Source organism: Pipistrellus hanaki (genome assembly GCF_964339955.1).
Source record: "Pipistrellus hanaki genome assembly, chromosome: 4".
Classification (NCBI taxonomy): domain Eukaryota; kingdom Metazoa; phylum Chordata; class Mammalia; order Chiroptera; family Vespertilionidae; genus Pipistrellus; species Pipistrellus hanaki.
This window is the reverse complement of record NC_140506.1, coordinates 73,708,076-73,849,225: the sequence shown is the minus strand read 5'-3', so window position 1 is coordinate 73,849,225 and position 141,150 is coordinate 73,708,076. Positions and strand designations below refer to the sequence as shown.

At 54.9% G+C, this 141,150-nt stretch overlaps 1 protein-coding gene across 3 annotated transcripts; it reads right to left on the bottom strand.

Moving 5' to 3' along the window:
• Positions 1–27,469: 27,469 nt before the first annotated feature.
• Positions 27,470–126,607, bottom strand: GTF2IRD1 (GTF2I repeat domain containing 1). 3 transcript variants are annotated; one of them, XM_084881979.1, is made up of 27 exons: positions 126,466–126,607; positions 95,914–96,042; positions 92,765–92,906; positions 89,957–90,112; positions 87,889–88,072; positions 86,882–87,192; positions 85,300–85,389; positions 83,593–83,676; positions 79,574–79,757; positions 75,848–75,873; positions 74,788–74,896; positions 73,977–74,014; positions 73,284–73,364; positions 72,612–72,701; positions 66,358–66,405; positions 64,796–64,861; positions 63,640–63,823; positions 59,139–59,188; positions 58,867–58,923; positions 57,361–57,444; positions 55,976–56,159; positions 55,417–55,445; positions 36,923–37,000; positions 34,650–34,842; positions 32,800–32,837; positions 28,930–29,066; positions 27,474–27,719 (listed from the first exon to the last, which is right to left on the bottom strand). In XM_084881979.1, exons 2-27 carry the CDS (start codon positions 96,034–96,036, stop codon positions 27,651–27,653), a joined length of 2,835 nt encoding a protein of 944 aa, XP_084738105.1. In that variant the 5' UTR covers positions 96,037–96,042; positions 126,466–126,607; the 3' UTR covers positions 27,474–27,650. The 3 variants fall into 3 exon arrangements, with proteins under 3 accessions (XP_084738103.1, XP_084738105.1, XP_084738104.1); XM_084881978.1 differs by lacking the exon at positions 58,867–58,923 and having other exon boundaries at positions 27,475–27,719; XM_084881977.1 differs by lacking the exon at positions 58,867–58,923 and having other exon boundaries at positions 27,470–29,066.
• Between the last annotated feature and the right edge of the window lie 14,543 nt (positions 126,608–141,150).

Sequence of the window (141,150 nt, the reverse complement as noted above, 5' to 3'; positions counted from 1 at the left end):
ATAATGAAATTAGCCCACCATCAGTTATTCAAGTACTTGAATTGTTTTTCCAGCAGTGGGAAAGTATTTAATTATCCTCTCCCCCCGGAATCTAGGGAGGGACTGGACATGCTCTGAGTTGTACCGGGGGCCTTTGACTGACTTTATTCATTCCAGCAAATTGTGCTCTCCCATCCCAAATGAACTCAGAGTGGCCCCTGGGTAATAGGTAAGTGAGGAGCAGCAGGAAAGAACCTGAGCTATTAGCCCCGCAGCATAGCTCAGTGGTTGAACATCAACCTGTGAACCAGGAGGTCACGGCTCAATTCCTGGTTGGGGCACATGCCTGGGCTGCGGGCTGGATCCCCAGGATGAGGCGTGCAGGAGCCTTCATGTCTGAAATCAATTTTATATATATATATATATATTTTTTTTTTAAAGAGAACCTGAGCTATTAAATTCTGAAAAGTCTAAGAAACTCTCTGTCCTTCAGAAATCCTATATAATAAAGATGTAATATGCAGATGGTCATTATACTGTGAAGCATAACAACCGACTGTGTAACGACTGGATCACGGATCAGTGAGCTACAGTGGGCAGTGGAGAGCTACAGGAGGGGGCAGGGCAGCAAGCTACTGGGTGTGTGTGTGTGGGGGTGGGGGGACAGGAGGAGAAGGGAGTACAGGAGGCAGCAGCGAGCTACTGGCAAGCTACTGGCGCACAGATTTATGTGCCGGGCTACTAGTGTATAATAATGGCTAACTTATTTTTTATTGATTTCAGAAGGAAAGAGAGATAGAAACATCAAAGATGAGAGAGAATCATGTATCAGCTGCCTCCTGCACACCCCACACTTTGGATTGAGTCTGCAACCCCCAGGCATCTGTCCCACCTGGAAATCAAACTGTTACCTCTGATTCATAGGTCAACACTCAACCACTGAGCTACACAGTCAGGCTAATAATGGCTAATTTTTTGAGCATTTCTTTAGTGCCAAATGCCGTGCTCAATATTTAATAGGTTATCCCATTGCACACTGACAATGGCCTGTGGTTGGTGCTTAAAGCATTCCCATACCATAAGAAGGTTCAGAAAGATTAAACTTTTGTTTGCTTATCTGGGCCTGGAGCTGAAATACAATTTGAGGCCTAGATGTCATCTCTAGGAAGGAAAGGTCAGGGGGTCCAAACCTCATGACCAGCGACATGCTAGAAGAGGAAAAGTCACCCTGGGGGCGAGGTCCCACCCTACAAATTGATTGTCCATTGCTAGGCACCTGGGACTTTCCGTCCTGGTGACCTTCTGTGCCCGGCCACCATCCTTGCTCTGCTCATATCTGTCTAACTGCCTACAACAGTTGCTTCTATTTTTTGCTTTGTTGTTTGGCATATTTTTATGAATATATTTTTAAAGCAAATCCTTAGTAAAATTATCACAAAGCATCTGTGCACCTAAAATTTTGATGCACACTGCCAATTTACCCTCCAAAAAAATTGCACCACTGTTAATTCTGGTGGAAAGTAGCATTTTTCTTTTAGCAGTTTTGATACAGTATACGTATTAGTGATGAAAAATTAGGTATTTTTTCCACATTTTTATTATTCATTTGCATTTATGTTTCTGCAAACAATATGTCATTTTCATTTTCACAATTAGATCCTACGCGGTTTTCCCTTATTCTCTTATATACGTTCTTTTTATAAATGAAAGAAAATTGCCTTTTGTTTGTTATGTGTGTTACAAATATTTTCCTGGTTTGCCTTTTGACTGTGACATCTTTTTTATGTTGTTGTACTGGTTTCATTTTTACATAGTCCAAGTTATCAATTTTTTTCTTTATGTCTTCGGTACTGTAAAATCAATGGTGAGGCTGAAACCGGTTTGGCTCAGTGGATAGAGGGTCTGCAGACTGAAAGGTCCCAGGTTCGATTCCTGTCAATGGCATGTACATTGGTTGCAGGCACATCCTCGGTGGGGGGGGGTGTAGGAGCCAGCTGGTGGATGTTTCTCTCTCATCGATGTTTCTAGCTCTCTATTCCTTTCCCTTACTCTCTGTAGAAAATCAATAAAATATATTTTTTTAAAAATCAATGGTGAGGAAAGCCTGCCTTACACCAAGATAGATAAAGTAATAGAGACAGACATGTATATTATATTATATGTATACACAACACGCACACACACACACACACACACACACATTCTTTTCACAGCAAGATTTCTACATTTTTCTATCTCTAGCATCTTCCTCGTTTGGGTGAGCTGTCTGGGACTTTCCATTTCAGGGCCCTTTAAGGCCCTACCTCAAGGTAAGCCACACGCTCCTGCCCCAGGGCATCCTTCTCAGCTGCCCCTCGTGGAGTAGGGCAGCCGCCTATGACTTGCTTGCCTTCCAGCACAGAACCCACAGGCCCATCACTTCCCCGCTGCCTCGGGCCATTGTTTTCCAACCCAGAGCGAAAGTTCTCTACCCGGAACCCGGAACTCTGCGCTTCCCCGCAGGCTCCCTCATCACTTCTTTGATGCCTGGGGTTGCAGCGGCTCTGGGCAGCCCAAGAAATCCCAGAGGCAGACATATGCCAGTGGAGTGTGTCAGTGGGTACTCATGTCCTGGTTGAGGGAAGTGGGGAAAAGACCCATGATCTTCCTGAAGCCTGCTGCAGGTTCAGGCACCGAGCCAGCTCGTGGGGAAATCCCTACTTGGCATTTTCATACAGCTTTGAGCAAAAGCCAGGTTGGACCTTCTGGCAACTCTGTTCCCCAATACAGGCTGTGAATATGCTCTGATTTTATAGTTCAGTCTTCGTGACTTGCTCAGGAGTTACCCTCCCCAATCCTCCTCCCAGTTCTGCTCAGCCAGACAGCATCATTGATCTAAATAGTGAAAACAAAAACAATAAAAACAAATAAATAATAAATAGTGAAAACATGCTCCTTCAGTCTCTCTAACTAGTTAAAGAGAAAGTTTCAGTTTTGTATGGATGTTGTCTTTGTTTTATTATAGTAAAAAATAGTATATAGCAAAGTTTATCACTTAACCTGGTCCATGTTGCTCAGTGGTTGAGTATCCACCTATGAACCAGGAGGTCATGGTTTAATTCCCAGTCAGGGCACCAGGTAAGGGACGTTTTTTGTCATTACCTATGCCGCCATGTTCACCAGAAGACACATGTATGTACTCTTTTGTATCCTTTTTTCTCAGTCAATACTATGTTATGGGGTTCATCCATGTGGTTATAAGTAGCAATAATTTGGTTTTATCGTTTTGATGATATGTTTAATTCTTATAAAAATGAAAGGTAAAATATAGGTTCTAATTTCTAAATTGTGTTATTCTGGGTGGTACCAGGAAGTAAAATATAGAGCAAAATTTTATCTGCTCTGCTAATGACTTGGAAAGGAGGAGAAAACAAATAACACTCGGCTGCAAATAAAAAATTTACTTTGTTTTCAAGTGAGGCAAAATGATCTATAATCTACTTCCTGACAAATTGAGGACAGACATAGTAAATTAAAAAAAAAATTTTTTTAATATGACTAGGAAAGCTCACTCTCAAAACTAGATTTCAGAAAACAAAATGGACAAACCTTATTCACCACCCATATCTGGACATTTACTACATTCTAGCTGTGTTCTAGGGACCAGCAAAGACATTAAATTTATAAGCTGACAGAAAACTTTGTGTTTAGCTTCTTACGTATTTGATGGCCACATAGTCTAAACTCACATTCTGGTGGAAATGCAAACAGTGCTGGCATGAACCAACCAGAGTTTTGTTGTTGTTGTTAATCCTCACCCAAGGATATGTTTCCATTTGTTTTTAGGGAGTGGAAGAGCGAGGGAAAGACAGAGAGAAACATCGATGTGAGAGAAGCACATTGATTGGCTGCCTCCTCATGAGCCCTGACCAGGACCCAGGCTTGGGGAGGAGCCTGTAACCAAGGTAGAAGCCCTTGACTGGAATCAAACCTGGGGCCCTTTGGTCTCCAGGCCTACGCTCTAACCACTGAACAAAACCGGCTAGGGCTTACGATAAAATACAAAACACAGCTGTGACAGAAAGCCCACCAAGAAACTATAAATCCATTGGCCAAACTATTCCCTTTGATCCATAGCTGGCTGCCTCCTCTGAGGTGGGGTGTACTAAGGTTCATGGATTAGGTCCTCTCGGGTGAAGGGGAGGGACTTTTTCAATGAGAGCCAAGGGAGAAACACCTGTCAGGCTTTGAGAGATGAGTGGAACTTTCCTTGCAAAGGAGGTGTGGGTGGAGGTGTTGAGGGCAACGAGAAGGTGGGTATTGGGCATGCTGGTGCATACAGCAGAGGGGAGGAAAGGCAGTTTGTATTCCTTCCTTCCTTCATGCTCCCATCCAGTATATGCTTCACACTGTTGTGAGCGTTTCTCTTCTATGAGCTCCCTGAAGGGTGGGACCAAGCTTCATCCATTGTCCGACCCTGTCAGCCTAGGACAGTATCTGGTGCCCAGTATCATTCAGCGTTTGTTGGCTGAGTGAATGAAGGTAAAGAGCATAGGCTTTGAAACCTTACATTTAACTCAGCCACATCCTGCCTTTAAGATCTTCAGCCTAGCCGAAGCCGGTTTGGCTCAGTGGATAGAGCGTCGGTCTGCGGACTGGGGGGTCCCAGGTTCGATTCCGGTCAGGGGCATGTACATTGGTTGCAGGCACATCCCCATTGGGGAGTGTGCAGGAGGCAGCTGGTCGATGTTTCTCTCTCATCGATGCTTCTAGCTCTCTATCCCTCTTTCTCTCCTTTCCTCTCTGTAAAAAAAATCAATAAAATATATATTAAAAAAAAAAAAAAAAGATCTTCAGCCTAAACTCTGCGAGTCACATCCTTCTCACCTACAAGTTGGAGAGAACATTTATTTCTTTCGGAGGCTGTGAGAATTTCTTTAGCAAATTTATTTTGGCCAGATCGCTTAATAGGCATTCAAGGAACATTTTGTTGCTAATTTTGGGAGATTTGCTATGTGCTGTGGGGGATGCAGAGAGAAAGATGGCGCTGTCTTTGGCCTCAGGGAGATTACAGACCTGTGGGAGGACAGGGCAGTAAATAGGTTAAAATACAGTAGGAGCCCAGGGAGAAACATTTGAGTCAGGTTTTGAAAAATGCATGAAACTTGCCCAGCAAAGGAGGTGGGAGTGGGGGTCTTGAAGGCAGAGAGAGAGAAGAGCATGTCAAAGCAATGGGAATGTCAAAATGCTCAGCTCACAGAGGGAATGGCCAAGGTTTGGGCTGGCTGGGCTCAGGGCCAGGAGCAGACCAGGCTCAGGGCTGGAGACAGGCTTTGGTCGGATCACAATGGGCCCTCTGTGCCAGCAAAGTAGTTTGTGCTGAACATGTTAGTCAGGATGCCTGTCATTCCAGCCTCCATTTCCAGGAGAAATTGTTTCACCCACTCAGGGGGGCTGGAATAAGCTTATTTAAACACACACACACACACACACACACACACACACACACACAAAATAATAATAATAATAAAGTATTTTATTTACATAGAATAAAATTATCCAATTTTATGTGTTTCGTTTAAGTGAGTTTTGACAAATGTATTTACCTCTGCCACAATCAAGACACAGGACATTTCCATCACTCTAGAAAGTTCCCTTGTCCAGCTTTCTATTCAGTGAGCCCCTCGCCTGCACTCTGGGCCCTGCAATTCCTGATCTGCTTCCACTTGGTTGCCTGCTCCACGATTTCATATAAATGGGCTCATATAAATTTCATATAAATGTAGCTTTCATGTCAGCCTTATTCACTCCCTCAGCCGACTGTTTTGGAGATTCATTCTTGTTATTGTATGCACCAGTAACCTGTTCCTTTTTTTACCACTGGAATAGTGTTCCTTTGCATGGATGTGTCACAATTTGTTCAACCATGATAAGCACCAGATTGTGCCCAATAGGGTTGTTATGGGTAAAGCTGCTATGAATGTTCTTATATAAGTCTTTGTGTGGGTATGTTTTCACTTCTCTTTGGTAAACAGCCAGACGTGGAATCATCGGGTCTTAGTGTAAATGTACACTTCACTTTTTAAAAACTGCCAAACTGAGAGAAAGTGGAGGAAGGAGCAAGGGAGGTGACAGTGAAAACACAAGGAGGAGGAGGAGGAGGAAAAGAGCATATTCAGCTGCCTGAATTCAGCTTTTGTAGGGCCAATGGGGGCATTAGGTGAGAGGAAAGCAGCCAGGTTATCTAGGTGAGGGGAGGAGATGAGGGCATTCCCTCATCACTCATCCAGGCACCCACATCTCCATTCTGGCACAGGTCACCATGGCCTCCACTAGCACCCTGAGCAAGCCCCCTCTCCTAATGCATAAGCCACGCAGAACTGTACACAGCACCCAAGGACCCAAGGACCCCATGAAAACGCCAGTGCAGGCAGGGCTAGGAATCCTCGGAGGCCCAGGCACAGACAGTCTGGGGCCTCCAGGGAATGAGGCCTGGGGGAGGCCGGAGGTGGGACAGGGAGGGAGCTCGCAGGACCCTGGGCTCTGAACAGAGGAGGCACCTCCCTGGTGAGCCCCCTGCCAGGCTCCGAAGGAGGCCTGTTGGTGCACCCCCAGGCCACTCCCAGCCTTGCACAGGCAGCCAGCTCCTCGCAGACTTTTGAGTTGTAAAAGGGAGGATCGACTATCAAAATACATTGCACAGTAACAAAAGCAAAGGGACGGGAAAGAGCAGTGCTGAGGCTTCAGTGAGGGCCCCTCCCACCCTCACTCCCTGTGGGTGCCCGGCTTCAGAAACGGGGGAGAAGCCGAAGGTTGTGCTGCTGTCCCGGGTCCCCTGGCATTCAGGGCACTCAGGCTGGGGGCCTGTGCTGAGCCTCACTCTGCCGGTAACACCTTCCACCCAGGAGCAGAGTTTCCAAAACATTTTGTAAAATAGGAACGTTTTCCGTGTGGAGACGTTAAGAAGCTGCTGCTAAAGGGCTTCCTCAGGGCACCTGCTCGCTGCAAGTTCCTCCTGGATCCAGCCTGCCTTGACCCTGAGCCAAGTTGGCACCGGAGGTGCCGATAACATTGGGAGGCACAGGAACAAATCCTCAAAGGTGAACCTGCAGAACCAGACGGAGCCTTTTGTGAAATTCCCAGGCCGGAGCCCCGAGCCCCCAGGCCTCTCCGCGCACCTGGCCCCGGTTTGATCTCTGAGGTGGCTGCTGTTCCCTTTTGCAACTGGTTTCATGTCAGGTTTCAGCTCCAGGTTGCATCCTGAGAACCGTCTCTGCAGGCCCATTCTTGTATAACTGGAAAGACCTTGACCTTTCCCAGTTGCCACATGCATGCTTTTCTGCTCATCCAGATAAACACCTGGAGCAGCAGTTTCAGCGAGCCGGCTGCCAGTGGCTCCCACAGATGGACTTTGTCCCACGCTCAGTTTTGTAAAAAGTGTGTTGAAGGAAGTAAATGTGCATGTATGAGAGGGTGTCTGAGTGTGTTTTACATCCTTGTTCACAAAGTTCAAGTCTTCAGATCTGCTTTCTGGCTGTGAACTTGATGTGACACGACTTTAGTTAAAAAACGTTTGCTTGGCCTTGGCTGGTTTGGCTCAGTGGATAGAGCATCTACCTGTGGACTGAAGGGTCCCAGGTTCGATTCCAGTCAAGGGCACATGCCCGGTTTGTGGGCTCGATCCCCAGTGGGGTGCGTGCAGAAGGCAGCAGATCGATGATTCTCTCTCATCATTGGTGTTTCTAGCGCTCTCTCCCTCTCCCTTCCTCTCTGAAATTAATACAAAAGCTTTTTTAAAAAAGTTTGCTTGCACAAAAAGAAACACTATGATTTCCTTTATTTGTAGTACTTAGAGTAGTTAAATTCAAAGAGACAGAAAATTGAAGGGCAATATCTAGGCTGGGGGGTGGGAGGGATGGGGTGTTATTGTTCAATGAATATAGATTGTCAGGTTTGCAAGAAGAAAGGAGTTCTGGAGTCTGTTGTACAACAATATGGATGCATGTAACACTGCTGAACTATACCTTAAAAATGGGTAAAATGGTGCCTTGGCCGTGTACTCGTGGTTAGAGCATTGGCCCGTGCACCAAAGGGTCTTGGGTTTGATTCCTGGTCAAGGGCACATATCTGGGTTGCACATTTGATTCCCTGGCCCAGTCGGGGCATGTGCCAGAGGCAACAAATCAATGTGTCTCTCTCATATTGATGTTTCTCTCTCTCTCTCTCTCTCTCTCTCTCTCTCTCTCTCTCTCTCTCTCTCTCTTTCTCTCTTTCCCTCTCCATCCTCCCCTTCCATTCTCTCAAAAAAAAAAAAAAAATCAATGGAAAAAATATCTTTGAGTGAGGATTGACAAAAACAACAAAAGGATAACATGGTACATTTTATGTTATATGCCTTTTACCACAATTAAAAAACAATTTGTCATATGAGCATAACCAATGGACATAGATGGGGGGGATAGGGAGGGCATGTGTTGGGGGTTGAGGGCAGCCAGGGAGAGGTCAATGGGGGGAAAAGGAGACTTATGTAATACATTAAACAAAAATAAAAATAAATCTAGTGCCATAAAACAAACAAACAAACACCAATTTGTGCCCTGAGGTGGTGTGGCTCAATTGGTTGGGCATTGTCCTGTGCACTAAAAGGTGCCGGTTTGATTCCCAGGCAGGGCACATGCCCAGGTTGTGGGCTTGATCCCCAATGTGGGGCATGCAGGAGGCAGCCAATCAATGGGTCTCTCTCATCGTTGATATTTCTATCTCTCCCTCCCTCTTCCTTCCTCCTAAAAATCAATAAAAGTATATGTTAAAAAAGAAAAATGCAAGCACACATATGAAAGAATATTCTTATAAAAACTTCAACAACAGCCGAAACCGGTTTGGCTCAGCGGTAGAGCGTTGGTCTGCGGACTGAAAGGTCCCAGGTTCAATTCCGGTCAAGGGCATGTACAGTGGTTGCAGGCACATCCCCGGTTGGGGGTGTGCAGGAGGCAGCTGGTCGATGTTTCTCTCTCATTGATGTTTCTAGCTCTCTATCTCTCTCTCTTCCTCTTTGTGAAAAATCAATAAAATATATATATTTTTTAAAAGTATAAGAAAAAAGAAAAGAAAACGAAGCAACGCTTAAAAAAAAAATTCAACAACAATTTGCTTGGTCTATAGAAGACGGTAAATATTTTGTGGCTTTGTAAGACCTAAGAGTGGACAACTTTGTGTCTAAGGATAGTCATCAAATACAAGCTCTTTGCAGGCACAGAATATAATCAGAAGTTAGGATGGGCCATCGATGTGGTGAGGTTGCTATAACAAAGGTGTAGTTACAGACATGCCGTGTGGCACATCCCAGTGTAATAGAAACATACCTAGATTCCACAGCCTGCGTTTTGCTTTGGGCCAGAAGTTGCTCCTATGGACTGCCCTTCCTCTTGGTTTCTAAGGCTGCAGGACAGAGAGTGTCTCTGTTTTGAAGAGAGAAAGCTCAGAGCACATTTATTTTCTACCAAGACATGTTAGAACCACATTTTACAATAAAACCTTGTTTCATTTGCTATTACTCCTGGAAAGGAAAGATGTATGAAGATCGTTTGGGTTTTAATAGGGAATAGTTTGTTTTATGTAGGGCTTATTTTCAAATGGTTGCAGATACCTTCCAGAGAAAGGTAATCTCATAGCAAATTATTTCTGATCAGATGGAATGGAGGAAATTTGTGAAATATTCACATTTGAAGATTCCTTCTAATGAATACCCTCGACTTAAAACTAACTAAAATCTGCTAATGTTTTCATTAGAGAGGCTTAATAAACTCAGTTGGAACAAATAAATTACTCACATTACTAAAAAACTCTGAATTTAAGCATCATTTTTGGGAAGAGCTGGGGTAGATTTGGAAGAGGGAAAGAAGGAAGGTGCGTAAAATCATGAACTGGCATAGTGATCCAGTGCCTTTGGCTATTTGGACATTAATTCCAGAATTGTCCTTATAATTATATTAGTGATCTCTCAAATTATAGGCCACAGATAACCACTTTCAATGTTGGACAATTCTACAAAGATGCTAGTTAAAAAGCTGCTTGAATCCCAGAATGAGAGTATGCCCATTTAACTCAGTGAGGTCAGGCCAGCCTTGTACCCTAGGCCAGTGGTCGGCAAACTCATTAGTCCATGGAACCAAATATCAATAGTAAAACAATTGAAATTTCTTTTGAGAGCCAAATGTTTTAAACTTAAACTTCTTCTAACACCACTTCTTCAAAATAGACTCGCCCAGGCTGTGGTATTTTGTGGAAGAGCCACGCTCAAGGGGCCAAAGATGTGCATGTGGCTAGAGAGCCGCAGTTTGCTGAGCACAGCCCTAGGGGAACTGTTAGGTGGAATTTGAAGCAGCTGTTTAACAGATTCGTTTAAGCAAAAGCTTTGGTTTCGTGGCTGGCAGTGTCCTCAGCAAGGAAACCATGTGATCACTCAGAGTGAGGCAGAGTCCCTTCAAGGGCGTTCAGGGGATTTACAAAGTGGTTGCTTCAAGATCACCCCAGCCCAGCCCTGGCCGGTTTGGCTCAGTGGATAGAACATCGGGTTTGATTCCAGTCAAGGGCATGTACCTTGGTTACAGGCACATCCCCAGTGGGGGGGATGCAGGAGGCAGCTGATTGATGCTTCTCTCTCATTGATGTTTCTAACTCTCTCTCCTTTCCTCTCTGTAAAAAAATCAATAAAATATATTTTAAAAAAATAAAGATCAGCTCAGACGGACTGTGTCCCTTGCCCCTGGTGATTCAGATGTGCAGCCAGGCAGGTTTGAGAACCAGCCAAGACTTGATTGACAAAAGGGTGATAACTTTGATTTTATTTCCATGTAAGTCTTCCTCTTATGGGACACAGGGCACAGGGGAAGAAAAGCAGGTGGGTGGAAATGTTTTGGTGACCTGATAAATATTTGCTATAACTCCAACCAAACTTAAGAGTTTTAAAAGTGTTTCCAAGGACATTCTCCCCTTGGCACTCTTCGGTCCTGTGAATAGGTATTGTCATTATGTTTATGGTTGGAAAAAAACTGGTTTAGGGAGATCAGGTGAGGGACCCAGCTGGTAAGAGGCGGAGCCGAAGCTCAGACTGGCCTAATCCATCTGCCCCTTTGTTCAGTCCGAAACAACTCTCTTCTGTAAGGGCCTATCCATTCTGCTTTTTGTTCTCTGCTGCCATTCAGCTAGCTTGATTCTTTTCACTCCTTTTTTACTCACAGTGTAAATTGAGATCAGTGTAATTTCTGAGAGAATAGAAATTAACAGGGCAGCCAGCCTGAGAGTGGGAAGTCAGGGACACACTCAATGGGCCTTGAAGCATGAAACGCCTCCAGATGCCAAAGTCGCTCACTGCTAGCTTCACTTTGCCCGGCAGGGCTCAGATGAAGCCCTGCTCTCAGGTGGCTGCGGGGGAATTGGATTTTGTATCTTCGTTAGACTGGTTGGAAATGACCTTGAAAAATAGAGAAACCTCAGTTTGTATTAGTTGGTAGAAAATATCAAGAAAATAGTGACACTTGATGCCGAAACCGGTTTGGCTCAGTGGTAGAGCGTCGGTCTGCGGACTGAAAGGTCCCAGGTTCGATTCCGGTCAAGGGCATGTACATTGGTTGCGGGCACATCCCCGGTAGGGGGTGTGCAAGAGGCAGCTGGTCGATGTTTCTCTCTCATGGACGTTTCTAGCTCTCTATCCCTCTCTCCTCCTCTCTGTAAAAAAATCAATAATATATATATATATATATATATATATATATATATATATATTTTTTTTTTTTTTTTTTTTTTTTTTTTTTTAAGAAAATAGTGACACTTGAAAAACAGTTCCAGCTTTTAAACCAGGGGATTTTAAAGCACAGATTGTCTTTAAAAAACAAGCAAAGGTCAGATGTATGAAAGCGATCTCTTCAGTGGCAGAAAAAGAAAAAGGAAATTTCGAGTAAGGTCACGTTTTTCCACAACTACTTGAAGAACTGCTGCCACCTCATGGAAAACTTTTAGAAACTTCCAGTTTAGCCAAGTATCCATGTTTGCCGTCGTCTCGTCTTCCGCTGGTCCTGCTACTGATGATGTTCTCAGACCAAAACCCCTGACTGTCCTTAGTCTGCAAAGGGCACTGTTTATGTTCTGTGGGTCAATTCAAAAGTGGTTAGAATATTAGAGAAACAATGTGACTAGGAATCAAGAAATAATACTTCTTTTAAAAATATGTTAAATGTAGATATTTTTAAGTGAGATTTTAAATATTTATTTTACAAAGAACTGTCATTTCGGTAGTCATTGAAATATGCAGAAAGGACATAATGATTAAGAAACCTGTTCTCTATCTCTTTTCATCCCTGTTATTTTTTTTAAATTTATTTTATTGACCCTTTACAGAGAGGGAGAGAAAGGGATAGAGAAAAACATCGATGAGAGAGAGTCATCATCAGCCACCCCCTGCACACATCCCACCGGGGATGTGCCCGCAACCATGGTACATGCCCTTGACCAGAATCGAACCCGGGACCCTTCATCCGCAGGCTGACGCCAAACCGGTTTCAGCTATCCCTGTTATTTTAAGGGGAACCCTTCTATAGCAAACACACTGATGCCAGCTGAACGCAGTGAGTCCTTCACGCCTGCTGCGTTCACACAGGCCTGAGACGACCTTTGCACTGTTGGCTTCGAGGGAGTTCTTTTTTCACGGTCCGCTAAGGAAGGGCTCCCCGTGGAGACATCCTCAACTCATCCCGGTAGAGTGGGTTTCTGCACCTGCCCGTCGCCAGGGTCGTTTTTCCTGTTACCACATTTACTGCCAGAGCACTGAAAGCATTTTATGGTGGTAGTTTTGTAGAGGGAATGAAGAGCAAGAAAGCTAAGAGCTCCAGGTTCAAATCTCGACTCTCCGAATACTAGCTGTCTAACCTTGGGCAAGTTTTCTCTGCTGCAAAAGGGAGAGAGGAGTGGCACCTCAAAGGGCTGTTTGTAGTGAGCCTTACATGAGCTAGCATCCACCAGGGGCTGGGAGCAGGGCCCGGCGCAGAGGGAGCAGAGGAGGTGTGAGCTCTCGCTGCTGCTGTCCACCTGTAATTGCCCACGAGCCGGGCTGCCTCTCCCACCAGACGGGCTCCTGCGGAGAAGGATGGGCTTTGCTCATCATGAATGCCCCCGTGCTGAACAGTGTGTCAAGCAGTGCTCCATTGTGTGTGATGGATGCAGGAGTGCACAAATGAGATGTTTATAATCTCATTTCCCACACAAATATTACCACAATGATGATCTCGGTGTGTGTGTGTGTGTGTGTGTGTGTGGCAGGCTGGGATCCCCATCATATTTAATGGTGAGAGACTAAAAGCTTTCCCCCTAGCCGAAACCGGTTTGGCTCAGTGGTAGAGCGTCAGTCTGCGGACTGAAAAGTCCTGGGTTCGATTCCAGTCAAGGGCATGTACATTGGTTGCGGGCACATTCCCGGTAGGGGGTGTGCAAGAGGCAGCTGGTGGATGTTTCTCTCTCATTGATGTTTCAGCTCTGTATCCCTCTCCCTTCCTCTCTTTAAAAATAAATAAATAAATAAATAAATAAAAGCTTTCCCCCTAAAATCAGGAACAAGACAAGGATATTCATTCTTGCCATTGTTATTTAACCTTTTAATATATATATATATATATATATATATATATATATATATATATATATATAGTTTTATTGATTTTTTACAGAGAGGAAGAGAGATAGTTAGAAACACCGATGAGAGAGAATCATTGATAAGCTGCCTCTTGCACACCCCCCATTGGGGATATGCCCACAACCAAGGTACATGCCCTTGACCGGAATCGAACCCGGGACCTTTCAGTCCACAGGCCGACGCTCTATCCACTGAGCCAAACCGGTTTCGGCTATTTAACCTCTTACTGGATGCTCTAGTCAGGGCAATTAGGGAAGAAGAAGAAATGAAAGGCATCTAAGTTGGAAAGAAAGAACTAAGTTACTTCTACTTACAAATGCCATGATCATATATATATCTAAATTCTAAGGCGCCCATAAACACACACACACACCTCTATTACAACTAATAAGTGAGCTTAGCAAGGTTGTAGGATACAAGACTAATATACCAAAAAAAAAAAAAAACATCAGTTGTATTTCAATCTAAAAATAAAATTTAAAAAATAATTCTACTTATAGCATCAAAAAGAATAAAATATTTAGGAATAAATTTTTACAAAGAAATGTAAGAGTTTTATACTGAGGACTACAATACATCCATTAAAGAAATTAAGGAGTTCTTCCTGTTAAGATGTCAAAGTTGGCATGCACACATAGACACAAGCAGTTCTATTCAGTTACTGAGATGCAGGCCCAGATAGGCTTACAATAGCAATAGTATTCAAAATATTATCTATCTGCTGCAAAGCAGGTGCTCTAGAATGACATAACTAAAGTTATCTATAAAATATCTATAAAAATATTCAAATATAAAAACCATTTTATATCCTATGTAATAAAAGATTAATATGCAAAATGACAGAATGGTTGAATGACCGGTCACTATGACTGTACACTGACCACCAGGGAGTAAACGCTCAACCCAGGAGCTGCCCCCTGGTGGTCAGTGTGCTCCCTCAGGGGGAGCGCCACTTAGCCAGAAGCTCTGAGCTGGGCTCACTGCTGGCAAATGCAGCGGTGGTGGTGGGAGCCTCTCCTGTCTCTGTGGCAGCACTAAGGATGTCTGACTGCTGGCTTAGGCCCACTCCCTGCGGGGAGCAAACCTAAGCCATCAGTCGGACCCCTCCCCCACAGGGCTCCCAGACTGTGAGAGGGCGCAGGTCGGGCTGAGGGACCTCCTGCCAGTGCACATTTTTTGTGCACCAGGCCTCTAGCACAGTGTTTTTCAACCTTTTTTGGGCAAAGGCACACTTGTTTCATGAAAAAAATCACGAGGCACACCACCATTAGAAAATGTTAAAAAATTTAACTCTGTGCCTATATTGACTATATATAAAGTAATTCTCTTGAATAGGAATCAAATAAACACAAATAAAGTATTTTATAATTACTTTATTATGAAATATTAAGTAAACAAAATAGTGAAAAATTATAAAATTCTTGTCTTGTCTGCACCTACGGCACAGCCGCGGAACAGCGGTTGAAAAACGCTGCTCTAGCATATTTTAAAAGAAGTGGGGGGGGGGGGGGCGGGGGAGGATTCAGGTTTAGGAAACGTGGCATTAAAAAAAAAAGCCTGTCCAATAATTTACTCTCAATAACAATAAAGAAAAACAAATTAAGAAAAACCTCAATTAAAGTAAAGCTATCACGTGCTCATCCAAAAATAATAAACTCTTACTTCTCTGGTCAATTGATCTTCAACAAAAGTCCCAAGATCATTCAATGGGGAAAAAGTCTTTTCAACAAATGGGGGCTGATACAATTGTATGTATCTATACATGCAAAAGAATAAAATTAGTTCTCTGTTTCATACCATACTAAAAATTAACTTAAAATGGGACGTTGACTTAAATGTAAGAAATAAAATCATAATAATCTTAGAAGAAAACAGAGTAAATCTTTCTGAACTTTGATTAGCCAGTGATTTCTTAGATATTGTGGTGGGGTCAAACCCTGGGTTCAAAATAAGACCACCGGAGGCAGATGATTGATTAAAAAAAGCAGGCAAGGATTTATGGAAAAACCGGCCAGGACGGTCACAAGAGCACCACACACAGGTGGACTCCACACGACCACACAGTTCCAGGTGTAGGCAGTCCTTTTAAAGATCCAAACCACAGGAATGTTCCTTTGTTCTAAATTCTAAATTCTAAATTCTAGTGGCATCCTGCTGGACATTGGAATGTGGCCCCATCTTCTGATAGCCGATAGCAGAAGCAGAGCTCAGCAGTTAATCTCTAAAGGTTATCTACAGTTTCTACCCCTGAAGCTACTGAGTCAGTGGGAATCAATCTCCTGTGGTCCTGGTCCCAGGCACAGGGAAATTGCCTTAGCCTCCAGGTCTCCACCTGGAAGCTGAGGTAACTACCCTCTGTTTAAGCAGGTGCAGAAGCCAGAATGGCAGGGTTAAAATTCAAACAGCAGTTTTTACCCAAGTATGGTTGCTACCATATTTCATTATGACAACTAAAGCATAAGCAAAGCATAAGCATAAACTGGACATCATTAATTTTAAAAATTATACTTCAATAGATACCATAAAGAAAGTGAAAAGACAACCCAGCTGGTGTGGCTCAGTGGTTGAGTGTTGACCTATGAACCAGGAGGTCATTGTTTGATTTTGGTCAGGGCACAGGGTTGCAGCTTGATCCTCAGTGAGGGGTGTGCATGAGGCAGCCTGATCAATGATTCTCTCTTATCATTGATGTTCCTATTTATCTCTCTCCCTCTTCCTTGCTCTCTGAAATCAATTAAAAAATATATATTTCTTAAACAAGAGAGGGAAGAAGGAAAAAAGGATCTAACAGCATTCTGGAATTACCTGCTATCACTCAGCCAGCTCAGGCTCAAGGCAGGCTGTGCCCCAGGGACTGGGTGGGTACTGGGCTGAGTGTGGGGAGAGCCAGGTAGGGATGGAGGATTTGGCAGAGCTCTGTGGTTTGAACCACCAGCACCAACTTCAGAGTTGTTCTGCCGACCTTGGTGTGAGGTTCAGGCCCCAGCCCCTCAGCCGAACACTGCAGGCATCCAACATACTATCAGAGTCACACATAGGGCAGGAGGCCTGAGGGTCAGGTGCAGCCTGGCAGAGGAGAGCAGTGGCCAGGGGAAGCTGGGATCTGGGCGGGTGAGGGATGCAATGCAGGGGCCTGGTCTGTGGTCCCCAGAGCTGGGCTCTTGCTTTCAGGAGCAGGGCTGTCACCCTCCCTGCTGCACAGGCCTGGGCTTACAGTTAGGTCACAAAACATTCATGCAGCTGATGCGCTCACTATTGGTCAGCAGCTCTTTGCTTCCCAGGGCCTTCCTGGTACCACTCTGTGCAGCCAAGCGGTTGCGGGTGGGGGCGACAGTGCTGTGGACCTGGTCGGACCTGGACCGCTTCCCCCACCACAGCCCGGCAGCTCCAGTTTCCTCTCTGGTGGCCGCTGGGGGCTTCCTGTCCGCCCTGGCTGGCTGGCTGGCTGAGCAGCTTCCTCATTTCTCTCTCAGCCTCTTGCCCCAAGTGTCTGGATTGCTTCTGCTCCTGGGAACTCAGGCTGGGACCAAGCGGAGAGCCACTGGGGTTGTTCAAAGGAACACCACGGAAGGAACTCCTCCTGGCAGGGCCCAGCTGGGCTCCGCAGAGCCAGTGCGGGAGCCATCTTCCCGGGGCCGGACTGCTCTGCGGCTCGCTCCGCCTCCCCCACTCAAAGGCCTTCTGTGTGCAGATAACAGAGTCTGGCTCCTGAGGGACGGTTGCCAGAAAAATACAGGAAGCCTGGTTCGATTTGAATTTCAGATGAACAACAACAAATAACTTTTTTTTAGTACATTAAGCCCCACATAATGCATGGAACATGCTCATACTAAAGAATTATTTGCTATTTATCTGACATTCACATTTAACTGAGCCATCCGATATTTTTATTGGCTAAATCTGGCAACCTGATCCTAAGATGGCTCAGCTTTCAAAGTCCTAATCAGGTTTCCCAGGAAGGAAAGGAGAGGGGGTAGAGGGAGAAAAAAACCAAAACAAAACCCAAAGGGAGCAGGCCTGTGATCACAGCTGTCCCTGTGGTCAGAGAGGACCCTGTGTGCCCAGAGTCGGGTGCCCCTGGAGAGAGGGGCACCAACTGAGCCACACTGGCCAGGGCAAGTCCAACCATTTCTTAGTTGGGTTCTGTGTTATTTTTGCTGAGTGGAATGATTAAACACACACACACACACACACACACACACACACACACACGTCACATAACTTGGAGCCCTGGCTGTTGTGGCTCAGTTGGTTGGGGTCATTCCATGCACTGAAAGGTCACTGGTTCAGTTCCCAGTCAGGGCATATCCCTACATGTGTGTTCAATCTCAGGGTGCATGCAGGAGGCAAACGATTTTTTCTCTTTTTCACCCTTTCCATTTCTCTCTTTCTAAAATCAATAAACAAACAAAAAAGAAACAAATTGGAGCCCTGGCTAGTGTGGCTCAGTGGGTTGGGCATTGTCCTGTGCACCAAGGGGCTACCAGCTTGATTCCTGGTCAGGGCATATGCCTGGGCTTCAAGGCTCAATCCCCAGTGTGGAGAGTGATGTTTCTCTCTCCCTCTTCCCCTCTCTCTCAAAATCAATAAAAATATATATTTTTAAAAAGATATCTGGCCGAAGCCGGTTTGGCTCAGCGGTAGAGCGTCGGTCTGAGGACTGAAAGGTCCCAGGTTCGATTCCGGTCAAGGGCATGTACCTTGGTTGGGGGCACATTTCCAGTGGGGGGTGTGCAGGAGGCAGCTGGTTGATGTTTCTCTCTCATCGACGTTTCTAGCTCTCTATCTCTCTCCCTTCCTCTCTGTAAAAAATCAATAAAATATATTTTTAAAAAAAGATATCTGCACCCCCTTGTTCATTGCAGCATTATTATTATTCTTTAATTGATTTTGTCAACATAGGAAACATTCAAACCTGTAAAGAATTTTTGTGAGTTTATTTGAGCCAAACAATTGTGGAGAAGCAAAACCTCAATGAGGTGAGATAACACTCCAGAGAACAGCAGTTTTGCACCTTATTTTATACTTTATAATGAAAAGAAAAATACATAAGTGGGTTAGATAAAATGAAGTGGGAGAAAGCAAAACCCTTTGGTATTAGTAGTACATGTTTGACACAGGTGTATATAGGATTGCTAACAGTCAACAGTTAACAGGATTAAAAACGACAGTGAGGGGGTATGTAGTCTTTGCTCCGGTGCATGGGTGTGCCCCGCAGATCTGTAAGAGAATCTCTTCCCAAAGGTGTGTGATCTTAGATGCAAAAGACAACACACGGGCCCAGTTAAAGGGAAGACTGATTTTTGTCAGGGAAGGTTCTAGCCTAAAACATGACTATCTGCCACAAACTGCTCTTAGTTAAAACGTTTCAATTCCATGCCCCGGCTGGTTTTGGTCTGTGACAAAAGCGTCGGCCCGTTGGTTTGACTCCCGCTCAAGGGCACGTACCTCAGCTGCCGGTTCCCCATCCCAGGGAGGAGGGTGTGCAGGAGGCAACCAAATTGATGTGTCTTGTGTCCATACTTCTCCCCTCCCACCTTCCCCCCTCTCTCTAGAAGTCAATAGGGAAAAAAAAAATCTTCCATTGAGGATTAAAACAAATATATTCTTTAAAGTTTTAATGTCAGACCATCCTTTCTGGTTACTTTAGGCCTCTGAGTTTGAAAGGCCACCACACAGGCCTCCCCTGAGCGTGGCAGGTTAGCACCTGGCCCCTTTTCATCCACATTTTTAGAGAGAGGAAGGGAGGGAGGGAAAGAGAGAGAGAGAGAGAGAGAGAGAGAGAGAGAGAGAGAGAGAGAGAGAGAGAGAGAGAGAAAGAGAAACAACGATGTGAGAGCCTTACATCGGTTGGCTGGCTCCCTCCTGCACCCTCCCTCCTGGAAGGTGGAGACTGGAATCAAACCAGCAACCGTTCGGTGCCCTGGATGCCAGCCAGCCAGCTGAGCCACACTAGCCAGGACCGTCCCAACACTGTTTACAACGGCCAAGATAATGAAGCAATGAAGTGTCTATCAATAGACGAATGGTCAAGAAAAAGTGGTATGTGTACACGATGGAATATTACTAAGGCATGAAGTAAAGAAAGGAGAGCCTGCCATTTGTGAGAATATGGATGGACCTTGGGGGCATTATGCTAAGAACAAGTTAGAGAAAGACATATGCTTTCACTTATAGGTGGAATCTAAAAAAAACCCACACAAACAAAACCCAGAAAAACCAAACTCACAGATACAGAGAACAGATGGGTGGTTGCCAGAGGCGGTGGGGGTGTGAGAGAAACGGCTGAAGGCGGTCAGAAGGTAGAAACCTACACTTACAAAGTAAGCAAGTCCTGGGGGCGCGATATGCAGCCTGGTGAGCAAGAGGGGCTTCCGGGGAGGGGCAGGTCTCCTGCCGAGAAGGCCTGTGTGTGTCTCAGAGCTCGTGAAGCACGAGGTCTGGAAGGCTACAGGAAAGGAAGAAAAGAACCTTCTTCTTTTCTGGGGATATTTAGGAGCTATTAGCAGCTTGTGTGTCGGCCATATGTGCAATAAGCTGTTTCTCGGGGGACAGTGGCACATTGTGTTAAGTGCTCTGAGAGCACCTGCTGGGCCGACCGCCTGGGGAGGCTGCAGAGACGACCCACGCACTGGGTTGCAAAGCAGAGCAGACCCTTGCCAAGCAAACAGATGAACAAACAAGACAACAACAACAACAACAACAACAACGGTGTGTGTGTGTGTGGGGGGGGTAGGGACAGGCAGGCCAAGGTCTGGGCAGTGGCATGGAAGCAGGAGAAGCTCCAGAATGCTCTGAGAACAGTGAGGACATGGTTTGGCCGGAGTCCAATGCACACTGGGAGCTGCAGGAGTGAGGGGGTGGGGGCTGGGCCTGGGATGCCAGAGGGAGGCTGTGGATTTCCTCCTGGGACAGCGGAGGCCCGAGCGCCAGGCCTACGCCGGGCAGGGGCATGCTCAGAGCTGTGGGTGAGCAGGGCTCCTTTTCAGGTGCCAGTTTCTTAATATGTGTGTCCAAGCACTGCCCTGTAATTGGGGATTGTGGCAGCACCTCTAATGAGCAGTTTTTAAATGGGGTGTGTCTGTGTATGAGTAGGTGTATCTGAATGTGTCTGTGTGTGTGTGAGTGTGTATGAGTGAGTGTGAGTATGAGTGTGTGTGTGTGTGTGTGTGTGTGTGTGTGAGAGAGTGAGGGTGTGTGTGTATGAGTGAGTATTGTGTGTGTGAGTGTGTGTGTGTGTGTTTCTCTGGACCTTCCAGCTGTGGCCTCTGCTGAGATCCCTTCTCTGGGGGTTGAAAGCAATGTCTGGTCTGAACAAAACCTGAACTGACTGGCAACCATTTGTTTGTTCGTTTTCTTTTCTTTTTTATGTATTGGAGAAAGAGAGAGAGAGAGAGATTTGTAGTTCCCTCTATCCATCTACTTATGAATTCATTGGCTGATTCTATTTTTTTATCTTTATTGTTGAGAGTACTACAGATGTCTCCCCTTTCCCTTCCATAACCCCCCTCCACCTGGTTCCCACCCTGCCTCAGACTTTCACCGCCATACTATCTGTGCCCTGAGGTAAGATATTTGGTTAATCCTTTCCTGCACACCCCCGCCCCTCGCCTGTCCCCCATTGACTGATTCTTTTTTTTTTTTTTTTTTTTTTTTTTTAATATATTTTACTGATCTTTTACAGAGAGGAAGGGAGAGGGACAGGGAGCTAGAAATATCGATGAGAGAGAAACATCGACCAACTGCCTCCTGCACACCCCCCACCGGGGATGTGCCTGCAACTAATGCACATGCCCTTGACAGGAATCAAACCTGGGACCTTTCAGTCTGCAGGCCGACACTCTATCCACTGAGCCAAACCGGTCTCGGCCCATTGACTGATTCTTTATGTGGCTTGACTGGGGATAGAACCCACAACCTTGGTGTATTGGGATGATGTTCTAACCAACTGAGCTACCCAGCCAGGATTTTCCATTTTTATTTCTTTTTAAATGTACCTCTCTTCTTCAAACAAGGGGGAAACCAGAAGAGAAACTCTCCCCCAGCCTGAAGTTGCCACTGCTTTTCCATCCCTGCTGGGAAGGGAAGTTGCAGGCAGAATCCATTCTGGGAGGGACCTGGTGGCTTGAATCTCTGAGTCAGAGGCCCTCGCCTTGAATCCTGGCTTGCTGCTTAATTTTTCCTGGCTGTGTAACCTTGGATATAGCCCTTGATCTTTCTAAACCTCAGATTCTTCATCTGTTAATGGAAGAAATAATATTTACTTTGCAGGGCTTGAGGATTAATATTGCACACAAAAGTCTTGCCTAATGGCTGTGATATTGTAAACATTAAGCATACAGCAGTCGTTTTTACTAATAACTGCAAATTGTGTAAGCAAGGCAGAATGTTTTTGGTACCTCCAGTGGTGGCCTACTCTGCCTTTTCCGGCACTGTGAATTTATCCTGGATCCCACTTCCTGCATCCTACGTGGGCTGTCCCTGGGACATTGATGTTGAAATCTAGAGCTTCTGGAGTCCAAACACTTAACCAGAAATAAAGAAAGCAAGTTTAGTGGTGGAAATATAGGCAGAGGCACGGTCATGGTTTCCTTATTCAAGCATTGGAGGGGGGAGAAGGGGAGGCAAGGTGTCTGGAATCATTGTGAAACCGGACAATGAATGGGTCTGGGCTGCCTGTCACTACTTGAGCCAATTAAGCAGAGACAAGGTTGAATCATGTATGAGTGTTTATTCTAATGCCAGCAGTGTGGGAGAGCAGCAGGTCATCCACAGAAACCTGCTCTTACTCCGCCCCCCCTCCCCTCCCCTCCCCCCCGCACCCAATAAACTAGCTGATTATATTGGGTAGAAGAACAAGGATTACATGGGAAGGTAGGAATTACGGCATGGGAAGTAGGCACGGCGCAATGGTTACAGGTCCCAGGCAAGGCCGTCTGGGGGGCACAAAGGGCAGAACCTCAGGGACAAGATGGTTTCAGCAACAAGGTTGTTCATCGTTCCATGATGATAGGCAGCTCTCAGAAAAGGAGAGTGGGCTGCATTCTGAGGTTAACCCCCAATTCGATAATCTCAGCCAGGTCAGACTGTGCTTTCTCTGACCAGAACAGAACGATCACAATTAGCAGAGCGTGATTAATATTTCTTATAATAAAGTTCGTCCCCACTGTTCTATTTATGTCCCTAACATTCCCCACTGCTATTTCTATCATCTCATATCTATGACATTAGTTTTAGGTAAAAAGTCTCGCCCTAACTGGTTTGACACTCTAGTGGATAGAGTGTCAGCCTGTGGACTGAAGGGTCTCAGGTTTGGTTCCTGGTCAGGGCACATGCCTGGGTTGCGGGCTTGACCCCCAGTAGGGGGCATGCAGGAGGCAGCCGATGCATGATTCCCTCTCATCATGGATGTTTCGATCTCTCTCTCCCTTCCTCTCTGGAATCAATAAAAATATACTTAAAAAGTCTCATCCTGTTGGACTGCACTTGCGTTTGCCTTGAAAGCAGTTCATGGGGATGGAATACAGCGAATGCAAGATCAGAAAAGAGGAAGACACTGGAAGGAGGCTGTGCAGCTAAGGGAGTACTTATTTCCTGTTTGCCGTGGACACAGGTGTAACTGGTTCAGGCACCTGTGTGGCCGGCTCACATTTAGTGTCTCCCACACCCCCTGCCTGTGGTAGGTGTTAGGCTGTGACCGTGAGCAGAGGGACACTGTGCCTGCCGTCATAAAGCTAAATAAAGCAAGGCAGGCAGCCAGAGAACGACTGCACAGAAGACAGCATTGCACGTGGCAGTAATGACATGGTATTTTAAAGAGATGAAATTGGAACACCGTGAGGTGGGGCGTCCGCTGTAGACGAGGTGCGCGGGAAAGGTCTCTTGGAGGAGGGCCATTCAATGACGTTTCAGCGAAAGGTGAACGAGGAAGGAGCAGCCGCATGAGCTGGGAAGGGGAGGCCGTCTTGAGGAAACGAAAGAAGGACCCCCAATCCGGTGTGACAGAAAGGCAGTGCAGTGGAGACCAGAGGAGCCAAATCGTGCAGCGTCTGGGGTCATTGGAGTCCTGCTGCCATCCAACCCCGGCTTCTTCCCACTCCCCTTCGGTCTCCTCAGACCCAGTCACCCAGAACGCTGCCACCAAGGCAGGGCTTGCACCCTAAGCACTGTCTGCCCAGAGACCACAGCCTCCAGTCCTGCTCCTTCGCTGTCTTCGTGTCTCAGTTTCTCCACCGAAACATCCTTCGTGTCTTTTCCCCCAAAGCACTCACCTTTCATGGAACCACAACACCAGGCTTACAAGAGGGAATATCATTCCACTCCATCTTGTCTCTTCTTTCTCCTTCTTTCCTGGGCCAGCTGAGAGGGAGGGAGCCCTCCACATTTGGGGGCAGTAGACCATTATGAATAAAATGCTGACCTCTTGCCGAAACCGGTTTGGCTCAGTGGATAGAGCGTTGGCCTGCGGACTGAGGGGTCCGAGGTTCGATTCCGGTCAAGGGCATGTACCTTGGTTGCAGGCACATCCCCAGTGTGTGTGTGTGTGTGTGTGGGGGGGGGGGCGGTGCTGGAGGGCTGATCGATGTTTCTGGCTCTATCCCTCTCTCTTCCTCTCTGTAAAAAAAATCAATAAAAAATACATATTAAAAAATAAAATAAAATGTACAGCATTCCATTAAAAAAAAATGCTGACCTCTTTAAAAAAATAAAAAGGTATCTCACAGGCTTGTTATGTAGCTCCAGCCACTGGTGCTTCGTTACCCGCCTCACTTTTGCAGAAGGAAGGTGTCAGGCAGTGAGGGAGGCTTTGGGATGGGAGCAGGTGCCTGTGAGAGCTGCCACCCCTCCATCGTCTCCCCTCCCTCCTCTCTCCCCTCCCCCGCCCTCCCCAGGAGCCTCATCCTGGCTTTGTCCCTGTGCTGATTATTGCTTTATTACTGTTTTCAGTCAGCTATAATTCTGGCATTTTCTATAATCTCGATCTTTTCACTGATACCGGATTTTTATACAAAGATTTGTATGTAAAATGATTGTGTACCCACCAGCATACATTCCCCAGCAATTAGAATGTTTAAGATGCGGCTCCTGACGCTCCTTCCGCACGTCCCTCATTTAGCACTTTCTGAAGTGTTTTTGAGATTTTTGTGTGCGGGTGTGTTTACCAGTCCAATAACAATTCTCATTTAGAGTTGCAAAACACGAAGCCATTTTGAACCCAGACAGATGGCGGCTAAATGAAGTTTAATTAAAGAATGAGCGCTTTGAATCAAATCCCTTTTAAAAAAGTACAGTACACTGAGATGCTGGAGAGGCTGCATAAACAGCATCTGGCTGTTCTAGAGAAAGCAGGGGGGCGCGGTGCTTGCGAGGAACACACTCGGGAAGCCCACCACATCGGATGAGGACTGAGCAAAACAGGCAGGCGGACCCAGACCGGGTTGGCTCAGTGGATAGAGCGTAGGCCTGCGGACTGAAGGGTCCCGGGTTCGATTCCGGTCAGGGGCATGTGCCTTGGTTGCGGGCAAATCCCCAGTAGGGGGTGTGCAGGAGCCAGCTCATCAATGTCTCTCTCTCATTGATGTTTTTAGCTCTCTATTCCTCTCCCTTCCTCTCTGTAAAAAAAAATCAATAAAATATATTTAAACAACAGGCAGGCGGGCAGGCGGCCCAGCTGTCCTCTGTCCTCTGTCCTAAGCCGGCACACACCTCCCAAAGCCCAAGGCTCCCGGGACAGGAGGGGAAGCTGCCACAGGCCACCTCTTGGCTCAAGAGCTTTGACTAGGGTCCGGGTGGGGGCTAGGGGGTGGGTGGGAATCCCCTTCTAAGTTTATGGAATGAGGCGGGCACCAAGGCGAGGTTTGCTGCACCAGCCCACTTAATTGCACGCATGCATGGTGCAAACAGACGGACTGCGGCGGGGGGCGCTCTGCACCCCACGTCCTGGATCAGTGTCCCAGGCTCTTACCCCGGCCCCGCCCCCCTCCTTGCAGCTGCTGGGGGCACACGCCCCCGCCCTCCCTCCCCGCCCCGCGGGGACCCACTTCCGCTCTGGCCGCCGATCTGAGCGCCGGGCGGAGGCGCCCCAGGCTGCAGCCGCCCCCCGCCGCGTGGGGACCGCCGTGGGGCGGGGGGGTGAGGGGCAGCGGCGGGGACAGACCGGGAGGAGCCCGGAGCGCCGGGTGGAGATGTTTGCACCCAGAGCTGTGGGGCTGGAAAAGCAAAGAGGTTTTTAATTCCGGGAGCGCCAGGGTCAGGGGTTCCTGGTCAGGGGGCTGAAGGCCAAGTGTGGGCTGGGGCTGGCCTTTTCTTCGTGGGCAGTTTCCGCCTGGAGGGTGGTGGTCGGTGGAGGGGGTCAGCCTTCCCCTGATCCTGCAGAGAAGAGACCTGGGGCTTGAGGATGGAGTGGGGTGAGCCCCGGGGCCCCTGGGATGCGGGAGGGAGGTGGTGACACCAGCGCACAGAGGAATAGTTTGGGTGGGGTGTGCCAAGCTTGAGGTCGCTGGCTTCTTCCGTCACCTTTCCTGGAGGAAGCAGAGTCCTGAGGCTGGGAAGCCCTCCCTCCCAGCTGGGGGCAGGGCTGACCCTGGGGGCAGGGCTGACCCCGAGGGCTGGCAGAAGTACTGGACTGTCATGTACTCAGCTGACTCAAACCCAGTTCCTCCAAGTCCTGGGCCTCTTGCTGGATCTTGGCTGGGTCTATGGTCACTCTGATCCTCCCACACTCCAGACCAACTGACCTTCACGTTCTGGTGGCTGACCTTGTTCTTCTCCCACCTGGCCGAACCACTGCCAGCTCTTGCTGGACAGACTGAAGAGCCTCCCATGAGGTCTTCCAGCTTTTCTCGCCTCTGACCTTTCCCCTCTGCAGGAAGGCAGAGCATTACAAAATGTGGCTCTGGTCATGGCTCTCCCCCACTCCCCTGGTACTCCCAGCTCGGCCTCCCTGCCCTCCCCCTTCCACCTCCTAAACCTGGGAGAAAAAGGATGTATCCGGCCCCTCAGTGCAGCACCATGCCCCAGCCTGCTGCCTGCCCCCACCTACCCTCTCTCACCCCCTGCCACGCTCCTCCGGCCCCCTGCTCCCCTGGCTTCCTGTTCCTGGAGAGCCGGGGTCTCAGTCTGGCTTTGCACCCGGTGTGCTCTCCTCCTAGAACACCATCTGCCCACCTCTCTCTCCCCATGTTGTCCCACCAACTCCTCACGTGCTCCTGGTCTCAGCTTCGGGGACCGTTTCCTGACGCTGTGCTAGGGGAGGTGGCCCTGCCCTTCCTCATCAGGACCCTCAGCGCCCATGCCCACCTTCCCCACCAGGAGTGAGTGAGCAGCCCCAGCGTGCCTGTCAGGCCCTCTGCCGTGTTTCTGCCTCTGGTCTGACCCCTTCTCCCTCCTTTCTGTCTGCCCCCACAGCAGTCTTCCTGAGACACAAATATGAGCCACCATTCTGCTGTTCCAACACCCTGAGCTCTATAAGAAACCCACCCTAAAAAACAAACAAACAACCCCACCCTATCCTCCAGGCCCAGCTCAAAGCTCCTTCCCTCCAGATGGAGCGCCCACACTTCACAATCACACTTGGCAAGTTTCACTTCACCCGAGTCACTGGGGCCAGGACAGCCCCTAGCACACTGCGTGCTTGGGGGCTGGTGGACCCCTCGTCCTGAGGTCACATGGGCGCAGCGGCAGAGAAATGGAGTCTGTACCCAGACACCAGAGCCCAGGGGTCAGGGATACCACTACTATTCTGGCAAGAAAGGAGGGCGTTGGCAGGCCATCTGAGCTGGGTTTCCTGACCTCGTTCCAGGGACGGCCGCAGCCGCGATTCCAAAAGAGAAGACACAAAGGCATTTTTTTTTTTCTTTTTTACTTAAAAAGGCCTTGGTGGCAGGAATATAGTGTAAAAATCATTGGAAAAACTAAAAGGCATCGATACATATCCGAATATACACTTTGTACATAAATTACATTTCCTTTAGTCTTTCTGAGTGAGGTCCTGATTCAGCACTGAGGTCTAGTAATTCAGAGGTCCCGGCAGCTGCACGTTCAGGCCGGCATAGTCCACCATGTACATGGGCCATTGCTAGAGAGAGGGGGACAAACGGTCCCGGTTAGGATTCCAGGTGATGCAGGAAGGACACCAGAACCCTTAGCTTCGCTTTCTGAAGGGCTTCCTCGGATGCTGAAGGCCCAGAGAAGAGACATGACCTGCCCGAGGCCACACAGTCCGTCAGTAGCCACAGACCCTGGGCTGGAGCCTTCTGGCCTGTTCCCACTTGTGTCTCAGGGACTAATTGTGTGGACCAGACAGGAGGGCCAGAGGGAACTAGCGATCGGCTCAGAACTCCCATCAACAGCCTCCTCCAGGCTTCACACTCCCAAGGAGCTGCCCTGTCTCTCTGGGACGTGGGGGGAGCACCCAAATTACCCAGGTAGGGAGGAAGGCAAAGCCTGAACTTTGGGGTTTTCCAGGAACGGAATGAAGGGAAACATGGTCAAAGGGTAGAGAAATCCTGAACTATAGGAGGGAGAAAAAAAAAAAAAAAAAATCTATAACTATGTATGTTAACTACTTATTGTGGTGATCATTTCACAATATATACAAATATTGGATCATTATGTTGTACACCTGAAACTAATATAATGTAGGGCAATTGTACCTAAAAAAAAAAAAAAAAAAAAAAAATCTTTTCTAAATGTGTTCCAATATTCTTCCCATTTGGATTCAGGATTTCCAAGGTAACATTTTGAAATCAGAAAGAACTCCCCAGCGTCTGCCCCTAAGGAGGCTTTCCTGTTGAGGGGGAGAAAACCAAAGCCAGCCACGTGGCAGAGCAGGCAGGACTCTGCAAGAGGTTCTGCAGCCGCCACTTGCTGTAGTGAGGTCACACTGTGGAGGGCACCCTCATCCCCCAGGGCTGTGCTGGGGCTGGTGCTTGAGACGTGAGCAGAGATTAGCTTGGTATCTGACTCTCCCCCCAAAATGGGGACTCTGCTCGGGGTCCTGGGCAGGTACGACTGGGGGACTGGACAGGTTCTCTTCCTCTCTCAGCCTTGGCTCGCCAGTGGGAAAGGGATTGTCTGCCGGGGCAACTGTGAGGTCCCGATGAGCGGGGTGGACCACCTTGTGGGTAGATCAGGCAGCTGTGTCTGCAACCCTGGGCTGTGGAGCCCACTCAGAGTCCAGTGCCTCCCCGCACCCGGAACCCACACCCCACAGTGGACGGCCCTGCCCGAGTGCAGGGCGAAGGCCAGAGAGAAGAGCGCTCAGGTCCAGATCTGTGCAACTTTACCACGAGTGAGATCTGGTTGGTGGATGCCACGGACTCCGGGTTGGAGGATGAGGAAGAGGAAGACGAGGAGGAAGAGGAGACCGAGTTTCCTTCGGAGACCCGCTTTCTCTTGCGCTTGGGGATGCTGCTGTCTTTGGCTGGTGGGAGGAAAGGTTGCTGACACCAGATGCCAAGACTGTGTCTTGTCTTTACCAAGCCCTCTGGAGGGGGCCTTTGTGTCAGGTTTAGAGTCCCCTTTTCACCACTCAAGACTCCCAACCCACCAGAGGCTCCTCTCTCCAGCCTCCTTCCCTAACTAGGCCCCGCAGCCCATTCGTCCACCTCTTGCTCCTGCTTACCTGTCTGCCTTTGCTAACACTATATCCTCAATCCCAGGGAGGCCTCCCCAGAACTCCCAGAATTCCTCTGGGGCCCAGAATCCCATGGTGAAGAGCATGACTTCCCGGGGGCATTGGGGAGAGTCGTTACTAGGTGTACCGGTTACTAGTGCGGATTTTTGTCAATAGATGGAGTTATACATATGTTGACATATATGCCATTTGATATGTATGCTATCTGAAGGTGTTAACATCATAGATATTTTTATACTTAAAAATGTCGAATTTTGTGCCAAAAAAGGCATTTGTGGGAAGTTTTGATTGATTACTTTATTTTGAAGAAAAGTGCTATTGAAAGTTATCGTATACTTCAGGAAGCTTATGGTGAACATGCTCCATCTCACCATTGTGAACACTGGTTTAAATGCTTTAGAAGTGGTGATTTCGATGTGAAAGACAAAGAACGTGTAGGTCAATCAAAAAAGTTTGAAAACCAACAATTATAAGCATTATTGGATGAAAATGTGTCAAACTCAAAAACAACTTGCAGAAAGATTACATGTTGCTCAGCAAACAATTTCTGATCATTTAGAAGCAACGGGAAAGATTTTAAAGGAAGGGAAATGGGTGCCACGTCAACTGAACGAAAAGACAAATGGAAAACCGAAAAGTCATCAGTAAAATGATGCTTTGCATCGAATTGTAACTGGAGATGAAAAGTGGATTTATTTTGAGAATCCCAAACGCACAAAATCAGGGGATGATCCAGGTCAACCACTAACATCGACTGCAAGGCCAAATCGCTTCAGAAAGAAGACAATGCTCTGTGTTTGGTGGGATCAGGAAGGATGGAGTATTATGAGCTTCTAAAACCAGGTGAAACCGTTAATACTGATTGACACCGATAACAATCAATTTGAACCACGCTTTGATCGTAAAGTGAGAAGACACAGCAAAGTCATTTTGCTTCATGATGATGCACCATCACACACTTCAAAACCAGTTAAAGACACATTAAAAGATCTTGCTTGGGAAGTATCAACCCATCCGCCATATTCACCAGACCTTGCTCCTTCAGGTTACCACTTGTTCCCATCTATTGAAAAAAATCCGCATTGGTAACCGGTACACCTAGTAAATGTCCCTGCGCCTTCCTTTCCTTGCCAGTAAAATGTAAGTAAGATTCTTCAGGGCTGCTGGGCGGGTCCCGTGAGATGATGTGCATGGTCTCCTGTAAATACTCAGAAACTGAGAATTGGTATCGATATTATTGCTACTGTCCCTGCATGACAGCCCGAACCTCTCAGATTGACAGTTCACAGGAGCCAGCAGACAAGGCAGTGAGTGCCCCAGTGTAGAGAGCTCTGGTTTAGAGCCAGAAGTCCTATGTTCAAAGTTCACGGCTGCCACCTACCCTGTGTGTGACCCTGGGAAACTGAGGAAGCTCTTTGAGCTGAAAGTGGACAACCAGGTGCTGCGAGACTCCAGGAGGTTGTGTGTGAAAGAGCCCGGGACCGAGCCTGCACAGGGCAGGTCTCGGCAGGTTCTGCTGCTGCTGAATTAAATTGATGTGAGGATCTAAGTTTTATTTAAAAAAAAAATATCTGCAACTGTGCGCTACACAAGCGGGGCTTGAGGCTTGACCGAGTAACAGGCTACTGAGCAGAATCTGACGACAGCCCACGAGAAGGGTTTTAACAACACAGTGTGAGGCCCAGGGCAATTCCTTCTCCGGCCGGTGAAGAAAAACGGGGATCTGTGATGTGATAGAAACAGAGACCCCGGGAAACTGAAGACTCCGGAGGCAGGACTGGCCTAGGCTGTGAGCGGGAGGAGGGGATTTTGTGGGAGGCAGGCAGGCGCTGCTGGAGGCTGGCTGGGCCCCCCGGATGCTACCCCAGGCCCTGGGCTTTAGAAACGTTCCTTTGGCCGGGACCGGTTTGGCTCAGTGGTAGAGCGTCGGCCTGCGGACTGAAAGGTCCCGGGTTCGATTCCGGGCAAGGGCATGTACCTTGGTTGCGGGCACATCCCCAGTGGGGGGTGTGCAAGAGGCAGCTGATCGATGATTCTCTCTCTCATCGATGTTTCTAACTCTCTATCTCTCTCTTCCTCTCTGTGAAAAATCAATAAAATATATTAAAAAACAAACAAACAAACAGAAACGTTCCTTTGGCAGTCTCCCTGGCCAGGGGGTGGGGGTGGGGATGTAAGTGATGGCATCTACCTCTGATAATGTCCCAAACTCTCCTCTTGGAGGCCTTCTCAGGGCCTTGTGTTGCTCTGCCTTTGACCCGGGAGCAGCTCTCAAACCCATTCACCTCCCTCCCCTGAGTGCCTGGTGCCCTGCTGGGCCTTGGTAATGGGCACATGGTAGGAGGAGGTGGTCTCTGGTTGGGCTGTGCCGCCTCAGGCAGTGGAGTCCCAGGTGAACCCTATCTATGGGCAGGCGGGCCTCAGGTTTCAGGCCGGGGTGGGGTGGCCTTGCTGAACCCCACTACTCTCCCCACGGAACAGCCATAGACCACAGAGGGCTGCGGTTCAGATGGATAACCTGCACACCGGGCTCTAGGCAGCCACCAACTCACTGCATGGCCTTGGCCAGTCCTTCCTCCGCTCTGGGCTCCGTTTCCCAGCCGAACAATGAGGCCAGCCCTCCCCACAATCGTCCTGAGTGCTATCGCACACCTTCTCAGTCAGAACTGTCGGTCTCCCAGGTCCCTGCGAACTGAAAGGCTCTGGAAGCCCAGGGGCTGGTGCAGGCACACGCCCTGCCAATGCAAGTGGAATCGAGGGGGGGGGGTCTAGCCAGTCTCGGAAGTGCCTGGTTACCTTGCTCCTGCCAATCATGTCACTCCTTCCGGAGGGCCCCTTGGGAATGCACATGGATGACCTTTACATTTATGTCAGCTGAGTCTGAGGTGACTGGCGGGGCCTTCCCGGAAACAGCCTCCCAAAATGTTAAATACTGATTTCTTATCTTTATCCCTGTGCTTGGAATGAGGAACAAATAGGACCTTGACTTACGCAGGTCTTGATATGCTAAATCCCAGGAATGAGGGAATGAGTAGGACCTTGACCTTAAACCCCCCTGTGGAAATCAATAAAGGCGCTGTGTTGTCTGTGGTGGGTGTTGACTGTCCCTCCATCAGAGTGACAGCCTCCACCCAGCACCCAGCTTGATGAATCTATTTCTGCCTCTTGTCTCTTTCTTTCTTTTATTTCTTAACCCCCAGCTCCTCCACTCAGGAACCTGTCCTTCTCCCTTTCCGTGCGGGATATGGAAAAAGGAGAAGCACCCACAGCACCCAGTCACTTTCGATCCAACACTCTCAGCTGCGGCAGGGACCCCCTCCAAGGGCACCTACAGGCTTCCTGGGGCCTTTTGGGAGGGCGAGCCCTGCAGATGGAGATCTCAGGTTACCTGGAGGAGTTACTGAGCGGGAGGGACAGACTGTTCTCTACAAGGCCAGACACCTGCTGCATGCCACCTGTTCTATGCCCGCAGGTCGGTCCCTGCAAGGCAGAAGGGTGCCTTCTTCGGCCTCTGACTTACCTGGCACCTTGGCGTCATTGCAGATTTCTGCAAAAGGTCTGAAAAAGAAATGAGGGGGCAGTCAGAAAATGAGGTTTCTCTTCCTTCTCACTTGATACGCCCCGCATACGAACATCTCTTGCGAGATGAGATGCCACCACTGCCGCTGGAGGGCAGCCAGGGAAGACCCGGATGGAGATGGTCAGCACCCCCTCCCCACAGAGCAGGCAGGATGGCCAGCCTGGTCTCTATTAAGTGCCGTGTGACAGGCCAATGGCCCCTAGGGGCCTGGTTCCCTCATCTCCAAAGCGAGGGATCAGAAATGTATGGCTCAGTTTATGTCAATAGATATTCATCACAGCATTATTATTATTATTACAAATCTTTTATTTTTTTATTTTATTTATTATTTTACTTGCAGCATGATTAATATGAACCAAAAAAATTGAGATGCAACTCGAATGTCCATCTGTAGAGACCATATGGCCCATCGTACGGTCATTAAGGGAACTATCATGGACACAAATAGTGCTCAAGTGCAACCAAGACAGCCAGACAGGAGACATCAAGTTTTATTTAGTCTACAGACGAACATGGTGACCTCTGTTTCATTGTCTCCAGAAGCCTGTCTCAGAGGTATGAGGACAAAGTGGAGGCAGGGCTGGAAAGCCCCTGCCTGTGGTGGTTTCTCTGGGAACTCAGCCTGTGGGGGGGAGAGGGGGTTGAGGGAGGTGACGGGCATTTTCTCCTACGAGCTCCTGTATTTCCCAGTTGTTACTTCAGGGAGTGGAGTGTGTGTGTGTGTGTGTGTGTGTGTGTGTGTGTGTGTGATGAAACCTCTATTCTTCATTGGAGACCTTTCTGAATGATTTGATTTTTTGGTACACATCCAAATCTCATTTTATTTTTAAAACTCAAAAGGAAATATGCGTAGGGGAAAGATCAATGTGAACTCTGAAGAGGAGAGTTGTGGATTATCTTTTTTTCTTCTACCTTTTTAGGTTTCCCTGCTTTGTTTTTAAATCTGAAAATAATCAAATAAACTACTCTACTTAAAATATTATAAGGCTATATGGCAAAATATGGACAAAAACAAATAAGAATAAAATATCTCTGGGTGATTTAATGCCATTAAAATTGTATTGCCATTAAAATGGGTAAAAATTAATGATAGAGCCAGAAAGTCAAATTTAATTCAAAACTTAAAAATAAACAAACACCCATGACTGTTGCGGCTGTGTGTTTTAGCAGAAAGGGGTTGTAATCAGGACACCTGGTGATACAGACTAAATGTCTGTGTGCCCCAAATTCAATGTGGAAACCTAGTCGCCACGGTGACGGTATTAGAAGGTGATTAGGTCACGAGGGTGGAGCTGTGGTGAATGGGATTGATCCTCATAGAAGAGGTCCCAGAGAGCTCCCTTGTCCCTCCACCATGTGAGGACACGAGGAGAAGGTGGCCATCTGTAAACCAGAGAGTGGGCCCTCACCAGACACCGGATCTGCGGGTACCTTCCCAGCCCTCAGAACTATGAGAAATACATTTCTGTTAGGCCACCTGGCCTATGGTATTGTTACAGCGGCCTGGACAGGCTCAGATCCCTGTGTCTGGAACCACATTGACCCACACTGACTTTCACTGCCCCTTCCCTCGATCTGGGTACCAGTTTTCTGAGCTTTAAGATTCCAGTGCTAAGCTAGCAGGCCTCCCGGATCCTGTGCAAGTGCATGATGGGTCTCTCAATCTCCCCCTCCCCTTCCCCAGTCTAGGCTGGGCCTGCTGATCTGGGATTCCCTTCCCAGATCCAGGCAGCACCCTCCCCCTGGCCCTCAGCCATTCTCCCACCCTGCCTCAGGGGCGGGGCACTCACTGGAGCTGGTTGATGATGACCATGCGGACATGCTCCCGGGCCTTCAGGATCTTCTCCAGCCGGTGGATGTCGTATGTGTTGGGGTTCCGGAAAGGGATGTCGTCAGGCAGGCCTGTGACCTCGACGGCGTCTGGGCTGTCCCGGATCAGTTTATAAGGGACCAGCACAGGCCGGTTCAGGCCCAGGGCCTCACCTAGAGGTCACAGGGGGTCAGGGTAAGGAGACGTCCCCTGTGAAGGCCAAGCCCTCCGGGAGAGGGCTGGGACCCAGCAGGGTCCAGCACAGTAGCCATCACAACTCCAGATAGTTAAAAAGTCAACACAGCTCTGACTGGTTTGGCTCGGTGAATAGAGCGCCAGCTTGTGGACTGTAAGGTCCCAGGTTCAATTCCGGTCAAGGGCATGTGCCTTGGTTGCGGGCACATCCCCAGTGGGGGGGGTGCAGGAGGCAGCTGATTGATGTTTCTCTCTCATCGATGTTTCTAACTCTCTATCCCTCTCCCTTCCTCTCTGTAAAAAGAAAAATCAATAAAAAATATTATATATATTAAAAAGAAGTCATCACAAACACACCATTTATCCAATTAGCGAAACTACAAATCTAATACCCAATGCTGATAATGAAATAGGTGCTGTCACAGGTGCCGGGTGCAATGATTTGTCAAATGTGCACACCTGGACCCGACAAATGACCTGATAGCTGCTTAAAACCCACTATTTTCATGTAGAAAAAATTAAGTCCGTAAGTATTATGCATGAAATGATGTGATGTCTTGGATTAATTTTAAAGTATTACACATATCAGGGGGATGTAGGAAGAGACTGAACATAAACTGTGCACCTATGGATGAGGACAATGGGGGGTGGGGAAAGGGCAGAGGGTGGGGTGGGAACCTGGTGGAGCAATGGAAGGGGGGGAAGGAACATTTGTAATAATATGAACAATAAAAACTTATTAAAAAAAATAAAGTATTACACATATCAAAGTGAGTATGCAGAAACAGATAAAATAAGTCTGGCAAAATGTGGGTAATCACAGAAGCCGGGTGTGAGTTTCGGGGTGGGCCGCTAGGTCATTCTTCCTGCTTTTGTGTATGTTTGAAAACAGGTTCCAAAATAAAAAGTGAAAAAGACAGCAGCACAAACCCCCACCTGTGGCTTCCCACTTACTCTCAAAATGAAACCCTGACTCGGCTCAGGCCTGCCCGCCTCCCCACCGCACTGGGACTCTCGCCCACCTGCGCCTCTGCTCCTGGCCTTCGCCCTCCCACCGGGCCCTCTGCCTGGCAAGCTTTCACCCCAGTGTCTGTCCCCTCTGGACATTACAGTCTCAGCCGCAACACCCCCTCCTCGAGAGGCTTTCCTGATCACTAACCGGGAGCCTCAGCCTCCCAACTCCTAACCCGCCCGCTCATTCCTGCCTTTTCTTCTCTCCCTGAAATTGTTCTTCGTAAAAAATTTACTGTATGTCTCCTCTGCTACAACGCAAAATGGAGACAACACAAAGTTCATCACAGGTCAGTGTAAATGCATGTAGAGCCCTTGGTACAGCCTGCCACTCAATAATCTACAAAGTGCTGTATCACCCTAACTGGTTTGGCTCAGTGGACGGAGCGTCGGCCTGCAGACTGAAAGGTCGCAGGTTTGATTCTGGTCAAGGGCATGTACCTGGCACATCCCCAGTAGAGCGTGTGCAGGAAGCAGCTGATGGATGATTCTGTCCCATCAATGTTTCTAACTCTCTATCCCTCCCCCTTCCTCTCTGTAAAAAATCAATAATAAATATATAAAAAGAAAGTGCTATATCAGCTGTAACTGTATTAACGGTTCCACCCTGGGCTCGGCCTTCCGCGCAGGGCCTCGCCTCTCCTGGCTCTCATCTTCCCATGCCCATCTCCCACCGGGGCCTGGGCCCCCTGATGGCCGGAGCAGACTGCTTCTTCTGGAGTCCTCGGGGCTGAGCTGAGCACTGGCCGGGCAGACGGGCATGTGCATAAGTAAGTGCTTGGCCGTGGGCCATGGCCTCTGCCACAAGCCCAGGCCTGGAGGCGCAGAAATGCTGACCGCATACACAGACTGGTTCTCTCCCTCCTCAGAAAGGGGCACGGAGGGGCCAGTTCCCATCCGTCACGGGCAGAGCAACGATGCCCGAGCGAGCTGGCAGGCCGGCTGGGGGCAACTGGAGGCCATGCTGGCTGCAGAGGGAGGAGGGGCCACCCAGGAAGTCTGGCCCCACAGACCCTGCCCCAGGGGCCCTGCCCCCGGGAAACTGACCGTATTTCTCATTGAAGAGCTCCTTCACCTGCTCCCGAAGGATCACCTTCTCCCCAAGTCTGTTGGCATCATCTTCATCTATGAGAGGAAGACAAGGGGGCATGAGGGTTGGCATGGGGTTGGCCACTGCACCTGCTCCTTCTCCCATGTGGCACCCCTCACCCTCATCAGCTGGAGCAGTCTCTCCAGGCCCCACCCACTCCCCTGCAGCCAGCTTCGGTCCCCATCCATCCATCCATCCATCCACCCATCCATCCATCCATCCATCCATCCATCCATCCACCCCTCATTCTCTGAACAGCTCCTCCAGCACAGGCCCCGTGTGCAGCAGGAACAGCCTGGAGAGAGGGGGGCAGGGCCCCTCCACTGAGGCACTCACTGCGCAGAGGGGTAGCACACAGTCCCAGCACCCACCCAGAAGAGACACCTTCAAGGAGACATGGGGCATGAATCGTGCAAGTCCAGAGAGGCCCCTGGGAGAGCCAGCTGTTTCAGGGGTGTCTCTCCTTCTCTGAGAAGGCTGGGAAGGGTGGAGTGGGGCTGGGAAAAGGCACCCAGGCAGAAGGACTGGCTCATGCATGGCACCAAAGGGTGCAAGGTCACAGCATCCTGGATGTGGTGGGCGCCCAGGCTGGTGCTAGGGGAAGTGGCTGTGATGGGTCCAGCAGTGGGTACCGGTGTGACTGAACTGGACTAACAGGCACTCACCCTGCCTGCCTCACAGTCCACCAACCCCAGGGAGACAGAACGCACCAGGCAGTGAGGCCGTGCGCCCTTTCTGCCAGGGCAGCTCTTCATGGGGCTTGGACCTTGTGTTCCCCTCACCCCTCTCCTAGGCTGAGAAGAGCAGTGGGGTCAGGGGAGCCCCAGCGACAGGGCCTGGGCTGGGGGATTGGAGTGTAGGAGAGGCCAGGGGGGTGGACGGCATGAGGAGGGTCCCGGGACAGCAGGCTGCTGGCTCGTGGCCTGAGCTGGGGAGAGAGCTGGGGTTCCGGGAAGGGCACTGTGCCCCGTCACACAGGAACTCAGTAACCACACTGGCGGGGCCTCGGCCGGGGTGGGGGCGGAGCTGGACACTGGCGGGGAGCCAGGGCCTGGGAGCTAAGAGGCAGAACAGACAGATGGGCCTAGGAGAACAACGACGCCTGCTTTAATCTGGAAAATCTCACAGAACTCAGCTCCACGAAGAGGCCGACTAGGGAGCGGCGTTTCCCAGGCCCAGCATCTCTCAGCATCGGCTGCCCCATCCGCACACCCCTCTCCCCGCCGGGGAGCTGCCCACAGGGCAGAGAGCTCTCCGCACTGCCGATGCCCCTCCTCCCCGCGCCTTCACTGCTGCCCCTTGTCCTGCCCTGATCGGGGCCCCCTCCTGACTCTGGAGTCCAGATCTGTGGAATCTAGAAGGTCCTGCCTGTCTCTTTTCAGCTATAGGTATGCCTGAGACACAAAACACCAGGCGTCCCAGCTAACCTCCTCCTGCGTCCCCCTCTCGGGGAGCAGTGGCTGTCCTCTGTCGCACCAAGACCCACAACTCAGCCCCTCTGGAGACCCCCCTCCCACCAGCCCCAGCACGGCCCCTCCAGAGACCCCCTCCCACCAGCCCCAGCACAGCCCCTTCAGAGACCCCCTCCCACCAGCCCCAGCACGGGTTAGGGTTAGGGCTAGGGTCCAGATGGTCTCCAGGACCCTAGACCTGGCTAGAACCGAGTTGATCCTTCTCCAGGTCCTGGGAAGACAATGTGACAGGGTCCTGGGCCCAAGGACCACCGAGAGCAGTGGTACTCAACCTTCTTAATGCTGAGACCTTTAATACAGTTCCTCATGTTGTTACTCCCAACCATAAAATCATTTTCGTTGCTGCTTCATAACTGTAACTTTGCTGCTGTCACGAATTGTAATGTAAATATCTGTGTTTTCCGATGGTCTTAGGCGGCCCTGCTAGCAGTTCTCAACCTGTAGAGCCTCAGCGTCTCCCCACTTCTTTGCTTTTGTTTAATTTGGAGGAAAGACGGTCCTTTTTCCTTAGAGGATCGGTGGAATCAATGGGCCGGTAGGTTCCGGGGGTGGGAGGGTTGGCGGGGAGAGTGCCCCTGCCCTCTGGGTGCTCAGAGGAGGCAGGAGGCAGCTCCTCGGGCTGTGGGGGCAAAGGAGGGGCCCCCTTTCTGGGAGGAAACCTGAACCAGAGGGAAGGGGCTCCTCCTCCATGTTCCTGCCCCAGCCCCAACTGCCCAGCTCTGTGCAGGGGAGAGGGCCACGTGACCATCAGAACATACTGGGGTTGGGCTCGCAGGCGCCAAGGACAGAGCTGGTCTCCCTGATGTGAGTCGTGGCCAAGGTCCCTGGCCCGTGCAGCTTGGCCCGGCCTCTGCTGACCCCTGGGGTAAAGAAGGGGGCAGGGGGACGGGAGCTCCACTCATGGTCTAAAGGCTAGTTATTACTACTCTGAACCCTGAGTCAGCAAATCTATCCTGGGGCTCAGGAATAAACCACGCCTCCTGTGCTCCTCTGAACCTAGGCTGGCTGTAAAAGACACCAATAGCTGCAACAGTGCAGAATGTTCTCCATTTGGCACAATGTGGAGTGTGAGTGTGTGTGTGTGTGTGTGTGTGTATGTGGCCTTAAGGTAGCTGCTTGGATGCCTATCTAGTGGGGATAGTGACAGGAAAGGTCCCTGGCTCAGTAGATTACAAAGCAATCTTGACTGTAACCCCCAATGCTGTGTGACATTTGGAAAACCACTCAACCTCTCTGGGCCTTCATTTCCACATCCTCCAAATAGAAATCCTAGCCTGTTGGATCTAACCATGCCACATAAAAAACTTTTAAGGTCTCAAGCCATCAAAATCAAATTGTTGGTGATGGCATTGCATTACTAGAGCAATGCCTCAATTATCCTGTGGTCCCAGGAAATGAAATTTTACAGGAGACTCTTCCAGATAATGGAAGCTTATTCTCTTAATCCTCTGGGTTTGGTTTTCCCATGTTAGGTAGGACAGTTTCTAAAATGTATCCAGTACCCTTTTCTTACTAAGCACACAGTGGGGGGCGTGACAGAAGTCACACCATGATCTATCCCCTAGTGGCTTCCAGAAAGTGCCTCCCCTCCCTGCGAAGCAGTGACCTGTACCCCACTGCCTTTGCCCCATCCTGGGGGCCTTTCTCCCGCCTCTTCCTGCTCAGTCCAGTTCCCTGGTCTCCTCTCTTTCACCATTGTCTGCCCCAGAGGCTCTCATGTAGTCCTTTCTCATCTGCTGTCTGTTAGCCGAGGATTAACGGAATTTTGCCTGGGGAAAGAAAGCAACCAAGCTTATTAAATCACAGCCATAGTAGACACACAATTTTAAGCCAATCAGCTTCGGGGTGATGCCTGGGGTGGCCCCCCCAGCCTTCTCCCGGGGCAAAGTACAAGAGCCGTGAGCAGCCTGGGCTTCCCCTGCCTGGTGTGAGGCCTGCGGCTGGGACTGACGCCCATGCCGATAAGCATGATCATACACAGAAGCACAGAGGCAGCCAACAGCAAGGGAAGGGCTGCGTAGAGGGAGAGCTCTGTCCACAAGGTGGAATAAATATTCCTCCCCTCCCCTCGCTCTGCCGGGCCTGGGCTCGGCAATCCAGGCATCAAGCAGACCCGGGCGGGCCTGGGCCTGCAGAGAGCATGGTGGACGTGAGGGCGCTGCCCGGTGGGGGGGTGGGGGGGCAGCTGCCGGGGCCACAGGCGGGAGAGCAGCACATTCCTCCTCCGCCTGCAGCTGGGCAACGCCTCCCTCCCCTGGCACCGGCCTGTGCCAGGAGAAGGAGGTGCAGTGGGTTTGTCTTTTAACCCCTGGTTGGGCCTGCACGAAGGGGCAGCAGGAACTCCGTCATCTCCGTTTTACAGGTGGAGAAGCGGAGGCTCAGAGAGGGGGGCTGGCTGGGCTGCAGGGGGGTGGAGGCCCGTGCCCAGGCCTGTGACCTCATGCGCCAAGAGAAACCTCTGCACATGCGCAAAAGGAAACATGGGCAAGGGTGCTAACGGCGAGGCCTCGGGAGCAGCCCCCACAGCGCAGGGCAGGAAGGCAGATGAGTTCAGGGCGGGTTCAGGGCGGTCTAACTGCTCCAGGGGATGTTACGGAGCAGAGAAAACAAACAAGCTACAGCTACACATTTTCGCAATATGTTACACCAAGTTAAGTGACACACACAAGACCCAGACTTGATACTTGGTTATAAAAGTAGAAAAGGAAAAAAAAAAAAAGCAAATGAAACAAATATGGTAGCAACCATACTTGGGTAAAAACTGCTGTTTGAATTTTAACCGTGCTATTCTGGCTTCTGCACCTGCTTAAACAGAAGGTAGTTACCTCAGCGTCCAGGTGGAGACCTGGAGGCTAAGGCAATTTTCCTGCGCCTGGGACCAGGACCACAGGAGATTGATTCCCACTGACTCAGTAGCTTCAGGGGTAGAAACTGTAGATAACCTTTAGAGATTAACCTCTGAGCTCTGCTTCTGTGTTATCGCAAGATAGGGCCACATTCCAATGTCCCCAGAGGGCTGTTCCCAGCCTTTAGAATTTAGAATTCAGAACAAAGGAAAATTCCTGTGGTTCGGACCTTTAAAAGGACTGCCTACACCTGGAACTGCGCAGTCCTGTGGACTCCACCTGCGTGTGGTGCTCTTGTGGCCGTCCTGGCCAGTTTTCCAATAAATCCTTGCCTGCTTTTTTTAATCAATCATCTGCCTCCAGTGGTCTTATTTTGAACCCAGGGTTCGACCCCACAAAACTTATAAAGAAAAAAGAAGGTCCAAGGCTGGCGATGGGATAACGGAAGCAGAGGGCGGAGTCACGTGTTGAAGATGGAGGAGGGGCCATGAATCTGAGTGGCCCCCAGAAGCTGGAAGAGGAGAAAACAGTTCCTGCTTAGAGCCTCCGGAAGGAACCTGCCTGCCGATGCCCCGGCCGTGGCCCTGCTCTAAGGCTAATTTCAGGCTCCTCACCTCTACGCCAGAGAGACAATAAGCCTGGGTTGCTTTGAGCCACTAAGTCTGAGTCATTCATTACAGCAGCCACAGGAAATCCCCTTGTCCCCATCCACAAATCCAGGTGGTCTCCATGACAAGCCACTTTCTTTCTTTTTCCCTTTTTGTGTTAATCCTCACCGGAGGATATTTTTCTGTTGTAGGAAGGAGGAGAGACAGAGAGAAACATCAATGGAGAGAGACACATCAATTGGTTGTCTCCTGCACGTGCTCTAACCAGGGCCGGGGATGGAGCCTGAGGTACGTGCCTTTGACCACAACGGAACCTGGGACCCGTCCGTCTGCAGGCCGACGCTCTATCCACTGAGCCAAGCCGGCTAGGGTGGCAAGCCACTTTCCCAGGGAAACTCCCCACACGTCCAGCCCATGGCTCAGTGGACTCTCACCTCACTGTGGCAAGAACGTCTCACCTGGCCGCCCCAAATCCATGCTCTGCTCTGCAAGCCACGCTGATCTTTCTAAACAGCCTGCCTGACCATGTCCTTCCCTTGCTTAAAGCCTGCCGGGGGCTGCTGTCCACCTGACAAATCCATCCTCCTCCCCCTGGCACACAAGACATGTGTGGTACCACCCTCTGCTGGTACCACTCTTCCTGTTTGCCACCCAGGGAGTATGTTCTGCCGGCCATTCCCCAGGTCCCCACCTGAGGTTATGGGAAATCTGCGCAGTTTCATGGGACAGATAATGGACCATGAGGGGGGACCTTCTTTTCCTGCCCCGCCCTGTGTGGCATCTATGATCATGTACGGGGGAAGGGGGGTTCCTATAAAGGACAAATTTTCCTCTCGTGTCCAAGGCTGGGTCCTGCTAAGAAGCCACCACTGCTCAGAGCCTGATCCCAATATCCCAGCAGGATGCTCAGCCGAGTCTCCGGCTGTGGGGTCTTCCTGGCCACAAGGGGAGAAGGCTCTCCTCTGGGTGGGAAATGGGGGTTTCCCTATTGGGCTTCAGGACACTGCCCACTCCTCCCTGACCAGCTGACCAGCCCCTCCTCATCTTCCCAACCCACGAACACCGAAGGCACCAGGACTCCGGCTCTGACTTGACTCACTTCCAATGATCGCATTCTGTCTTAGGCCTTTAAAAACCAGAAATGTGCTCGTGACTCCCCAAATTATACAGCAAGCCCAGTCTGCTCCCTGGGCCCCCACTTGTGCATGGACCTACTACTAGATGACCCCCCAGAGTTAACAGCCACGGAATGAGCGCTGACATTGCCGTCTCCCCACTGGGTCTGCGAATCCCAGAGGTCAAACTCCTCTCTCTCACAGCTCCATCCGCTAGTTCTATTGACTCTCGCTTCAAATATACCTGGAGCCAGCAACTCCCCAACGGGCCTCCCGTCTTCCTTTCCGCCCTGATTCCACCTGTCCTCCCCCGGCAGTCAGAGCGATCCTGTTAAAAGTCTAAACTGGATCCTTTCTCCTGCTCAGAAGCCTGCACTGGCTCCCAGCTCACTCAGAACAAAAGGCAGCATTCTTATCCAGCCCCACACAGCCTGCCTCCCCTCCCGTTTCTACCTCCAACACCCTGGCGGGTGGTGAGCTCAGGGCCTTTGCGGGTGCTCTTTGCCTGCAGCCATCATCTTGTCCCCGCTCCCCCAGCTCACTACCGCCCCCCTCAGGCCTTTCCTGGACACCTACCCATCTGTTGTAACTCCCTAAAAATAAACAAAACCTCTCTCATGACTTCTCTGCTTCTCCTTAGCTTTATACTCCACACACACTGGCTATTCTCTGCATCCACACCAGAATGCAGGCTCCGAAAGGCAGGTTGTTGATGTTGAAAGTCAGCGCTGGTTCAATGTCCAGCACCCAGCCCAGAGCCTGACCTCAGACACCTGGGAACTGTTCACGGACGGAATCACTGCACTGGAGCCCCCAAAGCCTTGGAGGGCCCCTCTGCAGGCCGGGCCATCCCGGTCCCCATGCCTGGGAGCCCCTGCCCTCCCCACTTTCCCTCACCACGAGGCCTCTTTTGTCACAAGACCCCTCCCTCCCGAGGCTGGAAAGATCCACCCAGGGAACGCCCGTGCGGAGCCCCGCCCCACTCCTGCGGCTCAAAGAGGCATTGATCCGGCAGCAGGAGCTTCTGTTCCGCAGGCAGGGCCTGGTGACCCCTCCGGCGGATCTCCTCCCAACCCAAAGAAAGGCCCTGGCTGTTCCGGTCGTCTTGGGTGGTCCCCGGACAGGGACATGGTTTCAGGGAGGTTTTCTGGAATGCTGCACAAGAGTCAGAAGCCCCCTTCTGGGGGGCCGGTGAAGTCCCCCTCCCCCACCTGGCGGGGCTGGGGCCACCGACCAACCCAAGGGCAGGATGGGGCTGCAGTGACCCAGCCGGGCCCCCACAGGCCAGGAAGCGGGTGGGGCCTCCTGACATCACATCCTCCAGCGCCCACTGCGCAGCCTCTCCTCTCGGGAAGAAAGGAGGCAGCCGGCCAACTCCGGGCCTGGCAGCCGGGCTCTGTCTGCCCACAAAGGCCTCCCGGCCCCGCCCCCCAGATGCCAGCTCCTCCGGGAAGGCAGGGGACCATCGTTCCTGGAGCCTAATTAACAAAGAGAAGCAGAGATAATTAAGCGGAAAAACATGTGGCTGGCGCTGGAATTGCGGTTATCTTTAGAAACTCGAGAAAGGAGGTTTTATTTTGAGTTCTCAGGAGCCTGACTGGTGTAAGGGTGGAGAGAGGGTGGGGGAAGGAGAAGCCGGAGGAGCAGCCTGGGACGCGGGCGGGGCAGAGAGCGGGGGCAGGGAGTGGGGGAAGGTCACTCTCCGAGGGCGGCTGGGCTCCAGGTAGCCTCCAGGCCCAGAGGCAAGAGGCTATTCAGCTGAGATCACAGACTGCACGTTCACCAGTCCGAGATCAGATAGTGAACTTATCCAAGATCACAGTTAACTTATCGAAGGTCACGCGGCTCAGAAGTGGTGGGACCGGTTCCTGAAGGGGCAGAAGGGGACCCGTTCCTGCCCCCGTTCAGGGTCCCCCCCCCCCCCCCCAACGCCCTCAGCGGATGGCAGCGCCTCACTGGCAGCCAGGCCCAGCTCCGGGCCTCTTCCCGGGAAGCCCACCTCACACAGCACCTGCTGAAGGACAGACCCCAGGAGGGGCGCCCTTGGGGACACTGATAGATGTCTAATAGACCCTCCCTTCCTCCAGCTGATGGACAGACGTAAACCCCACCTGCAGCAGGACATTCCTGAGCACTGAACCACCAATCAGCTCTTGCCAAATACCCTAAGCCCCCGATTCCTAAGTCCCTAGGTCCCTAATCATAGAACTTACATGAAACCACCAATCAGCGTGTGCTGAGTGCCCTAAGCCCAGTCCCCTATCCTTAGAGGTGCTTGTACCCCAGCCCTCGCTCGCTCTCTCTCTCTCTCTCTCTCTCTCTCTCAGCAGCCGGCAGTGGTACTCTTCTCTTCAATAAAGCCTGTGTCCTGGCAACCCGATCTCCGCCCCTCTCTATTTCATCTTTTATGTCCCCCATGTGAGAGGCTCCCTGGAAACGGGCCGCGGCCCTTCCCTCGGGGAGGCCCCCTTGGCTCCGGGAACTGGGCCTCGGGCTGTGCAGGGGGAGGCAGTGAAGTGAGCGAGTAGAACTGTCTCCCTTCCTCAGCAGAAGGTCATTTTACGCTGTAGTTCCTTAAATTAAAACTCAAGTCGCGTTTATGGAACAGTCCCTGGGAGGACTTCCTAGAGAAAGCTGGGGCTGCCAGGAACCCTGGCCCTGGCTCACCGAGTGCTCGGCTCCGGCTCCGGGGACATCTGCGGGAGAGCTTGCCGAGGCCGGGCCTGCAGGGTGCAGCCCACACTGCAGAGCCAGGCCTCCAGGCCTCCACGCTCCGGCCCGGCCTGGCCGGCCTGCCCGCCTCACCCCTCCTGCTCCGGATGGGCCATTACCCCCCATCCCTCCTTGCCTTGGCTGTGCGCTCAGGGTGGCCCTGCTGTGGGACTTCTCCCATTTCACACGCAGGGAGACAGGGAGACCGAAGGCCAGGCAGGCAGCCTGACTGGCTGGGGTCAGACAGGAAGTGGGCAGCTCTGCTGTGTCTCTGGGGCCGCCTGCCCGGGGTGCCCGGGGGGTGGGGAGCCCGGCTGCTCAGCAGGGAGTTCCCTCAGGCTGGCAGGTGGGCAGGATGGAGGGAACCAAAGGAGAGGAAGCTGGGGCCAGGGCAGCTGGGCCTGTAACTGGTTCCCATTTGGTTCCCAGACCAAAGAGGAGCTGAGCAGCAAAGGGAAAGAATGTGGTGTGTGTGTGTGGGGAGGCCCCTCACGCAGCACCCCCCCGGTCCTGCAGGGCCTGGACTCCGCTTCCCTTTCTCACCAGGCCGGCCGGTGGGAGCTGCACGAAGCCAGCCCTGCGGGAAGCAGCCTCTGTGGGGGGTGGACACCCAAACTTCCGCTCAAATGCTTCCCTCCAGCAACAGGGAACTCCCTTCCAAGGCTTTTTAAAAAGCCGCCATTAGTTGAGGATAGTTCTAGAATGTTGTTTACTTCTCAGATCCCTCTGGAGTTGCCCAGAAGGACTCAGCTCTTCTTGCCCGCAAACCCCTCCACTTCCTCTCCCTGGGCCCCACCTTCCCCTGTCCCTTCAAAGGCTCTTTTCCTTCAAGGTCACTTGGAGGTTGCAGCACTCTGGGCTCGGCCCCGAGTCCTCCTCTGCTGCCTTCATACCCAACCGTGCCCAGCCCCAGCGCCGCCCTGCCCGCTCTAAGCACCCCTCAGGACCCGCCAGCTTCACATCTGTCCCTGCGGGTCCCGTAGGCCTGCAGACCACGCCGTGAGTACCACGACTGATCACCCTTCCAGAACCTTCCCCGCTCCCTTCTCACACCCTGCTGCCGCATCTAGATTCCACCCACCTCTGAGTCCTGCAGCCACTGCCGATCTCACCACACAGAGTTTAGCCTTCTATACCCACCCATTCTGACTGGACTGTCCTCATCCTCTCTGAGATCCAGTTCCGTAACTGAAATACAGACGGTCTCTCTATTGCAGGTGTCTGGTGGGGACCGCCCGGATTCGTGGATCCAACTGCCCGACCTGCTTGATCTGCTCGGGGGTTAAACTTGCCCACTACTCAGGCCCTGCCCCCATCCTTTCCCAGTTGTTCAGGACAAAATCGTGATGTTTTGGGGATTCAGGATGAATTCCCCCCCACCTCGATGTGCCTCTGTGGTATGCAGATTGTTTTGAGCTAAAGACATGACTTCTGCCTTAGCCAGTTGGGCTCAGTGGACAGAGCGTCGGCCTGGGAACTGAAGGATCCCAGGTTTGACGCCGGTTAGAGGCACATGCCCAGGTTGTGAGCTCGATCCCCAGTAGGGAGTGTGCAGGAGGCAGCTGATTAATGGTTCTCTCTCACTATTGATGTTTCTCTCTCTCTCTCTTCCTCTCCTTTCCTCCCTGAAATAAATAGAAGTATATTAAAAATAATAATAAAGGCAATTACTTCTTTTGGCCTATCTACGGGACAGCGCAAACTTGAGTTTACCAAATGTCTGCTCTTCGTCAGCCTTCGGACTGAAAGGTCCCGGGTTCGATTCCGGTCAAGGGCATGTACCTTGGTTGCGGGCACATCCCCAGTGGGGGGTGTGCAGGAGGCAGCTGATCAATGGTTCTCTCTCATCGGTGTTTCTAACTCTCTATCCCTCTCTCTTCCTATCTGTAAAAAATCAATAAAATATATTAAAAACCAAATGTCTGCTCTTATCTTCCTCCAACGACCCTTTGGAGCCCCCAAGGTGCATTACCTTGTCCCTGGCTCAGGATGTCTCATATACCTCAGCCCCCTTTCTATTCGGGGCCTCTCCTGCATGAGGGGCCTCTGACTCTCTCCAGTAGGCAGGGTTCCCACACATATGTGTGCAATAAACTTGGTTTTATCCTCATGCTAACACGTCTCGTGTCTGTTTGATTACTAGGCCAGCCAGAAGAACCTCGAGGGCAAAGGAAAATCTGTTCCTCCCCAACAACGTCAACTTTGTCCTCTCTTTTCTGCACACTCACACCCACAGCATCAGCAACCTTGTCAGCTCTACTTTCACGACATGCCCAGGGCCCCAGGGCCTTCCACTGACTGGCCCCACCCCCGGGATGTTTTGACCTGGATTTCTACTTGGCTTATACCCTCACTTCTTAACAGACAGTCCTATCTGTTGTATTTGTCTCCATGGCACTAGTCACTATGGGATAAAACTGTCTCTTATTTCTCCGTCTCCCTCGCTAGACTATAAGCAGCACAAGAGGAGATTTTTGAATATTTTGTATTCCTATATCTTGCTTGACACAGAGCAGATATATGTTGCATAAATAAATGAACCCAAAGTATTATGAGCCTAAGGGGTTAGATAGGTAGGACCAATGTTACAGATGCTGGCAGCCAGGAGGGGGCAGCAAAGAGCCACCCAATGTAGATGAAAGATGAAGGCGGGAGATCCTGAGTGATCAGTGACTTCTAGCAGGTTCCTTTATCTCTCGGAGTCTCAGTTTCTTCCTTTAAGACAAGTTATTGGGACAGGTCACTTGTGCTGGCGTGGGGAGTCCTTGTAATGGACAGATCATGAGCATGATGTGGATATTCGGTGTCCCTAGTGTGAGGGGTGTCTCAGTGTTCACAGTTGGGGAACAGGCTAGTTAACTATGGTGCAGCTTGATGAGGGAATATTATAAAGAATTTTAAAGACCTGAGGCCAGCCCAGCTGGGTGTGGCTCAGTGGTTGACATCAACCTATGAACCAGGAAGTCAGGGTTTGATTCCCAGTCAGGGCATATGCCTGGGTTGCAGGCTCAATCCTCACTGGGGGGTGGGCAGAAGGCAGCCAATCAGTTATTCTCATTATTGATGTTTCTCTCTCCCTCTCCCTTCCTTTCTGAAATCAATAAAATATATTTTTAAAAATAAAAATAAATAAAGTCATCAGGCCCTAGCCAGTGTTAGAGCATCAGCCTGGGCACAGAGGGGTTGCAGGTTTGAGTCCCGGTCAAGGGCACATGCAGGAGGCAATCAATCGAAGTCTCAATGTCTCTCCTCTCTCCCTCTTCCCCTTCCTCCCTCTCTAAAAATCAACAGGGACAATATCTTCCGGTGAGGATTAACAAGAACAAAATAACAAAAAAGTTGAGAAAATACTTATGTTTTAAGTCTGTGTATGTACATTTCAGAGAAAGAACAACAGGGAGATGTAAAATTAATAAGTTTGTGGAAAAATCTGGAAGAAACGTATCAACATAAAAACGAACAGCCTTGGCCAGTTAGATGTCTTTTTTTTCCAGATTCTTTAGCATGGGGGGTGGACACTCTCCTCCGCTATTCCCTTTCGTTTTTTTTCTTTTTTAAATATATTTTATTGATTTGTTACAAAGAGGAAGAGAAAGGGATAGAGTTAGAAACATCGATGAGAGAGAATCATTGATCAGCTGTCTCCTGCACACTCCCCACTGGGGATGTGCCCACAACCAAGGTACATGTCCTTGACAGGAATCGAACCTGGGACCCTTCAGTCCGCAGGCTGACGCTTTATCCACTGAGCCAAACCGGTTTCGGCTATTCCCTTTAGGTTTTTGTGACCCTCTAGGTCACAGTGTTTCCCAAACTTCTGACATATGTGTACCCCTTCTATAATTTTCGTAACGCTGAGTACCCCTCGTACTTATGAGAACGTAGAATAGGCGCAACCAAGCATGGCACAGGGCATGCCTCCAACAAACTCTTCCCGTACCCCTGGGGGCACGCGTACCACTCTTTGGGAAACACTGCTCTAGGAGAATGTGCTGTGGCTACCACTACACCTGCTCCCTGGGCAAAGGCCCCTCCTTCCTTAGTCACTGCTTCTGCCCAACATATCCCCAACAGCTTCCTCTGCTGTCCCAGGTTTTCCAGGTCCCAGCCCATCTGGCTTTTCAGAGAGATCGGCTGGACGTGAGTACAGAGGGTGACACCAGGCTCACCCAGAGCCCCTTCCACAGCGAACAGCCCTGCCATGCTCTGTGCGGCGCCTGTCGGGTGCCCAGTGCCCTGTGGCCCCTGGTGCACAGCTGTTCCTGGGAGCTGGATGCCTGGGTGGACAGAGACGACCCCTTGGTGTCCCTAGCCACCCGGCTGTCTGGCCCCTGGCCCAGCCACCCTCCTGGAACTCCGTGTTACTGCAGGCAGGTGGGCTGCCCACATTGTGTGCCTCTCCAGGCCGCACTGGCGGGGCCCCTGAGGTCAGGCCCGCGTCACCTCAGCTCCTTGAGGTGAGGCGAGAGCTCCCTCAGGTATAAGTGGGGGCCTGGCCTCCTCTCCCTCTGCCATCCCAGCTCCTCCAGCCGGCACGCCCATTCCCCGGGGGGCCCATGAAGCCCCCGGCCCACAGCTCCCGACCGGAGGCCTGAGAGCTCTCCCATGCTCAGTCCAAGCCTTCTTTCTCTCTAGCCGGGAGCCTACCACCACTCAGCACCAGCCGGAGAGGCGACCAGACACCGGCGGGGAAACACAGGCCTGCGGGCGGACGTGTGCCTACTGGGACAATGCTCATGGCCCTGTGGGGTCCCCTCTTTGGACTCAGATCAAAACTGGCCCAGGAACGGCCATGCCCTCGCCCCACTCTGGGCCAGCCCACCGCTCCAGGCCACCCTGTCCGAGCCCCAGACTTAAAGACCAATTTATTTTCAAAGCATCGTTTCCGTCCTTGCAATTCATTTCAGGATGTTTCCGTTAGGAAAGGCCTCTCTGGGAGCCTCCAATAAATGAAGGAAAACCTGAGGACCATCCTGCAAAGGGCCCCTCCCTACCTAGGGGAGCGCCCCCCCTTCCCAAGCCTCACCCCAACACCTCATTCCCGCCCTCCCCTCACCCCAACACCTCATTCCCGCCCTCCCCAAGCACACGTCCTGTCCAACCCTCTGCAGAGTGGTAGTGGCTGCAGAGGTGGGCTTCGTGGAAGGTTCCAGGCCCTTGGGGTGAGGGCAGTGCTCAATGGGTAGGAACAAGGGCGCCTCTCCAATCACCTGGGTGGACAATTGTCCATGGGTATCGTCTGGGCACCAGTGTTGGCACATGACATTCAAGACTTGATGCCCCCCAAACCCCGCCCCCACACTCCTAATTTCTCAGCACTACGAAATCCTCTGAAACTTGGACACAAGTCCCGGGAAAAGGGGATCCTCAATAGACTCAGATTAAGTTTCTGCCACTCTGTAATGGCAGGTTTGGGTAGAAATCTAGTTCAATTTGAGAAGAATAAAAAAGAAAGTTCCTATCATACACTTCCGAGTCAGCCGACTAAGGTTCACCCCGTATCTTTAGACAGAAGAGAAAGGAAAAGTCTCCACGTCTCCGCTGTGCCAGGGTCAGGGCTGCCTCTCTGTCGGGACACACCATACCCTCCGGCGGAACGGGCCGCATCCCTTACCGGTGCCCTCGCCACGTCCCCTGGGCACCGCTGAACCCCGGGCCAGCACCACACACTGTTCCGCTCACCTCCGAGGCCCAGGTCACTGCCACCTCCCCCAGGGAGCCCTCCAGAGCCTCTGGAATAACAAGAACGGCCACCCCTCCGGGCTGAGCGCTTCCCCACAGAAGGTCCAGGGCTGACGGCTTTACAAATGCTCATCTGAGTGCCAGGACAAAGCACCACCCCCGGGCGGCAGGGTGACACTGGCCTCCAGAGCTCACCCGCCACTGCCCGCCGTCTGTCCAATTCAGCTCAGCCGGGAAGCGGGATGACCATCGCCACCTGCCCGACGAGGAAGCGCAGGCGCAGGATGTGCAGGGATGAGCCCAGCCGCATGGCTAGCAAAGGGCGCGGGGATTGGAACTGGGTCTCTCTGAACACCAGCCCGTGCTTCCCGTGGCTGACACGCTGCCCAGAGATCACCAGCTATTCCTCCACACGCCAGGGCCCCTGCTCACGTTCGCCTCCCCCGAGACCTGAGGTCCTGCTCCAGTATCAACCCCCCCCCCCCCGCCCCTCCCCAATGCTGGCCGGGGTCAAGCTTCCGTGATTTTCTCATGGAAGGTTTGGAACAGCCCTTTCTGGGGCAGGATCAGCACTCAGTGACCTCCAGTGAACCCTCAGTCTCCCGTGAGCCTGGGCACCTGCCCAGCCCAGCATGACAAGTGGCAGGAGTAGGCTTGGAGCTGGCCGACGAGCCAGTCTGCCTGGCCCCTGCAGGCTGCCACCCCGTCCGGCGTGCCAATGCCTGGAAAGGTGCTGGCAGTTCCATCCCTGAGGGCCGGGGCCAGGGCCACGTTCCACCGCCTCTTCCAGGCGGCCTGCCATCCCCTCCCACCCCACGGGGGCGAAAAAGCATTTCCAAGGCCTTTCTCCGCACACAGCGGAGGCAGAGGGAGGGCCAGTGGTCGGTGGGAAGCCCGACTGGCACAGTGACTGAGGGTTGGTGGCTGAGGTTCAAGAAGCTGCTCAAACAGCAAGAGGAGATGCAAGCTTTCTAGTTGGAGAGTGAGGCCCGGTCGGCGAAAGCCGGAAGGACCCAGGAGCCCTGCGGTCTGAGTGACGGCGGCTGGCCGGCCCTCTGCCCCAAGGGTGTCTCTCTAAAGCCTGACCCGTCACTCTGCGGTAACTGCGCTGAGTTACGTACCCCCTGCCCGCGACCATGGCCTCCTGACAGAACGCAGGGAGCCAGGCTCGGAGCCAGGAGTTTCCCTCACTCCCGGTGCGCCACCCCAGGGAATCACCGATGCTCCCACCGTCCGTCCGTAAGCCGGGAACAGAAAAGGTTCCAGTGCCAAGCGCCGCACTCGCACCCAGCACACATCAGGCGTCGTGACTTTTCTCTGCTGCTTTCCAAACTCCTTTAAAATGCACAAGCCCCTTTCAGTACTCCAGGGAACCCTTCCTGCTGGGGAGGGGGTGCTGGGAGCAGAGGGGAGGCCGAGGGGAGGCCGAGGGGTGCCTCGCTACGTTTCCAGTCTTCATCAGCAGAGGGAAGGCTGGCCAGCTTCCTGCTGCTGCCTATGGGATCGGGCCAGCACTGACACCAACTTGGGCTGAAACCCGACTCGGGGCGGGCAGTGGCAGGAAGCTGACTCAGGGGCCCCGGCGCTGATGTCTATCAGCCCTGGAGCCAGGCGAGTGATCCACAGGCTGCCAACCACCGTCCTGGAGCAAGGCAGCTCCTGGAGGCCAGGCAGCCGGGGGTCGGGGGTCGGGGGGTGGGGGGTGGGAGAGTGGCTGGTGGTGCCAGGGAAGGTGTGTTCTGGTTCCCAGGGCCAATGCGAAGGGAGTTGTGTGCCCAGCCAGTGTGGGTCAGTGGTTGAATGTTGATCTATGAACCAGGAGGTCAGGGTTTGATTCCCGGTCAGGGCATATACCCAGTTTGTGGGTTTGATCCTTAGTAGGGGGTGTGCAGGAGGCAGCTGATCAATGATTCTCTCTCATCATTGATGCTTCTATCTATCTCCTTTTCCCTTCCTCTTTGAAATAAATCCTTTCTAAAGAAGAGGGAATGTGCTAATTGACTGCCCTCCCTCAAAGATGGCGGTGCCCAGTCCCCTCAGTCCCATAGGGGTGTTTGCCTCCAGAGTCCCCCAGTTCCCTCAGCCCCCCGGCTTCCCAGGGCTGGCCTGAGGCACAGGCAAGCCTCAGATGTCAGCTGCCCAGCCGCTCAGGGCTGGCCCAAGGTGCAGGCAAGCCTTGGATGGCAGCTGCCCAGCAGCCCAGGGACACCCAAAGCTCAGGTAACCAGGGCCGGCTGAGGCTTGCGCTGCCAGCAGTGGCAGCAGCAGAGGTGTGATGGGACATCACCTTCCCCTGATGGCCGGGTTGCCTCCCACCCCTGAGGGCTCCCGGGCTGTGAGAGGGGGCAGGCTGGGCTGAGGGACCCCCCTCCGGTGCATGAATTTTTATGTGCTGGGCCTCTAGTAAAAAAAAAAAAAAAAAAAAAAAAAAAAAAAAAAAATATATATATATATATATATATATATATATATATATATATATATATATATTTAAAAAGGCTTAAAAAGAGAAGGGAGCTGTACAAGTCCATAGGCCTATGATGTTCTCATGAGCATTTGAGCATTCATGTACCTGCCCTGCCGTCCCCAGCCTGCTTCCTGGTGAACCTCACTTCCTCTGTGGACATATGCATTAGGGGCCCCCGGTTCCACCTCTCCCAGAGGAAGGGCCTTTAGGCCACATGCTCGGCGTGTGGGGTGGCACATCGCTGAAACCCTGAGCTGTTTCCCCCGCGTCCGGCTCTCACACCTAACTCACAGGCCCGAGGCGTTCACTCGACGCCTCCTCCGTGTTCACTGCCGAAACCCTCGTCCTGCAGCACAGCTGGCCCCAGGAGGGCCTTGGAAACGTGTGTACGGTGAGCCCCCAGGAGGCGGGCCTGACCCCCAATCCTCTTTGGTCGGGGCCGCCACGGCTGCCTTTTGCTACCGCTTCCCCCAGCTCCACCTCGGTAACGTCATCGTGCCGTTTTCACACCTCCGAGAGCTCAGGGAGCGCGGTTACCGACCAGACACCTCCTTTCCCGCCCTCTCCAAGACCTGGCTTCTCCCGAGGCCCAACGGGAGCCTTCCTTTCCAGGGAACCTTCCCCCGTCACCCCCACTCTCACTTCCCGCCCTGGGGGTTCCCGCAGCCTGACAGCGGCTGCCACATCCCTACGCCCTCAGCTCGATGGCCTCCTGACCCTTCCCCAAAAGCCACCGAGCCGGGCCGGGGCGCAGGGGGCGAACGGCTCCCGGGAGCAGGGGCCAACGCCAGGCAGGTGGGGGCCGGGCGCTATGACCAGGACTGTCAACCAGACCCCGGGGCGGCAGGCTCTCTCTGGTGTGGGCCTGCCGCGGCGGCTCACCCACTCCCTGCACAGACACAGGCCGGCTGGTCTCCACGCCCGCAGTGCCTTCTGGGTGGGCATGGTGTGGGGTGAGATGGCAGGGCTCCCCGTCTCTCCATACACAGGCCCTGGCCAGCCCGGGGTGCTCATGGGTGGCGATGCTGTCCCCACAGGGACAGCCTCTGCGCATTAAGCGTTTGGGAGGTGCAGGACAGCCATGGAGGAGAGGGAGGGGCTGGGTGCCTTGAAAGGGGTCAGGAGAGGCATTGTGCCATCTGAGGCTGGGCGGGCACCCCCTCCATCTCACCGCCAAGCTCTCCGAGGTTAGAAACCCCTGCCACCAACCTCAGCTACTCACCAAAGGCGACCAGGGCCCTTCCACCAGAGGGGTGAGGGGCGCAGACCCCCATCTTTCCTCCAGAACTCTGGCTACGCAAAGCTTAAGTCACAGGTGCTACCCACTACCCCTTCCTCTGCCTCATGTTCTAGCGTGGCCTTCCTCCTGCCTCCTGGAATGGTGCCCAGGGAGGTGGGAGACGGAAGGGCAGGGGCCTGGTTCCTGCTTCAGGGCCCTACCACCTGTGTCCCACAGCTAGCCTGGCTCCAGCTTTGGCCCCAGCACCATGGCCGGCCCCCCATGCCAAGCAGCTATTCCCAACTCCCTCCGCCAGCCAATGCCTCTTACCAGGCTTTGGGATGAGTCCTTGGAAAGGCCTGGAAGAGAAGCAGAGAGGGGAGTGTCAGGGGAGGGGCTGGGAGCTCATTAGAAATGCTTGGGGCACGTCTAAGACCTACGGCATCAGGATCTGCCATTTGAACAAGAGGGGCAGTGATTCGTGTGCCCGGGACACTGCGCAGAAGACGGTGACCAGGGTCTCCTGCTGGCTCTGCCCTGGATGGATGTGACCTTGGGCAACAAGTTGTCCCTGTCTCCTCTCCTCTGAAGTGGGCCTGATGCCTCTCCCAGGGGCTAGGAGTGCAGTGGGCAGGTGCTGTGGGCAGGTAGAAGGTACCCATGAAGGCTGTGCCTGCTATAGTGGTTATGATGTGGTGGCTGATCTCACCTCTGCACCCCAGCTGGCCTGCAGTCCTCCCCCCAAGCCCCCAGGACCCAGGATGACACTGGGACAGCTGCACCATCCTACAGGGAGGGCAGGACCACCCGGAGGAAAGGCCAAGGGTCCCCTGTGCAAGCCCCCACCCGCGCTACCATCGCCTCCTCACCCGGCCTCTTCCCCCAGTACCTGGTGACTGTGAACTTGATCTTGTCAGCCACGGCGAGGATCCGCTCCAGGTTTTGGGAACCAAAGGTGCAGGGCTTCCGGAACGGGATTCCCGGGGGCAGCCCCTCAATGATCACCGAGCCGGGGTTACTCTTGATGCGCTTGTAGGGGACCTGGACCGGGTACTTAATGCCCAAGGCTTCCCCTGCGGATGACGGACGGAGGAAGGGTCACTGGGAGCCAGAGGCACTGGTGGTGTGAGAATGGAGGTGTGTGTGGGTGCTTCGTGTGAAAGAAATCTGCCATGTAGTACCAACGGAAGGCACCATCCGTGGGGGACTTGGAGGGAGGGGGCCTCGGGGGCCAGGTGTGTGTCTGAGGAGCGGGCAGGGGACGTGTGACTGCGGCTGCTGGGGAGAGGGCAGTGGCTAATAATTCTCACCCAAGAATCTGAAAGCCCACCTAGAGCAGTGTTCCCCAAAGTGTGGTACGCGTACGCCCAGGGGTACGGGAAGAGTTTGGTGGGGGTGCGCGTTGCACCGGAGTTCGGTGGGGGTATGCACTGCACCGTGCTTAGCTGCGCCTAATTCTATTGTACGTTCTCATGAGGACGAGGGGTACTCAGTGTTACGGAAATTATAGAAGGGTACACACATGTCCAAAGTTTGGGAAACACTGACCTAGAGGATGTACCCTGTGAGCACAGCTGCCCTTCCCACAATGCCTGAGCACATCTTAGCGCCGCCCACTTTCCTCCAGGACCAAGGCCAGGGCCCAGCCCAAGAGCATCACTCTGGCCTGAACTACCATCCACCCCTTGCCCTCCGGCACCCATTCACTTTCTTCACAGCGCACTTTAAAAGCGCAAAGTGGCTCATTATGTCACTCTTCCCAACAAAACACAGCGCTGACACCACGATCAGCTCCATGGGGTCTCTCCTCCCTCCACCTCCACCTCCACGTTTCAGCACGCTCCCCTTCTAAGGACAAGCCCCAGGGCCTTTGCACATGCCATTATCTCAGCTGGAATGTCCCTTCTTAACTATCATTCAGTTCTCTCTTCAAAGTGGCTTTCCTTGGCCCCCAATTTAAGGTAAGCACCCAAGCTCTCCTCTCTGGAACAGCCTGCTCGTTTCCTGTACGATCCTGGGAGAATTCCTCGAGGCCATTAGATTCTGTGTCGTTGCTGAATGTCTCTCTTTTCCCTGACCCACAGGGCCCACGAGGGCAGAGACTGTGCTTTCTCTTCACTGCTGCGTCTCCAGGGCCCGGTACCCGGTAACTGCTCCAGAAATACTTACAAGCGGACGAACGGGTTTCTAGAGGTGACCACGGCAGACCTGGGGAACTCCTGCCTCTCCCTCCCACCCTGCCCGCTGCCCTCCACCGCGGCGGCCGGGGCTCACCGTATTTCTTGTTGAACAGATCCTGGACCTGCTCCCTCAGCGTGTTGGCAATGTCGATCCGGGAGAGCCTGGCATCGTAATTCTCTGCAAAGCGAGAAGCAATAATGGATCGGGGCTGTTAAAAGGCACTAAGTGACTTTTAAGGACTATGATTTTCTAATTATGGGGACCTCCTTCTCTGGCAATTATCAGATCCTTGGAGCGAGGCCCTCGGGTCCTTCAGAGCTAACATCTCAGCAGAGGTGCGTGTTTTTCCGGGAGGACGCACACTGTGACAACAGCAGCAACGAGCGGGAAATGGAGTTGATTGTTGACATTTGGAAAGCACCACAGAGATAAACAAGCCCGGAGGGAGAGACGCCACGAGGAGGGCCGGTTCCTGCACCGCCTGTGCCGCGGCGGGCTCGGAGCAGGGACACGCGAGCTCAGGTGACCGAGCGGCCCCCAGACGGGCAGGGAGCCGGCCTAGCAGTCCTCCTGGTCACTCACCCACCCCGAGGGGGTGTGTTAAGGAGCCTGTATGCCAGAACGTGCCCGGGGGACCCCGGATGGGCCCCTGCTCAGGGGAGACCATAGCCTGGCACTGCCTCGCGAGAAGGGAAAGGCGAAGGAGTGGATCTGGACCCCAGTCCCCTATGAGGACTGGGTAGGAGGGGCCTTGGGGTGCGGCGAGAGACTCCAGTCCCCGCATCACAGAAAGTCCCAGCTGCCGGGGAAGGAGTGAGTGACGGCAGTGAGCAGCCCCCCTCTGGGATTTGGGTCCTACCTCTAGGGCTGCCCACCTCCGGGGCTGGCCCTCCTGCCACTGGTCTCCTTGACACGTTCTCTCCTCAGAGACACAGAGACCACCTGGGGCCCACCTAGGAAATGCCCACTCACTCACAGCCACCCTAGGGCTGCCCCAATAGGCACTCCGACGTGGGTCCCTGTCCCCCCACTGACGCTATACTTGATCTCAACCGAACGGCTGAGAAGTGATGCTGCACCCCCACAGATGGGGGGGGCAGCGCGCTCCCCTCAGAGCCTGGCCGTCCGGGTTCTGGTTCTCAGGCATGGTCACTCTTCATGTTTCCCTTCCCTCCACACACCTCCTCCCATCCCTTCTTGGCTCAGCTACAGCTCCCTCTCTCTGGGGGGGGTAGGGGGGTAGGGGGGGCGGGCGCACACGGGCCTTCCCTGCTCTTGCAACACCCCCTCCTCTGACTTCAAAGAAGCAAGAGCAAGGCTGACTGACTAATACAGAGTGGGCAGGGCAGCTGACTTCCCAGGTGGACAGTGGGCGGCTCCTGCACCCTGTGGAGCCCCCCCTTCACTCCCCAAAACCCCCATGGAGTCTCTCACTCAAAGCTGACAGGCTAAAGCCCATCCCTGCTGCCAGCCCCCCTTACCCTGGCCCCAGGCCCTGGGGTTGTAGCCAGCCCCACCCCTAGTGTGGGCCTCCAAACCCAAGCCAGGTCAAGGTCATGGCGCTGGGACAGTGGACCCCTTCCTGAGCTGCAACCTTACCTTGAGAGCCCTGCCTCTTCAGGTTCCTGGCCACAAAAAGGTCCCCTGGATCCCTCTCTGGGGGCGGGGCAGGGGCGGGGGCGGGGGAGAGAAGCCAGGGTGAGCAGGCAGCTAGCTCCTGAGACCCAGGGACAAAGGTGGAGCACACCCGATGGGGAGGGCAGCTGGGGAGTGTCAGGAGGGGACAGAGGAAGCAGGAGGGGTGGTGGCAGAAGCCTGGGACCCCTCCCACGCCCAGCCCGCACCTTAGCCCACGACCCTGTGCAGGGTACCTTGGCTGTCCGTGATGGGCTCTTTGACTCCTTCGGTGAGCAGCTCAGGCCTGGAAAATACAAGTGGGGCTATCACCAAGGTCCCACCAAGCCCCCTTCATCCTTCACAGGCCGCCCCTCTGAGCCTCAGTCTACACATCTGTGCAATGGGCTCTTCTGCCTTTGGACAGTCCAGGTCTGGGGCCCTTGTCCTTCTCCTTGCAGCTGTCCTGCTGACCCATGTGTGAGATCTGGGCTGGGTGTGTGTGTGTGTGTGTGTGTGTGTGTGCGCGCGCGCGCTGGGCTCTGAGGATTCAGCCGGGAGTGAGACCAGCCGGGCCCTGGCCTGGTGGGGCTGACGGCCTCACTCTCAGTTCCAGGATGCTGCATGACTGCCGCAATCCAGGGTCAGAGCACGTGGCCTGGGGAGTCCCCAGAGAACCGGCTGTAAGTGTAGGAGCCACTGGGGATGACGATGTGGCAAGTTCTCGGAGGCACAAGGAAGGCCCGAGGTTTCTGGCTGAAACCTGAGAGCTGCCATTGCACTTTGGAGTCAGGGGCCTCAGGGTCCAGGCCAAGTTCTCCTCCACAAAGCCCTTCCCAGACATGAGGTAACTGCCCACATCCTTGAAGTAGCCACTGTTTCCATCACCCCATTCTCAGGACCAAGAGACTGAGGCAGCGGGAAGGTTAGTAACATGCCCAAGGCCCCACGGCTCCAGGGGCAAAGTTCAAATAAAGTGCCCCTCTCCCCCTCACCACAGCTTCTCCAGCTGAGGGACACCCCCTCCCCACTCAGGCCTCTGTTTTCTCATTTCTTGAAATGAGACAGTAACCCTGTCCTGGCTCAAAGAGGGGAGCAGGCCTTACACATCCAAGTCTGAGGAGACAGCGCGGACTGTGGGAGTGACGTTGGCCTGGCCTCGGGGGTCCTGCTCCTGACCCTCCTCGGTGACTGTGGGACATCACTCTACCTTCCGCGCCTCAGCCCATGAGGAGGAGGGAGAGGTAGTGGCGGGGGATCTGAATACAGTCAGGTCTTTTCCAGCTCCTGAGACTGTGGGCTACTGCAGGCTGTGCCTCCTCCCTTCTGGGCCCCAGGAGCCCAGCCCTGTTCCAGGGACTGAGCGAATGCCGATGCCTGCTGCCAGGACAGGCATCAAGCCCTCATCCGCGGGCCGCCTGACCTGGGGGCAGAGTGCCCCGAGAATCTGGCCTCTGGCCTCACTCCCTGGCAGGGTCTCTGTCGCTGCTCGGCCACGTCTGTGACGGAGATCCTAGTCTGCATCCCTCCCTTCCCTTCCGGAGGTTTGAAGTGGCTGTCAGTCACCTGTCCCACTCCTCCAGGCAGTCAGCCCTCCTCTGGCCGGCCGGCCTCCTCAGCACCCTCAGGCGGCCACAGACCCCAGACCCCCAGCCCCCGGCAGGCCCACGCTGGCTGGACCAGGCTGCACTGAGAATGGGGCATTAGAGTCAGTGCCAGGTGAGTTAGCCGGTCCTGGTCCCTGGTTCCCCGGAGAGAACCTCTAAATCTCTGGAATGTCTGGAATGACAGGAGTGTCTGTTACTCATGGCGAGCCTCTGGGATCACACCTATGTGTATGCTAATGAGTTGACCCAGGATCCAGGAAGAGCAAGCATGTGATTAGAGGACTGGGGCTCCCGGCCACCTGACACCTGACTGCTGGTGGGGGCGGGGTGGGGTTGGCTGGAGACAACCAAGCCTACTGAATGCATCCCCGTACACACCATGGGCACTGGTGCTCGGTGCAGAGGCCTGGTTCATGAATCGATGCCCTGATTTCATGGCAGAGGGCGTGGAAGCTCTGTGCCCAGTGCCCTCCCAGACCTCACCCTTTGTGTCTCTCCAATCGGCTGGCCCTGACTTGTGTCCTCTATTTAAAACTGCGATCATAATGCAGCCTCCCCTGAATCCTGAGAGTTGTTCTAGCTAATTATTGCCCCTGGGTGAGTCGAGGGAAGCCAGTTACTCAGAAGTGTAGCCTGTAATACTTTATTATGGCAGCTCCAGCAAACTAATATTCACATATACACACATGCATACATGCACACATATGTATATCTATTGAGATGTATTTCACATAACATAAAATCCACTTTTAAAGCATGCCCATCGGTGGTTTTTGCTATATCCACGAAGTTATTTTTGTAGCCACACGTCTATCTAATTCCAGAATCTCACCTCCCAAATGTATCCTTTTCTATAAGTAAGATTAATGAGAAGTAGCTATTTTTCACTTAATTGTCCTAACAGTATTTCTGCTATTTTTTAAAACAAGGAAATGCTCTAATAAAGACACTCGAGTGTTCACTCTCTCTCCTCCAGTCATCTCTAAAAGCCAGCCCAGAAGATAGTCTTCCGTCCCATCACCCCACCTGCTGCCTGGATGAGGTTTATCCCGCCCCCACCGGAACCTCCTTCTTCACTTGCCTTCCAGGAAACTGGAATTAAAGTCACTTTTAAAAACGGCTACTGGCCAGGTGGCTCAGTCACTTAGAGCCTCATCTGGCACACCAAAAGGCTGCGGGTTTGATTCCTAGGACACATACCTAGGTTGCAGGTTGGATCCCTGGTGGGGGTGGGTGCAGGAGGCAACCGATCAATGTCTCTCTCTCACATTGATGTGTCTCTCTCTTCCTCCTTTTCTCCTTCTCTCTAAAAATCAATAAAAAAACATATCCTCTGGGGAGTGTTAAAAACAAACAAAACAAATTTGCAATGCTGTTAAAGCAATGGACTCCTCACACAGGTAACCCCCTGGATAAATCTCAGAAGCTAAGTGAAGGGAGCCAGATGCCCACTGCTGCACACTGTCTCACTCCATTTACATAAACATTCTCGAAAAGGCAAAATGAGAACAGAAGGCTGCCCGGTCGCTGCCAGGGGTGAGGGCTGCCAAAGAGGGGGCACGGGGAAGATTCTGGAAACTGCTTTGTATCTTGATCATGGTAGTGGTTTATGAGACTATATGAGTTTGTCTAGTTCAAAGGGTTGTACATTTAAAAAAGGTGAATTTTATTGAACGTAAATTAAACCTCAATCAGCCTGACATTAAAAAAATCCCCCCACCAAACCCACAGTGACTAAGTTCTTAGAGTGCCAGGTTCCCTGCTAAGCTGTGACCTCTACTGCCATCCTATGAAGTGGAACAGTGCACCCCACCGAATACCCCAAGGACCCTGCTGAAGGTCCCTGGGAGGAATGACTAAGATCCAGGAAACCACCTGACGTCTGCCACAGAGCCACCAGCTTCATATACTTCTCAACAGAAAACAGCATTAAAAAATGCTCAGGTGCCCTGGTTGGGTAGCTTGGTTGGTTAGAGTATCATCCCAAAATGCCAAAATTGTGGGTTCTATCCCTGGGTCAGGGCATGTACAAGAATCAACCAATGGCCCTAGCTAGTTTGGCTCAATGGATAGAGCATCAACCATCAGGCTGAAGGGTCCTGGGTTCTATTCTGGTCAAGGGCACATGCCCAGGTTGCTGGCTCGATCCCCATTAAGGGCATGCAAGAGGCAGCTGATCAATGATTCTCTCTCATCATTGATGTTTCTATCTCTCTCTCCCTTCCTCTCTGAAATCAATAAAAATAAAAAAAAAATAAAAAGAATCAAACAATGAATGCATAGGTAAGTGGAACAACAAAGAAATGTTTCTCTCTCTCTCCCCCCCACTCTCTTTCCCTCCCTTCCTCTCTCTCTCTAAAATCAGTAAGTTAAAAAGACGAAGTGCTTAGGAGCACAGGGGAGAGACTGCTTCTGCTGGTGAACAACAAGGAAAGTCGGCTCACATGGATTCGCTGTTGGTTTGGTTCCTTCCTTTGAGCCACCCAAGGGCTTCAGGTCCGGGTTTAAGGTGATGGATGGGGAAAGCTGTCTCCAGGTGAACGAAGCCCCCTAAAAGCTGATAGCTCCCACTTCCTGTCCCCACTCTGACCCCTCCACTGAGCATCAGGACTGTCAGTCCCGTTACCCACCTGCCGTAGGTCCCTCCCTGAAAAGCCCAATGAATCTCAATCCTAACCCATGTCCGACCAGCTCTTTATTTTTATAATTACAATGTATTTTTATTGATTTCAGAGAGGAAGGGAGAGGAAGAGAGATAGAAACACCAATGATGAGAATCATTGATCGGCTGCCTCCTGCACACCCTACATTGGGGATCAAGCCTGCAACCCGAGCATGCCCTGACTGGGAATCGAACCATGACCTCCTGGTCCATAGGTCAACGCTCAACCCCTGAGCCATGCTGGCGGGGCACGGCCTTATCTCTAAAAAAAATTTTTTTAAAAATGTTTGTTTTCTACAGAGAGGAAGGGAGAGGGATAGAGAGCTAGACACATCGATGAGAGAGAAACATCAATCAGCTGCCTCCTAAACGCTGGGTATGTGCCCGCAACCAAGGTACATGCCTCTGACGGGAATCGAACCTGGGACCCTTGAGTCCGCAGGCCGACGCTCTATTCACTGAGCTAAACCGGCTAAGGCAAGGCCTTACCTCTTGATGACGAACTGGATGCTGTTGCTGGCCTCTAGGATCTTGCGGAGCTTGGCGATCCCGAAGCAGTTGGGCCTGCGGAGGGAGATGCCCTCAGGCAGCCCCACCACAAACAGCTCCTCGGGGTACATCAGGAACTTGGAGTAGGGCACCTTGACGGGCTCCGAGATGCCGATGGCCTTGGCTGCAGAGACACAGCTGCTGTAGGCCCACCGGCCTCCACGCCCGCCTCCCCCGTCGGCACGGGGGCCACAGCTGCCAGGGCCCCTGTAGACCCAGCACTGAGAGCTGAGCCTTTCTAACCTTCCGGAGAGGTGGGCACTGCTACCCAGCCCCGGGTAGGAGCCCCGGAGCCCAGACAGGACGTGCCTCATCTCAGGTCGCAGCGCTCCAGAGGGGAGGTACGTGAACCCCAAACTCACGCTTGGTCCACGCCCTCACACCCAGGCAGCGCGGGAGAAACCACTGCCGGTGGGTGAGACCTGGCGGCGGCTCCACCCAAGGCCATGTGTCCCTCTGGTGCCAGAAAAGCCCTCCAGAGGGTCCTCGGCCACCATCAAGAACCCCAAAACTCTGTGTGGCCTAACACCCTGCTTTGGGGAGAGGACAGATCCGAGGTCCAGGCCAGGTGCTGCCACGGACTAGCTGTGGGGCCTCAGAAAAACCGTGTTACTTCACCAGGCCTCATTCTCCTTATCTGTAAAATGGGTATTAAGACACAAAGGATTCTGTGAGATGGGACCAGAGAACCTGTGAGAAGCACTTAGCCAGTGCCTGGCAAACCACAGGCGCTTAATAAAGAACAGCTTTCTCTCCTGCCTCCCCATCCTCTCTCCTGGTCTCTCTAGTAGGAAAGTCCTTGCTATGTACTGAGTCCTCCTGAGGACGCTAGACGACGGTGCCCAGGAGGACAGAGGGGCCTTCTCACCGTGGAATAAGGCGGATGTGAGTGAGCCTGAGCCTGCTGACCGAGCAGGCCAGGGTGCAGCACGCAGAGGGTGGGGTTTCCCGGCAGTGCCTGTCATCCTGGGTGCCCCATCCCTTTCCCAGTGGGTGCCAGCCCCTCTCGGGCCTCCCCACCTTGTACCCATGCAGGGAGCAGCTGGGACGGGGGCCAGGGCAGGCTGCCCGGCCGGCCCTGCCGTTCCTCGCTCACCGTATCTCGTGTTGAAGAGCAGCTCCACTTGCTTCCGCAGGGGCCGGATCACATCGCCGTGGCCGTCTGAAAGGCAAAAGCAGCGTGGAGCCTCCTCAGGGGCAGCAGCACCCTGCTTCTCGGCCCGGGCCCCAGCTCTGCTGGCACCAAGAGCGACCCTGTGGCGGGATCTCGGGATGGGGAAGGCCAGGTAACCTGTTCCTTCGGAAATGGCACCCCCGGACCGGCCTGCAGCTCCCGGGCTCCAGTCCTGCTCGTGAAACCTGGTCCAGGGCATCCCCAGGCTGAGCGGAGGTCTGGGAGGTTTTGTGGCCCAAGAATGACAACGGGCCTCTCTAGGTAAAGTGCCACTCCAGACCAGCTCAGCGAGTTACCTAACCAGTTAATGACTGACACGACGTTTTGAATGTAATTAAAAAAGGTCTGCCGCTGCCCTAGCCGGTTTGGCTCAGTGGATGGAGCACCGGCCTACGGACTGAAGGGCCCCCAGGTTTGATTCCGGTCAGGGGCGTGTGCCTTCGTTGTGGGCACATCCCTGGTGGGAAATGTGCAGGAGGCAGCTGAGCAATGTTTCTAATTCTCTATCTCTCTCCCTTCCTCTCTGTAAAAAAATCAATAAAATATATTTAAAAAAAAAAGAGTTCTGCTGCTTGCATCTATAGACGCTTGTGGGATACAAATGGCTAACTAGTAAACACTAAGCCTGCAAATCGAGAATGCTGCCACCAGGTGGCAGTGGACTTTGGCTAACCCTGCATGGTTGCAGCTGCCTGGCCTGGTTTGGGGAGGTGACCCTTCTCTCCTCTGACACCCACTCACTCCATTGCAAGAGCCGACACTCCTGAGATGAACAGGCCCATCCTCACTCCGCCCCTTCCCCTTCCCCTTCCTGGCCCAGTCTCCTTCTCAGCAGGAAGGGAGCGAGCCGTGTTCCTAAGAAGGACCGTGTCTGATGGACACAAAGCCCATTTTGTGCTTTCAGGCCTACATTGTACTTGCTCAGGGAGACTGACCCAGACCTCATTCTTTAAGATCTTTGTGGATGATGTTGGCAAACAATTAAAAAATAAAGGGGAGCTGAGGCCGGTTTGGCTCAGTGGTAGAGCATCGGTCTGCAGACTGAAGGGTCCCAGGTTCGATTCCGGTCAAGGGCATGTACGTTGGTTGCGGGCACATCCCCAGTGGGGGGTGTGCAAGAGGCAGCTGGTCAATGTTTCTCTCATCGACGTTTCTAGCTCTCTATCTCTAAACCCTTTCTCTCTGTAAAAAATCAATAAAATATATTTTTTTAAAAATAAAGGAGAAAAAATCTTTGTGGAAAGGAGAAGTGTGTATAATAAACACAAACATGGAAAGCCTTGCCGTTTCCCTTCCAAGAAAGAGCTGCTGTACCTCTGACCAGGTGCCTCCTAGAAAGCAGGTCTGCAAACCTCCCCTCAGGCCGCCCACTGGACTCCCGTCCCCAAACGAGGTGTTGAAGAGAGAGAAAGGAGAGGTGAGGGGCAGGGGAGGCAGCAGAGAGAGGGAGGTGGGTGACGTGTGGAAGGTTGTCAGTGCCTTACCCTCCGCAGGCCGCTCCTCTGGCCGCAGGTCCTCGCTGGGGCCTTTGTCTGAAAGAGAAGAGAAGATGCTGGGAAGCCACGGTCATCGCCTCCTGCACCCTGTGGTGCCAAAGTCAGGTCAGACAGGGGAGGAGCGGCAGGCCGGGGGCTTCGACTCTGGAGCACGGCGAGTGACCCCCAGACGGGATCAGGGGTCTTGACGGAGCACAGGCACGCCGCCCTCAGCTCCATGTGAGGAGGCAGCTTTAGAGACCAGGCATCCCTTCGCGTTTGGCAAGCACCCCTGAGGGCCAGCCCTGTGCCTGCCTGTCCTTCCTACTACGCTCTATGTTCTGTTCCGGGCACCACGGACACGCAGGAACAGGACAAAGCGCTGTCCTCCTGGGATGACGCAGACATGGTGCTGATGCCATCAAGAGAAGCAGAATCAGACAAGGGGACCGAGGGCCTGGAGCCGTCCCAGGTCTGGTGGTTGGAGGTGGGGCTGATGAGGTGGCCCTGGCCACAGCCCAGGCTGCCAGCAGTGGGTCCAACCTTGCTTCCAGAGGCTTACCGCTCCCAATAAAAGGGCGCTTACTGTCCACAGGTAACAAGGTCGCAGGGCAGCAAACGGGAGGTGGCTGCTGAGGCTGCATGGAAGTGTGGGGGAGGTTTTGAGAGGGGAGGCTTCCTGCAGGAGGGGTGCCTGGGCCAGACCCCTGTCCAGGAAAAGCAGTGGGTGGGAGGGACACAGGAAGGGAGGGGGCACACAGGAAGGGGGCGAACTCTGCGGTGAGGGGTTTTGGCTGGGGATGACATGGGAACTGTGACAGTGGAGTGGGGTGAACGGGCCGGGTCCCTGATGGGTATAGGCCCTCGGCAGCAGCCTTCATTGCTGGGGCAGAGGAAGGTCTGGGGCTTTTCAACATTAGTGACACTTAGACGGGAGCTGTGACGCAGGAAGCTCACTGGCGCCTTTGCACGCAGTGCTCAGCCCTTAAACAGCTCCTTCCAGCCCATGACAGGCAGCTGGGCTGGGGAATGGGGGAGCAGGTGGCCCCCAGCTCCGGAGAGCACGCCGGGATGAGGGGTGCAGGGCGCTGTCCCCCGGTCCAGAGCTGAAGGACAGGGGCGAATCCTGGGAGAGCCGTCAATGGTCAAGGCCCGATCACCGATGGAGGAAGGGGAGCCCGCACACCTGGGCTCATCAGATAAGCCTGAGCCTTGGGGCTCAGCCTGGAAGGAGCTGGAAGGTTCTGGAAGGTTTCTCTATGCAGCTGACTTGAAAAGGTGGAGGGCCAGCCCTGAGGTTTAGGCCTAACCTTTCCTCAGGGAAATGGACAACTGCAGGGCTGTGTGTGCCGGGCCCACCTGACCGAGGAACTGGCTGTGGGAGAAGAACCGGCAAACAGCTTGTGGTCAATGCCTTGGAAACAGCACTCAGCCAATGGTGGTGTGTGTGTGTGTGTGTGTGAGTGTGAGTGTGTGTGTGAGTGTGTGTGTGTGTGAGTGTGTGTGAGTGTGTGTGTGTGTGTGTGTGAGTGTGAGTGTGTGTGTGTGTGTGAGTGTGTGTGTGTGTGTGAGTGTGTGTGTGTGTGAGTGTGAGTGTGTGTGTGTGAGTGTGTGTGTGAGTGTGAGTGTGAGTGTGTGTGTGAGTGTGAGTGTGTGTGTGTGTGTGTGTGTGAGTGTGTGTGTGTGTGTGTGAGTGTGAGTGTGTGTATGTGTGTGAGTGTGAGTATGTGTGTGTGTGTGAGTGTGAGTGTGTGTGTGTGTGTGTGAGTGTGAGTGTGTGTGTGTGTGTGTGTGAGTGTGTGTGTGTGTGTGTGAGTGTGAGTATGTGTGTGTGTGTGAGTGTGAGTGTGTGTGAGTGTGTGAGTGTGTGTGTGTGTGTGAGTGTGAGTGTGTGTGTGTGAGTGTGTGTGTGTGAGTGTGTGTGTGAGTGTGAGTGTGTGTGTGTGAGTGTGAGTGTGTGTGTGAGTGTGTGTGTGTGAGTGTGTGTGTGAGTGTGAGTGTGTGTGTGAGTGTGAGTGTGTGTGTGTGTGTGAGTGTGTGTGAGTGTGTGTGTGTGAGTGTGTGTGTGAGTGTGTGTGTGTGAGTGTGAGTGTGTGTGTGTGTGTGAGTGTGTGTGTGTGTGTATGTGAGTGTGTGTGTGTGTGTGTGTGAGTGTGAGTGTGTGTGTGTGTGTGTGTGAGTGTGTGTGTGTGTGAGTGTGTGTGTGTGTGTGTATGTGTGTGTGTGAGTGTGAGTGTGTGTATGTGTGTGAGTGTGAGTATGTGTGTGTGTGTGAGTGTGAGTGTGTGTGTGTGTGTGTGAGTGTGTGTGTGTGTGAGTATGTGTGTGTGTGTGAGTGTGAGTGTGTGTGAGTGTGTGTGTGTGTGTGTGAGTGTGTGTGTGAGTGTGAGTGTGTGTGTGTGAGTGTGTGTGTGTGAGTGTGAGTGTGTGTGTGTGTATGTGAGTGTGTGTGAGTGTGTGTGTGTGTGAGTGTGTGTGAGTGTGAGTGTGTGTGTGTGAGTGTGTGTGTGTGTGAGTGTGTGTGTGAGTGTGTGTGTGAGTGTGTGTGTGAGTGTGTGTGTGTGTGAGTGTGTGTGTGTGTGAGTGTGTGTGTGTGTGTGTGTGTGTGTGTGTGAGATGTGGCAGGCCACGAACCCAGCTCCCTCTTCACCCAGCGGCGTAATCTCCGCGCAGGACTAGTGACTCTCCTGGGCCCTCAGCTCAGCTGCCTGCAGAGGCCACACACTTGATAACACGACTGTGCGGCCCCAGCCCCACTTCCCTCCGGTGTCCCGGACCCCCTCCCAAATGGACCAATGCCCCACTCTTCGGCCATCTTCTGGGGGACCCTCTCATATGCCGGAGAGCAGGGCAGACAGGAAGAGAGGAGTCTGGTGGGGACAGAGGGATTCCTGGGCAGGTGCCAGTGACAAGGATCAGGAACTGTGTCTGTCCTCAGAGGCAGAAAGCTGCCAGGTAGTAATGATGCCGCACCTGGAACCGCTCAGGAGGGGACAGACTCCGGGGCCAGGTCCCCCTCTCCTGTGCCTCATAGTTCGCCAGGTGGCCTGTGAGGCACAGGAGAGGGGGACCTGGCCCCGGAGCCTGACCCCTCCTTAGCGGTCCACGCTGCAGTGCCAACCTGCCTCCTCCCCCCGCCCTGCCCCCCGGCAGTAGCGGCAGACTAGAGCCCCAGGCCCTGACCCCGCCATTCACAGGGTTCCAAACTGGGAGTGGCTTATGCCAGCCTTGTTGGGCCCCCCACACTGGACTAGGTCCTCTCCTGGGGAATCTTTCCAAGGCAAGGGGAGACAAAGAAAAAAAAAATTCATTTCCTAGCACACAGGGCAGGTACTTTGGGGGCCCACATTCTAAATAAGGGGAACGTGCCACTTACTCTGAACATTCCTGTCCACAAGCTGAATGCTCCCCATTTCAACACGGGGAAGCCGGAAACAACCTCAATCCGTGACCCAGGGCATGCCGACACGGCGGAGACCACGCTGCTGCACGGCTGTCCACGTGAGGACACGAGGGACAGTGCACACGATAGAGCCCGTGCACCAGCCTGTGTGCACTTTCCTGCTGTCACACCAGGAGGGAGAACCCTTTCCAACAGGAGGGGCACCGTGCTGGTCCATGCCCCCCACCCCTCGTGCCACCAGCCCCTCGGTCTCCAAACTGGGACCCCCATGGTTTCCTCTAATGCTGCTGTGAGCACAGCCAGGCACCAGGGGGCCTCCTAGTGGCCAGGCCACACTGGCAGCTCATCCTGAGCCTCTGACCAGCGAAGCTCCCTACGGTCTCCACTCACGGCTGTCAAGTCTGGTCACGCCCAGCCCTGGCAAATAACATTCCTTCTTCATCACCAAGGGATGGAGAACACACACATCACCACTGATTTAGGAGATGAGAAAGATAAAGCACTTAGCTTAACACAGCTTCTGTTTTGATATTTCTTTTTTTTTTTTTTTTAAACTAGTGATTATGTTTTCAACACAGTTGTCAACAGAGCACACTCGACTTTTCGTGTTCTGCATCCTCCTTTGTTGCCTATTTTTAGTGTCAGGAGGAGACCATTAATGGCGCCCTGGTTCTTTCCAATTTCCACTGTCATCAGTAACACAGCTACAAACACTGTGCAGGAAATATTGTCCATATTGCAGATATTTTCCTAGGACTGTATTCCTTGGAGGACCACAGGGAGCTCATTTTCATGGCTCTTCAAACTGACAAACTTCTTTATTATTATTAGTAGAGGCATGGTGCACAAAATTCGTGTGTGTGTGTGTGTGTGTGTTCCTCAGCCCAGCCTGCACCCTCTCCAATCTGGGACATCCCTCTCACAATCCAGGACTGCTGGCTCCCAACCACTCACCTGCCTGCCTGCCTGCTTGCCCCTAACCGCTTCTGCCTGCCAGCCTGATCACCCCCTAACCACTCCCCTGCCAGCCTGATCAATGCCTAACTGCTCCCCTGCCAGCCAGATTGCCTTCAACTGCCCCCCCCTCCCCCCCCCCCGCCGGCCTAGTCACCCCTAACTGCCCTCCCCTGCAGGCCTGGTTACCCCTTACTGCCTTCCCCTGCTGGCCTGATCACCAGCAACTGCTCTCCCCTGTCGGCTACCTTGGTGGCCATCTTTGACCACATGGGGCCATCTTGTGCGCTGGAGCGATGGCCAATTTGCATATTACCTCTTTATTACATAGGATTTTCAAATTTCCTTAAAAAGCAACTTGCACATTTGCATTTGCATGCAGTGCGTACCCATTTCCCAATACACTCAACTAAAGTTATATCCCATTAAAAAGTGCAAAAGCCGCCGAAACCGGTTTGGCTCAATAGATAGAGCGTCGGCTTGGGGACTGAAGGACCTGGGTTCGATTCCGGTCAAGGGCATGTACCTTGGTTGTGGGCATATCCCCAGTAGGGGGTGTGCAAGAGGCAGCTGATCGATGACTCTCTCTCATCGATGTTTCTAACTCTCTATCCCTCTTCCTTCCTCTCTGTACAAAATCAATAAAATATATTAAAAAAAAAAAAAAAAAAAAAAAGGAGTAAGGCTTCTGCTGAAGTGACATTAAAAAAAAAAAAAAAAAAAAAAAAGTGCAAAAGCCATGGCCCTGTGCAAGTCCTCATTCCTCTGTGCCTGTCTACTCGCTGTTTGTTTACTGGCGCAAACAGATGGCCCACGCATGCCGTGGTGGACACTGGGATGTACCACCAAGGTCCCCAGCTTGTTGCCCCAGCAGTAGGGACTGTGGTGAGCTGGCAGCCCAGGGCCATTGCCCCTTCAAGGACCACCCTTCTGGGCCAACCCACATCCCATAACCAATTGAGGAATAAAGACCAGGACACCCCAGATCAACTCAGAACTCTGGGGGGCTATTCTGGCTCCAGAGGCCCCCGTGCAGTTAGTGAGACTGTTGCTGAGGTGGCATCATGGGTCAGAAGGCTTTCCTTCTGCCCGCTGTGCTTCCATCCCTTTGTTTTCATAGGTGTTGACCCCAGGGGGTGCCCCCAATAAACATCCCACACGTTAAGCTCCGTCTCTGTTTCCTGGGGAACACAACCCATGACGCATATCCTTGGCCTGTCAAAGCCACAGAGAACATGTCTTGGGTGGACTCCCCATTCCTTCCCGAGGCATCTGCGAATTGCATGATCCCACTGCCCGAGGTCCCTTTACCCGACTGACAGTTGTTCCTGGGAGGACCGAGCCCTTCCGGCCGGCACAGGAGACCTCCCCGGCGAAGGCGAGGTCCCCCTGCAGCCCTGCTTTCCCAGCCCACTCCTCAGGCCGGGCCCACTCTGGGTCCCTTCTGATGACCCTCAGCCATGTGTGCAGAAGTCTTTTTCGGAGCTGTGCCTGGGACCGATGCCCAGCCTCCCTATCTGCCATTTGGGCAAAACCTCATCTTGAAGTCCGTTTTCTTTTGTCAGCTTGGCTTCCAACCACCACCACTTCTCCAGTGCGACGGGGGGCGGGGGGGGGGGGGGCTCTCAGGGGTCGGCTGCGGGGGATCTAACTGCCGGGCAGCGGAGACCTGCCCTTGCCCACAGCAGCTCCGCAGACCCTCGCCACTCCTTAGTGACGGGACTCTCAGTCCTCCTCTCTCTCAACTTCCAGGCCATCCTCCCTGACCGAGACGGAGCCAACGAGGGGCGGAGACGTTCTGCCTTTATTCCGTCACCGACTCACAGGACACCACCCACGGAGGCCTGCGGGAGGCCTCTTTATTTATTTTCCCAGTCACCCGTGCTGCCCCCAGCCCTTTTCTTACCAGTCATCATCTCCATCCCATAACCAGAATCTTCCGAGGGTAGATGCCCGGGCATGGAATCCGTCATTTCCTCAGAGGTTGGCGATGGGTCTGGAGATAAAATCCAAATGATAAGAGAACCTTCTGCTTGTCCCACCCCGTCACGGCCCCTCAGGGGCCCACGTCCAGCATGTCCACAGAGCAGGACCCTTCAGGAAGCCGTGGCCCGGAGCTCTGGGGGGGCAGCCTTAATGACCCGAGGCCAGGCAGGGCCCCGGGGGCCCGGAGCCACGGGCTCAGTGGTTCCTCCATGCCGAACCTCCAGAGGCCGAGTATGCCCTCCTCACAGACATGGAAACGGAGGCAAAGTCTGGAGTCAAACTCAGATCCTCCTACTCCCGTGACTTTTCTTCTCCTCCCTCCTGCCTCCCACATCCCAGGGAAGCCAGGCCAGAGCGGTCAAGGCAGGGGGAGAGAGCCTTTAGGAGGCCCGAGTCCTGGCACGCAGGGCAGATGCGGCTGCAGATACCCCACCACCCTCAGGACCGAACGAGAGCACCCATAGGGGTCGCCCCCATCTAGCTGGGAGGGCAGAGGGTGGTTCCCGAAGGAGCCCTGCGGTGGGAGTTGCTCGATTCCTGTAGGTCCAGGTTAGAGCAGCCGGGGCAGCCCTTCGAGATGCCTGTCCCTTACCTGGGATGGTGACCTGAATGATATCCAGGTCCTCCGGCTCGATTTTGATGGGCCTCAGCCCACCCAGCTCCCCGGAGGTTCCTGGGAGGAGACAAGAGATCCAGTCAAATGTGGACACAAGCTTGGCTGGGCCAGGCGAGTCGTCCCAGAGCATTCTCTTGCCTGTGACTGGCTGGTAACACCCAGGAACAGCTCTATCGGCCCCCACGCGCCTGCCACACCAGGAACAGAGGGTCAGGCAGGGCGTCGGGCCAGGCCTGGAGGCTCTAATTTACGGACCTGGCAGCAGGGGCCCACAGAGAGAAAGCCACTTGCCATAGACATCCTAGGAGGTAGTGGTGATGCCAGAATCCAGGTCTCCCAACTCCCTCAGTGCTACCAAATGCCCTCGGCCCCTCCCTGCCCCCCACCCCGGGAGCTCCCAGCTGTGCTGCAGCGCCTGGTGCTCTGAGGCCTGGGCGTGAGGGGCAGGGGTGGGCAGAGGAGTGGCTCTGAGGCCTGGGCGTGAGGGGCGGGGGTGGGCAGAGGAGTGGCTCTGAGGCCTGGGCGTGAGGGGCAGGGGTGGGGAGAGGAGTGGCTCTGAGGCCTGGGGGTGAGGGGCGGGGGTGGGCAGAGGACATTCACTGGGACCCCAGGCTCATGGGGTGGGGGAGGGAGGTGTGCCGAACACTGCAGGGTCCCGCTCCTTCTCACCTGGCCCACAGTCTTCAGAGATCCCGCTCTGGTCCGACCTGTGGGGAGGAAGCCAAGACATGACATGGCACCAGCCCAGCTGCCAATTCAGAACGCACCCCAGACCACGCTCACGCCAAGGCTCCACAGCAGGGTTCCTGGCGCCGGGGACAGGAGCCTGCTTGCTCTCCTGGGTGCCCACCTTCCCCACCAGCGGGGAGTCCTGAGGCCTCGCTCTGGCCATGGTGGGAGCTCAGTTTAGCCCAGTAGGAGGATGACCAGTGCTTGCTGGGAGGGCTGAGACCTATAGCCTAGAGGGGGGCTGGGGAGCAAAGCCGGGCAGGGTCCCTGGGATGGGTGATTCCGTTAATTCACGGAGCCTGGAGGGGAAGCTGGGCTGGGCACGGGGACTTGGGCTGAGTGGCCCACCCCTGTGCGGGTGGCACTGGTAGATCGTGACTGGGCCCCAAACCGAGTGCAGGGCCTGCGGACGCACGGGCAGATGCCTGGCCACCAAGGAAGGCTTCCGAGACCAGGGGACACGCAGCTAAGTTCCCCAGGTCGGACGAGTTCTCCAGATGGAGAAAAATCGGCGGTCCCTGCCCTCCTCCTCTGTCCCTTTATCTCCCTGCCACACCGTGGGGTGAGGACACCCTGTGTGTGTCAGGGTGTCTAGGTGGGATGCCCCTGGGCCTGTGAAAGGCTTCAGGGGGTTGGGAGGCTCTGGGCACAGCATCCCGGCCCAGCCCTAGGCCTTGCTCCTCCCCGCAGGTGCCACCACCTCCTCCCGAGCGGGGGTGCCCATGGGCTGGGAGCTGGGGTGTGGCCTTACCGAGCAGCCCCTGCTAGGTCGAGCACAGTGACACGCGAGACTTCTGCAGAGGTGTCCTCTGGTGGGCTGGCGGGCTCCAGCTTCGTGGGGTCTTTGGTAAACTTGTTCCCTGGGTGGAGAGTCGAAAAGGGGCGGGGGAGGTCAGGGTGAAGGCTCTCCAGCCTCCCTCTGCCTGGGCAGGGGCCTCTGCGTGAAGCTGTTGGGAGCACCCTGGGGTGTGGTCTGGTCTCGGACCCTCCTTCTTGCGGGCTCCACGGCTGGCTGGGCCAGGGTGGGTTCTAGGGCAAGATGCCTCCCCTGGGAGAAGGAATAAGGGCCGTGGTGCCAGGGGAGGCTAGGGATCTGCGAGGACTGGAAGGAAGAAGGAGCTGCCAGCAATGACGGTCCTGACACCCACAGGCTGCTGGGGCTGAGGGAGCCCTCGGGAAAGGGGCTGAGTCTCCCCGAAGGCCGTGCCATGGGACCGTTCTCTCTCTGAGTTACCCCGGGGACCCGGGGAAGGTGCTCTTATCACACCCACCCCACAGATGTGGAAACCGAGGACCACAAGACCCCGCCGACGGCCTCAAAGCCAGTGGGAGGCAGGGCCAGACCTGGGACCCAGGTACATGGCACCCCAACCTCCGTGCTCCCTTTGTTGAACCAGGCAGAGTGGGCCTCCTCCTTAGAGGCCTGCTTTCTACTGGCTACGGCCCGGGCTCGGGGGCTACCTACATGCCAGGCCCCACTGCTCACTAGCTGGGCTTCAGGGAAAAGAAAAAGAAAACACGTCACAGGGCTGCGGAAAACGCAATTTCATTAAAATGAAGTATTCTGGCAGCTTAGAAGAGTACCTGGCACACGTTAATATTCAGAAAACAACAGCTTTATTGTTTGCTATTCAGGGCATCGCCGGTCTGCAGGGGTTGTCTGCTCCTGGGAGCCGGGGGCCTGTGCCTGCCTGGGCTGCAGGCACCACCCCCAGGGCCCTCTCTGCCCCCGGCCTAGTGCAATGGCAGCTCAGGCACTCTTGGGGGCATCAGCTTGGTGATGGTAAAGATAAGATGGTGCCCACACATACCTGTGAAAATTCGCTCATCAAACATCCTGGAGAGAGAGGAGAGACGGGCATGAGAGCGGTGCAGCCCCAGGGCTCCCCCAGGCTCAGGGAGCCGGCCTCCAGGTCCCCTTCAGTGACGGTCACTTGAGTCCCACACGCACGGCTACAGCTGCAGACCTGGGCTCGGGGCTGGCCGCATGAGGGCAGGAGAGGGTGTGGTCCAGCACAGCCAGATACCCGAAACCCTTTCTCCTCAGCCAGGGAAGGCGCGGGCAAGCCCCTGGTGGTTCTGGGTGGTCCAGGACGGTGCCTCAGGGGCCGCCTCCAGCCTGGGCTCCCCTTGGCCCCAGCTGGTGGATGGCTCCCGCCTTTCCCACCAGGCCCGCAGATCTGTGTCTCAGGGACAGTCTTGGGGAGAGACCCTGCTCCCAAGAAGCTGTCTGTTGACTGCATAAGCCAGGCCTGTCATCAGGTCACAGACAAGCAAGATGACACCTGGGACCTCTCACGTGACTCAGGAGCCCAAGGGGCCCAAGCAGAAAGGGAGACGGGAAGGACTTCAGGGGAGGGATGGCAAACTCAGGTGAGATGGTTGAGAGGTTCTCCAGATAAAAGCACGGGGTGAGGGTTAGGGACCGGGGGAGGGGGCAGGGGAGCTCCACCTGGCTGGTGCTCAGGCACATGGTCTCTACCCTGTGGGCAATGGGGAGCCCCGAGGGGCACAGCACCATCAGATCACTCCATGCTCACCCAGAGAATGGACTGGAAGGGGATGGCTGGGTGGCTGGGCCAGTCAGAGACCCCTGAGTCATGCTGGTGAGAGACCTAGAAATTTGGCAGGAAAATGAGGATGGAGGAAAGGTGTCCTCAGTCCCAACCAGGTGGCACCCAGGGGGTTGGGGAGCCCTGGGCAGTGGGTCTGGGGCCTGCAGTCAGGCCTGAGTGCCAGGGGCCAGAATTGGAACCTAGGCCGTCAGGGCTGGTATGTTTAAATACTACTTCATATAACAGGGAAGTGAGGTCAAAAACAAGAACTCGTGTTTACTGAGCATGTCAGGTGTGTTATGTCCGCTTCCTCAGTTTACGTTGGAGAAAACCTGGGAGAGGAGCATCATCGGCCCGGTTTTTATAGACGAGGAAACGGAGGCTCAGAAGAGAAGTTGCTATTCAAGGTCATCAAGATGTGAGTGGTCAACCCAGTTGGTGTGGCTCAGTGGTTGAGCATCGACCTATGAACCAAAAGGCCATGGTTCGATTCCCAGCCAGGGCACACGCTGGAATTATGGGCTCGATCCCCAGTGGAGGGTGTGCAGGAGGCAGCCGATAGATGATTCTCTCATCCTTGATGTTTCTATCTCCCTCTCCCTCTCTGAAAGCAATAAAAATACATCCGAAAAGAAAAAAGATGTGAGTGGCTTCAAGCGCAGTCATCTGATGCCAACGATGCCTCCTCCAGGAAGCCCCATGGGTTTGCTGCTCAAATGCCATTGAGTCTACACCGGGGACATAGGGAAGTGACCACCCCTCATGATGGGCAGTGGCCTCTGGGGGCAGGTGGGGACTATGCCTGCTCTTTCATAAAATCTTCAGGGGAGCCCAGTGAAGGGCTGAGCGTGTAGAAGAGACATGCTAGTGGAGAATTCAATGTTCTGGGTTGAAGGAGATGAAACACATGGTCAAGCACATAAGGGGACACTGGGATGCCCTTGTTTTCTTCTCTCCTATCCCCTACCCAGAGTCAACTGAAGAAAATGGACTGAGGCAACAGCAAGAGGGATCTGAGCTAGACCACTGTAACACGGCCTGATGACTGACTACAGTTCACCGCCAGAGTCATTCACGAAGTGGGCTCCACAGGAGGGGCTGTACAAGCACAGGAGATGGCGGCTCAGATGCAGATGCCAGCAAGGAGTGCGCTAATGAAGGAAGGGGGCGTGGTCTTTCCGAGAAAAGAGAAACCGGAGAGCAAGAGCAGGGGCCCTGGGGTGGGCGTGTGCCTGGCATGTCAGGGAAGCAACAAAAAGGCCCGGAGCCTGGAATGAGCAGGCAGAGGGGTGAGAGGAGGGGGATACGGCCCCAGGTGAGAAAAACAAAAGCAGGCCTTGAAAGACAAGCAGGTGGGAAGCTGGTCCGGGTGGAGGAGAGCTTCAGCGAAGGCCCAGAGGCAGGGGAGGTGGCAGGAGCTCCTGGGGGTGTGGGAGGGCAGAGCAGCAAGAAGGCTAGCTGGGTGGCTGCCAACAGGCCAGAGAGCATGCCCTGCCCCCTGAGGGCCAGAGGCAGTGAAGGCTTCTGGGTGGGAGACCCACACTATCAGCCCTGACCTCCAGAATCTTCTCCTGGGAGACACCGAGAGGCCCACCCACTGTCCTGGCCAGCGGCCTCGGCCTGTGGTCCTCGCCCAGGCCTCGAACATGAGCCCTCTTCTCTTCTTGTCTCCACTGCTCTCTTCCCTGAGATCCCTTCCTGGCCAGGACTGACAGTGTTCAGATTTTTATCTCTAACCCAGGCCTCTCTCCAGAGCTCCAGGCTTCTGAGAATGTCATCTCCGGATCTTCCCCGAGTTCACATATCCACAGTGAACTCCCTCGGAAACATGGGGTGATCCCTGTCCCCCTGCTCCGCTCCCCGCTCCCACATTCCATCCACCAGCAAACCCCATCACAGCTGAGCATTGATCCCAAACCCCGCCACTTCTCCCCCTGCTCCGGCCACGCTGGCCCGGCTCACCACTCAGCCTCCCCACCTCTGCTCACGTCTCCCGCAGCCAGAGGGCCTGTGAGACCCAGACGCTGGCCTCTAGCAGCACCGCAGAAGTCCGACCCACCGCCCTAGAACTATTCTTAACTTTTGCTCACGCCCTGGCCTCCTTGCAGCCCCCGGGGAACCCAGACTGCTCCCTTCCGCCCACTGGCCAGCTCTCCACGGGGCCCACCCTTCTCAAGCTCCCAGCTCTGGCTTAACACATGGGGCCTTCTCTCCGAGGCCCCCTGACCGCCCTTCGTCGGCTCCCTCAACCCGTGTCTCTTTCTCCCATTACCCAGTTTATTTCCTAAGCTCCAAGAAGTCAGAAGGTATGAGGCCAACTTGGCCAAGCATGTATGCATGCGTTCATTCATCGACTCATTCCACAGACCTGTATTAGGCACCTACTGCCTACCAGGGACCGTCATGGCCACTGGGGACTCAGTAATGAACCAAACACAGCCCTGTCCACAGTCCCTGCTTGCTTTATAGTCTAGTGGCAACCAACAGGCGAGCAGGCACATGAGTAAATGAATGCACTGGGCTCACACCGCCCAGGGAAACACCCCGGAACAGACGCCCAGGGAGGGACCATGCAGTGCCGCCTGGAGGCAGGGGGCTGGCCCCCTCAGCCTCTGTCTGCCCCTCTATCTCTAACCGTTTAGGAAGCATCATCCAGGAAGTCCGGGCATTGCCTGGTACAAGCCTGGTGGTGAGTCCAGTACCTGGGAGGGCAGTTCTCCTGCCAGCTAGGAGGGCCAACCCTCGCCCCAGGTAAGAGGAGACCACCCAGCTGTTAGGTTCAAGGGTCAGAATTCTCTCTCGGGTCTGCTTGATTCTCTCTTTAGGTCAGAGAACCACTTCATCCAGTCCCTGCCCCATCGTCGCCTCCCCAGGGCCCTGCCTCAGGCTGGCTGCTGCCCCTGCCCAGCCTTCACACCCTGATGCCTTGGACCCAGGCCCAGCGTGGAACAAAGGTCACGCCCCCTGCAACCCACCCAGCACCTCTTAATGATGAAGTGGATGCTGTGCCGCTCCTCCAGGATCCGCTTCAGCTTGGGGACCCCGTAGGTGCAGGGGCGCTTGAAGGGGATCTTGTCCGGGATGCCCACGATCTCCACGGCCTCCGGGTCGCAGGCGATCTTCCGGTAGGGGACGGGGACCATGTGGTCCAGTCCCAAGGCTTCCGCTGGAAGGCAACGGCAAGGCTGAGTGCACGACGAAGGCCGCAGGGCACGCAGGGCCCCAGGCCTCGGTCGCCATCCCTCCCACCACCCGACACCGCTGGCCGCCCGGTCGTGGCCATGCTGAAATGTCAAATCACGTCTTCCTCTTAGAAAACGCCCACGGGCTCCCACCTCACTCAGGGATGGTCCACGTCCCGCCTGGGCCTCTGAGACTCGATGGGACCAGGCCCCCATCACCTGGGGACCGTATCCCCCTCCTCTCCCCGCTCTGCTTGCTCATTCCAGTCTCCGGGCCTTTTTGTTGCCGCTCTAACATGCAGGGCACATGCCCACCCCTGGGCCTTGCTCTTGCTCTCCTTTCAGATACTTTCCTCCCAGATAACCAGATGCTTCCCTCTCTCCTTTTCTCCAAGTGTCTGTCAGATGGCCCCTCATCAGCCTAAAACGGCCCCCTCCACCTCTCCCAAGCCCACCCCGCTTTGTTCTTCACCCCGAGTTTATCAGGACCTGCCATTGTGAACATGCTCATCTATTCACTGGCGCACTGTCTGGAACCTGAGCTCCCGGGAGCAGGGGTCCTTCACTGCCCGCGTCTGGGACCGAGACGGGGCTGGCACACCACAGTGCGCCTGGCGTTTCCACTGAGGGAGTGAATGGCTGCAGGAAGCCCCGGCTCCAGGTGGCTCTGGCAGGAGGCTGCTGGCCACGCAGGTGTGCCTCCTCCTCCAGCGAGGGCCTGGCACTCCTCACTCTTCAGTGACATCAATGAGATCCGGGCCGGAAGCTGACAGCTTTGCCGACAGCATTACAGACAGAATCCGGGCTCGTGAGTGGTTACTTGTTCTTTTCCTCGGGACTATGAGGTTTGGTCTTGAGCATTTCAGTCATTCACCTACACCCCAGCTCTCTGTGTGTTTATTCATTCGCTCACCAAACACTACTTGAACACCCACTGTGTGCTTGATGGCATTTTGTAAAAAAATTTGATTTTTAGAGAGAAACATCGACTGCTTGCCTCCCATATGGTCCTGGACCAGGGATTAAACCCGAAACCTAAGTAAGTGCCCTGACTGGGAATTGAACCCAAGACCTTTTGGTCTATGTATGATACTCTGACCAATGAAGCCACCTAGCCAGAGCGTGATGGTACTTTCATGTGTTCCCTGTTTTTCCCAAGGCCTGGAGGTCTCAGGAGATGAGCTGGACTGGCTGTCCACTCTTTAAAAAAAATAATAATAAATAAAAAAATAATATATATATATATATATATATATATATATATATATATATATATATATTATTGATTTCAGAGAGGAAGAGAGAGGGAGAGAAAGATAGAAATATCAACAATGAGAGAGAATCATTGATTGACTGCCTCCTGCACACCTCCTACTGGGGATCGAGCCTGCAACCTGGGCATGTGCCCTTGACCAGAATCGAACCTGGGACCCTTCAGTCCGCAGGCCGATGCTCTATCCATTGAGCCAAACCAGCTAGGGCCAGGTGCCCACTCTTGCCTTCTGACTGTTCTCTCCCAAGGGACCCACATCTCCTCACTGTTCCCTGGGCCCTTCCCCATCCTGGCCTTGTCTGTGTCCCCACCAGGCTTTGTCTTCGTCCTGACAAGGACCAGCCCTGAGCTGACCAGGGCAGAGCAGAGCTGTGTGGGCCCTTCCTGGGACACTGCCGACATTGTTTCCCTGTTGGTGCCGCCCAGGCCTGCGTGGGCGGCTTTGGCAGCCACATCCCACTGTGAAGTCACACTTAACTCACTGTCAAGTTAAACCCTCGAAATCTCAACAGCTATCAAACCATTTCTTCCCCCGACACCCCTCCAACATCACCAGCCACGCCCCAGCCCTAGCGCTTGAGCAATACGTAAATTCCTCGAGTCTACGTGAACTCATCTCCACTTGGGTTCATCAGATGTGCTGTCTCTTCAGCAGCAAGGGGCTCCAGTGGACGGAGGCAGGACCCTGCCCAGCCTCCAGCTGCAGCAGGCCTCGGGGGAACCAAGCCACTGTGCACCATCCGACATCCTTGGTCTAGTCTCTCCGTTTCCCAGGTGACAATGTCCTTGAGGCTCCCTAACGGCTGCCACCCCCATTTCTTTGTTATTTTTCTCTCTGTACCCCACCCCCATCACCTCCCCCAGAACTGATGGCTGAAAGGACAGAACCAGGAGCAGAATCTATCCAGCCGGGGTCTGCAGGATGCCTCAGGTCGCCCAATGTTCTCACCCATGGGATCCCCCTGTATTCACGGGGAGCCTCCTCCTCCCCTGGGCAGCTGAAGGGAAAGCTGAGAAAGGGCAAGACCTAGACTACGCGACGTCCAACATTCCTGCGTGGGTTTGGCTGTGGTGGGCGCAGGTGCTCAGGTCTAGAAAAGGTTCCACATTCCGGAAACATCAAGAGCCCACAACAGGCCTGAACTGCGTGTGGCTGCGTGCCAGCGAGGCTGGGGCAGAGCCCGCTCCAGCTCTCCCCACCCCCTGCCTCCCATCCAGTCCACACCTGCCGGGGGCCTGGAGGACTCAGATGCAGACAGCCCTCCGGTCCCAGGCAGAGGGGCGGAGTGGGTGGGCCAGCGTGGCCACATCAAAGGCACCCAGCCTATCCCAGACGCCTTACTAAGGCCCCCGGGGCCCGCTCAGCCCCACCCCAACCTGGAACTGTCAAGCTCCTGTGCCCAGGCCTCCTCAGCCCCAGCCTGGATCAAAGGGCACCTCCTCCGTGAAGCCATCCATGACTCCCCGAGCCTGCTGAGAGCTCACCTTCCCTTGGGCTGCCTCTCTCTGAGGGCTCCCATCCCTGTGTGCTACCACACACTGGAGTGTGTGGCTGTACGGCACGGCCTGCTACCAAAGACACGTCTTCAGCAACTGCTGCCACACCGTGAGAGCAGAGCTGGCCTGGGAGCCTGGCACAAGGCCGGGGCTCGCCATGCATGCCTGGTAAGTGTGCGAGTCAGTAAATGTGCGTGAAGAGAAGGGAGGAAGCGAGACCGATATGTGATATAACAAGTGTGTATGTGGTCTTCAACTCTGGTTCCTGGCGCAAGGGCTCACAAAACCCTTGTAATCTCCTGAGCAACAGGGGTGGGAGGGCGTCCATTGTTACTCATAAGAAGTCCCTTTCTTTTTTTTCTTTCTTAAAAAAATATATATTTTATTGATTTTTTTACAGAGAGGAAGGGAGATAGAGAGTTAGAAACATTGATGAGAATCATCGATCAGCTGCCTCTTGCACGCCCCCTACTGGGGACGTGCCCACAACCAAGGTACATGCCCTTGACCGGAATCGAACCCGGGACCCTTCAGTACGCAGGCCGACGCTCTATCCACTGAGCCAAACCGGTTTTGGCAAGAAGCCCCTTTCAACCCTACCTGACAGGGCTCTGGAGGCCCAGCTAGCCAGGCCAAGTCTCAAGAACAAGGGGGACTGAGCCTCCAAGAGATGCAAAGGGCAGGCCAGGCAGAGGGCACAGCACAGGCAAAGGCAAGGAGGCAGGAAGAGGCACGGCGCTGTGGGGAATTTGCAAGCAGCCTTTTTTCATTTAACTGCCTGCCTTCCCCGCCCTCCCCCCGCCCACATCTGCCTGCCTCCCACAGGTGAGTCAAGGTCTGGGGCTCTGCCATCAGCCCCACCCCCGGGAGAATGTGGAAGAGAAATATTGACACAACCACCCCCTCCTCAGACGGGAGATGACACGAGCGCGGATGGCACGCGGTGCCGACATATGGCGCTGGCTGTCGTGTGAGGGAACACAAGTGACTGCCACGCAACGAGCCGCTCAGCACGCGCCCGGGGCCACCCCGCGCCGCCGCCCACTCACCGTATCGGCTGTTAAACAGGATCTGCACGCACTCCCGGAGCGTGTTGATGTCCTCGGTTTCCTTGATGAAGGCGTCCCACTTCTCTATCAAAACACAGGAGGTACGAGTGAGGCCCAGTCAGAGACGTGGCCCCGCGGTCCGGCGGCCCCGGGAAGAGACAGACGGCCCTGCTCCCGGCTGGGGCTGTGCTCTGAGACAACCATTCCCTCTCCACAGCCCGGGCCCTGGGCTCTCCCCTCCACCTGCTCCCACCGCGGGCCCTGACACCCCAGCCTCCTCCAGGAAGCGGCCCCACGCACGTCCAGGATGCTCTGACAGTCTCCCCACCCGCTCTCAGGGCTCCGCCGGTCCGTCCTGGGCTCCTGCTGTCCCAGACCGGTAGGAAGCTGGGAGAGCGCTCCCTTGGAGAACAGAGAGGCTGAGTCCTGACCTCAAAGACCAAACCTTCACGCTTCACACACTCAGGGGCCTCACTAGCCTTGGTGTTGTTGGCTTCCCCTAAACCCTTAACCCCACTGGCCTCTTCCATGAAAACAAAGCCTTTGCCTCAATTTAACTGGAATAACAAGAGTGATCATTTGTCATTATAATTACGAAGCGACATCTTTAATTTATTAAGTGCTTATCCGTGCTAAGCACTTTATATATGCATATATATATATATATATATATGTGTGTGTAAAATATCCGGTTTAATCCCTCGTGACAACCTTTAAACATAGATATTATTTCTGTTTCAAATGGGAAAACAGGCTCAGGGATGCTCCGTGTTTTGCCTGAGATCACCCAACCAGCGCCCCGCGAGATTCTGTCCCGGCTTGGACCCCTTGCCCTCCAAGGCTGCTCCATCTGGACACCCACACCCTCCCCTTGCCAGGGATCAACCTTGTTTGGGGCAGTGGGGTTTCCAATCTCATCCAAGGGGCCTAGGTTTTCTAAAAAGAGGCTCTCTCTGCAGGTGAGGCGGAGGCCTCCACCAGGCAAAACTGCTGGGAAGTCTCCATCCCTCTTTAAGGAAGCCGGAAGTTTCCTGCTCTCGGTTCTCTGGGAGGTGCTTTCCAATCTGTCCCCATTTTTTTCCACACTCCTTGTTTCCAGAGGTGGCGCTGAATCCCTCTCCCTCCCTCTGAGTGTGGATGAGATCAGGCTCTGGCTTCTAACAGGTAGAATGTGGCAGAAGTGACAGAGATTTCTGAGGCTAGGCCCTAAAGGCCATGTGGCTTCCTCCTCCCTCTCTCTGGGATCGCTAACTTCAGGAAACCAGCTGCCCTAGTGTGAGGAAACCCAAGCAGCCCTGCAGAGGCCCGAGCAGTGAGGACAGGCCTCAGAGCCACACCACTGAGCTTGGAGGCGGTGACTCCAGCCCCAGTCAAGCCTTCAGACGATCATGGCCACAGCCGACACTGCGACGACAATCTTATGAGAGATCCTGAGCCAAAGCACCCAGATGAGCTGCTCTTAAATCCCCATCCTACAGAAACTTTTAAGTTATAAATGCTTGCTGGTTTAAGCGAACTCTGGGGGCGATTTGTTATGCAGCAACATGTGACTATTACACTCTGGTTATACTCACGAGTCCCTTGTGCAGAGCTGCCCTCCTCTCCCTCACAAAGAGACAGCGGACGCATTTCCATTGTATCAAGCACTACCACCCTCAGCCCCCGGCACCCACTCCGGTCAGGGCGCTGCCACGGGCGCTGTCCTACCTGACCTGTCGTGGACGATGGAGAACAGAATGCGCTTGGAGGCATGGACGTTCTGAATGAGCGGCCCACCAGGCCCGGGGGGCTTCTGTCCTGGACAAGGAAAAGGGAAGGTACAGGTTCGAGGTGCGCCCCCAGAGGGGTCCCCAGATCTGGCCTCGGAGCACAGGCACTGGCTCTGGGGTAACAATGTCACCCAACACAAACCCCCCAGAACGGAGTCCTGTATTCATGAACTCTAGGATAAATTCTCTAACCAGAGGCCTGAGACATTCTTGAACAGAGTCTGCCATCCAAATAGCAGATCAGGGAAGGCAGGATGTCTGAGGTCACCTTTTATAGGTGGGGACAAAACAGGCAGGTAAATCCCAGCTCCCTGCTCAGCCAACACATTTGTATGTATATGGGCATCCTTTTGCCTCCTTAGAATAATAACTAAAGGCCAGATGCACAAAAATTTGTGCAAGAGTAGGCCTTCCTTCCCCTGGCTGCTGGCACCAGCTTCCCTCTGGCCCCTGGGACCTGGGCTTCCCTCTTCTGGCCACCAGCAGGCACCCAGGACCCGGGCTGGCTTTCCTCTGGCCCTGGCTTCGTCAGGAAGGATATCTGAAATGACGTCCGGAAGATGTCTGTTCTAATTAGCATTTTACCCTTTTATTATAAGATAGCAAACATAACTTATAAGCACCCACTACGTGCCAGCAGTTCTCAAACTTGAGCGTACATTGGAACCACTTATGGATTTGTCCATTTGCAGACAACTGGGCCTCTCCCCACAGCTTCAGACGCAGCAGGACTTCGGTGGGGCCCGAGCATGTGCATATCTAAGAAGCTCTGTCATTTAATCATGATCACAACAGCTCGAGGTAGGCACTGCTGGCATCTCCATTTTACAGATGAGAACACTGAGGCTCACAGAGATAAAGATTTGCCCCAGGACACCTAGCCACTAAGTAGAGAAGCCAGGATATGAACAAAGTCTTTCTCATATCCAGCTGTTCCTTCTCTGACACTTCCAATATCCCTAATCCAGTAGGTATATAGTAGGTGCTTATTAAATGCATGTGACCAAGCTGGGACCGGTTTGGCTCAATGGATAGAGCGTCAGCTTGGGGACTGAAGGGCCCCGGGTTCGATTCCGATCAAGGGCATGTACCTTGGTTGTGGGCACATCCCCGGTAGGGGGTGTGCAAGAGGCAGCTGATCGATGACTCTCTCTCTCATTGATGTTTCTAACTATCTCTCTCCCTTCCTCTCTGTACAAAAATCAATAAAATATATTTAATAAATAAGTAAATAAATAAATAAATAAATAAATAAATGCATGTGACTAAGCATGTTTTCCATAGATTCCTCTGGGAGTCTTCTCGGCGGTCTCTTGGTCCCAGGCCAAGGACACTGTTCACAGAAGGCTGAGTGTCTGACTGGGTCTAAGCCATAAAGCCATTTGTCCTGCCCCAGCCCTGTGCCCTGACATCTCTCCTTCAGTTCTGGGAGGGCCTGAACAGCCTGACTTGCCCTAGAGGGTGCCCTAAATGAGCAACCTCTGTCCCACCCCAGACCTGGGGCCCCAGCAGGAGCTTACCACAGCAGTCCGAGAAGTCCTGGGCCGTGGGAGTCTTGGACTCAGGCCCAGGCCGGCTGAGGCCCAGGTCGCTGGGGGCCAGTGGGTAGGTGGGCACCTCCTGCTTGACCTCTCTCCCGGCGTGGTTGGGGAGTGCAGTGCTGTACAGGAAGCTGGCCATGGAGGAGGAGGTGGCGCTGGGGGGCAGGTCCTGAGGTGGCCCCTTGGGGGCCTGGCCATGCAGGCCGCAGTCCCGAGACCCCTTGGCGATCAGGGAGACACCGTTCAGCTCCACCAGGGCCTTCGAGTCCCGACCGCCGTCCTCGAGTGGCCTGGGTAAAGGAGACGAGGACACACAACAACTTTGTGCACCTGACCGCTGGCTACGTAACGTCTGCAGCCCCTCAGCCCTCCCTCCCTCCGCAGAACACGGCAGCCTGTGAGGTACGCAGGACAGGAGCCATTCCCCATCCTACAGGTGGGGGTGCAGGCCTGGGGTGGGCGTGATGTGCCTGGGGCCACTTGGCTGGGCGGCCGGAGAGGCCAGGCTCGACCTTCTGCCTCGGTGTCCCAGTCCACCAACAGGGTCCTTTCAGCTGCAGTTAATCCCTCCACCTCCCATCCTACCCCTCTTCCTCCTGGCCCGTGTGCGGACAGTGGGGCTGGAGCATGGACGGCCCTCGTCCACCTCCACACTCTGCCTGGCCGCCCTGGAGCCTGCAGTGCTGCTGCTGCTGCTATTTCCCCAGCCACGTCTCTCCCGGCCTCTCTGCACCACAGCGATCCCCTGGGGGGCCTCCCGTGACTAAACGCCTGCTCAGGTGACACTCCATGACGGCACTTCCGCCTCACCTCCACCATCAGACTGGCACCTTGTCCAACCAGGGTCCCCTGTGGGGTCCGAAAGGATCCCTCGGGGCTGAGCCAGCATGGAAGCAGGTCCCCCTCCTAGCCAGGTCCCCCTGGCCAAGCCCTTACGGTGCAGCCACCAGACCCCGGGCCTCTCCCAGGCGGGCGGCCTCACTCACCTCTTGAGCTTGAAGCGGATCCGGTGGCTGTGCTCCAGGATGGCCATGAGGGCCTTGGGGTCATACTCAGCCGGCCTCCGGAAGGCCAGGCCCTCGGGCAGCCCCTGCACGGCCAGCAGCCCCGGCTCCCTGAGCAGCCTCTCGTAGGGCAGTGGCACCACACTGGCCCTCCCCAGGGCCTCGCCTGTGGGAGGAGGGATCGAGGAGAGGGTCTGGTGTGAGAGGGCAGCCAGGATGGGCGGGGGCCAGGCCTGCTCCAGAGCTGGGGCCGTGTTGAATGACTTTCCTTGATGCTGGGTTCCCAGGAAACAAGAACTCCCATCAGTTCCTTAAATGCAGCTTTCACCCAGAATAACCCCAGAGGCTGGTGGGTGGGGGCTGTGGGTAAGGACCCATTGTCTGAGGGCCAGGGCTACCCACGGAGAAATCTGGATGGAGGGAAAAGCAGGCCTGGGGCTGTGGGCACAAGGTGAGGTGAGGAGGGGGTGAGTGAAATGAGAGAGAGAGAGAGAGAGAGAGAGAGAGAGGGAGGGAAAGGGAGAGGGAGAGGGGGAGGGGGAGGGGGAGGGGGAGGGGAGGGGAGGGGAGGGGAGGGGGAGAGGGAGAGGGAGAGGGAGAGGGAGAGGGAGAGGGAGAGGGAGAGGGAGAGGGAGAGGGAGAGGGAGAGGGAGAGGGAGACAAGAGGGCAGGAGAGAGACTGCAAGGAAAAAGCCATAGGGCGGAAGGGAGAGGAGAACGAGAGGGAGAAAAAGTAAGGAAGACAGGACGTAGAGAGGAAACAGAAGGGGAGAGGACAGACTGAGAAGATGGAAAGGATGAAGGAAGGGGTGAGTAGAGGGGATCCAGGCTGGAAAACGAGGGGTGGGAGGGCCAGAGGCCTGGGCTCAGAAACATCTGTTGTTGCCCCTTTGCTACAGCCCTCACCTCAGGGCCACCTCTGATTCTGCTCAAGGTGGGGAAGGAGGCCAGGGCAGAGCGGGCAGGGGCACAGGGGACTATGGACACGAACCCTGTAGCTGGCAAGAGTGTCTGCAGTGGCGCAGCCAACCAGAGTGACAAGTCCTCTTGCCCCAGGGTGGCCAGGGTGCTTACCCAGGGCCCCTGGGCCCCATGTCCCCGCTTGGCCTCCTTCTCCACACATGTACACAACAGCAGGCGCTGCCTCACAGACCTCTGCTCCACAGAGCCAAGGAGGAAGGGGAAAGGTACAGAGCGAGTCAGAGATAAACGAGGTAGGACCTGCCCGAGGTCACCTGGGGGGTGTGAAGGCTACCGCTGGGCCCTGACTCTGCAGCCTGACCCTCCCTCCCCAGCCTCGGAGGAAAGATCTGGCTGCCAGGGAGCCTTCACTCAGTCACTCAACAAATGCCCTCTGAACCCTGCTGCTGCCCCAGCCCTGACCTGCAGGCTGGGACCACAGAGAAAGCAGGTGCATCCCTGACCCCGCTGGGAGCAGCTGGCCTGGTGAGGGGAGAGGAGGGCACAGTCGGTAGCCAGAGGGGGCCCCAACCAGTCTGTGGGGGGCTTCCTGGGGCTGAGCCTGAGAGGAATAGGGTGTCCACCACACAGAGGAGAAGGCAGTCCACAAGGGCACAGCGGTGCAAAGGTGAGGGGCATGGATGGAGCCGGGGTGTGTGGAGAACAGGAAGTGGCTCAGGAGGCGGGTCAGCCCGGCCGGCCCAGCTGGAGAGGTGGGCGGGGAGGGGCAGTGGGGGGGTGCTCAAGCCACCCTGCAGGCGACAGGGCACCCCCAAAGGAAGTGCAGGAAAGAGCCTGGTCAGACATGTGCTCTGGGAAGTGCCCTTGGTCCCGCCCGGGTAAGGAGGCCTGGGGCCATTTCTGGGTGAGCGGTGGCAGTGACGCCAGGGCCTGGGCGGGAGCAGCGGGGATGGTGGGTCAGCACATGGGCCGGGGCGGGAGATCCACGCCCACAGACGCAGGAGGAAGGCGCGGGGCGCTGAAGTGCTGCCCCGGGTCCACCGTGGGCAGAAGGGAGCCTCCTCAACTGAGCAGGCACTCGGGCTCCCACCCGCCGGGGGCCCCCGAATGGAATGAGGAAGGATCTTACTATAAAGAACATCAAACACCTCCTCTACCATCTTCCGCAGCAGGTACACATCTGAGCCGTGCTCCAGGGTCGACCGAGGGATGTTCCGGCCGCCGGCCTCACCCCGAGGCACCCTCTTGTGGTGCTCTGCCTCCGGCTCCTTCCACGGGGGTCCTCCTGAGGGCACAGAGCACACGGAGGGGTGGTGAGCACCCGTCTCACCCCCTGCCCGGAGCTGGACTGTCCCTGCCCTGTGCTGAGCTCAGCAGCGGGCCGCCCAACACGAAGTGCAAACGAACGAGTGAATGAATGAATGAAGAATTAATGAGTGAGCAAACCCTGCGTAGGGCCAGGCTAGTCATGGGGCCTGGGTCTCGACGCTGGCCATCTCTAACCTGCTGTGTGACCGTACCCAAGTCTCCCTCCTCTCCGGGCCTCAGTGTGTGAGCTCTCACTGGAGACCAGCTGGCCTGGCTCAGAACTGGGGTCCAACAATGTCTATTCCATCTGGCTCTTTCTGCGCTCTGACACTAACGCTCCATTTTAAATAACCGAGGCCCCCGTTTTCTGCTCTGCCAAATGGGGAGATGACGAGGGTCCCAGCAGGGGTCTGTGAGGCTTGGGAGAGGCAGGTTCATGCAAGGCTGGGCTAGGGCGGAGGCCTGGGCGTGCCGTGGGCCCCTGGGCGGGGAAGCTGCTGGAAACAGTGCAGGAAAAGAGATGAGAGTCCAGCGGCCCCCTCCCAGCGTGCAGCCTGCTCTCCTCCGAGGATCTGTGACGCTTGAAATAAACCAGCCCGAGCTCCCGGCGCTATAAATAGTGGCTCTGCCTGGCTCCAGGGAGCCAGGTGCGCCTTCGTCAGGCCCCGGCCTGGCTTCCAGCCTGGCCAACGGGGGACCACAGACCGTGCCGCTGCCCACCCTGCCCTGCCCTGCCCCGGCCCCCGCCCTCCCTCGGAAAGGGGTCCGGCGCTGAGGGCTGTGTGGGATGGGGAGGCTGGGGCAGCGGCTGGGCCCCAGGAATGACATGTCCCATGCTAAGGGGCGGCTTTCCCCGAAATGGCTGATCCCAGAGTCCAGATCTGGGGTATAAGGAAAACGCCACACTGGTGAGACAACAGCTGGCAGGTCCTGAGTGTAAACCAAGTGCCAGGCATTGCTCTAAGACAGTGTTTCCCAAACTTCTCTCATGATGAGAATCACCTGGTGGAGTTGTTAAAACACAGATTCCTGAATCCCAACTAAGAAGTGCTAAACTAGAATTTTTGGGAACATATAGGTAAAATCGAGCACTAGTTAAGTATACAATTTTACCTATATGTTCCCAAAAATTCTATTGATAGTTTAGCACTTCTTAGTTGTGATTCAGGAATCCCAGGTGATTCTCATCATGAGAGAAGTTTGGGAAACACTGCTCTAAGTGCTTGCCACATATTAACTCATTTCATCCTCAGACCCACCTGTGAGGAGGGTAGCCCTGTTCTCCCCTTTCACAGATGAGAAGGCTGAGGCCAGGCAGCAGGAGGCAGGGCTGGAATGTGTGGCTTCAGGCGTCTGACGCCAGGGCCCGCCCTCAACTCAAAAGCCCGAATGCTCGGGATTGAGTGCTAGCCTTCAGTGCCGGGGCCGGGCCCGAAACCTGTAGGACCTAAGAATCCCCCAGAAAGGTGAAGGGGACCTCCCCCAGCTTACTGCCAAGCGGGGGCCCCAGGCGCAGGGGGACCTTTGGGGCACAGGAGGCTGGCATGGTGTGGGGAGCAACCACAGCAAAGGTTCGAGGGACGGAGGGGCCTAACTGGGGCCGGAGGCGGGAGGCTGGGCGGGCACCAGCCGGGCAGAGGGGAGGATGAGGACCTTCCCGGCGGGGCAGAGGCAGCGATGGGGAGCGACACAGAGCTGGTGAACCAGCATGCAGGGCAGCGCAGCCGGGGTAAGAAACGCCGGGAGGTCAGATGCAGCGGCAGGGCCTGGGTCAGGAGGGGCCCTGGAGGCCCAAGCAGCGCTGAAGGGCTGGGGGCCTCAGAATGACTCCTCTGTCTCGGGGGCTTCCGGCTCACAGCCCGGAATGTCGGTCTCTAAGAACCCTGTGGCAGGGCTCTGGGGGTTCCCGCGCTGCATCCCCCGATTCCGAAGGAGTGTCGCAGAAAGAGCGTGGGTGTCAGAACCAGGGGCCTGGCCTCAGACCCTGCCTCACTCACTCGTCGGCTATGTCCCCGGGGAAGTGGCTTATGCTCACGGAGTCTCAGTTTCCTGTTTGTGAACCAGGGGTGAGTGTCACTGCGCCCGAAGCCTGCTGGGAAAAGTGAGCAGCCGCAGTACATGGTGGGGCCAGAGCACAGTTTATCACACTCACCGAGCATTCTCTATGTGCTGCTGGACGTGTCCTGTCACTCCATCCCCGAGCCACCCGGGCGGCTCCAAAATGATGTCACTATAACAGTGACAGTGACAGTGCCTACCCCTAAGGTTGACGTCAGGATAAACGCGTTGGCATTGTGAAGGGCGTTGCATACAGCAGGCGCTCAGTAAGTATTAAACAAGTGTCTCAGCCTCTGCGTCGGGGATGCACAAGTACTGGGCAGCGCTGGGCCTCAGTGCCCCCTTCTGTCAATGAGCAGATGGGGCTGGCCGGCCCTGGGGTTCAGTCCAGCCAGGCGCTACCAACCGAAGGGCCGCTGTATGATTCCAACGAAACCGGGGGCTGCCCCCCGGTAACGCCAAGTCAGGAAGCCTGCACAACCCCTTCCTGTCCAGGGCGTCCCCCAACAGAGTCCCCCAGGGCTGTTCTGGGACCCAGTACCCTGGCCCTGCAGAGTCCCGGGGTACTCACGGCAGAACCTGAGGAAGTCTGACTGCAGCTCCTTCCGCGCGGTCAGGAACATCCTTCCCTTCTCGGTGCCCACCACGAAGGCGCTCTCATCGTGCACAGCGACACAGGCCACCTCTGCGTTCAGCTTGGAGAGCGCCGAGCACTGCAGGGGGAGCCGGGGGCGTGAGCCGGGGGGTCCCCCATCCCCGCACACCTTCATGCCAGCTTTGGGGGTGGGATGGGAGTTCTCCCCCTGCAGCTCCAGGGAGCAGTCACTCCTCCAACATTCTCAGTCTTAGAATCTGCAGTAGGCACCAATGAATGATTCAGCCGTCCCCTCTCTTCCCCCCACTCCTCCCCGCGCTTGGCCAAGGTCAGGGGGAGGAGATCTGCCCTTCCTTCTTCCCAGGTCCTCCCTGCCTGGGGCGGGCTTCCTCTGTTAGGCCTGGGCCCAGCCCCTGGGACAATCCTGTCCTGGACTCTCTGTGCCCTGGATGAGGAAAAGGTAGGATGGGCCCCAGGAGAACCAAGGCTCAGACAGATCTAAGCTTCCATCCCACTCCAGCCTCTTCCTGTTGTGGGTCTGGGGCAGTCACACCCCTCACTGGGCCCGTTTCCAAGTCTGCAGAATGGAGGCAAGCAGCCCGGCTCAAAGAGCTTCAAATGGGTTTGGTTGTGGGGATTCACGGAGGCCTTGTTGGAGGGAAAGAATTTCTAAATGGGGCATCCGTGTGGACATCCAGGCAAAGGGGTATTTGCAGCCTTAGAGGTGAGATTGGTGGGCTCAAGGGGAGCCTTAACACAGGGGACCCTCAACCAAGACCATTAACATCTCAGGCCTCTGGCCTACATCACCAGGAAAACCCTGCCTGTCACTTTCTGCATGCAGTCGGTGCCTGATAAATGCTGGGTTTTCCGAGCTAGGCAGTGCTTTGCTGACAGTCAGGAAATCTGGCTTCTAAAAATCTCAGCTCTGCTGCTGTGTGACCTGGACATGTTCCTCACCCTCTCTGGGCCATAACCATGCCTCGCGTCCTGAAAGGGCAGAGCAAGGCTATCAGCAGAACTTCCCTTTTTGGTGAAGAGCCAGCCCTATGTGCACTTAGTGGTTATCTTGATGCTGGCCTTGAAAACAACACAGTTCTATCCAATTGAAAAATGCACCTGGCATGGCATTGAGATTATGGGCATATCTAATCTCTGGCCTACAAGGTCATATAGCTGAGTTTATCTTCAAACAGGCTAAAGCAGGCTAGAAAGCAAAAATTTTTTTAACAGCAGTTTTGTTTTGTTTTTACAAAATAGTTCCAGTTGCTTAACCCAGCCTTAAATCAGCCAATAAGAATGCAGAAGGCCAAATAAGCTAAGTGCATCCAGCCACCTGTGTAACTGGACCCTGGCCCTCTCCCCACCACCCAACCTAAGCCCTGTAAAGAAGCTGTACTTTCAGGGCTCTTTGCATCCTGCTGCTGCATCGGTAGAGGTGGAGAGACTGGGCTCGAGCTTGAATAAAGGCTCTTTGCTTTTGCATCAGACTCGGCTCCCTGGTGGTCTTTGGGGATCTTGAAATCTGGGCATAACAGTCCAGCTCCATCCTAGAGTTGCTGGGGCATTGCAAGGCCAGCAGGCCAGTTTCCACTGATCCCCTAGTGAGGGGGGTTTTGTTTTCTACTCTCTAAGATTAAAGCAAAACCTGCCACTCTCTTTCACCACAGCAGGATATTAACAAACAGGACCAACAGATCTGGTTGTTTCTAACAAAGGAGGGGCTGTCGGAGTTGGAGGAGAGCCTTGTGGGGTGGTCACGTTTCAGCTGAAGGAGCTGAGGCCACGGCAGGGAATCAACTCACCCAAAGGCACCAAGAATGGGGGCCGTAAGGAAATGCCTGGAGGAGGGTCTGAAACAGGTGTGTGGTGGGGTGGTGATGATGGACAGCACTTGCCCACACCCTGCGGACCACCTGAGGGCCCTGGCCCTGAGCCCTGGAGGATGCCAGCGTTCAGTCACTTCCCAGCAAGTGCCTCGTCACCCGTGAAGGTCCCTCAGGAAATCCGTTAAGGGCCCAGGGGCTGGGGGAGTTTGCCTTCTGCATGTCACCAGGCTAGCAACAGAGTCATCGGCTCCTCCAAGCCCCAAGGAGCCTTGAAAAACCCTCTAGACCAGTGCTGCCCAATAGGATTTTCTGCCATGATAGAAATATCCTATTTCTGCCCTGTCTAATGCTGTGGCCACTTGCTTCATGTGGCCACTGGGCACTTGAAATGAGAATAGTGTGACTGAGCAACGGAACTGTTCACTGTATTTAATTTTAGCTAGTTACAATCTACGTGCCAATTGCCTCTCGTGGCACGTGGCTATGGTGACGGCCGGCCATGCCTGTGTCAGGGCGTTTCCACCACCAGCAGGCTAATCCTGCTGCAGGCCCAGGGCGGCTCCCTCCTCAGGAAGGCGGCTCTGCGCAGGGCAGGGGTTGCATCCAGCCACCCCCCCCCTCGGGGGGGCTGCTGCCTCTGGCCCAACACCACCGACGCTGCTTTAGAACCACCTACAGCAGAACCGCCTGGGAGGGGGCCCTTTGTCCTAGGGAACTGACGACTTGGCACCCGAGTCCACTTCAAAAAACTGGTCATACTGTGTGACTTCAGGTAAGGTACTGCTGTCTCTGAATTTCAACTTCACCATCCTAAAATGCAGATTTAAACACACACACACACACACACACACACACACACACCTGCCCACCCTCCATCATAGAACTTCCCCCAGGAAAGGATAGAGGAAAACTGTATTTATTATTTTCTCATTTACTGTTAAAGGCTTAGCTGTGTTGGCAACGGTGCCAGAAGAGTACTTTACGAAGCCCCGTTTCCCTCTCCCAGCCCCAAGATGCAGTTCCAGCTGTTGCTGTAACACCGGACGACAGCTTTCTAACAAATCGCTGCCCACACATTACCTTCCGGGTGCTGGGAGGGGGGGCCTGTGGCCATGCCAGCCACGGGCCTTGAGCAGGAGTTACTGAAACGAGGAGCAGGGAATGAGCACTGGGTGTTCATGTATGTAATCTCATTGACCCTCTGGCCCCCCGAGGCAGGCGGAGGTGGGACTCCAGCTCCAACGTCTGGTTGTAAAGCTGGGTGTCCCGCGCCCCGGGGTGGGCCGGGCCACTCACCATGGAATCCAAGGCAGACACAAGGCTGGTGATGATCTCGTCTTTGCGGGTGGAGGCGGAGTTCCAGCGGTCAGGCCCACAGCCATTGGCGGGGACCTCACAGCGCTTCCCCAGCAAGGCCATGGTCACCTGGAGAGAGAAGGGGGGGCAGGCAGAGGTGGGTGTGCGCCGCGGGGAGTGGCCGCCCCGACTGGCTTGGTCCCAGACCTCAGGGCTGTTTCTACGTCCCACATAGAAACAAAAGACGAGTGAAGAGCTGGCCTTCTCTTCTCCTAAGGGCCTTATATGTAAGATGGAATAGACCTCCCCCTCCCCGCCAAAGTCTGCCGCCTCAGAGCTGAGCCCAGCACCATGGCCACTCTGTCCAGCAACCCAACCGTCAACTCTCCCCATACGCACTGCACTGGCTATCGCTCTCTCTGCCCCACACACCCTATGCGGCTCCCTGCTGCCCACAGTCTGGACTCGGCTTGGTATTCAAGGTTCCTGGTCCAGACACCCATGTTCCAGTGTTCTAGGTACTGTCATTCCCAAACATACCCACATTCTTTAAAAAAAAAAAAAAAAAATTTTTTTTTTATTGATCTGAGAGAGAAAGGGAGAGGGAAAAGAGAGAGATAGAAACATCAATGATGAGAGAGAATCACTGATCGGCTGCCTCCTGCATGCTCCACATTGGGGATCGAGCCCGCAACCCGGAATTCCCTGACTGGGAATCAAACCGTGACCTCCTGGTTTATAGGTCAATGCTCCACCATTGAGCCATGCTGGCCGGGCGACATACCCACATTCTTGTGGCTCCCCAGCTGTCACAGGTCCCACTCTCCCTGACCCATGCCTTGCCTGGCCCCTTCGTCATCTGTGGACTGCCTGCTCAGCTTTTAATTGTTGCCTCTGCTGTGAAGGTACCCCTCTCTCACCCCACTTCCTGCCCTCTCCTGCCCCAGCTACCCTTGCCGTCTTCCCACATGTCCCCAAACTCTTCCATCCCAGCTCTGTATCAAGCCACAAGCTCCCCTAGGGAAGGCCACTGCCCCAAGGCCTCTGAGCCACAGTCTACTTTCTGGCTGTCAGGACTCAGTCTCAGAGGTACAGAGGTTGCTTCATCTCAGACCTGGGTCTCTCACACACAGGACTTTGTCCCCTCGTCATAAGCTCCTGGAGAATAGAGCTGCATTCTCCCCATCTCTGGGGCACCCTCAGATCAGGGGCCCCCTATCAGGAATTCCCTGGGCAGGAAGCTGGCCTGCTGCCCCTGTACCACCCAGCCTGGCCCGGGCACCCACCAGATGCAAAGGTCAGCCTCCCTCAGTTCCGTCCCATCCTGCCTTCCCCTTCCAGACGCCAGCAAACATGCCCAGGGGGCCCGCCCACAGGCCTCCTTAGGGCCAGTGCCTTCCTTAGAGGCAGCTGCCCCCTCGCCAATCGGAGCCAAGGAGAGGGCAGAGGTTAGTCCGTTTCCCTCTGGGGGCCCAGCCTCCTCTGATGCTCTGTGCATGGCCCCGACCCCGGGGGGGCCCGTTCAGGGAGTGAGCGGGGACCAGGGCTGCGGGCCTTGGAGGGAGTTTGCCGATCCGCCTCCTGACTCCCAGCAGATCGGAGTGAAGGAGGAGTCTGTGTACATGACTAGGGATGGGGCGGGGGCGGGGAACAGCTCTGGGCAGGTGAGAGCTGGTCTGGCACCTGAAAGGGTGCCAAGCCCGGAGTGTCTTCTATCGGTGCAGCTGCTCCTGTACCTCAAGCTCTGTGAGGCCAGGGACCAGTAGGCCTGTCACCGCTGCACCCCCAGAGCACAGCTCAGGGCCGGACGTAGGCGACGGACCAAGGCCTGTGGTCCACACCAAGGACTGTGGCCTCTAAGTGGCTCATAACGCCGATGACATGAAAGAGCAAATGTCTGAGTGCATCACACAGAACAAGGTGAGAGGCGTCCGACCTCAGTCACAGGAACATCCGAAGGAATGAGGGCCGCATCAGAGCTTGGCTCTGGCCTCAGTGTTGGCCGGAGTCTGTGGTTGGCTGTGGATCAATATTGATTCTAACAACTGGCCAGTCAGCAGTCGGCCAACATGTATATTGGGTTCACCTCTAAACGTTGATTAAATGTATTTCTTCCCCTAGACTGCAATATTATAGGCGTTCAGAGTCCGCAGTGTTAAGGATGCCGAAGGTATGAATAAGACGTGCTAAAGGACCAAGAGGCAGCCAGCACAGGCCGGGGGGCCCTCTGTGGCTTGGCCGGCTGAGAGGGTGCCTGTCCGGGGTGCTTGTCTCTGCCCCTCAGCGACTCCCGCTTCGCCAGTCCCCTGAGCCATTCCCAGAAAGGCCTCCGCTGCCAGCCTCCCAGCTGCTGAGTCCAAATCGAATCAGGGCAAAGCAGGAGGCACCAGACAGCACTCCAGCCCCGGCCTCCAGGTCTGCGCCCTCCGGCTGCGGCTCCTAATCCACTTAGGAAGGAAGGATGCAGGCAGTCAGAAAGGGAGGAGCGATGGAGGGAGTGAAGGGAGGCAGGGCCATCCCCAACTCCTTGTCTTGGCTGTTTGGGCTCCCAGGACCCTCTATCCTATGAACCAGGAGGTCCATGGTTTGATTTCTAGTCAGAGCACATGCGTGGGTTGGAGGCTTGATCCCTACCTAGTAGGGGGCGTGCAGGAGGCAGCTGATCAATATTTCTCTCTCATCATGGATGTTTCTCTCTCTCTCTTCCCTCCTTCTCTCTGAAATCAATAAAAAAAACATTTAAACTCCCCCACCCCCACCCCCACCCCTACCAAAAAAAAAAAAAAAAAAAATCCAAGAGGCAGTATGAGAGATTGCAACTCCGGCCAAGGTTAGATCACAGAGGAACAGTCCTGGAATGGAGAGGGAGGTCGGTCCCAGGCCTACAGCACTGGCAACACCTGGACAGCCATCAGCATGTCTGCAGTGACCATCACTGTGTGTGAGTATGAGGACCTGCCTAAGACCCCCAGCCACTGGGTGGTGGGGATGAGGTCTGTCCTGTCTGTCTGTCCCTTAGCTTGGTCCTTCCTGTTGGGAGGACACCTCCTCGCACTCGCCGGGACCCGCGGAACAGGAAGACCAGCGATCAAATCCACAGCTGACACGCAACCAAGCTGATCAACCCGCCCCGGAGCTTGCCTGGGTTTAGCCCAGAAACCTATCAGTCCCGGGCAAAGCAGGGCGGTGGGTCAGCCCACCACGCAGACAGGGCCAGCAGGACCAGGGGCCCCAACGCCCCTCTCGGCCTCTGAGAACAACGACAGACACCAACAAGGAAGACAAAGTCACGGACATGAGGTCCTATCTTCGGGTCTAAGATATTCAGCTTCACTTAGGGAGGTGACAGACAGGCTTGGGACAGAGGAGAGCATCCCGAGAGGGGCACGGCCTCTTTATCCGGGGAGATTACAGGAGGCAGCGGCTCTCCTGATGTGCCTGAGGGTCCGGCAGGGGTGTGTGTGTGTGTGTGTGTGTGTGTGTGTGTGTGTGCGCGCACGCGCGCCAAAGCCCCAAAAGCAGAGCTGGAGTGTGTGAGAGCAGGCTGGGATCCTGGTTTGTGGGGACACTGCGGTGTTACACCTGCCCTATCACCCAGCTCTCCAGCCTCACTTGCCCATCTGTGAGGGGGGCAGGCAGGTAGCACAGCAGCTGCCAACATCTGCCAGCCCCACCCCGAGATCCCGGGCCCCAGAAGCTCTCCGGTGGCAGGTCCCCCGCAGGCCCAGGATGACGTATTTTGAAGTTCCCAGGGGATCCTGTCGAGCAGCCAGGTACAGGTTGATCTCTGGGGACATTTCCAGCTCCCACATCCGACTCCCGTTCCCTCGGCTTCTCCTGGCTGCTGCCTCCCTCCCTCGCCAGGATTCCTTGCCTAGACAGTGGCAGCTTTCTGGCCGCTGAGAGCTGGAGGTCCGCCCGGTCCCGGAGCCAACAATTAGCCAAGCACGAGTGTCCCTGTCTGAGCCACTGTGGCTGCTACCCAGGCAGGCCTGCCTCCAGGTGGGAGGTAAACACGGAGGTCAGCCCGCAAAGCCCACTCCAGCCGGCCCTGGGGCCAGGGCGGTGCACATCCGATCCCAAACCCCCTGCAGTCCAGGCCAGCAGGGAGGTGACCTCGAGGCTGTGCTTTCACTGCCCATGGCCTGGACGCCAATGGGAAAGGCACCTGGGGCAGGCGTCACACAGCAGTGCTCCTGCAGACCAGGATCCCAGGTCTGCTCTCCACACGCTCCAGCCCAGCCTTATGGGGCTTCCTTCTTCCTCCCCGCCTACATACACACCCCTGCCAGACCCTCAGGCACACCAAGAGAGCGGCTGCCTCCTGCTGAGTACCTGAGCTGCCCCAGGGGCTCAGCAGAAGTGAATGGGGCTGATGGGGTCAGAGGTCGGAAGGGGTGCGAGAAAAAAATCCGGGTGGCAGTCGAACCTCTTAGCTGGGCTCATTTACAAACTCCCTTTCCTCACCCACCATCCTGGATGCTCCTTTCATTCAAGGGTTCGACAACCCCACCCTCCCCTCCTTGCCCTGCTTCCACTGCCAGCTCCTTCCCCCTCTCCCCGGCTGGAGAGCCACCCACATGCCAGCCAACTATGGCTGCCCACCAGGGGCCCCTGGCGTGGGGCCTCGCCCTCCCCCTTGGAGGCTGCCGTCCTGTTTATGAGCAATCTGACATCCATGGCCTCCACCCAGGGAGCGCGGCTGGTCAGAGGGAATGAAGAAAGGGAGGGTACAGACACCAAGTTCCAGAGGCAGGGCATTCTGGTTCAAACCGAGTGACAGAATCAGTCTGGGATTTGGGACACAGGACCCACTCCTCATTCAGAGGCATGCGGCTAATGGTGGGACCCCAGATGCAGCGGCCGGCCAGCTCAGACAGGACCCGAGGCAGGGTCTGCGCATGTGACGGCCAGAGCCGGGTGCCAGAGCCTCACACCATGAGCCCAGGGACTCAGAGATGCACACAGAAACACTAAAGGGCCCGGGGGGCCAAAAAGCAAGTGCCGCCGAAACTGGTTTGGCTCAGTGGGTAGAGCGTTGGCCCATGGACTGAAAGGTCCCAGGTTCGATTCCGGTCAAGGGCATGTACCTTGGTTGGGGGCACATCCCCAATGGGGGGAGTGCATGAAGCAGCTGATCGATGATTCTCTCTCATCGATGTTTCTAACTCTCTATCCCTCTCTCTTCTTTTCTGTAAAAATCAATAAAATATATTAAAAAAAAAAAAAGAAAAGAAAGAAAAAAGCAAGTGCCATGGAAATGGGCACAGCTACCATCTCTCTGAGGGGAGCTCTGCAGAGGGGAGGCAGGGAGGAGCAGCAGGCTGTTTCCTAAGTGCCCCGGGCTGGGTAGGCCCCTGGGATACAGTTCACTCTCAGACCACTCTCGTGTTACAGAGAGGGATGTGGAGGCTCCGGCACTCTGACCGAAGGCCTCAGAGCCAGGATGTGGCAAAGCTGAGACCCGAACCCAGATCTTGCCGACTAAACCTGGGATCCTTTCACCCGACGACAAAGCCTTCTGCCCACTTTCCTCCGAAACACCCACAGGTCAGTGGGCATGGCCAGCTGGAGTGAGAGGGGACCCCTCCAGCATTCTGTTTCCCCGTCCATGGGGCCCCAGGGCAGGTGAAGGCAAAGAGACCCCCAGAAGGGTCTTTCCTCGCCCTGGGCCTGAGGAAGAGGGCTTGTCCCCGGAGCCGAGGGATGCTCTGGGCAGATGTCTTCCCTAGCCAGGGGTCCAACCGGGCACCCAGGCCCTACCCCTCACGTCTCTAGGCCCCTGGACACGCCTGTCCTCTGGCTGCTGGGCCCTGGCACCTCTGGGTGAGAGGTGCCTCCTATCCTGACTCTCCAGGCTGGCCTGCTGCCCCGTGGCCCGGCACCCACAGCTCCTTCTTCCTCCTCCCCTCATCTCTTCCGCTTCCGGAGGCCACCTGCTCCTCTGGGCCCCCTGGGTCTGCCCAGTACCAGCCTGGAATACAGAACGAGGCCTGGAAGGGTGTCTCCGGGGAGGGGCAGGTTTGGAAGAACCAGGAGACACGAAGAAGGTGGGTGGGGAGGAGGGGGGCACCCTGGACAGAGGGGGCAGCACAAGCCGAGGCAGGAGGAAGCATGTGGCGTGGGGTCCTCCCTGAGGCTGGCGGGAGCTGGTGCAGACAGACCCCCAAAGCGCTTTCAGACCACGGTCCCATCCCGGAACTGTCCAGTAGGAAACACCTGCACTTGTGGCCCCAGAAGGTCCTGCCCCGCCTTCCTCTGTGGGGCAGGCCGTCTGAAAGCCTGAGGGGACACGCCCCACGGGAGCCCACATCTCCCCAGGCCATCTTCTGAGTCCTCAGGCTCCCGGAATCATCTGGGCAAGCACCCACCCCCCATTTCCGGCCCCCGAGGCCTGTTCGCCGGTATGTCCTCCCATAGTGGCTTTAAATGACGGCAAACTCTTTGACACTTAATATGGGCCTTAATAACTCACTTCTAACCAACAGAGCGCCCCGAAGTGCCGCCACGTGACCTCCAAGGCCAGGTCCCCAAAGGTACTAGGCTCCTCCCTCTGTCTGAGACACACCCCGCTGGAACTCTGAGCCAACGTGTCTTCAGCATGACAGCTCCATGCTGAAGAGGCCGAGGGGATCTAGACATGCCTGAGCAGACCCAGCTCTTCCCCAGACCGGGCAGCAGACCGGTAAGGAAGTCTCTGAGATGACCCTGGCCCCAGCAGCCTTTTGGCTACAACTGTTGAAGAAACCTTAAAAAAGAACCACCGAGCCGAGTCTCGTCAAGCCCCAGCTGTGAGAGATTCAATGGGAAATGACTGTTGTTTGACCTTGCTAAGTTTGGGGCTACCTGTTACACAGCGATAGTTAACGGATATACCCCGAGGAGAGGCCATGCAGATGCAGGCACACCCCCAAGGGGCAGCTGCTTAGGAGCGTGGCTAGAGCTTGGATATGTGTGAGGTACACACAGGCATGTGCACAGTGTGGGGAAGAGCTGAGATGAGTCTGCTGGGAACCTCCTCTTGCCTCCTCTTCCTAGCTGGCACACGCTATGGGCGAGCCCCCCTATAAGAACGGCCACTCAAATTTGCCCGCAGGGACTCATGACAGGCCCAGAAATGGCCCCCAAAAGGCGTTCACGCCCTCGTCCCAGGAGCCTGAGATTTCACCTTGTATGAAAAAAAAAATAACTTTTGCAGATGTGATTACATAATGGCCTTGAGACGGGAAGATTACCTATCACCCAGGGGGACCCTAAAGGCCACCGCATATATCCTTACGGGAGGCGTACAACAGCGAAGGCCCCATGAAGGCAGAGCAGAGAGAGAGATCTGAAGGCGCCGACCTTGAAGACCGGGGCAATGCAGCCACCAGCCACAGAACGCTGGCAGGCACCAGGCACCAGGCACCGGAAGAGGCACGGGACCCCCTCTCCCGGAGTCTCTCCAGGGAGCATGGCCCTGCCCACACCTGGATTTTGACGGAGCAACGCTGACTTTTTTCTGGTCTCCAGAACCGCGGGAGAGTTCGTTTTGGATGTTTCGAGGCAATCTGCCACAGCAGCCTCAGGAAACGGGCCCAGGGCCCCTGCCCTCCCCACCCACAAATCTGGGCCCACACAGGCCTCAGCTCAGACCTCTGCAAAGCCCAGGCCTGGGTTTGCCGGAAAGTTCTTCAGTCCCTTCCTCACTGGGAACCCCAGACCACTGGAAAGAGCTGGAATTTTCCAGATGCCAGGGGAACACCTCTGACTCAAGTCTCACTGCTGGGTGCTGGAGCTGGTGAAAAAAAATACACTCCACCGTGCAAAAGGCAAGCGTACACACCACCCAAACACAGCCCCCGCACCAGCCGCTGCCATATGCTTGTGTTTCTTGAAAAAGAAGCTTGAGAGAACAAACAAAAAGAAATCATCTCTCCTCTTGGGGGGCAGGACAGGGGCATCCCTCCTCCCCAGGAGTCCCACCCTCACTGGACACCCCATTTCTGTCCTAAGGCCCCTCCGTGGGGATGGAATTGCCTGGGCCTTAATTTCTGGCCGCTCCCCAATGTCCACCCATCGTGGCAGCTGGCAGAGAACAAAGCAGACCGCAGCCCTGACTTGCTCTCCTCTCTGCTCAGGCAGGCTCCGAGGGGCAGCTTGAGGGGGTCTTACATGAGTCACAATGCCGTGGATGGCAATCTAGACCTGTGGTCAAGACACCTGAGTCCCAAGCCCCATTCCAACCCCAAGTCCTTTCCCCCTTCCCTGCTAACAGAGCCCCCGCGTCCTCGTTTAGATACAGGTGCGTGGGGCAGCTTGACAGATCAAGGCCAGCCCATCACCCCTTTGCCTGGGATTGGATTAAGCAGAAGCAGGGAACCCTGATCTGGCCACTGAGACACAAGGGGCTTCTAGGAAAGGTGTCTACAGAGTGTAGATCCCATCACACCCCATTTGGTGACCTACCCACAGCAAGAATCTAGGGTTTGGTAGCAGATGCTGTCACTGGTTCGCTCAGCCCCCATTCGACCCTCTCCTCCCCCACCCACTGAGCAAGCTGGCTGCCCAACCCCTCCCGCCCCTCTAGGCCGGGATGACCAAAGCCACTGCCTAGGAGGGAAGACCAGGGAACAGAGACGCCAGCCCCTGAGATGTCCCTGGACAGCTGCCCCAGGGCGGGGCTGCCCGCCTCCAGACTGCTCTTTACAGACAACAGACCCCTCGCCTTCTCAGATTCCGCTTAACAGGTTACTTACAACCCAACACTTTCCCAATGGCCACAGATTCCACAGCAGGCATGTTCAAATTCAGATTCACTTTGCTACAGTTTGTGTCTTTCAAATCCCTTCTGAAATAAGGTGGGGCACAGATCAATGAAAACAAATCAACCCACGAACCTTTTAAAAGGCCTGGCGCTGGGCACCACTCGCGGAGAGAAAGCCATGCCTCCCCAGGAACCAGTTTGATGAGTAAGTAGGTTATTTAATCTCCCCAAACTTCCCTCTCCTCATCTGTAAAACGGGGCAACTCAGACCCACCTCACTGCCCTGTTGGGGGGTTTAAAGACCTCAGTCTCACCGAAACAGGTTTGGCTCAGTGGATTGAGCGTCATCCTGCGGACTGAAAGGTCCCAGGGGTTCGATTCCAGTCAAGGGCATGTACCTTGGTTGCGGGCACATCCCCAGTAGGAGGTGTGGAGGAGGCAGCAGATCGATGTTTCTCTCTCATCGACGTTTCTAGCTCTCTATCCCTCTCCCTTCCACTCTGTAAAAAAAAATATATATATATATATAAACCTCAGTCTCCAAGACTCTCCTGATAAATATCTGTCCCTCAGTTCTCATCACTGAGGAAAGTTTTCCAAGCCCCGACCTGCTCCTCCTGGCGGTGCATCTGGAGGCGCGCAGGATGCATGGCTGAAATTCCCGCTCACCAGGCCTCTTTCCTCCAGCCTGAGCCACCCCAGTTCCTGGCCCTCAGGCAAGCAGGGGCATTAGAAGGCAGTAGGGCTCCCATCCTGCCCCTGGCACGAATCCCAGGTCAGAAATATCAGCAGGAATTGGGATGGATAGACCCAAGCACTGGATAAGGGGTTCAAAGAGGTGACTTCTCAGATCCACCCCAGGTTTGAGATTTAAGATTTAAAACCCCCAAATATATATATATATATATATATATATATATATTTCAGAGAGGAAGAAAGAGGGAGCGAAAGAAACATCAATGATGAGAGAGAATCGTTGACTGGCTGCCTCCTGCACGCCCCATAGTGAGGATCAGGATCAAGCCTGCAACCCGGGAATGTGCCCTGACCTGGGAATCGCACCATAACCTCCTGGTTCATAGGCCAACGCTCAACCACTGAGCTACACCGGCTGGACAGGTTTGAGATCTTACATTAAAGTGAGGTTGATAATAAAATAATAATCCCCAAAATGATGCTGTACACCCATTTTCATAGAAGCATCATTTGTTAATAGCCAAAAGGTGGGAGCGACTCATGTCAATCCACAGATGAGTGGATAAAGATAACGTTGTACACACACACACACACACACACACACAATGGAATATTATCCAGCTTTAAAAAGGAAGGAAATTCCGTAATATGCTGCAGCTGGAATGAACCTTGAGAACATCATGCTAAGTGAAATAAGCCAGTCACCAAAGGGCAGACGCAGCCTGGCTCCACTCGTATGAGGTACCTAGCTAGCCGAGTCAACTTCACAGAGACGGAAAGCAGAACAGAGGCTGCCAGGGGCTGCAAGAAGGGGGAAATGCGGAGACAGTGTTGAATTTGCAGTTTCAGTTTGGGAAAATGAAAACCGTTCTGGGGGACTGGTTGCACAACAATAGGAATCTACCGAACACTACGGAACTGTCTGCTTAAAGATGATGGAGATGGCAAATTCAAAAATAATAACAGCAGCAGCTGCTACCATTTATCGAGAGCTATCCAGCGGCACCTGCTACACCAGGCCTGGCGATGCGTGTCACCGCGCCCATCCCCGACGCCGTGACTGGTTTCTGCAGGCTCACACGGAGTCCAGGTCCATTCGCACCGAGCTGGTGGACGTTACAGGGACACAGGCTCCAGCTCAATCCCGGGAAACACTTCCCGTGGAGGGCTGTCCCCAAAGGAAAAAACAGCTGCCTCGCAGGCCCTGGTCCTCTGTCCCTGGCGGTTCCCATGGTGGAAGGAGACCATGTATGAAGCTCATGCTTTTCAAGGAAACCCACTACCTGCGAGGATCCTTCCACCAGTCATGGCCTGGAGGTCACATGGACAGAGGTCAAGGACGGTGCGGTCTGCTTTGTGGAGAAAGGGAGGCAAGCTGATACACAGGATTGCAAGGGCAAACTCCCGCCGCTTTAGAAAACAAACGCTTCGTGCTCTTTAGTGATACCCTTAGCGCCACGGGAGTCAGAGCTGGATGGGCCCGCCTCCATGTGCCTCTTGGAAAACCGAGGCCTGGAGGGGGGAGGGCGGCGGCCCAGACCGGCAGCCCCAGCGCGGGTTCACACCCGGCACAGTGGGCGCTTCCGCGTGCCTAACGGCCGTGCAGGCCACAGGGGCTTTCCTGGTCACCGGAGGGGCCTGCGAGGCCGTGGTTGGCAAACTCCTTAGTCAGCAGAGCGGCAGACCGCCGCTTTAAGGGAGCCAACGTCCATGTCTTTAGAAACGGGCAATTCTTCTGACGGCATTCTGTGTTCGGCGTAGCGCCCACGTGTTTGCTTCCACTGCGTTCTCCCTGGTGTCTGATCGTGTGAGAAAGACATCAGACATGAAAACAAACCGCACCTCAGGCAACGCCCGGCGGAATCGCTCCGTATGAAGGAAGAATCACAGCACAGGAGGCCACAATGTAGGGCTCAACCTGCAAATGGTCCAGACAGGCTGAACTCGGTTGTCAGACATCAGGATGGTGGTCATGACGGGGAGGCAGAGGGCAGATTGGAACGAGGCATGAAAAGGGCTCTGGGGGGCTGGGAATGTTCTGTTCTTTAAAAAAAAAAAAAAAAATCCTTATCCAAGGATATATTTATTGATTTTTAAAGAGAGAAAAAACAAACCAATGTGAGAGAGAAATACCAATCTGTTGCCTCCTGTACATTCCCAGATCGGGAATGGAACCCATAACCTAGGTAATGTGGCTTACCCGGGCAGGGGACCCGCAGCCTAACCTTTTGGGGTACGGGATGGCACTTGCAACAGCAGAGCCACCTGGCCAGGGCAGGAAGGTTCTGTTCTTAAATCCGGGTGCTAGTTTCCTGGGTGATCTGGCTTCCAAAATGTGTTGAGCTGTTGACTTAACATAGCATTTCCCCCTCCATAACGTTTTAAGAAGACAGCAGGGGTTGGGATTCCCCAGGGAGGCAGCGAACAGGAATGTTGCTTTTTGGCACACCCCATCGCAAGAGTTTTAACCGAGTTGCCTACCCAGTGACCCCGCACTTCTATCAGTGTATCCTGAGAAAATCATCTGAAACCAACGTGGACTTGTGAAGGCATTCCATCAGAGCGGGTCACACACGTGTAAATACAACCGCGCACACAAAAAGGAACAGCAGACACGCCAAGCACCCGGAGGGGGGCGGGCGGGGTGCTGAAACCAGCGCGGCGCAGACTGACCTCGGGGACACACGCGGGAGCCTGGGGTGCCAGCCCCGGGCTGTGCGTCTCCGCGGGCTGGATCACCGGGGACTTCGCTGCCCTTTCCTTTTCAAATTCTGTGAGTTATCTGAGACATCACTTTTGCCGTTTGGAAGGGAATAACAGAAACCTCATTCTTAGGAAAATATATAAAAAAATAACCACCAACTCACCCCCATAGCTGCCCCTCCCCCAGGGCAGGAAACCGGCCCCAGGCTGGGCCAGGGCAGACCCGGGGCAGCACAGGCTGCTGCTGCTTCCTGGGGAAAGGGGGCGGCCTCCTGCCCTCCCGGAGGAGGGGCTGGGGGGCGGCAGGTCGTGGCCTGGCAGGGGGAAGCCCCCTCCGTGTACTTAGCTCAGGATCCCTGAAGGCAGGGCTTCACCCCTCTCAGGTGGAGAGGGGGGTCCTGAAGGTGGGTGTCCCCTCTCGGGCCGGGCTCCCCTGGGCCAGGCCAGGGCCGGGCCTGTGCTCGGAGCGCGGAGACAATGAAGGCAACCCTCCACGTCATGTGGTGCCATGTCTCTGCCCCCCCCAAGGAGCTGGGTGCAGGGTGCTGCTGGCAGGAGAGGGTGCCCTGGCTCTCGTGGGCAGACCGCTCTCTGGGGTCAGGTTTCCAGCCCTTTATTTAAAGCCCCACGGTGGCTCCCGGCGGACGGGCAGGGGCAGCCGCCGCCTGCGTGACCAGGATGAGAAATTGCAATCCCGACTCGGGCCTGCGTGCCTATGGCAACTGGCGTCGTGGCCTTGGAGACTAATCTCCAGGCTGCCAGCCAGCAGGGGCCTCTCCGGGAGGGGTGGTGCTCCCGGCCGAGGCCCGTGGCCGACCACCGGGACCACCTCCTCTCCCCACGGGAGAGGGGGCATCTGGCCTGGCAGAGGCTCCTGGCCAGGCTCAAAGCACACCGGTTCCCACGGCCACAGCCCAGCCACCCTCCCTCCCTCCCACCTCATGGCCACACAGGCACACACACAGCAACACCATCACACTTCACCCTACACCGCACTGGGACAGACAGATCTCTAGGTGCTCCTGCCCTTGACAGAGTTCCAGGCTGGGAGGACATAGGGCAATTAGGTTGGGAGGGGGGGAAAAAAAAGGTTAAAACACAGAGTGACACATCTTGATTTGAGTGGTGGTTACATGGGTGTATACACAGGTTAAAAAACACATCATGCTTGGACCCTCCAGACTTAAGCATTTTACTGTAAGTAGATTATATGTCTGTCAAAGATAAAATAATAATAATAGTAATAATAATAATAATAAGACACACACAAGAAGCACGGGGTGCCAGGGGGGAATGGCAGGGGAGGCGCCTTGGAGGAGCTGACACCCAAGCAGACAGGAGTGTGATGTCATGGGGGAGAAGTCCGCAGGGGAGGAGCAGGGCCAGGGAACGGTGCCCAGACATGGCTCATCTGCCATGGGATGGCTGTCCCGCCCCCTGCAGGGCCCGCCTCCCTGGAAGTAAATGCTGAGCACATGCACCCAGCCCCGTCTGAAGGAGGGCCATGGGGCTCAGGCGGGCTGGTGACTGGGGTGGGTCACTGGGTCTGGCTATGCACAGCTCAACTGTCCAGGGCAGGAAGTGGTGGGCAAAGAGACGGGCCGTCACCAGGGCTACGCCAGGGACCTCGGGAGACATCATTTAGGGGACAAGAACGACCAAAAGGATTGGAGCGGGGGCAAGACAGGGCCACTCTAAGGGGTTCCGGCCGGGTAGGACAAACGACGGGGACAGGGCTCGATAAGGGAACTGGTCCTCATCAAGCCTCTGCAATGGCCTGGGCCGGAGATGGTCAGGTCAGAGGCAGATGCTGGGAGCGGAATGGAGAGGAGCAGAACTTTCAGATGGATGGAGAGCCCTAAGGAGTTCTGGTTCCAATGATGGAGTGGAGGATGGGGTCCCCAGGTCAGCAGGGAACAGAGGGGAGGAGGCTGTCAGATCCCTAGGGCCATCTGTGGGTGTCAGAGGCTGGGGGTGTCGAGGGGACTGAGGACGAGGGAGAGCTGAAGAGTCAGGGGAGGGGAGAAGGATGGGTTCTGGAGGTGGGAGACCGGAGGCCAGGAGGCTGGCCAAGGAGCCCAGAGGAACCCAAGGGCTGGGGAGACAGACGAGGGAGCAGGGAGCTGTGCAGAGGCTGAGTGGGAGGGGGTGGAGGCCGTGGGATCCGGGGGAGAAAGGAGGTAGAGAAAAAAGTGGGGTATGGAGGGCTCACAAGGGCTTCATTCTTTTTATTTTCTTATTTTATTGATTTTTACAGAGAGGAAGAGAGAGGGACAGAGAGCTAGAAACATCGATGAGAGAGAAACATCGACCAGCTGCCTCCTGCACACCCCTCACTGGGGATGTGCCCGCAACCAATGTACATGCCCTTAACTGGAATCGAACATGGGACCCTTCAGTCCGCAGACCAACGCTCTATCCACTGAGCCGAACCGATTTCAGCAAGAGCTTCATTCTTTATGAGGAGGAAGCACGAACCAATGGGATGGACGGAGGAGACACTGTCTCTCAGCGGGAGGCCGGCTTCCAGATGGGTTCCAAGGCCTCTGCACTCAGGACACGGGCCCAAAAACTGAGCCAAAAGCCCAGGCCCTCTGCCAACCTAGGACAGCGAAGGGTCCCCAGAGATAGCTCATGTCCCCAGTGAGGTGTAGGCAGGATGGCAGCGGCTGGACCCAGAGGGAGGCAGTGGTCTCACCGGCCTCCATAAAGGTGTGCGCACCTGGGCCTGGGGGCAGGGATTTCCACGGCCGTGCCCAGCACCAGCTCCAACAGTCCATGCACACCTGCTGGGTGGATGAGCGCATGGCTAACGCGAACGGGAGGCCCGCAGCGGGGGCGGTGCGAAGACGCTCAGCCAAGCATGACGTCCTTGGCATCCGAGGCCCTCCCTGGCACTTCCAAGTCCACCACACCCACAGCTGGTCAGCCTGAGGGGAACCAGCTGGGTGCCGGGGTCAACCAAAGCTGGGCGGGGAACTCTCCGTGCCTCAGTTTCCTCAAGAGCGAAACAGGGCCACCAGTTCTGCTGCTGTGCCCCGAAGCGCCTGGCACGGGGCCCTGAGATCACAGGCGCCCTTTAAAGAAACGCAGCGATGACTGCCTGGCGCTGACATCACCTGCCGGGCTCCTGCCCTCCCCAGTGAGCTCACTGCGTCTCCTCAGCACAATGACACTGCTGTTCCCCCACATGCCGGGACCTGGGCGGGAAATGCAGGCCTGGCGCTCAGTGGGCGCAGGGGACCCTGGCACCCTCTCTGCCCCCCGGTCCTGGGTGATCCCCCGCAGCTCAGCGGCACAGGGGAAACCGGTGCTGATTCTTAAGCATCTGCAGTGCTTGGGGGCTGGGTGTCAGGAAACGGTAGGAAGCAGCCAGCCCTGGGTGGTGCCAGGCCCTGGGGTGATGGCGTCCCCAGAGAGCCCCCTTGCCAGGCGGAAACAGGCCTCAGAAGGATGAGCAATGCAGATGAGGTAGCATGCATCAGGCCCTTTCTTGTCAGGAAGAGGCTGGGCAGAGCAGGGCTCGTCCCTCGGGGCTGATCTAATCCTGGCAACCGGGCCCCACTCCCGAGCTGGCGTGCTCCCTCTCCTCCTGCGGGCTTCCACTCAACCCAGTGCCCGCCTCTGGGCAGCTAGGGGTGGGGAGCAGGGCTCCCAGGGCCGGCTGTGCCCTGCTGTGGACGAGGGGTCAGGAGACCTGGCTTCCAACTCCAGATACCACTCGCCCTCTGGGCAACACCCCTCTCTGGGCCTGTTTCCCCCTCTGTGCCTCCGAGCTTGGGCTGGAAGTGTGTGAGGGTGTGCCCCCTGCCAGAGGGAGAGGGGCTGCAGACAGGGGCCAGGCTTCCTCTCGGGTCACAGTGAGGTCCGAGGCGGGCTTCCTAGAGGCACGGTGGGCCCTGACAACCAGAAGGGACCCTCAAGGTATGGAGCTGTCATTTTCGGAGCCAAAAGTGGGGCTCTGCTGCCAAGATCAGGGGCCCTCAGGGGTGGTGGGGAGGGTGATGGGGACAGCAGAGGGGAATTCCAGGAGCTGCTAGCCCTCCGAGCAGACCCCAGGCTCCAGGCTGCCCGCCTCATGTGCAGCAGCGGACCTGGAGCCAAGAAAGGGGAACGCGTTTTCCTGCCTAAACAGTAACCCCCTTTGAAGTCTGGGGAGAGAAAGTCGCTGTTCTTCCAAAGCTCCGTCCCCGCAGAGGTGCAGGTCCGTGAGGAGGGGGTGCAGGTCCACGGGGAGGGGGTGCAGGTCCGCGGGGAGGGGGTCGCAGGCCCTGCCCCTGGCATCCTCATGCCCACCCATGGGCTCTGAGGACCGGCTTACAGAGGGAGGACCCTCCTCACGGGCTCCCCGAGGTGGTGGGCAGCAGTGGGCACCTGGCCACAAGCCACTCCAGCACCGGGCCTGCCCCCTGCCCCCATCCCCCCACATCCATTTTCACTAAAGTCTCAAGAGCACTTGGCAGCAGCATGAATGTGGACGCAGCCCACACGGGCAGGGACTCAACACCAACACCAGCATAAACCTGGGCCTGCATCCCCGAGACTGTGTTCTCCCCTTCTGGGGGGGGGGGGGGGAGCGGGAGTCACCACCCAAGATACCCATCTGCCCCATCCTGGTCTTCTTTAGGTACTTCCTACAGTGAGGGCATCGGCCGCTCTTGGCAGACCCTGAGGGCTGTGCCTCTGGGATGCAGCCGGACAGGAACGAGGTGGGAGGGACACACAGGATACAGCGTGGGTTTCCCGGGGCAGACATCAGTGCCCCTTCTCTCCTGCCTGTCCCCGGGGGGCCACCAGCCGTGCCAGACTCAGCACCTGCCCCCTCCCGCCTCCGGCAGCATCTGAGCCACGCTGCCCCCCTGTGAACTCGCATCTCATTTGGGGTTTTGGAGGCCCCGACCACTCTCACTTCCCTAGGTTTCCCATCCACCAGCTGACGGCAGACAGGGGAGGCTCAGGGGCACCTGCGGGAGGGCAAGGAGACTTGGGTCAAGAGTCACGCGACGTGGCTTTTGGGTCTTGATTCTTTTAACTCCGGAACCGTAGTCACGTGTCTTACCGGGCCCGAGCCTCAGTTTCCCCGTTTGGGAAGGAAGAGGTCCGCCCATACTGAGGTTCCTTCCAGATCTAAGAGTTCCTGGCTCCAATCACATGGCACACCCCCTCCAGGGGGCTCAGGAAGAGGGGAGGGAGAAGGGAGTCCGAGGGAGGTGGCAGTAGGCCCCGCAGTAACTCTTGGCCCCAGCCCCAGGCATAGGTCACATTAGCCATCCCCAAGGACAGACCCAAACTCAACAGCTACATTTGAAAGGGAAGGTGGGACCGGGCTGGGCAGCGCTGACGGTGCGGGGCTAACCAATCGTTCCGCGACGGCAGAGGCGGAGGAGACGGTGAAGCAACTTCAGAGACAGAAGGGAGTGCAGGTAATCATGGTGGTGAACACAGAAGGCATTCCCATTAAGAGCACCATGGACAACCCCACCACCACACAGTATGCCAACCTCATGCACAACTTCATCTTGAAGGCCCGGAGCACCGTGCGTGAAATTGACCCCCAGAATGACCTGAATTTCCTTCAGATTCGCTCTAAGAAAAATGAAATTATTGCCGAAACCGGTTTGGCTCAGTGGTAGAGCGTCGGTCTGCGGACTGAAAGGTCCCGGGTTCGATTCCGGTCAAGGGCATGTACCTTGGTTGCGGGCACATCCCCGGTAGGGGGTGTGCAATAGGCAGCTAGTCGATGTTTCTCTCTCATCGACGTTTCTAGCTCTCTATCTCTCTCCCTTCTTCTCTGTAAAAAAATCAATAAAATATACTTAAAATAAAGAAAGAAAGAAAGAAAAATGAAATTATGGTTGCACCAGATAAAGACTACTTCCTGATTGTGATTCAGAATCCAACTGAATAAGCCACTCTCTCTCAGCTCCACACATCATTCCTTACTTCAATGCCCCCAAGAATAAGAGTGTTAATCATGTCAACCAGCTGGCAGGTGGAAACCACCTTGGAGCCCCTGCGGACCAACCCAAGGACCGGTGTGGCTGCAGCGCCGCCCGCCCCAGGCGCCCCTCTGCTGGCCGGGCCCCCTGACTCCCGGGGGGCCTCTTCCTCACTCTCCGAAAACGAGAGCTTGTGAGAGGCCCACACCCTGCTTCCTCCTGACGTTCAGTGCACTTTGTTGCCCTTGGAAAAGGCTGCTTTCCTTTAACTAAAAATAACTGAAACGTGAATGAATGAATGAATGAATAAATAAATAAATAAATAAATAAATAAAATAAAATAAAATAAAAGGGAAGGTAGTTGCCGAAACTGGTTTGGCTCAATGGAAAGAGTGTCGGCCTGCAGACTGAAGCGTCCTGGGTTCGATTCCGGCCAAGGGCATGTACCCTGATTGCCAAAGGCAGTTGATGGGTGTTTCTCTCTCATGGATGGTTCTAACTCTCTGTAAAAAAAAAAAAAAAATCAATAAAGTATTTTTTAAGAATAATAAAGAAATTGCCGAAGCCAGTTTGGTTCAGTGGTAGAGCGTCGGTCTGCAGACTGAAAGGTCCCAGGTTCGATTCCGGTCAAGGGCATGTACATTGGTTGCGGGCACATCCCCGGTAGGGGGTGTGCAGGAGGCAGCTGGTCGATGTTTCTCTCTCATCAACATTTCTGGCTCTCTATCCCTCTCCCTTCCTCTCTGTAAGAAATCAATAAAATATATTTAAAAAAAAAAGAATAATAAAGAAATAAAAATAAAAGGGAAGGTGGTGCCAACTAGAATGAGTGGACAGTGAACCCGGCATAGGGTTAATCTGGGAAGGCTGGCCCCACTCAACTCACTTACTGGTGCCCAGTTCTCTCTGTTTTTACAGAGAAGGCAAAACTGTGAAAGGAGAAGGATTCTGCCCATCAGCACCTCAATCTCCACTGTGCCTCTAGTCAACCCACCCCTACCCCTAAGCAACCCCTGATCATGGTGGTGAACACAGAAGGCATTCCCATTAATACATTTCCCAAAATGTCAGTTTTACATTTCCCAAAATGTCATACACATGCAACCGTACCGGATGGAGCCTTCCGGGTCTGTGCCTTCCACTCAGTTTACTGCTCCTGTGATTCCTCCGCGTTGTCTGCATCGAGTTCACTCACATACAAACTAGCATCCCACGGCATGGACGTACCAGGGTGTGTTTATCCAGGCACATTCAGAGTGTTTCCAGTTTGGAAAATTATGAATGAAGCCACTATAGATATTTCTATTCAGGTTTTGATATGAAGATAAGCTTCATTTCTATTGGGTAAATATCTAGAAAGGGAATAGCTGGGTCATATGGTAAGTGCACGTTTAACCTTTATACACACACACACGTATATTTTACTGATTTCAGAGAGAAAGGGAGAGGGAGAGAGTTAGAAACATCAATGATGAGAATCATTGACTGGCTGCCTCCTGCACGCCCCACACTGGGGATTGAGCCTGCAACCACAGGCATGTGCCCTGACTGGAATTGAACCCGGGACCCTTCAGTCCGCAGGCCGACCCAAACAAGCCAGGGCACGGTTAACCTTATAAAAAGATGCCAACCTAGAGACACCATTAGTGGCTGCCAGGGGGCTGGGGTTTCTCCTGCGGTGGTAAAAAAACACTTTCTGGAATTAGACAGTGGCGATGATTGTACAGCCTTGTGAATACACTAAAACCAGTGAATACTTTAAAATGGTGAGTGTTACGGTGTAATTATATGCCAATGAAATAAATAATTTCCAAAATTGGCCATACCACTTCACACTTCCACCAGCAGTGTATGAGAACCCCGGCCCAGGCCAGTTTGTTTGTTTGTTTGTTTTTAGTTAAACAATGATTTTATTGCTCGAGTACATTTCCAATTGGGGGGCAGGACTCGTTTGGTCTTATAATATCGAGCCAACCGATGAACACGGCTCTCGATCAGAATCAGACGGAATTTAGCTTCCTTATCCTTTCTGTTCCTCTCAACAGCTTTCTTAATTAAATGGTAGAGATCCTCAGGAAGACCGGGAGCAAGTCCTTCAGACTTAAGAATTCTCAGGATCTTTTTTTAAAAACATATTTTATTAATTTTTCACAGAGAGGAAGAGAGAGGGACAGAGAGCTAGAAACATCGATGAGAGAGAAACATCGATCAGCTGATCCCCTGTACCCCTCTCCCCCACACCGGGCCCGCAACCAAGGCACACACCCCTGACCAGAATTGAACCTGGGACCCTTCAGTCTGCAGGCTGATGCTCTATCCACTGAGCCAAACTGGTTTCTGCAATTCTCAGGACCTTACTGCCTGTCACAAAACGTACTTGTGCAGTGCCATGCCCCTGCCAGTTTTAAAGGTGAGAAGTCCCACAGCTCCTTCTGGGCTGGGAAGCATGAAGGAGCGAAGGCCCTGAGGCGGGACTGGGGGAGCCCTAACTACAGGCTTCTGGGCCTGAGCAGAAAGGTCTCTGAGTGGGAAGGGGAGTCAGGGTGGCGTGGGAAGTGACTGACGCTGCCCTCCACAAGGTGCGGCCCTGGGACTCCTGGGCAGGGGCACCTGACGGGCAATGTAAGTCTGGGCTGCAGCAGAGCCAGAAGCCCATCGGCAGGGCGGGGTTCCTCATTCCTCTTCCTGCTCCTGGAGAAATGAAAGCATCCCCACTGGTCTAGGCCACAAGGGGCCAAGACTAGAGGTCTGCTCGCCCACAAGCATCCCTCTCCCGGTCCTCTCCCAGGAGGCCAGGGAGCTGGTGCCTCGGTGTCCTTCCAGCTCCCTTGCCGTTAAGAGAGATGGGCTGAGCCTGTGCAATATCGGAGAAGTCCCCGAGGAGGGTGTGCATAAGGCAAAACCCTTATGAGAGGAGAAGAATTCTGCCCTCACGCCTGCTCTCCATGTGAAGCATGGGTGTGAGGGCTGGAAGGGAGGCAGCCATCTCATAAGCATGAGGCACACGTAGGAGGACAAAATTCAAAACGCTAGATCAAAACCATGTGCTAACACTTCACACCTAACAGGGTTGCTATAATCAAAAAGATGGATAATGCCCAGTGTTGTCAAAGGCATGGGAAAACTGGAACCCTCGTGACACCGCCGGTGGGAATGTGAAATGGTGCAGCCATTTTGGAAAGGAGTCTAGCGTTTCCTCGAAACGTTAAAATGTCATCACGACCCACCAGTTTTACTCCCAGGTATTCAGCCAAGAGAAATGACAGCACAGTTCACCCAAAACCTTTCCCACACGTATTTACAGAAGCGTTATGCACAACAGCCAAAAGGTAGAAACGACCCAGATGTTTATCAACTGAGAAATGGATAAAACAAAAACAAAAATGTGGCATATCCATGAAGCAGAAGATTCTTCTGCCATGGAAACGAATGAAATTCTGACGTGGTTGTGGGGGAAGAGGCGAGGGGGTGGGGGAGACCCCATGAGTCTGAATTTCTTCTTGGGGTGATGAAAACGCCCTGATATTACATAGTGGTGAACACTGCACAACTTTGTGAGTATATAAAAACACGATGAAGAATACCTAGAAGAAATTAATTTTAAGATAAACTAAAAACAAAACAAAGCAACATGCCAGGGAGGACAAGAACCCCTGAAGGCACCACTGTGCCCCAGCCAGCCTCCGACCACCCACCCCCGAGCTTTTTCTTGAGGAATAAATAAACCCCTTTGTTTAAGCTTCTGCAGTCAGGCTTTCTATTCCTGGGAGCCAAACACACGCCTAACTGAGGGACTCGTAGTGTGTGTCCCACCCCCCCACCCCCCGTCACCCAGTGAAACTAGGGGGGGCTCTGTATAGCGGGCAGTACTCATCCCTGGTGGTCAGGACTCAGCTAAACGTCAAGTTATCCAGCACAGTCATGGCTGGTGGCCTACAAAATGCCACCCTATACGCGAGCACACACACATGTGCACACACACACACACAAGAGTGTGTGTCCACACAGCTCACAGGACTGACTGTTCGGAGGCTCCACACTTGTGTTCTTTCCGTGCACACCAGCTGCCCTTCAGAGCGGAAACCCCAAGGAGCTGTAGACAGGACACTCCCGCACCTCTGGATGCCTGAGAGCCACAGCCAGCAGGGGCAGCCCCCGGGGAAGACAGGGGGGAGCCAGCAGGAGTGGGTACAGAAGGATGGAGAAGCTCTTCACCCCTCCAAGGCCCCACCCAAATCCCCAACACCTGGCTCACTTCTAACTCACGTCATCAAGTTTGCCCACCCTGCCTACTCCTGGGTCCAAATCCCACCCACCTTCCAGGGTCAGGCAAAAAGTCGCCTCCTGCAGGCTGCCCTGAGCATGGGCTTATCTCACCTACCCGGAGGGCAGACTCTCCAAAAGCCAGGCGCAGGGCCCACCCCTCTGGGTAGCCCCAGCCGTCTCATCATGATGCCCGATGACACGCCAGGGGGCTGAAGGGTGGACAGGCCAAGGGCGCAAACCAGTTCTACCCGCGGGGCTGCCCCAGCTTGCCGAAGCAGAAACTGAGGCACAGCCTACCCCATGCTCTATGGGCAGATGGTGCTCCCCACAGGGGCAGGTGCTAGGGGAGCATGGGAAATGATGGTGTCCAGTTCCCCTCTGGGGTCATCATGACATAGTAGAGGAAAATGCCCGTGGACGAAAAAGGGGTCCCAGCGAAGGTACCCCTCACAGGTGACCTGATCACACACTCCTACCTGAGCAGGTCATGGTGGTTCATGGCACGTAACTTCTCAGTAAAAGGCTTCTCTCTCTGCCTTGAACAAGCCCTGTCCACTGCTTCTGTGCATCCAGGGTAGCACGTCTCCGAAATGCCCCCTTCCCGCCCCTTCTACAGGGGACCACCCTCCAGCAAACACACAACCTCGTTAGCCATCCTGGAATCCAATTCCCATCTTGCTTTCTCTCTCCACCCTCCTGTAATCTTCCTTATGTTACCTCCTTAATATCAAATGCATAAAAGAAACTGCAAACTGGTATTCTCCAGAGCATTTGAGATCTTGCTCCCCGGCATATGTTATCAGTTTGGCTCAAATAAATGCTTATAAAAATTCCTTACAGGTCTGGCGGCTCCTCACGTTGACATACTCTTAACTGAAATGTCGGCCGGCTTCCCCCGCGTCCCCCCCACAACCGAATGTGCTGATCCTCCCAAGAACCCTGCTACGTTGGCATAACCATCCTCATTTGTCCAAATGAAGCTCAAAAAGGCGAAGTCACTTGCCTGAGGCCAGACAGCAGGCTGGTAGTAGAACTGAGGCTTGAACCCTTGTCTGTCTGGCGTCAAAGGTCCTGGCGGTTCCGTGTCACCCGACTGCGAAGAGGGGAAGCCCCGAGGCAGCCAAAGGGACCCCCCAGGAGGGGCACTGGCTTCCCACCCAGGGCAGCTAGGAGCATCTCCCTGTCTACCGTGTGCTGAGAGCAGCGTCTGCGGGAGCAGCCGGCCCTGGCGGGGATGGCCTGGGATCAGAGGGCGGATGTGGTTAGCCCACCTGCCCTGAGCCAGGGAACGGGGCCACCACCTCCTTCCCAGACGCCCTATCTCTCCCAGCCTGGGCCTCTCTGCGGAAAGCCGCCGCACCTGAAAAACCAGCTCTCGGATAAACATGAGAGACATCAGCCTGGCCCAGCCACAGGACCCCCTGGGAGCCCGCCGGGACCACCCTGGAGCCAGGTGGGTGTCTGAGCAGGGGTCCTGCCTGCTCAGGGCACCACCCAGGAGCAGCCGAGGGCCCTTCTGCACAGGGTGAGCCTGCCACAATCTTCCTAGGCTCCCCGCAAGCACAGCCATGGACGGGGCTGGGGTGCCGGTCTTCGAGGACACGGGTGCGGGTGGGAGAGGAGAGTGCAGGGGGGTGGTGCTGGGAGCAGCCCAGCTCATCAGGAAAAGCCAACGACACTCTCTCTCTCTCTCTCTCTCTCTCCAACGACTCTCTCTCTCTCTCTCTCTCTCACACACACACACACACACACACACACACACACAATGAGTTAAAAAACCCCGAAATCTCTTAAGACACCCACGCAGGCCTGGTTATCACCAGGGAGCTTCCTTTTCTTAGGAAGCCACGAGCCCTAGACGACCAATAATCTCTCTCGGGCCTTTCCTCCGCTCAGGCATGGCTGTTCAGGGCTTCCACGGGGTCCTGTGGCCCCCACTTCCTGGGTGGTCAAACTGAGGCTCAGCTGACTGGGCAGCCATACAAGTCACACGGAGCGGGCAGGCGACAGAGCTGGAATCCACTTGCCTGGAAGCTTCTGTGACCGACCGACTGAGGAGCCAGGGCCCACCGCACGTGTTTGTCAGGTAACGTTTTATTTAGAGCCCCAACAGACAGCTCGGATAACAGGGGCCCCACTCAGCCTCAAGGGGGGCACAGGGAGCCGGGGGCACAGGGAGCCGGAGGCACACACACCCCGGCCCCCCCCTGCCCCCCAGGCAGGCCCCCAGGCCCTCCAGGGCTCTAGGAATTCCACCAGCTTGAGTTCCCCCCACAGAGCGGCAGCATGCTGGTCCTGCACACCAGATGCTCCGGCTCTCCCGTTTACAGATGACCAAACCGAAGCACAGACACGTGAAGTCACTGCTGGGTGACCCTAAATCCTGCTCACAACTGTCTTCCCTACCCCGCAAAGCCCTGCCCTGGTTTTCAGGAAAACACAGAATTTCTACCCCAAGCAGACAAGCTACAGGAGTAGAGAGACCAGAGACACATGGCTAGGGACCCCCCCAGCCTCCAAGAGGAGTGGGGTGCAGAGATGGGTGAGACACCCCAGGCAACAGACGGCTCCCCTCCCACAGGCCAGCCCGAGCATCGATTGTCTCAGGAGCCCACCTGCTTGGCGGCGGACCCAGCCCCGAGGGCCGCGCGGGCAGGTGTAATTTCACCCGGGCTCGCGGTATGTGCGAGTCACCAGAACCGGAGGATGAAATTCCAGCTCTGCGGACGGACCGAGGCACGCAGCTCTCCTGGCCCGGGGCCGCTCTCAGAGCGGGCGGGATGAGGTGCAGGCGGTCACCTTGCGGAAATGAGAAAAGGGCACTCTTCCTCGGGGTGGTCCTGAGCAGAACGGGACTTTGGCAAGCCAGGTGTGCTGTACCCACACTCCGTGGGGGGCCCACACGGTGGAATACTACTCACCAGCCAAAAGGAACCCGCGCCTGACATAACGGGAGGGATGCACTGGGCCCAGCGAGCAGAGCCAGGCAGGCTGCAGACTGTGGGGTTGCACTTACAGGACGAAGGGACCCTCTGGAAGATGCCACACAGACAGAAAACACACCAGGGGTTGTCAGGGGCTGGGCACAGCGGAGAGGGCGGCTACACATGGGCTGGAGGGTGTGGGAAGAGGGAGTGTTCTCTGCCTTGACAGGGGCTGGACTATGTGAGTGCGGGCACTGGTCAAACTCCTTGGCTGGAACACTTACGACGTGGGCACTTCCCTGGCTGTACATCATCCCTCAACCACACAGACAATTGGTAGGCGAGCCCCTGCTACCTGCTGGTCTCCTACCCGGCACCCCGAAGACCTGGCGCCCGTGCAAGTTCCTCACTGGCTGGTGGATTAACGGGCAGGTGGACTGATGGACAAAGACCTCCCAACCCTTTATGGTGGTCCTGTAAGCAGCCAGAAAATGTTCCTTGAGACTCCACTAGACCTCAGCCAGCACACAGGCCTGGCCCTGCAGACGCCTCCAGGAGAGCAGCAGTCCGAAGGGTGTCCTCCAGCTATGGGCCCAGGAAGGACAAGGGCCCAGCTGCTCTAGCTCACAGCTCACCGTCCCCCCACCCCTCCCTGGCTGTGCACCTGTGAGAGCCCCAGGACTCGCCTCTGACTTCCTAGCCCGTTTCCACTCCAGGGGTGACCCATATATCCACTAGCGGCTGTGAAGTCCCCACCATGGGACACCAAGTTCACCAAACCACAGCACCACCTTGGGGCTCAGGCAGAACAGGGCAGGGAGGAGGGTATCATTTCCATGTTACATATGAGCACACACCTGTACTGGGGAGGAGGGGACATGGCCACGAGACCCCGCCCTGCCTCACTTCCTAGCCATGCTCCCCACCACATTCTAGGGTCCTGAGCCTAGCACAGGTGCTGAGGGGTGGGGGTTCTGCCTCGATGGCAGCATGGCGGGGAAGGGGGCAGCAATTCCCAGCATCCAAAGGGACACCCCTCAAACCTTCCCCTACCAGCGGCTCTAGAGACAGGATCTCCAAACCTTGAAGGTGGGCCCCAGAGAAACCGCCTCCCAGTCCTCAGGCCTAGCTCTGCAAATCTTGTCTGCAAATCCTACTCTGGTGTCTGATACGGTGGTTCCTGGCAACTCCTCTCCTCCTAACATCTCTTCGTACGCTGTATGGACCACAATGACAAAACCAGGGCTGCCCAGGCTGGCGACCCTGAGCACCCACACCTTTACACCGAACAGGAGATCTGGACCACAGGCCCGAGAATGCCTGAGCGAGGAAATCAGAATCAAAGCTGCTCAATTCAAACTCACTCCAGTCCACCCCCAAAGTCTTGGCCCCAACACCAGGCCTTAGCCACCACCTGCGCTCCTCCCTCGCCCCCAACCGTCTCAGTCCCAAAGGCTGGAGCTGTAGGGTGGCCAGTTAACACAAGACCCTAGGTCAGTCTGAACTGTGGGTGAACAATGAGTTTTATCCTCAATACAGTATTATTCGTTGGTTATCTGATGCAAATTTAATTGGGCATTCCATTTTTTTTTTAATCCTCTCTGTAGGAGATGCTTATTGATTTGAAAAACAGAGAGAGAGAGAGAGAGAGAGAGAGAGAGAGAGAGAGAGAGAAACATCGATCCATTGCCTCCTGCACGCACCCCGACCAGGGAGCGAACCCGCAGCCTTTGGGTGTTCAGGATGACACCCCAGCCAACTGAGCTACCCTGGCCAGGGCGGCATCCCTGTTTTTATTAGCTAAATCTGGCAGCCCGAAGCAGGTGGTCCTGAAGGAGGGAGGCAGGTGGGCACACAAATAACTCTGGACCAGCCAGGCCACGCTCTGGCCATGAGGAAGGGTGTCTGGAAGGAGAGTGCTCTGTGCCTGGGACACCCCCACCAGTCGCTCCCAGCCTGGTATGGATCAAATACGGCCTCACGAGCTCATTCAGGAAATCTAACTCAGGACAAGTGCTCAGCCCCTGGCACCACCCTCCCCCGGGCTCTGAGCCTCTTTGCTGTCATCACTGTCACCCACAGTACGGAGTCTGAGATGACCAAGTCCTGGCCCCGTGAGCATCAGGATCACAGACAGTCTCAGCCAGACGGCCCTGGGAAAGAGGAACCTTGGTGCCCAGCCAACGAAGGGTCTGGCTCCCCTTGAGACCCACCGAAAGCCCCCAACACCTCTACTCAGAAGTCTCCACACGGCCAAGGGGGTGACATCCCTCTGCCTTCCACTAGGTTCACCTCCTCCTTCCCCCACGCAGACCAACCCTTCCCACCACGCCACCCCAGCTTGTGAATTCCTGCTGGGAATTCCCTTCCAATCTCCCCAAGGTCCACGGCTCCTGGGTCCCCCATCCCGAGCCCTTGGCCCTGGGTCCTGCTCTGCTTTGCAGTGTTTGTGGACTAACCCTGCAGGTCTCGTTCCTGGGTACCCCCACCCTCCGAGGGCCCTGCAGGCCCCATGGTGCTAGTGGCACACACTCCTAGCTTCTCTCAGAGAACCTGACTGTCCAAAGCTGCCGAGCATCCCAGGGAGAGATGCCCACGAATGGCTGAGTGGGAGACTGAGAGAAGCAGGATGGAAGACAACTGGGGGAACAAAGCCCCAGACACAGGTTCAGGGGTAATGGGGAAAGGAGGACCCTCTGGGAGGATGGGGAGCAGGAAGTTCAGGGGAAGAACCTGGGATCCCTACCATTGTGGAAGACCTGTCCGGAGATGAAAATGTAGGAGAGAGTTGCTTAGCAATGTGGGCCAACGCTCTGGAGTAGGCCTTCATTCATTCATTCATTCATTCACTCAAGTAGCCATTCAGCAGATATTTGGGTACCAACCCTGGGGCACCAAGGAATCAAAAGCAAGCCCTGTTCCTAGGGCAACCGAGGAAACAGCCATGTAACTTCTGAGTGAGCTCAATGTTGGGACAAAGGACAGGATGTCATGGGATCAGAGAAGAAGGCAGCACTCTGCCCAGCCCTAGGGACATGACAGCTAGCTATGTGCTGACCAGCGAGAGGAAAAATACATATTCCACAACTCCTGCCCTCCCCCAAGCCTAGTCAGGCAGCGCCGTTCGAGACACCCTCCTCTCCCCCTCAGGGGAGGCTCCGGAAGAACCTTCTAGGTAACGGGCACAGCAGGTGCAAAGGCCATTCAGGAAAACTGCAGGTTTCAATGGGTGGGCCAGCGGGCCGAGGGTGGACAGAGGAGATGAGCCAGGCTGAGAACGAAGATGGAACGGGAGGCGTGATCTGGTCACACTTAGGACCTGAATGCCCCAAACCGTCACCCACATCACCCTGAGATTCTCACCTGGAATCTCTGACAACCAGTCAGTCCTCTGCCAAACTGGCCACCCTGGATGCCGGAGTCAGGCGAGGGGTAAGAACCACTGCCGCCGAGACCCCGCTATTCACACCTGCCTCCCCAACTACATCCACGCACCAAGCACTAACTGCCACCGTGTGGGGGCCAGCCCAGCTCGGGAGACTGCCTTGCGTGAACACACAGGAAGTGTCTGTGATGAGCACATTGCAATAAATGTCCTCTCCTCCGGCATCTAAGGAACAGCCACACATCTTAAGTAGGTTAAGTGCGCCCCTACAACGCTGTCTCTGAGACCCAGTTTTGCAACCTTCGGCCCCAAGGTCTCCCGCATTTAATGGCTGGCTGTCGAGATCCAACTCTTCCTCGTTTCCTCCACGGGGCCCCTCTGGGACCCTCGAATCCGAGCCGAGACTTTCTAGGTCATCCTCAGAGCAGGCTCCAGGACGGGGTGTGGTCTTCCGCCTCCCACATCCCCCAAAACAGGTCGGGGGATCTGACATCCTACTGCGTTGGTGCAGGGTCTGTTCCTCAGTCCCCAGTCCCCTGTTCAGAAGAGGTCAGAATCCACCTTGCCCCCTCCTGGACCCTGCCGTGGGAGGCTCACGGTGGCCCCCGGATGGACCCCATCCTTGCTGCCCTGTGCCCAGCCCCTCTGGGCCAGCTGCCAGCAGCCTCCTGCTTCGAATAGATAATCAATGCCGGCGCCCTTTCCCGGTGGGAATGACGCTGCTGAAACAAATGGGCTTCTCGGAGGCCCCTCCCAAGCCCTGAGGCCCAAGGCCATGGCCACGGAGCGGCCAGTCCTGGGCATGGGGTCACCAAACCCACGGAGGAAGATGATGGTCAGTGAGAGCAACTTCCGGCCACCACTTCCTCCTGCAAATGCCACCCCTCCCGAAACTGCCCAGGCCCACCTCTCTCCGTGCCGCCAGGCCCAGGCCAATCCCCAGGCAGCCCCAGACCCCACATCACCCTTACCACATTCCGTCCTAGGCCAGCGCTCCTCCCCCCTGCAGGCAGGGAGACGCCCTCTCAGGTAAGCTCCCTGACCCCAGCTCCCACCCCACGTCTGGTCCCGGGAGGCTGGGACTCAGGGCCAGGTGTCCAGAGCTTGAGCCCACTCCAGCGCTGTCGGGAGGGCAGAACGCTCAGCTGTGATCCCCCTTTGCCCTGGGCCCAAGCCAGTGCATCGTCCCTTTCCCTGGCCCCAGGCGGGCCTGCAGAGCCCAGGAGAGGCATCGAGTCCATCGTTCCCAGGGACTGGGGATTGGGGGTGGGCATCAGCGCCCTGAGGCCCTGAGGCCTCCCGGCAGGTCTGCAGGAACTCAGAGATGGCCCACAGATGGGGCACCTCCACTGCTCCTCCGAACCCTTTGAACCCCCACGGAGTGTCCCCCAACCAGGGGTTCCGCTGCCAGCCTCAGGCCAGGCCCCTCCCGAGACTCCCAACAGGAGCCACTGTATTCGCTGTGCTGGACTCTGTGAGTGGGGGGCGCGGGCCGGGGGACGGCCCAGCCCGAGGCCGGCAGAGGCGGGGGGAAGGGGCCCACGGCCTTCCCAGCCCCCTCAGCTCCCACCCAGGCGCCCGCCTCCGCGGGCAGCACCACTGACCTCATTCGCCAACCGCAGCAGCCTGCGGGCGCCCGGGGAGCCCCCCACCTCCTCCGGGAGGGCCCGGGGTGACAGCTCCGGGCTCCGGACCCCTCCAGGCAGGTGGGGGCGGCCGCCCCTCCCCTCCCCCGGCCCGAATTATAATCCCGGTCACGTGCCTCCCGATGCACCTCAAAGCCGGACCCAGATTCTGGAACACCTGGAGGGGGAGGGGCGGGGGCCCCCGGGGTGGGAAGAGAGGGGAGAAGGGCCCGGGCGCCCGCCCCACCCGCAAAAGTTTCTCTCCTACCTTGGAGGATCCCCAAGCGCTGCTGCCAGCGGCGCCCCGGCCCCGGCCCGCGGCCAGGACGCAGCCTCCTGCCGCCGCCGCCAGAGTTAATCCGGGGGCGCGGGGGGCGGGCGCGCGGCGGGGGCGGGCGCGGGCGCGGGGCGCGGGGCGCGGGCCGGGGAGGGGGCCGCGACGGGGGCGCTCGGCCGGCCGGGGGGCTGGCGCTCGGCGGCCCCCACCCCCGGCGCGGGCTGCGGCGGAGGGCGGGGCGCGGCGCGGGGAGCGGAGCCGGGAGCGGGAGCGCGGGGAGGCTCTTTGTTCTGTAATCCCAGTAAGATTGCCAGTCATTCGCCCCGGCCCTAATCCCAGCCCCGCGCAACACCACCCTCCATTGGCTGTCATTTACATACGGGATTAGCCCGCCCGGCCCGCCCCGCGCCCCGCGCCCCGGCCTGGGCACCGCGGGGGGAGCGCCGCCAACCCGCCCGCCCCGCGCTCCCGCTCCGCGCCCCACGCGCCCGCCGCCAGGGGGGCCTGCGGGAGGGGCGCCCGCGGCCTCGCGCCCCCTGGCTGCCCGGCTGGGTCCCTCCATCCATCGCCCTGCGCCGGCTGGCTAGGGCGGATTAGAAAGCAGGGGCGCAGGGACCTGGAGGGTCAAGGTCACTCAGCGGGCGCGGGGAAGAGCTCGGGAGCAGAGGCCAGGGCCTGGAGAGGCCGAAGGCCCTGCGCCTCATCTGGGGAGACTGGATTCGGCGCAGCTGGTCACTCCCGCCTTCCCCGATTATCATCGCGCGGTGGTTTGGCCCAGGTGCCTCTTTCAGCCTTTGTCCCCTGGGATGTGGAGGAAGGCAGGGACATGCCCAAGGTAGCAGCAGATCCGATGGGACACACCGGGTCTCATCTTGTCTGGGCAGCCCTCCTCCTGATCCTCTGGCCAGGTGGTGCCACCACTTTCCCCCACCATAGCCGGTGTCCTGCTGGAATCCGGGAGCACGCCTCCCTCCTCGCCAAAGCCACCATGCATGTTAACTCAGCGCAAGGAATGCCCTGAGCCCTGTGTTAGGGCCTTGCTATGCTGGGCACCGCAGGGAGGGACACAAACCACGGGCGCGGGAGCTCCTGGCCTGGACGGAGAGCCACATGTAGACTGAGAACCTGCTAGGTCCCAGCGAAGCACACAGGGTCTACCCCAGCCCCCTGGGGCCCGGTTGGACACAATGAACATTTGGTAAGGGCTAACAGGCTGGCCAGAGCTCCCGCTGGCAAGTCTACAAACCCACCAGCCTGAGAGCTCCTCCCAGGCAGGCCATGTCGCCAGTGCCCAGGCTGAGGCCGAGCCCAGTGCCCGCTGGATGCCTTGCTCACAGAGGGTGTTGGCCTGAGAAGTGGGGATTGGGAATGAGGCCACAGACACTCCCTCCATCCCATGCTGTCCCCTGCCCTTTTGGGGTGCCTCCTCATCTGACCCCGCATCACCAGAAGGCCTGGGGACACTTGGAGGTATCCTGTTGTGTAGTCCCTCTCAGAGCCACATCCCTGCTTGCCCTGCGCTGTCCCTGGCATGGCAACCTGACGGAGGGGAAGAGCCAAGGGCAGGAGCCTGATTGTTCAGGTTCAAATCCTGGCTCTTCCTCTTACCGTTGTGTGACCTTGGGCAAGGCAGGCCACTTCTCTCAATCTCCCTCTCCCCTTCCTGAAGCCTCTCCGTCGACCATGGTGAGGCCCCAGAGTGGACAAAGTGCGGATGGCCATGCTTGTTAAGCGTCTACGAGGCGCTGGGCATATTTCATAGAAGATCTCTGTTCCTTGTGCTAAGCCTGCAAGGGGTGTCCTATTGGCCTCATTTTACATTGAAGTCAAGTGACTTGGCTTAGGGACATTTAGCATGTGGGTGGCACTGCTGGGACTGGCTCCTCATTCTGCCCGTTAACCTGATTCACACCTATACCCACAGAAGAGATCCTGGGAGTAAGGGCTAGGAGAAATTGATCCCAATAAGACTGGCTGGCTAGGCTCTTGGTTTCTGGGTAAAAAGCTTCCTGGACCCGAAGCCCTGGGGGAGAGATCCAGAAGTCTTAGGCTCAGGGGCCTGGAGGAGCTGAGACGTGGTGTGTGCTCAGTACTGTCCTCTGCAGGCAGAATCCAGAGCAGCAGTAATACAAGTGGGCTGTTGTGGGTGAAAGCCAGCCACCCTTCTGGCTCTGGTTTCTCTTAACCGTGGGAACAGCCAGCCTGACCTTGTCCAGGCAGAGACTTGGGGCAGTGTGGTACAGCAGGAGGCCCTGGCCTGGCACGTCCACGCCCCATTCAGCCACATGTGATCGGGGTATGAAGGCTGGCTTCACGTTCACGGGCTGTATGTCCTAGGCTTCTCTGGACCTCAGCTTCCTCATCTGTAAAATGGAGCTAAGACAGTCCTTCAGAAGATTGCTATGAGAATTAAACGACATATAATACAGGAAAAATGTTTAGCAATTACCCTTCATAAGGGTAATTCTCACTTTTAAAAAATGTGTTGGCTTCATCTAGGGACAAAATCATAGAGTCTTTGCTTGAGCTGCTCTTCCTGGGGAGATAGAAATGCTCAGGACAAGATCACAGACATGGACATTTTTGTTACGTTCAGCTCCTTCTCCTGCGAAGAGCAGCCCTGGCTCCCTCAGTGCGAGGAGAGTTTGATTAAGAAATCCTTGCCAGCCAAAACTGGTTTGGCTCAATGGATAGAGCGTCTGCCTGTGGTCTGAAAGGTCCCAGGTTCGATTCCGGTCAAGGGCATGTACATTGGTTGCAGGCACATCCCCGTTGGGGCGGGGTGCAGAAGGCAGCTGGTGGATGTTTCTCTCTCATCGATGTTTCTGATTCTCTATCCCTCTCCCTTCCTCTCTGTAAAAAAAATAAAATAAAAATAAATAAAAAATCAATAAAATATTTTAAAAAGAGAGAGAAAGAGAGAAGTCCTTGCCAGTGGCTACTCCCCACCTTCAGGAACGTACCTTGCCAGTCTATGACGCACATGTGCACGGGCCCGGCCACATCCTCTCCCAGGCCTGGCCAGGTCACCCCAACTATAGAGGTGTGGAAACTGGGGCTCCTCTCAACAGCCCTGAAGGCACAGGACTGCTCCCTCGGCAAAGCCCTTCCCATGCCCCCATCACTTAACCAGGTGGGCCTGACAGTCCCCGGGACACAGCGGGGAAGGTGGGACGCGGGGTCATTTGCAGAAGTGAGTGTGTCCTGGCTGCTGTTTCCCCATCAGCCCAGGAATGCCGAAAGCAGGAGCTGCTTTCTTCCTCCGGGGCCTGGTTCTCCGACCAGCAGACTGGCCACCAGGGGCAACTGCCCACAGAGACTCACACCCTGCTCCCCAGGGTGTGGGCCCAGTCCTGGGCGCCTGACCTCCTCCATGCATACTTCCTTTCCCACAGCCCGAGACCCGTGTGTGGTTGGCAAACTGCGGCTCGCGAGCCACAGGCGGCTCTTTGGCCCCTTGCGTGTGGCTCTTCCACAAAATACCACGGTCTGTGCGAGTCTATTTTGAAGAAGAGGCATTAGGAGAAGTTTACGTTTTAAAAAATTTGGCTCTCAAAAGAAATTTCAGTCATTGTACTGTTTGATATTTGGCTCTGTTGGCTAATGAGTTTGCCGACCACTGGCCTACACCGATCCTGGCTCCGTGTTCCTGGAAGGTGAGACTCCACGAGGGGGGCGTGGGCAGGTAGAGGGGTAGTCCAGCCATCCCCAGCAAGGTAACCTTCTCTGAACATTGAGGCAAACCCAGAGGGAGCCTTGGTCTGTGTTGCCCCGCATGTGACCACCAGGGACCTACGGTGAGAACAATGAACCCAACACCCTCATCGGCAGTACCAAACCCCCTCGGTGGACTCCCCACCCCCACCTGCCATTCCTTTTTATTATCTCTGTGGCTTTCCTTATATTTTCAGGAATATGATTTTTATCTGGTGATTGCTACCTATCCTTTAAAAATGAGGCCAATGGCTTCTGGGATCAACAACTATTTTTAGAGCAGCATATCTCCTGTTCCATCTTAGAAACCAAAGGGAAAATAAAATTCAATGTTTGGAAATGCGCGTTCAAGGCAGCGTGCAGAATCCACGAAAGAAGGGCAGGCCCGGTGGCCATAGGCTCAGTAGCCTAAATGTCAATGTGCTGAGCAGGGCACTCAGGTGATGTGGGGGCCACCGAGGTGACCCCCAACCTCCAACCTCCTCCCACCATGAGGGGCTGCCCCCCAGGCCTCCTGTTATCGCCTTTCCTCTCCTGCCTGAGCTTCATTTGTTTTTCTTTTTTCTTTTTCTTTTTTTTTTTTTTTTTTTTTTTTTAATATTTTTTATTGATTTTTTACAGAGAGGAAGGGAAAGGGATAGAGAGCTAGAAACACCAATGAGAGAGAAACATCGATCAGCTGCCTCCTGCACACCCCCCACTGGGGACATGCCCACAACCAAGGCACATGCCCTTGACCGGAATCGAACCCGGGACCCTTGAGTCCTCAGGCCGACGCTCTGCCACTGAGCCAAACCGATTTCGGCTGTTTTTCTTTTTTTGAGTCTTTGTTTCCATGGCTTGTCCAGGCTTCTGAGGACAGAAATCACTTCCCTCGCTGGGGTTTGATAAGCAGAGTAACCAGCCTCTTAGAGTCCTCCAAGCCTTCTGGAATCCTAAAAATAAAGCCCCAGGGTTGGGATTTCGGGCACTCTGACAAGCTGGGGTGGGGACAACCTGGACAAAGGGAGGCCTCCCATTGGGACACGGCCGAACTGCAGTCCAGCCTCCAGGCCCCGGGGCAGGCCCTGGTGAGCGGCCCAGGGCAGCGCTGGCCTAAAGAGATAGGACGCGAGCCACAGACGCATGCCACAGAGGAAATGTGACGTTTCCTAGAAGCCATGTTAAAAAAGTAAGAAGCAGGTGAAGTGAATTTTAATCATATGTTTTTCTTAACCCAATATGTAAATTATATGCTCATTTCAACATGTGATATTTTTTAAATGGAGGTAGTTTACATTTCTTTCCTTGAGCTAACTAAGTCTTTGAAATCCAGTGTCAATTTCACACTCACAACATCTCACCTTGGATGAGGCAGGCTTTAATATGTGACTAGCAGCTATGCATTGGACAATGCAGGTCGGGGTGTGCGTGTGTGTGTGTGTGTGTGTGTGTGTGTGATAATTTTCCAAACCTTTTCATGCCACAAAGCCTTTTGCCAGTAGAAACTCGGTTCTTACCAGAGGTCATTGTGGTGCTGCTGGGTTGGGTGCAGGAGAGGGTCCTGGAGCTGCCCGCTCAAACCCCTTCATCTGCTAGTTCCTCTGAGAACTGCTCCTCAGAGCAGACATTAAAAATACTAACAATGGGGGTGGGAACCTGGTGGAGGAGAGCAATGGGGGGGGGGGGGGGTTGAGGAACATTTGTAATAATATGAACAATAAAAATTTATTTAAAAAAAATACTAACAGTGATGATAACTGGCATTCTGTGGAAGAAATAGGCTCGGATGGGTGCCTCGGGTTAGTCAACTCCACATGTCCAACATCCAGCAGTGGGGTCACTGAGGCTGCCTGTGCGGAGCTGGGGCAAGTGGGAAACAGGGCATGCCCCTCAATCACCCCCACGAGGGGTCCCTGCTTCCCAGGCCCCAGCACCTCCAGACTCTCACCTGGGCCCAGCCCCAAGCCTGGCAGCAACCAGCAGGCTTGTTTTTCTAGCAGCTGCTCTGCTAAGCAAATCTATAATAATAAAAGCATAATATGCTAATTAGATCAGTTGACCTTCTGGATGAAGCCGGGCTGTAAGGGAAGCCCGGGTCCCGGGTGCCAGAGGGAGGCTGGTGCCAGCAGCCGGGAGAAGGAAGGCCTACTCTTGCATGGTTTTCATGCATCAGACCTCTAGGTTAGTTATAAATTCGTGACAACTTAGAATAGGGGTGTCGAACTCAATCAGAGAAGGGGCCAAAATCTAAAATCCAGCCTAAATCGCGGGCCGAATGGTTTACTGAACAGTCATAAACTGACAATGTCATAAACTGACAGCGGAGTGCAGTGATGACAGCGCGGTGCGGGCCACATTGCAAGGCCTGGCGGGCTGGATTTGGCCCGCAGGCCTTGTGTTTGACACATGTGACTTAGAACAACTTCAGGGCCAGAAGAGGAAAAACAAGGGAATGCTCTTCAAAGCCACCTGCCCAGACGCTGTTGGGAAAACCAAGATCTGTCAGAAAGCTCACTGGTGGGGATTCTGCTTATGCATGTCTCTGTGGAGAGTCAGGCAGAGGGGACTCAGAGCAGCCAAGCACTTACTCCCTGTTCGACGCTGAAACAGCAACATCGTTTGGGGTGGTTTCTCCTCTGAGCCTCAGTTTTCTCATCTGCAGAGCGGGTTTCTCTCGCAGCCAAGGCCTACAGTGAGTTCAGCTCCAGCCTGGTGAGTGGTCTCAGGCAGCAGAGACAGAGGTGGCAGGTGGGCAAGCCAGAACTGGGCGCCATGTGGGACTTATCTTCCATCTCAGCTCTGCTTGCAGGGACCTGGGCCTCACTGTTCTCATTCTGTGTGCTTGTTAAGAGCACAGGTCCGGTCCCTTCCAGGTGATGTGTTGGCTCAGACACAAGGGTAGAAGAGAGGCTTGGGCTTTGCATGTTTTAGAATAGCGTCCCCAGCTCTATTCAAGTTTGGAGGGTATTGGCCTTCACGCTCCTGGAGAGCCATTCGAGCTCTGGCATGTGTGGTCTAACACACAGCCATGCAGTACCGGCCCTCGGCTCACCCCTTGCGCATGGGGCACTGGATGCTGGCTCCTCTGTCACAGGCTGCCTGACTGGCCCTGAGATGGTAGGGCCCTGATGCCACACCAAAGCATCCTCTGCACCTAGCATCACCTGTCCTTGCCCCTGGGAGCTCTGGGCCAGCAGAAGGGGCCCTTGGTGCTGGAGCCAGAGGGGGCACTCAATTCATCCTGAGGAGGGAATGGGAGTGGCTGAGGCCCCATGGGAAATGGTGAACCAGCTGGACTTCAGCTTCCATGCCAAAGACCCACTAGTTTAGGGCCCCAGCACAGGTTAGAAAAGTTCTCTCCACCCCAGGATTTTCCAAGAATGCAGGGCCCTACTGCACCCATCTCACCCCAGAAGACTTACCACGCTGGTCTCTTTTTCTCCCCCACCTGCCTCCCATACTCCCAACCCCACAATGTTGGCTCAAGTTCTTGCTTTTGCATCAGTGAGTGGAAGTGGGCCTATGCATGGTGTCTTTGCATGCACAGTCTTTCTAAACCCAGGTCCCTGCCTGCCCCAAGTCAGCTCCTCATCCTCCAGATCTCAGCCTTCCTGGCTGCACAGACAGGGCCACTCACCCCACCAAGTCTCTCAGGGACCCTGAGGAGTTCTCAGCACTTGGTCTGGTCGAAATTTTACCTTGGGTGAACAATCCCTGCCTGACTCACCCGTTGAACACTAAGCTAATGTGAGGACAGAGGTGGGGGGTGGGGTGGGGATGGTCCTTGTGCATCTTGGCATCCAGCCTGGCGCACAGTAGGGCTCTACAAACATTTGCTGAGTGGTTGAATGAATGAAAACGGGATCCATGTTTCGCCCTCAGGTGACTTGTTGGACCCAGTTGTCTCTCTGTTTCTCTCCATCTGTTTGTTGCTGTCCTTTTAGGTAGCTCTCTCCAGCAAAACGTGCGTGCGGGTCTGATCCTATGTCCTTGTGTCTGCCGTGGCCTCTGTCTCTCCTCCCGTATTCTCTCTGTGTTTGATCTTAGCTGTCTCTCAATTGTCTCTGCCTTTGTCTAAGTCAGCTCCGTCTTTCCTGTGATGTTTGCTGTCATCTCTCTGAGCCTTTAGCTCTCCTGGGTTTGTCATTTCTCTCTGTCTCTGTCGCTGGGGGACTCCGTGTCCATTGCTCTCTGTGTCTCTTTCTCCTCCAACCTGTGTCCGTTGTCTCTGCTCTCTGCCTCCTCTGATTCCGTCCTCTGGAATCTTTCAAGAGCAGCGAGAGGCATGTAATTGAGCTGGAGCGGTCTCCATGGTTGCAGCTGCAGGGTAACTGAAAGATCAATTTGGAACGACTCTCTGGAATAATTGTGCCTTAGTAGTTTCTGGGAGGCATAGTGGGGCTCTGTCTGAGGTGGCCGAGACCTTCCGGGACCCTGGCAGGATAAGGCCACCTGGAGCCCCCAGTATCCCTGGGCCAGGCTCTGGAGGGGACACTGGCCTTGGCCAGAAGCTGGAGGGAGGGGGTGGAAGTGGGCGAATGGGAAGGGAGGCCAGTCTCAGCCCCCCACACCCTCCCAGAGGTCTTCCTTCCTCTCTGCTCCTACCCGCTGTGCCCCACTCCTGTTTATAATTTATGCTTATGATCAGGATGATCAGCAATAATGATAACATGATTATAATTGCCTGGCTCAATTGCAGTGCTGTTGGTAAATATTATGATAGAGAGTAGCGTGAGGTCACTGCCTCCCAGAGCTTGAGAGATGGCATGGGGGATGGCAGTGCCCGCCCAGCCAGGCTCACCCATCCCTCTGCAGAGAACTCGCTGCTCTGTCATTTGCTCATCCGTTTTAATGCCAGCGATCCTCCCTGTGTCTGACTTAAAGCATTCCTACTTTGGGCTTGGCAGTAGCCCGTTAGAAGGCTGTGGGTGTGGAGACACGCCGTCTGCTGCCCCACCAACAGAAGGCACTGGAGCTGTGGAGAGGATGATCCACATCTGAGGTAGGCTTGGTGACTCAGTGCCCTCAGTGCTCAGAGGTGGACTGAGGGGGCTTGGCAGAGGGTGAAGGGAATGGATAGCACCACTGCCGGAGGCACAGGTCCTAGGAGAGGGGACCTTTCTGGCATCCAGAGACCTGCTTTCTGTCCAGGAGAAGTGAGGCTGGAGGCCAAGGGTAGCAGCAAAGATTGCAATGGCCTCAGACACAAAAATATCCCCATCCTGACTGGTTTGGCTCAGCGGATAGAGCATCTGCCTGCGGACTGAAGGGAGGCCAAGGGTAGCAGCAAAGATTGCAATGGCCTCAGACACAAAAATATCCCCATCCTGACTGGTTTGGCTCAGCGGATAGAGCATCTGCCTGCGGACTGAAGGGAGGCCAAGGGTAGCAGCAAAGATTGCAATGGCCTCAGACACAAAAATATCCCCATCCTGACTGGTTTGGCTCAGCGGATAGAGCATCTGCCTGCGGACTGAAGGGTCCCAGGTTGGATTCTGGTCAAGGGCATGTACCTTGGTTGTGGACACATCCCCAGTTAAAGGTGTACAAGAGGCAGCTGATTGATGCTTCTCTCTCATGGATGTTTCTAGCTCTCTATTCGTCTCCCTTCCTCTCTGTAAAAAAATTAATAAATTTAAAAATAACCCTTTTAGAGAGTCTGCCCAGATAACCCCAGGACAGGGTGAGAGGTGCCCCCTGCTGCCACCCAATGGGCCCACTCTAAACGGAGGCCCTTGGTGTCCACGGAACTGGGCCCTCACTCACTGTGCTCCCAGCAGCCTGGAATCGCCATCAGCCTCCGCTGTACGAAGTCCATGTTTAGAAAAGCTGGTGGGTACCTGGTCAGCGTGGCTCAGTGGTTGAGTAGTGACCTATGAACCAGGAGGTCATGGTTCAATTCCCGGTCAAGGTTGTGGGCTCGATCCTAATCTTCAGTGTGGGTCCCTGGCGTACAGGAGACAGTCCACCAATGATTCTCTCTCATCATTGATGTTTCTCTCTCTCCCTTCTTCTCTGAAACCAATGAAAATATATTTTTAAAAAATAAAAGGTGGTCCTAGCCCAGTGGTGGGCACACTCACTAGTCAACAGAGCGGCAAACTGCAGCCTGCAAGCTGCATGTGGCTTGCGAACTGCAGTTTGCCGACCAAGGCCCTGGCCAGGTTGGCTCAGTGGATTGAGTGTTGGCCTGTGGACTGAAGGGTCCCAGGTTCGATTCCAGTAAAGGGCACATGCCAGGATTTTCGGGCTTGATTCCCAGTTGGGGGCATGCAGGAGGCAGCCAAACAATGATTCTCATCCTTGATGTTTCTATCTCTCTCTCCCTCTCCCTTCCTCTCTAAAAATCAATAAAATTATTTTAGAAAAAAGAAAAGGTTGGTGGGCTCAGAGTCAGAGAGGCCGTGAGCAAGGATGGTGCTGCCCCAGGGGAGGGCCGCAGTGGCACTGAGGACAGGACCCGCACTCCACAATGGCCTGTGGGTGGCGAGGAGAAGCTCAGTGCCCCTGGTTACATCTGGGGCTCTGAGGCTCAGAGGGACTTGCCCAGTTACACAGAGCAGCAAGTGGCAGGACGGGATTCGCCCAGGGCCCCTTTGTGGTGACTTGGAGCCTCCAGACAGTACGGACCGGACTAGTCAGCCAGGCCCCAGTCCCGATGTGCTGCATTATTCATAAGCCGCACACTCTCCCCGGGGCAAACATTCAGAAGGAGCGTTTCAAATCCGCTTGCCTGCTCTGAAAATAAATGAGCAGCGAATGCCGGCACACATGGAGGTGGTGGCCGACTCCTCGGCCCTCAGAAAGCTCACAGGTGGCTTTCCCCCGGGGCTTTCCCCCGGGGCCCTGAATGGCAGGGCCGAGCCCCATGAGTTTGGCGAGCTGGGCCGAGCCCAGAGAAGGACCTGAAGCCAGATGTCCTCTTTGCCCACGTCTCCGGTCCCGGACGGGGGACAGCACAGCCCCCGACATCCCGGGGTACCGTGACTCTTGGGACCTGTTGGTTCCCTGCAGTTGCACAACCTGGAACTGGAAGCTGGCTAGGCCCAAGAGTGTCTTGGCTCCTTGCCAGATCAGGCGGATGCACGCTTAACTGTGCTTTGTGGCCTAAAAAAAAATTAAGAATAGAAGCACCACGCTGCTGTCTCCATCCCCAGGAAGATGCCCGGAGCCCCCCTCCCTGAGCTGCCTCTGCGCCTCACCATCCTTTCCTGGGGAGCTCGTTACTCAGGAGGCCCTCAGCCCCCGATGGCCTGGAACTCCGGGGAAAGGAGAGGGCGCCTTTCCCAGACGGTGCATCCAAGATGGAAATGTTGATTTAGTTACATCCACAGCAACATTGATCTTATTTTTAAATTTTTATTGATTTCAGAGAGGAAGGGCGAGGGAGAGAGCGACAGAAACATCAATGATGAGATAGAATCATTGATCGGCTGCCTCCTGCATGCCCCCCCGCTGGGGATCGAGCCCGCAACCGGGGCATGTGCCCTTGACCGGAATCGAACCCGGGACCCTTCAGTGTGTAGGCCAATGCTCCATCCATTGAGCCAAACCAGGTAGGGTTCAACATTGATTTTAAAAAGGAGGTCAGTGCCCTGGATCAAGGTGACAGAAAGTGGGCAAACTGAGAACTGCCCCTCTGAAGTTCTGGAGGGGTGTGGGTTGGCCAGGATGGGCAGGAGCTGCTCCTTCACAGATGAGGGAGGAGAGGGGAAGGGAGCGCACGTAGAAAATGTGGAAGAGCACTAGTATGTTCAGCTCATCATCAGCTCCAGCCCTCGAGGAGACAGCAGTGAGTCCTCTCTGAATCTCCATAACCCGGGCGCCCACCCTGGGGCCCACCCGTACCAGTGGGCTGAACGCGGGCACCATCTTCCATCCTTGCCTTGTGATGGGTCCTGTGGGGCCGGTGCTGAAGGCCTCCTGGAGCTGCTGCTCAGCCGGACACATGTGCCAGGGCCAGCCAGGCACTCAGAAAGCCCGTGGCTCCTGGACCAATGACCACCAGGCGTCCTCACAAGTCCCTTGTCTACCCCCAACACTCCGTTGGCCTCTCCAGACCCAGCTCTCCAGTCACTGCCTCCAGGAAGGAGGCCCCATCTCAGGTTGGTCAGCGTGGCTGGGTCCTTGCAGACCCACAGCACCCTGCCCTGCTCGGTCTGCTTTGCAGAGAACTGGATGAAAACTCAAGACACACCTCGCCTCCTGCCTGGCCCCTGAGTGGTTCAGGCCCCGGGCTGGGGCCAGCTCTGTAACTGCAGAATGAGAACATGGGCACATTGTTCAACAGGCAGGAGAAGTGTGTCCTTAAAACTACTAACACTAAGACATTTTCCTTTCTTTCCGCTTATCATGGTGTTTTTGTTGTTTTGGTCTGGTATTTGATGTCATTCTGAGTAAAGGAAACTAAAAAGGTTTATTCTCATTTTGACATCTCATTCTTTTTTCTTTTTTTTTTTAAAATATATTTTATTGATTTTGTACAGAGAGAAAGGGAGAGAGATAGAGAGTCAGAAACCTCAATGAGAGAGAGTCATTGATCAGCTGCCTCTTGCACACCCCCCACTGGGGATATGCCCGCAACCAAGGCACATGCCCTTGACTGGAATCGAACCTGGGACCCCTCAGTCCCCAAGCCGACGCTCTATCCATTGAGCCAAACCAGTCTCGGCTGACATCTCATTCTTTACCATTCGGAGCTGCCTCGTCCGACCTGCACAGGCGAAATATACATTGGGATTTCAGAGAGGAGGGGAGAGGGAGACAGAGACATCAATGATGAGAGAGAACCATTGATCAAACCTGCCACCTTTCAGTGCCTGGGATGGTGCCCAATCAACTAAGCCACACTGGCCGGGACTCCTTCACTTTTGGACACACGTTTCCCCAGCTCCCTCTGCCTTTGGCGTATGGTGTGTACGGACTGAAAGGAAAAGGGAACTGTGCGTTGCCCCGTCTTTCCTTTTCCTTCCCTGTTATCCTTTTGGCTGATCTGGAGAAGGAACAAGCAAGGACACGGTAGGGGTTCTCAGTCCTTCATGTTTCCTAGAAAGCCGTTGTCAGAGACGGTCTGGTTTGGACAGAAAACGGGGCTTCTCCTGGCTCTCGGGGGACCCTGGATATGACCTCCGTACCTTACACTCGCTTCCTCTCACTGCTCGTCCGGGGTCCGCTGGAATTCCGTGCCCTGGGCATCCCCAGCACTGAATGCGAACAGGACGCGTGGAACAGGGGCACACGTGCTCTGAGTTCCCCCTCTGTTCCCATTCCTGCTCCTTGTCCTCTGGACTTCCCTCACCGAACACACATTCAGGGATGGAATGATCAAGTCTTTCCAAGACAGCAGCAGCGGAGCATTTAACCGAGCGTGGAGCCCTTCGGAGCGCGAGGCCCCGGTGGCCCAAGGAGCCAGGCCTGCCAGCGGGAGCGAGCGTGCTCCTCCGAGCGATGGCACATCCAGCCACAGGACTGCCTTTTCCTGCCAGAACCCCACCAGCCCAGCCCCGGACTGCCGGCGGGGGCCCCACCTGAGGCCGGCCAGAGTCATTACCTGGCTCTTGGGCCCAAGTTTCTGCTTCCAGAGCCCGTTGGCTATCCTGCCTCCCCTCCCCTCCCCTACTGCTCACGGTCTGTGAGGCTTGGTGGGTACCACCCCTCTCTGAGGCTCGGACAGAGGCGGGGCCATGGGCTCCCTGCCTGGCTCAGTGAGCTCACCCTCAGGTGTGTGTTTGTGTGTGTGTGTGGGGGGGGGGGTGGAGGAGGCAGCTGTCCTCCTCTCTCAGCCACCTCTTTGCCATACTTGGGGACATTGGGGGAACTGTCAGTGTGTGCGGTCACACAGATTGCACTGTCCCTGGGCCCGGGGCAGCCTTGCCCCTTCCTAGGTGGGGTGTTCGTCTCTCCCCCATCTTCCCTCCCGCGATGCATTGGTTTCCTTCCCAGTTGGAGTCTCGCTGGCGCAGCCGTAGTTTCAGCGCTGGCGCTGTGTTTGTATTTAGGTCAGGCCTGTTTTCACTCCTCTGGGACTGGTGCTGGCTGCGACCGCCTTCCTTCAGGGGCTGACACAGAAGCGCTGGGTTGGTTCAGCCCAGCCGGGCTGCTGAGCGTTCGGGGAGGAGGCAGATGGAGGGAGGAAGGAAAACAGGCAGGAAGGGAGAGGTGGCTTCGGCCCCCAAACCCTGGCCCCTCTGAGTCCCCGTCACCCTGTCCCTTCCCGGTGGAGACCCCTGACCCACGCACTGAGCTGCAGGGGAGGGGACGCAGCTGGTGCTCCCCGAGGCGCCGGGTGACTGTGGCAGGGGACGCCCTCCCCGGCCTCAGTTTCCCCCCCCCCCCATGTCGGGAAGGACTGCTCTGATGACGTCAGCCAGCAGGTCCAGGTCCTTGTGTCCATGCGGTGCTGCCACTTGCCAGCTGTGTGACACTGAATCGTGACAAAACCTCTCTGTGTCCAAATGTCCCCAGCTGCAAAGTGGGGATAAAAATAGAACCAACCTCAAGAGGCTACGGGGCGGTGACAGGGGCATGTGTAGGTGGTCACGTGGGCCCTGCCTGGTGGCCCGGGAACCGCTCGGCAGGAGGTAACGTGCCGATGATGTATTTATGACCGGTCACCCACGGAAGTGCCCCCGGCCGGCCGGCCGGCCCTCTGCAGCCCAGACGGAGCCGCAGAGGCGGGTGCTCATTGGCATTCTGGCCGCCCGGATCCGGGCCCGGCCTGAGAAAACCAACCCTGCGTCTATCGCCAGATCTGGTAATTAATACCCGGACGGCTCTCATTGGAATGAAGCGGGGCCTGCACGTGACTTGCTTTTTAATTAATAACCAGCCTCTGCCCCGCTCGCCTCTCCTCTCTCTCCCCGTTGTCCTTGAGGACAGGCTGGGGTGGGGGCCCGAGCTGCCCAGGCCTGTTCTACCACCTCTGGAGGGAGGGGTGCATGGCCGGGCATAAGAATGGGGGCCTTGGTCATCCCCCCACAT

What these genes read in the sequence shown, in the direction of transcription:
- GTF2IRD1 (XM_084881979.1), bottom strand. Translation starts at nt 96,036, where the DNA reads ATGGCCTTGCTGGGGAAGCGCTGTGAGGTCCCCGCCAATGGCTGTGGG. An exon ending in GGACTTCTCGGACTGCTGTG is followed by an intron (nt 85,390 to 86,881) that starts GTAAGCTCCTGC and finishes TTCCTTGTCCAG; the next exon opens with GACAGAAGCCCCCCGGGCCT. An exon ending in GTCATCATCAACCAGCTCCA is followed by an intron (nt 32,838 to 34,649) that starts GTGAGTGCCCCG and finishes TTTCTTTTTCAG; the next exon opens with ACCTTTTGCAGAAATCTGCA.